We start from the raw sequence: 121,896 nt of genomic DNA on the forward strand, positions 1-121,896 counted from the left end.
GAATGAAATACTCCTTTATACTCAAATAGGATGGCTAGAAGAAGAAAAAAAGAGCAAAAAAAGCATCTGTGCGGCCATGGGGGCGTTGGAGCCTCACACACTGCTGGTGCAGCCACTGTGGACACCAGCTTAGTGGTTGCTCAGACAGTTAGAAATGATTTCCATGTAACTCAGGGACTCCTCTTCTAAGCCTGTCCCCACGAGAACTGAAAATATACGTCCACACAGATTCGTAAAGGCATGTTCACAGCAGCAGACTTGTCATCGCCGAAGCAACGTCAATGTCCATCCGTCGATGACTGAAGAGACAGAACGCGGCCTATCCACGCGGTGACATGTTATCTGACAGTAAAGGTAACTGACAGACGCTACAACACAGATGAACCATGGAAACAGTGTGCTCAGTGAAGGAAACACAAAGGGCCACATGTTACATGATTTCATTTACAGAAAATGTAGCAAATCCTTCCGGACAGAATGTGGGTTAGTGGTTGACAGGGCCCAGGGAAGGAGAGACGGGGAAGTGACTGGTGACGGGCACAGGGTTTCGGGGCGGGGGGGGGGGATGTCGTCAATGTTCCAGAATTAGACATTAATGATGGTGGCACAACTTTGTGAGTAAACTAAACACCATTGTGTTATACACGTTAAAGGGGTGAGTTGATGGTATGTGAATTCTTTATCAATAAAAAATTAAGGTAAAAAAAATATTTAGCTCAGAGGAAATCGATGACTCGTTATTTTCAGGGACGTCCAAGTTGCTTTAAACGCAGACAGTGGATTAAGGACCCCCCAGCCTAGAGCGCTGGACTTCCCCACTGACAGCCACACGGAACACGAAGCCGACCTCGCACACAGCCAGCCGGGCGCTCCCCCCGGTTAGTAACACGGGGCAGTGTGCACACAGGGGTTTCAGATCTGCTGGTGATTCGGGGGCGAAATGTCCATTGGCGTAAGGATGGTGGTAGTCAGATCTACGAACGGACAGTTAAAAACTCAATGAGCTCATCAGAAACCGGGATGTCCGTTCAGATAGGAACTGCCAAGCCTACAGGTTTTTCCTATAGCCCGACACTGTTGACGTGAGTCATTCTTGGGAGCAGCTTCAGCTCCCGAAGGCCCCGCCGTTTACTCTGCCACCCCAGCCAGGGTTCTTTGTCCACGTTCCGTCCTCCGTCTCCCGCTGTGAACCGAAGACCCCTTCCTGCTGTCGGAGAAAAGGCACCGCAGCTCCCGGAGGCTAACCTGCTCCCTCGCACCCTGAGCTCCACCTCGGCCCCTGATTCGGTCTGTGTCTGAGCCGCCACCCAAGAGCCTCCCCTGGCCAACGACAGCCACCCTGACTTAGCACCTGACCTGCTGCAGTTTCCACCCCCTCCAGGAATGTCACTATCTGTCAGGGGCAATGGGCAGTCTGTCCCCTGGGTCCTCTCCTTCCCCGGAAGGAAGGAGGCGGGGGCAGGTGCCCGATAAGACCCCCCCTCCCCTGAGGGAAGGTAACCTTGCCCGAAACGGTCCTTCTCTTGCGCTAAAGCCTTTCCCGTCCCGCCGTGCGTCTGCCTACGAACGCCTTCCATGTTACACAGCTGCTGGGGCTCCTTCGCTTGCTAGAGGGGTGCTGCCCGACGGGTGACTTGCTCAACAGAGCCCATCAGATCTGCAGATTCACCTGGTTGAGCTTCCATCCCGCAGCACAGCAAGACCCAGGACGGCTTCTCAGACCAGAGGCGACAGGCCTCGCAGGCGAGCAGGGTGTACTTCTCTCTAATGTGCTGGGTCCTAACTCACCCTTCTCTTCAGTTAAACCCAGAACTGACCAGGAGGAAGGCTCTGTGTTAGTCACCTGACCACAGAGACGGCGGGGTGGGGAGCAGGAGCTCTCAGGGTCCGGCCATCCAACCCGTCAGGAGCTCGGCCCAGGCAGAGGGTCCTGTAGACCCTCGGGGACACCCCATGGGACGGGAAGCCCACTCAGCACCCACGAGGCAGCTCTCCCGGCTCCAGGGCGGCTCTAACTGGCCAGCCTCTCTCGTGCTGGGCTGTGAGCTCCCACAGAGGCCCAAGCCTTTTGCTCGGATGCAGCGTATGGACCGAGTCCACCCCCGGTTCACACGGAAAATCCATCAGATACGTGACCACGTCCGTCAAGCAGGGCTGGGCCCCTGCTTCTGGCCCCAAGATCAGATGAAACCAGCAAGTAGAGGCTGAGGGAGGCCACACTCTAACCCACGTCCCCACCTCCGAGCCTGGGTGACGCGGGGGCCAGACACCAAGTCTCGGCTGCCCACAGACAAAACACAGAGGAACAGGTCCCCACCAGCATTGCGATGAGACACCCTGCAAAGCTCCACATGCATCTTTTGGTTTTGTTTCCGTGTTTCTTTTGAGAAATTCCCCATCATATGCCTCTGGGTTGGCAAGCCTGACAGTGACAAGGACAAGTAGCACATGCTTTCTCCACATGCCCCCTCCATCCTTGCGACACCAAGGCTGGGATCCTCTCCCCAGGCGGCCCAAGGTGACACCGGCTTGAGCTCCGCCCTCAGCGGCACCTTCCTGAGAACCGTTCGAAAGGGGCGTTGGTGAGGAGAAGCCGGACGCTGCCAGCCACGGCTCCGGGCTCCGTCGGCCGAGGCACAGCCCTGCCTGGCACCATCCACAGGGACCTCGGTGCCCTCAGCCATACAGAGAAGCGGGGACCCACGGTCCCCAAGCCCATCTGTCCTCACCTCTCCTGCCGGCTCTGCCCGTGTGGCCCGCAGCCTGCTGAGCATGAGAGACAATGAACCGTCCGACTGCAGCAGAGCCAGAGCCCACGCAGGTCACCGCGCCGCTGGCCAGACGAACGGCAATGGAAGCAGCTCTGCTGACTTAACAAGACAGGCCCTTCCTTTATTTCTCGTAAAGAAAAACTCATCTTTCTCAAACCTGTCTGACCGCCAGCCGGGAACCACTCGCTCCACGCGGGTTCTGCTACGGTGCCCTGTGATTGTGGAGGGAAACTGAGGCACAGCGGACTGTGGAGAAGGCCCCACGCCCTGTGGGTGGGGTCACAGGGCCATGCTCGCGTCTGAGGGTCTCATCGCGACTGGGGGCCTGGGGAGCCGCGGGAGCTGAGGCGAGGAGGGACGCGGGAGGAGGCACGAGGGAGGCCGCAGTGTGTGGGGCCCACCCAGCCACAAAGCCAGAGGGCCCGGCTTCCAGGCCCGGTTCTCCAACTGCTGGCTGAGTGACTCCCAGCTCTCAGTGCTCCCAAGTGGGATCGCTTCCTGGAGCCCTGGGGACACCAGCCCGGAGGTTCTGCCACTCCCGGTGCCCTGTTCAGAAGAAACCTCAGCCAGTATCGTGAGCAACTGAGACTAATTGCATCCCTCTGAGGGCATCTTTCTGTAGCACTGGCCCCAGCATCCTGGTCTGAGAGCGGGTGTCCGTGGAGGGGACCCACAGAGGCCGTTGGGGTGAGAAGCTGCAGGAAAAACTGCTGAAGAGTGACCCCCAGGGACCAGGGCAGAGGGGACACTGGACGGGGACCCAGGGCAGTCACCAGGGGTCTGGTGGGTGGCAGGGCAGAGGTGGGGGCCGGTGCTGGAATCGGAGGCTTGGTGAGTCCCCCCCAGGGGAGAGGGAGAGGTTGCCTCGCACAGAGCAGGACAGATGGTCAGGAACACAGACGGCACCCACCCCACCGGCTCCTGGATTGGGTAAGCTTCTGCGTCAGCCCCAGACAAGGTCACAGCTCGAGGACACCAAGCAGGGTGCCCGGCACGGAGAAGGCGGCAGTGGTGTTTGCCGGAATGAGGGCACCTCAGGGTCTGAGGGCAGAGCCCAAGCTGGGCCACGGTCAACCAAAGGCCGCCCACCCCTCCTCCCGGTCTCCTGGTCTCCGCAGGCCTCCCTGGGCCTCACTCTGCCTCCCACAGGCCGAGCTCCTGGAAACAGCCTTCAGACACGGCGGGGGCTTGGGGGGCACTCACACCTCATGCTGGTCTTTCTACACATATATTGTAGGCGTCAGCCTCGCAAACATCCTGTGAGCTTAGTATTATCGTCCCCATTTCCCAGAAAAAGAAACTGAGGCTGAAGCAGGTGGATGAGCCTGCATGAGACCACCAGCTAGTGAGCGACAGTGACAGGTGTCCGGCGGCCCCTGGGCCTCCCATGCTGTTCTCCTCCTAACTGTCCTGCCCCCTCCCCAGCTATGGACCAGGAGAAACTGGCTCAGTGACCCCCCAACGAGGGAAACACCTACTAAAATGCAAGGAGCCCTTTTTTGTTTTAAATTTGTTCTTGATTTCCCTTAGGGGGAGCTAACATTTTTGGAGCCTGGGCTGGGTCTAATTTGGGCGAGGTCACCCCCGGATCCCTCTCCGCAAGGTCTCTCTTTCATAACCATTTCTGACTCACAGCCTGCGCTGGAATCGCCCAAGGGCACCGGGCTGCCCTGGGTTATCGCCCACTATCTACCCGCCACCCAGTCACTCGGCTACTCACTCATTCATGCGCCGTGACTGAGGTGTGGCCTTGGCGTCGGCTCAGGGGCACACAGAAAACGCCACGCGGCCCCTACAATGCGCCGGCTGTTTTGCAGAGAGCATTTCATCACGTTCCCCCCACAGCCCTGTGAGGGCAGTGTTATGATCTTCGTTTTAGATCAAAGAACACGGAGAGGTTGAAGATGTGTCTAAAGTCCCCCGGCTAATCCCAGAGCGAGAATCAAGCTCGATGAGTCCTCTCCACCTAACGGTGTCACCGCCAGCCGCCCTCCCCTCCCTTCCTCCTGAAAGTTAGAAACCCTCCATCAATCCCAGGGGACATTCCTGGCCCCAGCCTCGGGCTGCACACCCCCAGCTCTTGGGGTGTCCTGGAACTTCAGGATCGAGGGCTCCCCTTTCTCCCAGGTGGATGAAGCTGATGTCCCGCTAAACGCCATGTCCTCCCCTAGTTGTCACCACTCCAGCAGGAGCCGTAAACTGGACGTTGTAAGGACACGTGCATTTGGAGCTTCTGTTCACCTGCCCTTTGTACCGGGACGGGACCCACCTCCGTGAAGAAGATCAATGTACAAACATCCCTGGTTTCCTCTCCCCGTGGCCAGACCGTGCACAGAATTCCCTTCTGACCAGACAACTTTGGGTACAATCAGGAGAGAAAATCAGCCAAGAAAGGAGGCGCCTCTCCTCCCCCACGAAGGCCCATCCTGGACCCTGAAGACCCACCTGCTCTCACGAGAAGGCTCCCGGCCACCCCCGGCCTGTGCCTCGGCCACCTCCCCAGAAACCAGAATGTCACACCTCGTTCAGTTTGCTGTTTCCCGTGATGGGAGGATATTAGTTCTCAAAATGTCCAAATTTTGAAAATATGCCCAAATGAGCACCAAATAATTTGGTTTGATTGGGCAACATTCAGTCTCATTTAGGCAGATTATGAAAAAACCCACCAACAAACCGTGGTCTCAGCAATGTAAAGAGAGAGCGAGAGAGAGAGCCCCTCAGTACAGCCAAGCCTTCGAGAGAGCTCCAACCCCGCACCGGCCCCACCCCGGCCCCACCCGGCCCCTCTAGCCCCACACGGGCCTCACCTGGCTCCTCCAGCCCTGCACCAGCCTCACCTGGCTCCTCCAGCCCTGCAACGGCCCCGCCCGGCCCCTCCAGCCCTGCACCAGCCTCACCTGGCCCCTCCAGCCCTGCAACGGCCCCACCTGGCTCCTCCAGCCCTGCAGCAGCCTCACCTGGCCCCTCCAGCCCTGCACCAGCCTCACCTGGCCCCTCCAGCCCCACACGGGCCTCACCCGCTCCCCCTCGGACCTCCGACCTGCCCAACTGCACCGACCGCACTGCGCTGCGAGACGGGCGGGAGAGGCCCCTCTGCGGACAGGAGGACAGGAGGACAGGAGCTTGCACAGGGCCGGCCGGGTTTCTGCAGGGAGGAGTGGACACTAAGTCAGTGAGAGGAGTCTGGTCCCTGGGTGGCAGAACGCAGGTCAGCAGCTGGGGACCCTGCCAGGCCTTTCTCTACCCCTCACAGCCTGTATGGCCTCAGGCAAGTCGCCCCCGTGGCCTTGCGTTTCTCCAGGGAACCCTCGTGTGGAAGGAAAGTAATGGCACCGCCATCGCGTGGGATGAAGAGGACTGGAGAAGCGAACCTGTGTGACCTGCCGGTGCCCCTAAGGGGCCGTATCCGTGTGGTTCACAGACGACCGTGCCCGGCGCCGGAGCAGACGAACATTCCCAGCAGGAAAGTTCAGCCCAGTGTCCAGACGCACCCACTCTCACCCAAATCACAGAGGCCCACGCAAAACAGAGAATCCGGAGCTGTGCGTACTGGGCACCCAGCTGTGCACCCACGAGACCCCTTTAGTCGTCACCACACCCTCCTGGGCATGGGCCTGGCGATAAATGGAGGAGGGACGAAGAATCTGGAAGGCTGGGTACCTGCGTGAATACGAGGGGCGTCTGAAGACCAGCTTTAAGGAGTGAAGAGAGCCCGGCTGGCGTGGCTCAGCGGTTGAGGGTCGACTGACCTAGAATCCAGGAGGTCTGGGTTCGATTCCCGGTCAGGGCACATGCCCAGGTTGTGGGCTCCATCCCCAGTTAGGGGGCATGCAGGAGGCAGCTGATCAATGACTCTCATCATTGATGTTTCTGTCTCTCTCTCTCCCACTCCCTTCCTCTCTCTGAAATCAATAAAAACATATTAAAAGTTCAAAAGAAAAAAAAAGAAGTGAAGAGAAGCCCTGGCCAGTTTGGCTCAGTGGTAGGAGCGTCGGCCTGCGGACTGAAGGGTCCCGGGTTTGATTCCGGCCAAGGGCATGCACCTGGGTGGCAGGCTCCATCCTGCCCTGGTCTGGGCGTGTGCAGGAGGCAATCAATCTCTGTCTGTCTGTCTCTCTCTCTCCGCCTCCCTCTCTCCCTTCCACTCTCTCTGAAAAGCAACGGAAAAAATATCGAGTGAGAATTAAAAAATAATAAAAAAAAGAAGTGAAGAGAGAGGGGAGCAACCCCCACCTGGCTGTAGGAAACCAGCCCGGTGCATCCAACCCCGCCCAGGAGGCAGGGGCGCTGGGGCCACGCGGGAGTCGGCCGCGTCCCTGCATCGCTGCAGCGGGAAGGGGCTGCCAGCTACCGCCGTGGGCTTGTCCCGGACTCACTGCCTGTCTGGGGTGAGTCCGGCGTCGGGAAGGTGGGGCAGCCACAGCGGGACTGCGACCAGCGAGAGGGGTTTGCTGTCCTTGCTGCCTGAATCGCAGCCCCTAGTTTTTGGGGGCTTGGCTTTCATCTTGAACGGCGCACATGTAAAGAATTACCCTGAGGTGAAAGTGCCTGTTCCACTGAGAAGGTTCCAGATGCCTTCCTCCCTTCAGTGCGTGGCCAGGTGCCTCCACCTGAGCGCTCCACGTGTTCCCCCGAGGGTGTTTCCAGCCGAGATGAGCCGCCGTTACCGTCAGGTCCCAGGGGAAGTGTTTGGCCCGACAACCCAAAGAGATAGTGGAGTTTGTCGTCAAATATTGAGAAACCTCAGACCGCACTGGGGACCGGCGGCCTTGAACACGGCAGGCCACGTCCCGGGAGCAGCGCTGCTCTTACGGGTCATCACGGAGCCTGAAAGCCGGGCAGACTCAGAGGGTTTCTAATCTGACCCCATGTTGGCGATAAGAAAACTGAAACCCAGGAGGAGGGGACACATCCAAGGTCACAGGGGCCCTGGGTATGGAGCTGAAGGAGGCCCGAGCTTCAGTCAGCGCCTGTGACTGAGGGCTGAGCTGTGCACCCCCCAGATTTGTATGTTGAAGTCTTAACCCTCAGGATTTCCAAATGTGACTGTACTTGGGAACGGGGCCCTGGAAAAGGCAGTTAAGGTAAAATGAGGTCGTCAGAGTGTGTCCTATTCCAGGATGACTTGTGTCCACATAAGAAGGAGAGGTGGGAACACAGACTAGTGCAGAGGGTCGACCCCGCGAGGACACGGAGAAACCGGCCATCCGCGCGCCAAGGAGAGAGGCCTCGGGGAGCCGACCCTACCCATCGACACCGTGAACTCGGACCCCTGGCCTCCAGAACTGTGAGACAATAGTGTCTGCTGTTTAAACCACCCCGGCTGCGGGGCTTTGCTACTAAAACAGGGCCTCCCTCTGCTTCCCCCCCACGAGACATGGCAGAAATTTTAAAGGCCTCGTTTTGGCACCGTTACTGAAATGGACACTCTGCTGGGCACAGCGCTTTTAGATGGTAAGCAGGTGTTTGGGGCGTCCCTGAGATGTTGTTTTTGTCGTCAAACGGCCTATAAAGTCCTGCCGATGGCTCTCCTGTGCAATCTGTTCCCCGGGTGTCGACAGCACTCCTGGAGGCTGTAAGGGGAGCAGTGCTCGCATTTACGGAGAAGACCAAGTTCGTTTGTTTGAACAAAGCAGAGCAAGCGTCTCATGGCTCCGTTTTCTCACTTCCGAAGTTATAGAAATGGACCAAGGGGTAAAGAGCGGGGGGATTTCCAGGGGAAACCTGGATGGATGCTCACGGGTGCCTCCGACAGGCCGCTGGTGACCAGCATTCTATGGGTAGAGACGTGCCTCCGTGTGCCCACTGAGTGTGACACCCCTCCCGCGGGACGGCCGTGAGGATCCAGTGAGTTAAAACATATAAAACGGTCACGTGGAGACTGGCACCCAGGAGCCCTGATCACCCCCCGTCTAGCCGGTGAGGTTAGGCTCCCCGAAGAGCAATCACAGAGTGTGAGGAGCTCCAACGAAGGGCATGGGAAGGGCTCCGGGAGCCCAAGGAGAGAGCCCGCGCCTGGGCCACGGTGGGGGGGGTGCAAAGACGGGTCATCCAAGGTGACTCGTGAGCTGGTTCTGGCTCGCAGATGGAGGCTGTTCTGTTCTGGAAGAGAGGACGCCCGTAGGCAAAGCCAGAAGGCTTGCGAAAATATCACGTGTCTGGGGAGCTGCAGGGAGAGGCTGTGGCTGGAGAGAAGGCTGCTGGGGGGGGCGGTGGGAAAGGAGAGAGGGGAGAGGGGCAGGTGTGGGAGGCTCCCGGCCTTTGCTAAAATGGAGCGTGGACTGAACCCGCGGGTTAGAAAGGTGGCTCCGCTGCTGTGGGAGAGCTGACCAGCCCGAAAGCAGGGAGCCACATCAGGGCACTAGTCCAGGTAGAAGATGGTGAGGCCTCGGACCAGGCAGTAACAGCAGAGAGGCGACACGCAGTGAAAAGACACTGGGTGCAAAGTAGCAGAGCACAGCCAGCGATGGAGGCCAAGCCCCACAACCTTCCCGGGCAACTTCCTACAGGGCCTTCAGATTCCCAAGGTGGCAGCCGCCTGGGGACGCTGCCCTGTGTCCCGTGAGCCAGCCGCTGGTGCAGAGAAAGCGCTCAGCCCGTGATCCAGGGAGGGCGACTGATACCAGGTGGGGCTGCACTTGGCTGAATGATAACCCCGGGCCGGGCCGTGGCTGGGCAGGAGGGAGATAGCAGGTGTTTATGACAGTTTCAGCCCCTGCGACCCGGTGGTCTAGACGGAGATAAGGCGGGTTCAGAAATAGCCCACTGGAGGCAGACAGCGGTGAGCGCCGGAGAGGAGCAGATAGCGGTGGAGGTGCGGAGCGAGATTCCTTCCACCTGAGTGAGATTAGGAGAGAGGCACTGGAGGCAGGGCCTGGGCGCCAGGCCTGCCGTGTGCCTGCCATGGTCACTCCGGGGTAATGGTCTCTCCTGCATCTTGCCTGGGCCCCATCTCAGTTTAATCAGCTGCTGCCGCTAACATTCGAGATCACCCTCAGGTCACAAAGCCATTGTCTAGAGACAGGCTTGTTCCAGAAACAGGGCTGTGGGGAACATTCTAGAATAGCTGTCATTCTCGAAAGCTGTGGTTGACTCTGGGAAAGAAAAACCTCCCAGGGCTTGTCACTTTTCAGTCCCGTGTGTCACCTTCCATAGGACAGTGATCCCCCCAGGGTCCAAATCTTGAGCCACAGACTCACAAAAGGCCTGCAGGCTGGGAGTGGAGGGAGGCGGAGCTCACTCACGGATGGCTTACCTTCCAAGGTCAGGGCTGAAGGACGGCTTTTCAGCTTTTCACAGTTCCAGCCGGAGGGAATGTCACAGGTGCTGGGAGGAGAGCTGCAGCTTGGACCCGGGAGCTTGCCACAGTTAGAAAGCTACAGTCTCCAAGAGGGGCTGGGGGTCTCCCCAGTAAAACAAACCCCAAACTAAGTCGCACTTTCTGCAGACCCACTCCTCCTCATTGCATCCGGGCCTGGTGCACACTTGGTACTGGCATCTCCCCTCATCCCAACACTAAACTTCTAACCTACAAAATCCTGTTGGCTCCTTCACCCCAAGTGTGCTCCTGTCATGAACTTGGGGGACCAGCTCTCCAGTCCCCACTCCCTCTGTCTACTGGAGAGTCTGCATAGAGTCTGCCATTCGGAAGCCGCAGCCTGCAGCTCGGTTTCTTTTTATTTAGAGCCAGTCAGCTAGGAAAAGGTATTTGCAAGGCGCGATGGAGGTAGGCTCTCTCCCCCGCTAACCACTTGGCGGGCATATGGCCTGCTGTCCCACCGGCTAGGAAGTGATTATTGGAGTGGCACAGATTTTTTTTTTTTTTGGATTTTTTTTTTTTTATCAAAGTGGAGGTGTGATTTTCTCGGGTTCTGTGAGAACACACACACATTTTTACCAACCCATCTGTTTTCCGGCAGCCAAGTGGCCGCAGGGCCTGGGAGGCCAACTGGGATGTTCGGAAGTCACGAGGGTGGGCCTGGCACAGTCTCGGGAGCTCCGAGCACACCTGGCCTGGCAGGACGCTGGACCCCTGCAGATGGAGCAGGTGGGCCCAGGACCCTGAAGTAGCCAGGGAAGGTGGGATCAGCAAGAACAGCAGGCCCGGAGACGGGGGTCCTGAGTTCATTCTATGACCACAGCAGCACCTTCCTTCCTACCTAACCAGGCTGTCACCTGTGACAGGAGGGACCACTGCCAAAGACACCTCCTTACACACAAAACCTATGACAGGCCTCATCTGCATAGCGCCCGAACCTCCCCTTCTTCATTTAACTCATTAGTGCTGGTTTAGTCCTAAGATCTCTTTGAAAGAAAATTTAATGCTTGTGGGAAATACAGGTTAAGATGACAGGTGTGACCCATTCCTTCACTTTTATTACCGGCCTCAATCCCTCAAAAACAGTAAAACTAACCTGTATTATTAGGAGCCAGGAAGGTGGTTACCGGGGGGAGCAGGTAGGGTGGTGGCTGGGAGAGACGTAGGGGACCTCCCGGAGGACTGTGAAGGTCTGTCTTGACAACTGCGCTGGACTTTGTGAGAATTTACCAAGATGCGCTCTCATGCCTCATGCGCTTTGTTTGCATAGGAAGCTGCAATGAAGGTAAATTTTTTAAAGACAGAGCAGGATGATGGGCTGCCCGGAGGACGGTCAGCAGATGCCGAGAGGGCTGCCAGTCCAGCCCGGAGCAGCTCAGGAGACACCAGGGTAAGTTGCTTCAGGAAGAGGAGCTTGACCGGCGCCAAAAACCTCTGGCCTCCAGGAGGGAGAGGGGGAGATGGAGCCTTGTGTCCACGGAATCCACAGAAGTACCGATGCTCCAAAGAACTTTCTCCTCTCACCAAGGAAACAGCGGCGGGGGGGAGGGGGGTGCCCATGGGGTTGACTGAGGACCAAGACTCATGAGATCAGGCAGAAGTAAGGAAGCTCCTCCCCGTCCTATTGACCTAAAAACTGGGTCTGAAGGAATAGAAATAGGACTTTTTCTTCAGCATGCTTCCTTTCATGAGATGCATTACACATTGTCATGGGACTTCATGGTGCATTTTTTATGAGAGGAAACAATGCCCCTATTCCAGTTTCTCCAACTCCTTGAGACTGGCGTTAACCCCAAAGCTGGTTTCAGTGCAGAGCTAAACACACCCACGGGCCACTGGCTCTCTCACTTTCTTCCCTCGTGGATTCTGTAAATGGCTCACTTTCCATTTCTATAATTTTTATTCAACTGGCAGGGGTCAAGAGAGCAGGGATAAATGACACTATTAATTGGTCTCTCCGCACCCTTTCTTGATCCCAACATTTACTCATTTATCTTCTAAGGAAAGGTTTGTTTACGAACGAAAGAACAAAGGAGAGAAGAAATAGATGATTTCATCAGCGCTACCAACAGGCAACTGACCTGAAGCCTCCCTGCCTCTCCCCACTTGCCCACGGCCACGGTCGAAGAGCAGAGAAACAGTCCAGACGCAGGCGTCAGATGCCAGGAGGGAGCGAGACGAGGGGACTCAACCACCAGATCAGCCAACCATGAAAAATCAGGAGAGTGGTGGTTTTTTTCTCTCATAACATTTTTATAATTAACCTACAAACCTAAATACTGTGGAAAAGATCCCCGTGCAAAATCCCAGAGCAGTCATAAAATTCCCACCGCTTAGGTCGCGTTTCAGGCCGGCCTGGATATTAACGTCTCATTTCCGCCGCTCCAATGCTAATAGGGAGGGAAATAAATACTCAATCTTCAGGCCGTGGCCTTCAATTTAATCCCAAGTCTCCAGGGGCCCTTATTGCTTTTCTAGTCTGGCTTCCTCATTACACAGATAAGAAAACTGAGGCCTAGGTAGATAGACTGCAATCTGCCCAAGGTCACACAAGGTCAGAGGTGCTGCTGGGACCAGAACCTGACCCTGCTCCTGCCTCCACAAGAGGTGGGAGGTGCCCAGCATATCTGCAGAGGCCTCCTCCATCCAGACATCTGGTCTACCCCTTGACCCCTGGCTCTGATCCTGTACATTGCGAGCAACCAGGATGGGGGCCAGGCCTTGTCCCTGGTAGTCTGAGCCCGGCCACCTCTAGGAGCTGAGGCCCTGCTCCCCTGACCTGCCCAGTGATCTGCAGGAGCACTTTGTCACCACGGGAAGACCCCCTCAGAGAAACTGCGCCCTAGGACGGCCCATGTTTGCTATTTCCTGCCCTATTCTCACACCCTGATCAGCCTGGGGACTGGACTTCCTCACCCAACAGGGTGTCACCCCACTGGCCTCTTTGGTCCAGCAGGGGCTCCTACTGCAGGGACCCAGGCCCATGCCTAGCTCTCCTCAATGCTGTGGTTAACGAGGTCATGCACCAACCACACGCTGCCAGCTCCCCCGGTCACAACACAGCCCCCGGGAATGGTGTGGGGACTGAGGTGGCCCTAGAAAGTGAGGGTGCCTGGCTGATGAATGTAGAGTGGGTGGACAGGTGGGTGAGTTCCTGGTTGGATGGATGAAGGACAGACGGGTGGGTCACAGGTGAGCTGGCTCTAGGAGAGAAGAGTCCTACACGTCCCTGAAAAGCCTCTGAAGAGGAATGTTCCTTCACTCCCACAGCGCTGTTCCCAGCTCCTCCACCCCACAAACACAACCCCCAGTTCCAGCCCTCAGTCCCAGACTCACACCTGCCTCCCTGCATCCGGGGTGTGGAAACACAGAGGCTTCATACATATGCCCCCTGGGGTCTAGTGCTGCGGGACATGGGCCCATTGTTTTCAAATGTTCTTTAGCAATAGAACTATTTTTTCAAAAGAAAATTCATGAAGAGGTTTAGTAGACAAAACAGAAAAGTGAAGCTGGTCTGACAGGGGAAAAGGGGACCCGGCTGGAGGGCCAACACTTGCCCCAGTGCCGCCCAGGCCCCTGCCCTCGGCTGGGTGCCCTGGACTCGCACACCACCCAGCAGGGCCAGGGCCCGGAGAGCGGGCGGTCCAGAGTGTTCTGGCGTGTGGCTCACGGCCTGGAGCCGCGTCACAGGCCCAGCTGTGAGGAGGCAGCTGGAGACGGTGGGGCTGGAATAGATGAAGGTGTGAGTGTGTGTGCCGGTGTGCAAGTGTGTGTGTGTGTGTGTGTGTGTGTATGAGAGAGAGAGAGAGAGGGAGAAGGCGGGAGAGACCTTGATCAATATATAATTTAACTCTACAGCTAAACACACAGGCCATAAGTCACGGCCATTTCACCAAATGGCCATAAAACCAGAAGATAAATAGGAAACCCCTCGATTATGGGGATTTTTCTGAGCAGGGAGTGGTGTGATAAAGTGTTATCTGAACTGGGTCAAGCTCGCAGCGACCCCAGAGGAGTGGGCAAACAGAGAAAAGACCTGTTTCTCCCCATCGGCTGCCCCATAAAACTCCCCAAGGCTGAGAGCCGGCTCCAAATCCCGGGTCGAGGACAGGTCTCCGTGACAAAGGACGCAGAGCCTCAGGGAACTGGGCCCCTCGGTGGCAGCGATCGTCAACGGGACCCTCTGTGAGCCTCAGGCCAGCGCCTCACAAGGAGGATCCCTCCCCTCAGTCGCTCAGCGCCCAGCAGGGCACTGACCCCAGACACCAAGGCCCCCAGGGCCACCCCAAGGTGCTGCCAGATGGAGCCCAGACCTTCCTGGGCGCTTCCTCATGGCCACCCTGACCTCAAAGCCCAAGAAAAAAATGGGGAGTCCAAGCAGCGCCCTAAACGCCACCCCCCGGAAAGTGGTCACACAGGGGTGACCCAGGCCTATCTTAGAATCTCATGCCAGGTGACTGTCCGGGAGAGGTGCTCCCTCGCCGTGGAGCCTGGAAGGAGACATGGGCGGTGGGAAAGCAGTGGGGTCCACGGTCCACCAGCACCTCCGCTCACGGAAGGGAGGCGGGTCCAGGCAATGCCGCTCTTCACACGGCCCCCGGCACCTGGGCCACCACGAGAGAGGGCGGCTGGGACGGGGGCAACTGAGCAGGATGAGAACACACTCACACACGCACACACGCACACTCTCACACACTCACACTCACAAATACACATTCACAAACACACACACACACATACACACACAAACACACACTAACATATACTAACACTCACACTCACATACACTAACACACACACTCACACACACACACACTAACACACACACTTTTACATACACACACTCATAAACACACACTCACACACACACATACTCACACTGGCATACACTCACACACGCACATACACACACACACTCTGCTGCCTGCCTGCCAGTGACCTGATCAGGGACTTACCTTTCCCCACAGACGCATTAACCAGCCCCTCCACCCTCTGCTGCCCAGGACCCTCCCTCTTCAGGCCTCAGCTTGGTGTCCACGTCTCCCGTGTCACTGAAAGTTACGGTCATCTGTCCCCCGGGAGTTATGGGGACAGAGTGAACCAGGCACCTGATACTCACAAAAGCATTTGTTTCAGGGAGCAGAATGGGGCCAAGCTGACCCGCTCACGCTAGCTCTGAGGGGCCATCTGAGGACCCAGGGAGACAGAGGGGGCCGCGGGGGACACGTCCCGTGGACAATGAGTTGGCCACTTGGGTGAGAGGAATTAACCCTCCACAAACGGTTGTCTCCCAGGGGGCCGATGTTTGGGGTAAACAGTCAGACCGTTTTTTTCAGTCCTGGGCTAATGCTTTTCATTTGATTTGAGAGAAAGAAACTATCCCCGAAGAGCTCCTGAAATAAAGCCCGATACCCGCCGTCTGCCTCAGCGGTGCTCCGCGCCTTCGAGACAGGCCCCACGAACACACACACCTTCGGGAGTGAGGAAGTGTTGCCTGTCGCCTCCCAGGTTTTTTTAGGTGTGTGAACATCCAGAAATCAGCATGTTTCTCGTTTCTACTTGACAAGTCAGTGAAGCAAATTTTAAAGTAAAAAAGGTGTCAACTTCAAACTTCCCTTCCTCCCTCCTGGTCGCAAGCGTCAAGGCCAGTGCCCAGGCCAGAAGCCACCTGGTAAATGTTTATAGTAGTGACTGCTGTGGCCCAGGGCGAGCCACTCACCTCCTGTGGCCTCCGAGCCAGTGGCCTCCCTGTGGAGAGAACTCGGGCCTGGGACAGCCTGGGGATGGATTTCCTCCCATTGCCCACCTGCTGTGACTCCCCAAACAACCTGACCCTCCAATGCCTCAGTTTTCTCATCTCTAAATCAGTGGTCATTATAGAAGCCCCCAAATAACAGTTGTCTGTGTGCAGTTTATTCTCTTTTTTTAAACCTTCACCCCAGGATTTTTTTTTTTTCCATTGCTTTTCAGAGAGAGTGGAAGGGAGGGAGAGAGAGACAGAAACATTGATGTGAGAGAGACACGTCGATTGGTTGCCTCCCACAAACACTGATGGGGCCGAGGATCGATCCTGCGACTGAGGCACGTGCCCTTGGCCAGATTAGAACCCGGGACCCTTCGCCATCCACTGGCTGACGCTCTAACCACTGAGCAACCAGCTAGGGCTACACTTCATGCTTTGATCTAAGATCTGTTGTGAAGGGCACTGGACCACCTTTATCGGGCACTAATAGCCTTGCAGGAGGCGTGGCTCACCTTTCGGGGTTCAGGGAGCAGATGGGTCCTCACAGAATAACTGAATCAGTGCCAATGAATTTGCTTCACGGGGGAGACTGGAAGGGGTGTCCCCGACTCCCGCGTGAAAGGTCCCAGACGTTTATTTCCCAGAAGTATCTACCTTTAAAAGCTCCTCTTCCAACCCTACCGAAGTGTGCACAGTGACTTACCAGTTCTAGAACCTACAGACATGAGAGGCCCCAAGGTCCCGAGAAACACTGAAAGCTGGAACGGAGAAGACCAGGGAGGAGTGTTTAAATCCGGATCCGTCAGCTCAGAATCGAGAAGTTAAAGATTTTCTCCCAGGGCGGCCTTTGCCCACCACCCCCACCCCGGTGGCCACTGCTCGGCCTTGAGTATCTCCCAGGACCCCGCTAACACCCAGCAATTGTTTCCTCGGCCGCCCTGCCTCCCTTAAATATTAACTCGTCCTACTCATGTTTTCCAGCCCCACACAGCACGCCCTGCGCCGACCAGGGGCTCTTCTAAACCCAGTTAATCCTCTGAGACAGCCGACTGCGTGTGTGGTGAGGAGGTGGATAGGTTAACCCGGGCATCTCCCGGGCTTCCCAAACCAAGGCCGCTCCTTGCTCACACCAGGCATCTGCAGGGCTGGGGGGCCAGGCCACGGAGGCTCCACGTCTTGGGACCCAGCCTAAAGCATGTGGCTTCGGGTCCGCTGGGACAGGGAGAACAGAGTGACCACAAAAAGCAGCGCCACCCATGGCCCACTGGCCACACCGGCCCATGTCCCACCTGGGGCTGGGGGCTCCCTAAGTGCCCAGGAAAAAGAGAGAACCAGGAACCTGGGCCACCCCACTGGGGTCATCACAGAGGCTCAGACCCTGGAGAAGGTGGCCGGGTAGGGCCCTGTGAGGAGAGAAGCAGAACTGCCTGGACCACAGCTGTGCCCCGTGCAGGACACGTGGGCAGGGAATGGGCTGGAGCGTGGAGCCCGCAGCACAGAGCAAAGCAGGCGCGCAGGGTGCTGGGGATCAGCATCTTGTGGGAGCGACTTCCTTCCCCGGAGCCCAGCTCCTCTGAACACAATGACACTCTTTATCACTTCAAATCCCCCCAAATCATGAGTCATGCATCTTAGGCTGGGACAGCATCCTAAATCGTCCTCTGGTCTCCCCCCCAACAGAGAAAGGCACTGTTGACCTCTGTACAGAAGCCACGGGCCATCCAGGGCCACTGCGCAGGTGATGGTGCTGTGGGACCCGCACCCCTGCTCCTGTTCCCCCCGTAACCCCCTGAGGGGTCAGAACCAGAGGCAGATCTTGACCCCCATCTCCTGCCACAGCCTGTGAGCCTGCTCCCCAAGCTCCAGGAGCCCTGGGGAGGCAGTGCAGGCCTGGGCACTCAGGCTGGGGGTTGGGAGCCAACGCCCCTGCACCCTCATTCCTGGCTCAGCCACCCTGTCCAGCTTCAGAGCCTTCTGCCAACCACTCACCCTCATGGAGCCTCAGCTTCCCCATTGGAAGAGAGGGGCTAACCCCCCTCACACGCCTCTCGGGGAGTCCAGGACTTCCCTCGGCCCTCATCAAACGCCAGCTCCCTTCCCCTCACCTTTCTTCCCCTTCCACCCAATTCAAGTCAAGCCAAATCGATTTTCCTAATCAGCTCGTTCATTTCCCGTCCTGGCCGCTTCCAAAACTAAAATGCCTGTTGCTCAGGCCTTGTTCAGGCTTCCTGTGGTCTTCCCGTGGCGCGGGGTCAGCCCTGGCCCCTGGCCCCCGGCCCCAGCCCATTGTAGTGGCACAAACGGTTTAATGATTAACTCTTTCCCAGCGCCACCCCCGCCCCCTGCGTCTCGCTCCGCATAGCTAGGCCGCCCACGCGACAAGGGGCCCGGCAGGCCTCGGCTCTGAGTCACCCGCCTGCCCGTTGTCACTGGCAGCCGCTTGTCGCTGTGAACCGCTCGGGCTCTCTATGCCAACCACGCGGGTCCCGCTCCCTGCCCGCGGCCGGCGGGCTGCCTTCCCTCTCACACTGGGCTCGGGGTCCCTCTCTCCACCCTCACCTCCCTCGGGCCCAGTCGGTTCCCCTCAGGCGCCCTCACCCCTTCCCGGACAATGGTCACAGCCCAGGCCATCCACACATCACTGTCCTCACTCCCTCCTTCCCTCTGAAGCACCCCTGGGTCCTGAGGGGATCCTGGGTGTCCCCCTTCTCCTGGGAACGCAGCTGGAATGACGGGGACAGTGGCTTCCTCACTCTGGCCCATCCCTTGATGAAGCACAAACATCTTAAACTCTCCTCTCGAGCCTCTGCTTCTGCCCTTAGACTTTCAAAGTCCCCATTATGTGTGACACCGGATTGGAACGCCTGTGGTCCCTGAGGCCTTCTGACACTTGCTGTGCATCTGGCTTCATCCTGGGCGGCCCCCACTCCCCAGGTCCTGCCCTCTGGCCTCTGCTGCCCCATCCGCAGTCCTCTTGTCTCCACCTCCAAGACCCCCTCCTTCCCTGGGCCCTCCTGGGCCCTCCCTCACCTCCTTCCTAGTGTCGGGGAGCAACTGGCCTGCAAGCTGGGTGCAGGCAGCCGCCCCGCCCCCCGCACCACAGAGCCTAACGCAGAGCGGGAGCAAGGGCGCCCAGGCTGCTGCGACAAACCACCACGGAGGGTGGCCCGGCGCCGCGGGCACGCGCGCCCTCCCAGTTCCGGTGTCCGGAAGTCCACAGCCAAGGTGCCGGGGGCCACGCTCCCTCTGAGGCAGGATTGCCGGGCAGTCCTCGGAGTCCCTTGCCTTGCGGGGAGCCTCGCCCCAATCTCCGCCTCCACCATCACATGCCCTCTCCCTGCGTCGTCTCTGAACACTCATCCAAATGTTCCTCGTCTTACAGGGACGCCTGTCGTTGGATCGGGCCCACCCGTATGACCCCACCTTAATTTGACTGCATCTGCAAAAACCCTACTTGTCCAAATACAGTCACACGTGCAGAGCAGGGGCTGGGACGCTCCGAGGCCCGCAAAGCCACAACTGTACACACAGCAGGAGTCGCGTATCTGCCGGAGCCTAGGTCTCCTTCTGTTTAAGGTAACAACTCCACCCCGTGCCCCACCCCAGGGAGCCTGTGAGGACGGGCGTCACAGAATAGAACAGGTGGAATCCAACTTCTCCTGGCACAGGCGTCTCAGCCTCCCCCTGTCACAACCCACCAGACGCTTGCAGAGACAAATTCGGGCCACCTTCATCTTGTCTCTCCCGAGAGCGTCCCAGAGCGAAAGTGACAATTGTACAGACCCAGCCTGGAGTCTGTGCTAATTTACGTATTTTTTTAAATTAAGGAGTCGCTGGCAAGCATTGCACTTTACAACAAATGGCATCACTTGTTGAAACATCGCTTGTTGTTGAACAGTTAAGAACCATGAGTTTAGATAAAGCGCGGTTCCCTAACAAGCCTCTCTCCCCACCCTGTCCACACAGCCCTGGGCATGGAGTGGGTTCCCTGAGAGCTGGGTCAGGGGTCCGGCCCAAATCCCAACTCACCACCAACTAGCTGCACAACCTTGGACCAGAAATCTGAGCCTCAGCTTCTCATCTAGGAAATACCAGCACCCATCTGGTGGGGCTGTTGGGAGAATGGATGGAAACAGGATGCATGGCAGACCCCAAGTGCTCGGTGACCTGTGCACTGTCCCTGGGGCAGTGGAGACTCCTCTCAAATCCTGCCGTCAAGGCCAGAGGTGTCCCGTGTGTGCTCCTGGGAACCTGAAGGCCTTGCTCAACTCAACAAGAGGCTGTCGGCTGAGTGCCGGCAGAGACCTCGGAGGCCCACAAAGCCACTGGCTCACCTCTCTGCCCGTAGAGGCTGGAGAGCAGGACTCCTGCAGGATGAATTACCCAGAAGGCCCTGGGAGTGCGCAGGGCTGACCTCTGGCTAAACAGAGAAAATGTTTCCCCACAGCCCCTCCTCTCCCAGGCTTCTCCCATCTCATCCCGAGGTGCTGACGTCCCCACCAGGCCCCCACCTTCAGGGACTCAGCAAGGACCCCAGCCTGGGATTTCTAGTCAGGACCTTGATGGCAAACAAACTTCCGACTCAAGTCAATTAAAACGGATTTTGTTCTGAAAATGCCAGAGGGGGCTCTGAGCCTTCGAATGCTCCTGGGTGGGTGAGTTCTGCGCCCAGAAATCGGACCGTCCCCCGCCTTCCACACTCCCTGCCACCTCCCCACGCGCCCGCTACGCCGCCAGGGTCTCTCTGTGCCCGGAAGCTGCTCAAACTGCCCCTGCCCCGGCCTCTGCCCAGGTTCTCCGGTTTTAAAAGCATGACCAGAACAAGACTGTGCAGATCTCTCCTCCCTCACTGCCTGCGTTTTCCTCCCTCGCTTCCTAAAACACCTGCTGCCGTGGTCCCCGCGTGGCCAGCCTCGGGGACCTGGTTACATCTACGCAACTGGAGACTTTTAGGAGCATTGATAAGAAGGAAACTCGGGGAGGAACCAGGAGTGAGCATCTTAATTTACCAGTGGAAACAGCACCAGACGCATTTCCCAGAAATGCTGCGGCGCGAGCACCCAGCATCTTTATTCCATGACCATTCATTCACCTGGGGATATTTTTTCCATCGATTTTCGGGGTGGGGGGAGAGAAACATCTGTGTGAGAGAAACACATCAATTGGTTGCCTCCCGCAGGCGCCCTGACCAGGGCCGGGGATCGGGCCTGCAACCGAGGTACGTGCCCTTGGCTGGAATCGAACCCAGGACCCTTCAGTCATCAGGCCGACGCTCTGACCACTGAGCACAGCAGCCAGGGCCCTGTTTCCATCTGCGGTGCTCACTCCTGCTTCCCGCCCATCCACGTGGGTACTGTCCCCGTGGCGGGCGGGGCTGTGTGGCTTTGTCCCGGTGGAGTCCGTTCCTTCCTGCTCGCTTGCTCTCTCTCTCTCTCTCTTTCCCTTTCTCGTTCTGCGGATGGGAATGGACAGAACGAAGTAAAAGGCAGTTCCCTCCCGGGAGCGACCCTAGAGCAGTTCTAGAGCAAGGTTTCCCCGAGGGAGTGGGGCCCCAAGGGAAGAGCCACATTTCCGGAGGGGTCCTGCCAGCCGGGAGCCCTCAGTGATGGGAGGTGACCCCGGAGTCCCCAAAGCACAGAGGCTCCCGCTCAGACTCGCTAGCTCTCCCTCAGTGCGTGGGGCCCCGGGGCCCTGGATCCCGGGCAGGGATGGACATCCTCAGAGGCCACGGCAGGTTCTGAAAACCAATCGTCCCCCACGACTCACTCACTGCCCGCGTTCAATTACAGCAGCTTTTAGTCCCAACGTCCTGAATTTAGGATCAAAGGGCCCACAGGATACAGTCTCAAGATCCGTCGGAAAAGGCACTGGCCGCTCTTGGTCTCACCCCTGGGTTAGCTCTCTGGAAGCCCATCCCCACGCCCTGAGACCGCCCGGGCCTCCCCAAACCCTGAAGGCCCCTCAGCAATGCTGACAGGACTCCAGCAATCACGGGGTGGCTGCCCCAAACCACCCTGTCCCCCTCCCCGCCTCTGTGAGCCCCTTTGCTGTGGGCTCCGACCACACACCTGCGCCATCCCCAGGAGACATCCCAGAGGGATCCCCTAGAAAACGTCCCAGGAAATGGACACCCCTGCAGGCTCCAGAGGCTCCCAAGGAGCCTTTTCAAAATCGGGGAAACCAGAGGCTGTGGTAACCCAACACCCTGTCTGATAAGGCTCCGCTGTCTTGGGCCCAAACACAATGGTCCTCATTAGCTTTCACTCGGGGCTTTGAACTCCGCACAAAACCCTTCCCTCCAGAGCCCAGCCCCTTTGTTGCCTATTTTTAAGGTGTTTAGAATGGAGCCTTTTTCTGCTTCTCACCCGCCCCCTATGAGGTGAAATCTCGTCTAGAGGATACTCTGCTGCTTCAAACCCCAACAGCTCTGTTTTAATGCCTGGAAGTGAAAACTAGGTCGCTTTTGAGCAGGATGGGTTTTTAGCACTTTGAAGGGGGGTTGAGGGGAGAGGTAGGTAAACGGGAGACATGCTAAGCCCTGGGCACCCCCCCCCCCACCTGCTGAGAGGCCTCTTGGCTGTGGCCACAAGATCCAGGCCAGGAATGGGGCTCACTGGCCCCTCACTCTCCCTCTGGTCCTGACCCACCTACAACTGTGCCGCCAAATCTCACTGGGAAGTTAAGGGTCTCAAATGCAAACGGCTCTGGCCCCCCAAGAGCCTCGTCAGAGCTGTCCCATGCCTTCCAGCTTGCCCACAAATCTGACTTTGTCCCTGGACTTGCTGGCCTCTCACGTGATGACAATGTGCATGTTGAGTCCCAGAATGGGGCCAGTCCAGAGGAAAGGGGGTCAGACAGGGAGTCTCTGTCCCCTCAGGATAAGGGGAGCCTGGTGGGGGCTGCACAGGGGGCCTGGTGTCAGTGAACCTCACCCCTGGTCCCTCGGACCCAGTCCTGAACTCCGACCCCGTCTACGGGAAGCGCCCTGTGCTGGCCCCTCCATCTCTGCAGCCTCCGGGCTCTGCTCCTTGGGGGACCAGCCCGTGAGCCGGTTCAGGATCCTCCCTGCAGCACGGCCTGGCCGCTGTCTGAATGCCCTTGAATTCCCCGGTCAGTGTGTTATCTCAAACCCCCTCGAGCTCCTGCCAAAGGGAGTGAACCTCGGGAAGTGACCGCAACTGGGCCACACTACCGGCGGGAGGCCCTCGGGACACCCAGTGTCTTCTCCAGGCTGCACCTGCCCTATTTTAAGCAAACCCAGGACAGAATTGGAGGATGGGCCGCGACACAATTAAATTCTTTACAACGGATTTTCCCTCAGTTCCTTTTAGCTGAACCGCGTACAGAGGCATATTTCACGTGTGAGCTCTGACCTTCCTACACACGGACAACTTTTCAATCACTGGTCACTCCCCAAAGCAAGGCGCCTCCACGGGGTGATGGGTCCCAGCCTGCTGTGGGAACGGACCTGTCCTTCCTTTGCCGAGCTCTCCAGCCCTCGGTCACATCACCCAGCAGCATGTGCTCACCCCGGGCTCTGTGCCCGACGCCAGCTGTGGTTCCCACATCCCAGGGCAGGTGATTTACCTGGTTCAGGGGTTCTCAACCAGGGAGATTTAACAGCCGGAGACAGTCTGGGTGGTCGCGACAGGAACAGGCTACTATTGGCATCAGGTGGGTAGAGGCCAGGATGCTGCTGAATATCCTACAGGGCAGAGGCCAGCCCCGATGCCAAAGAATCACCTGCTCCAGCTGAGGTCAAGTGAACACACCTGACGTCACAGAGGAAGAAGGGAGACAAGCCACAGGGGCTGCCACAGCCTGTTTCCACTTCCCCGGAGTGAGAGGCCAAGAGCCGGCGCGTATTAACTCCCTCCCGGGCGGAGGGCCCCTCCTTCTCCGAGACACCCAACCTCCTTGTGCTCTCACGGTTTTAAATTAGGACTATTTGGTGGTGTGATCATGTATGTTTCAAACCAAACAGAAATTTCCTGTTCCCCAGCACAAAATAAAATTCAAGTTTATAAAAGAGCCTGTAAAATCTCGTAATCAAGCCCATTAGCCAAGCAAAATGCTCCACGTTGATTCTGTGCTGCTTGCTTGGCTTGCTTTTCTTAGCACACTTCATTAGCAGGCTTTTAACGCCCGTGCTTCCAGCCGGCTTCTTGAGATTGCTGGAAAAGAAAACAGGGCTAAAGAACAGACAGAGAAATGCCTCCTCCCTTTACACACGGAGGCTGGGGTGGGGGTGCAGAGAAGGTGGGGGCTCGGGGAAATACAGCAAGGCCCCGAGACCACGTCTGCCCGGAAAGTGTTGGAATCCGCTCCTGCAGCTTTCTGCTCCCTGCAGCCTCCTTGCTAGTGGCCTCACTAATTTCCAGCTCTTTTCTGCTCAGGGGACCAGATTTTCCTGATTAATAACAAAAGGTTTTGTTGGGATCAGAGCTGTTTCCCACCGGCTCTGGGCAAACCCGGGCAACACACACTGTGGACATTAGCATTTCAAGGCACTTCCTATACCAAGGGCAAGAAAGCCCCTCTCGGCGGGTGAAGTCCACTTTGTCTTCTCTGGTGGCATCTGTTCTAACTTTTAAAGCCAGAAAGGAAACTAGATAAAGCCCAGCTGCTTTGATTTACAGCTCCAGCCCTTCAGAGGCTGCCGAGCTCCCATCCCGGCCGAGACTCTAAGAATCCAACGGTCTCTCCGTCCAGGAGAACCCAGAAGCAACGCCGAGCACATCCTTCTAACTTGTCTTTTCCATGATTTCTTAATCACACTTTCAGTGACTTCTAAATCCCACAAAACTGAGTACTTCAAATTCCGTTTTGGGGGGGATTGTAAATGTTTACGGCTGCTCATGCGTTTTCATCTCCAGTTCCCCCAAAGCCAGGCCGGTTTCCTGGGAGTGAGGAAACGGAGCAGATTCGGCGAGAACTGAAATAGGTACACAGGTCCGGGGGGGCCCCAGTGACAGGCAGAAAGCCACTGCCTAGCGCTGCCTCCTCCTGCCATCTGCGCCACGAGCTCCAAGCGCTCCGGGGTCCCTGACGCTGGTCATTGGGAACAAAGCTAGGGGCCCACCCAGCAGGCTTCCCATTCAGTTCACTATTCATCAGGCCCGTCCGCTCCCTGTGCATCCAGCCGCCGCTGGGTTCAGTCCAGGCCTCACGTGGAAACAAGTCCTGGAGCTGATGGGGAAAATGATGCCCTAGGCGTGCCCCTCTCGACAAGCCCACCCTTTCGCCCTCCAGGCCTGAAGCTTCTCTCAGGTTGTAGCAACATCTGTGCGCAGGGCGCCCGCCTTTGGGAGCTGGGCACGTTTACCATCCGCCACCCCCCACCCCAGCGGCTCTCCTCCCGCAGCCTTGGGGCTGCCCCCGGGCTTCACCCCAGATGCTGAGGCCTGGATGCTGGGCTCTAGCAGTTTCTGTTGAATCGGGGGCAGGTGTTAAAGGTGAACCACGGCTAAATTAAGTGTGAACCTGCTGTCCCAGAACCTTATAATTAGTCCAGCAAGGAAAAGCCAGAAAAAACTGTGAGGAAGATTCGCAAATGAATTTTGCTCAGACTCTAGCCAATGACATTTGCTAATAATAAGTGTGTTGGAACTTTGTTTAAACTGGCTCAGGTCAATCAGACCGAGGGGGCGTGGAGAGTGGAGGGGGGATTTGTACAACTGCACCATCTGCAACTTATATGCGTTCCGCCCGATACAAGGGTTTCATTTAATTTGAGTTGACATTTAGGAGCCCCTTTTGGAAGGAGAAATGAATATTTCTCTATTCTGTTTGCAGTAACCTCACCTGACTCGGGCACAGCCAAGAAGAATAAATGTCACACTCATTGCAAACAGGTGTGGGCCATCCGGGAGGCGGCCATGACCATGAGCGCTCCCAGGGCATAGCCCAGGCCCTTTTGGACTCTGAGTGCTCAGGCTGGTTTCATTTTGTTTCCTGCGTCCAAGTTCAAACGAGGGTTTGGATAGAATGTCCTGGACCGGGTGTGAGATGGATTCCTGGCTACCGGCCAGGACGCACAGAGCCGCTCACTCACTCGGGCATCCAGGCCGCCGCGTGCTAGGCCAGCGTGACCCCAGCTTCCTGAGAGCGCCCCACTCTCCCTTTCAGCACCTTTCAAAAGCGCATCCCTGCAGCTCTCTGCCCCAACCCTCCGGGGCTGTGGGGCTCAGGGGACCTAACACCTCGGAGCCTGGGTGACTAGATAGTGCCTCTGGGGCCTCTGCCCAGACCCTGGGGATGAGACCCACAGGATGGGACGTAGCTCAGAAATGTCTCCTGAATGGGTCTCCTCCTCTCTCACCCCACCCAGTCAAGACGTGGGCTCAGGCCCTCCACGTGGTCCAGCTGGGCACCTGCGGCAACCTCCTCGCTAGGTCCCTGAGCACCCCCACCAGGCCCCACGTGGCAGCCCAGCCAGGCTTCCAGAGCAGCGCCCGCAGACTTGCTGAGCGTGGAATGCTGAGGGGTCCCACCGGGGTCTGACGTCATGGGTGGGGGCACAGCCTGGGCTGAGAGCCGGGGTTCCAAAGCACAGATCTGATCGCTGTGTACCCCACACTCGGTGGCTCTTCAGAGATGTCCCACTGCCCCTCAGCCCTTCCTAAGTAGGACCCACCACCTCTCTGAGCTCATCTCCCCTCCCTCCCCACCCCAAGGCTTTAGAAGGCCCTGGATCCTGAACTTTCAAGGGCCCCCTCCCACCCTCACCTGGCTGGGCTCTTCCCCACAGGGCTGCGGGTATGTTATGAGTTGAACTGTTTCCCCCAAATTTTTATGGGAGTCCTAACCCTCGGCAACTCAGAGTGGGACCTTATTTGGGGACAGGGTCTTTACAGAGATACAAAGTTGCAGTGAGGTATTAGGGTAGGCCTTGATCCAATATGCCCAGTGTCCTCTTAAAAAGGGGGATTTGGACACAGATGGGCAGGGGGGTCCGCCCTGTGAACAGGAAGGAGACAGGCGGGAGCTGATTCTCCCTGGCAGCCTCAGAAGGACCCGGGCCTGCCCACACCCTCGCTGGGACGCTGGCCTCCAGGACTGCGAGAGGACACCTTTCAGTGAAGCCTCTCAACACACCAGCACCGGTCCGCCCATGCCCACGGGGGGTGCTGCCCAACTTCTGAACCTCGCCCTGCTGACGGGACTCCAGAGACCCCTGCCCCGAGGCTGGACCCCGTTCAGGGCCCAGCAGGCCTCTTCCCGGGGTGCATCGCCCAGGGGGAGCCATGTCACTGATAACAACACCCCAAGTTTGAGGGCCAGCTTCATGTGGGGCGTGGGAAGGAGCTTGGGTTAGAGGACTCGGTATCCACGGGCCACTCAGAGACCCTTCACGGTGCCGGATAGACCTGGAGGTGGGAAGACTAAGGGGAGACTGTCCCCTTGCCCGGGTCCTGTGAACATCAGAAGTGGCCTGGTCCCTCCCACCCTGGGCTCCCGTCACAGCCCTCACCCTCCTGGTCATGGGAAGAGCGCTGGGCTGGGCGGCGGGGGCGAGGCTGAAAGTCCACCCTTGTCCCAGCCTCAGGGGTTGCTCCCCAGGTGACAGGAGACTCTGATCTAGGACAATACCCTCATTCCCTAACTTTCCCAAACCCCTCTCCACAGGTTTATCACCTAATCCAGCCTTCTTTCCCGCACACCTCAGCCTGCCCCCAGGCAAGCAGCCCTTCCCGCTCCCGGGGCTGGTCACAGGCATGTCGGGGCCGCTGAGCACCGCTCCAGTCAGCAGGCCTGGCCCTAGCTGCCCCTCGGTGTGGCACACAGGCAAGCGTGAGCCTGGGGAGCTACCCCCACAGAGCCTAAAGCACACGGTGCTCCCCGGAGCTGTGCCCCCCAGTCAGGGCGCCTCTGGCACCGGCACGGGCTCTGCAGGCAGCAGGTTCTGGGAGCTGAGAGCTGTCTTCTCACTGAGCTCCCCCGCAGCCCCGATTCCACCAGGCAGGACTGGTACAGGGCAGGCCAGCCCGCAGGCCGCTCAGGCACCCTAGGCCTCCTCTGAGGTCACCAGGAGCACTGGGTTTCAGCCAACCCCTGACTCACTTGGGCTGGAACCCTTAACCCCCCGGGGCCCTGCCTTCCATCACTCCAGAGGCCCCTCCTCCCCGCATTCCTGCAGCCTACCTGCCTCACCACCCAGCAGGAGCCACAGAACAGCCAGGCGCAGGGTTACCTGCCCACTGGGGGGAGAGAGCCCAGCACCCAGCGGCGGCCACACCACGGCCTCAGTGAGGGCCTGGGGATCTCCAGCCCCTGAGGGCCTCTCCCCAGTTCCAGACCCTCAGAGTCGTGCCCAGTGAAGCGGTGGTGGCCGTGCTGTTTCAGGCCACTGCGTTTGGGCCTGGCTCATCCCTGGGACTCCGATTTAGCTCTGCTTTTGCTTTTGTTTGTTTTTGTTCCCCTCTTTATGACCTCCCTAAATCACCGCTTCTGCAGAAGTCCAGCTTTTAATAGCCAAACAGCCTGTGCCCTGTAGACTCATTATAAAACCTATTTATCTTCCCTAAATATCCCAGAGCGGTAAAACTAAAAATATTATCAAGTTATTCTGGCCGGAGTTACCAATAACCTCGCAGCATCTAACTTCCTCTTTCTTGGACCTGAGTTTAAAGGGAAAGTATCATGCAGGTCACTCCGAAGATCTACTTTTTGGGACAATGTCACACATCCATCCCTTTCCTTCTTCCGGCGCCCAAGATCCTCCTCATTCCCCTCGCAGCGCCGCAGGCTCCCAGCTCTCCCGCCCCCTCCGGTCCTTTCCACCTGTGGCCTGACTGCTGGGCTCTTATCTCAATCGCATCTCTAGCTGGGCAGCAAGTATTTGCTGAATGAGCTCCTCACGGTGGCCCCGCCACCACCCTCCCCACCCAGCCACAGGCTTCCTGTTGTGAGACATTCCCCGGCTTCCAAAGGCTCGCACTCCCAGGTGAACCACCTTTCCCGCCCTGGCCTCACCCCAGAAACTGCCAATCAGGGGACCGGCTGGTGGGAGGGCCCCAGGGTCCCAGGAACAAGGGAAGGACTCACACTCGGCCAGTTACTTTTTTCTAACTCAGTTATTAATACTCAGAAAACCATCTTAGTGCCCACTAATTCCATGTTAACCACTCAGTGGCTACCCATCAACCACATACTAGGAAAACCATGCAGGACATAAGCAAAGCGCAGTGCCTGGGCCTTGAAGAGCTCCCACCTGCGAGAAAGACAGATGCGGGCGTGGGCAAAACTTGCCCGCGGGGGGCTGGGGGCTAGAGTGCGGGTGAGCGCGGGGTGGGCGTGGGTGAGCGCGGGTGAGAGCGGGTGCTGTGAGAGCGTGGGGGAGGGGCTTCTCCAAGGCCGGAGAGGCCTTACCAGTAAAGGGCACATTCGAGCAGGCCATGGAAGGGTGAGGAGATTTGGTCAGATAAAGAATGGAGGGGGGTCAGGCAGAGGGGTCAGGGGAGGCCTGAGCGCGTCTATTTCCTCACCTCCATCCATGAATCTGTGCTAAGGTGACCCTGATAGTTACTGGCTCAGGGGGGCGGCCCTGGGGCTAGGACTACAGGGAGGACTGGCGAGGCCTTGAGTGCAAAACTGAAGGGGGTGCCAAAAAACTCAGTGATCAAGAGAAATCATACTTTAATGGGATATTTAAGAAATCAAAATGAATGCAAACATCCTTGGTGAACAAAATACTGAACTTCTTAAGACAGGACCAGTGTTACTGATTTTGCCTTTGTTTCTGGCTGATTGTCACTGTTCAGAGGCAACTTTTTATGTGATCGCTGCTGGGGGTATTTGTGCAGGGGTGTGTGTGTGTGTGTGTGTTCAAGAAATCACTCTATTTCTGGGGAAAATGAAAAAAAGAAGGCAACACAGGAGAAAGAGTTGAACCTACAGCTCATTCGTTCCCGTCTTGGTCTCCAGCAGCCTACAAAGTCCCTCCACCTTCTGGAAAATCAAAACACTTTGAACTCAACACTTTGGTTTAGGAGCCGGAGACTTTCCTTCGCATTGAATACCGTTCAACACCCTTTTCCTCTGTCCCCGAGGAGCTCCTCAAACGCACGGGGCCCACGGCCAGAGCGGCCGGGCCAGCGGATGTGTGTGCATCCTGCGGGAAGCGGGAGCGGGCAGGAAGTGCAATCACAGGAGGGCTGGGCTCCGCAGAGGCCGCCGCTGGCCCCCGACTCCCGGCTCATCAAAAGAAGGTGCATGGGGGTGACTGGGAATTAATTAGATGGCAGGTTTCAAAGGAAAAGGGAGGGGCGAGGCCAGCTGTGGTGGCGGCCAGCACTTTCCCCAAAGGCACAGTCAGAGACAGGACAAGCAGCCCTTGGGCAGGGCCAAGCAGCCCCTCGGGGTCACTCTGAGGCTATGCCTGGAGCCCCCCAGCTCTCAGCACAGGCTTCCTCCTGAGCCCTCCGTCCACCTTTGCATCTTGTCACGAGTTACGGTCAAGACCCTTCTCTTCTGTCATTACTGACCCCTTCCTAACTTGTCAAGACAATGACCTTTTAGGTGCCGTTTCTTACTCTTGGATCCTGGCCAGGAAGCGAACTTCTTTTCAAAGCTTAAGGAAGATTTTAAATTTCTCTCATAGGTTCTGATTTCAACTCATTTTAAACAAAACTCACCATAAGCAACTAAGCATTTAAAATGTGTGTTTAGGTAAAAGCAAATCCACTTAGTCCTGCAGGCCTGACCACACAACACGGGGGAGACTAGGCTTCGCAGGAAACTGCACTGCCCGGGACCCACCCTCCGCCCGAGCGACGGGGGGGACGGCCTGTCGGCTTTTCCCTGGTGTTCTCCTGGGACCCCAGCAGCAGTCTCTGCGGCCGGCTTTGCTTCCAGAACCACTAGTGAGCCTCGTGAGCCAGGAGCCTGGCTCTCCACTCAGCCCACACACACCTACTGACGCAGAACATAAAGGGACAGGCTCAGAGCAAAGGGTTCCTCCCTCCCCTGACCCTGAAAGAGACCCAACTGTCGCCTGCAGGGTGGATGGAAAGGTTTAGACAAGAACCACAGAGCCGGGGAGGCAAAAGGTCACACTCGGTTTCTGTGGCCTGCAGGAAGCCTGCTCACCTCGCAGTCGAGAAAGCTGCGTTGGATTCGTACAACATGCGGTGCCTGCTGCACTGCTGAGGCCCACCCTGCGCCTCGATGTCTTCTTCCGAGCAAGGGCTGGAGCTGATGGCGTGTCCTGACGCCCCCCCCTCCTGTCCACTGCGGCCCTCCTTCCCCGGCCAGTTTTTCTTCCTCCGCCCGCTGCAGGGAACCCTCCACCCAGACTCCTGGGATCCCCCTGAAGACCGAGTCTTACCTCGTTACCCGCCTGCTTCAGAATCACTCACCACCTAGGGGAGGTGCTTACCTGCAAGGAGCTTCCCGCCACAGGAGCAGCTCCACACTCCCGAGTCTTCCAGGACCGGGCCTGGCCTGAGGTCCCACCTGTGGGAGCAGCATCGGGCTCTTCAATGCCCCCAACCGGCACCCCCTCCCCATTTCTCTCCTTGAATTCCCTTCCCCACGCTCACACAGCCAAAGGGAAACCAGCACTGCCCACCTCGGGAGGAAGGAGCACCTAAGGTAACCGCCTAAGCGTTTACAGCAGCCCCCGGTGCGCTGTGACCGGCTACCCAACCTCACTGTTGTTATTAGAAATCCCCGCCGCCCCGACCTCTTCCAAGGCCCACCTCCCGGGAAGTCCTGTCTCCCAAGCCCACGCTCCCGCTCCCCGGGCTGGGGTAAGCCCCCCGCTCCAGGCTTCCTAGCTCCCGGGCTCGCCCTCCCTCGGAACTTGCCATTTCGCATTACAATGGACACCTTTGTTCCTCCGACTCACCTACAAATTGGTCTTTCATCTTTGCTTCCTAATTTCCTGTTCAGTAGTTGCCACCTCGCTGATGGGCAAGTTGAATGACGAATGAATGAATGAACGAATGAACGGGTCTATCCCACAGCGGGCACACAGGTGTTAGTATACTGGTGAGTCTCTTCTGAAAGATATGTGACAATAGCGAAATTCGCAGCCTGCCCCTCGAGGCTCCGAGGCTCTGATTGTCACACTGTTTGTCCACCCGCCGGCTCCCGCCTCAGCTCTCTCTCTCCTGCCCCAACCCGGAGTGGAGGGTCGAGTGTGCACACCAGCCTTAGGCTCTCCCTGTCCGCCCAGCAACACCGGCTTTGCTGCACACCCCGGGCCTGAGCACCCCACCGGCCTGCTCGGACAGCGGGGGCTCGGTTTCCCCTGCACATCCCGTCTCAGGTGTGCATCCCCTTCAGGCAGGAGGCTGGGCCTGCGTTTCCTTTCAATCTAGTGGGAGCACGCACAGGGGCAGAGATGTCCCATAATTCACAGCTGCCTGCCACACTCCTTTTTGGGGGTGAAGCTGGGTGGCTTGGTGCCGAAAGGGACATGAGCAAGCAGGCTAAGGCCTCTCGTCATCCGGAGAAACACTTGCGGACGTCCCTCCATCACTCCCAACCTTTCCCCCAATTAAATAACCCCAATTCCTTAACCTTTCTTTAAAAGACCATTAACTCAGCAGGAGGAGAGAAAGGTTCTGGGCACCGAGAAGGCCAGGAGGACCCGACGCTGTGCCGGCTGGACAAAGAGCCTATGGGAACGGTGGGGGGACTGGTTTTATAGGCGAAAGCGGGAGCTGAACATTAAGATTTTCATTTTAGTGCAACTTTCAGTGGCACATCCCTCTGGGGCAAATCCCCAGCTCCCTGGTCAGCCGTGGGCTAGCTCCGAAAATGCTGATTCCTGTTAGGTGATAAATCGGAAATTTCAGGGCATCGTAGGCGTGCTCCTCCTGGGGAATAAAGTTTTAAAGGAGCGACATTAAAACTTATGAAAAAGGAAATGAGTGTCCCCCTGCCTTTTGAAATGGCAGTGGTAACATTCCCCGTTAAGATTTCTGGAAGTGTAGCACCTTTGGGCAAGGCAACAGGAGGCTCAGTCCCCAACAGTCCCCACTGCGCCTGCCTCCCTGCCCGCTGGGTGTGGCCTGGCCCTGGGAAAGGTGTGAGCCAGGGGCCTGGGGGCAGGCTGGCCCCTGCATCTCCCGTCCCACACGCACTGGGTCGATTAAAGCAGCCAAATACTAGCTGACACTGCACCATTCTCTCCCTGGGTTTTGGGTGCCACACCTTTCTCCCCACCCAGGACCTCCTATTGCCCAAAGACACCCCATAGCCGGCAACCTGGTGCTGGGACACTGGCTCTCTCAGGCCAAACGTAGAGCCTTCTAGACGTAGAAGATTTGTGTCAAATAAATCAATCAATACTTGACGTCGGTCTTCATTCCAGAGAAGGAAGCACATGCATCCAGGTCTTTTGTTTCTTATGACGTCAAGGATACCTGTGAACGGGTCGCGGGTCTTTCATCCGTTGTCATCTTATGTTGGGGCTGTGGAGCCCCGTGCGAGTGTCCCACGTGTGTGTGTCCGCCGCGTGGCCTTGTGCGCGAGCTCTCTGGACGAGAGCAGAGACTGGGCCCCGCTGTTTTTCCATTTCTCTGCTGTGGTGAGCGGCCATCGAGAGCAAATTTCCCCTTTGCTAAAGAACTGGGCAAAAACCAAAGAAACAAACTCAAGGGAGCTACTGTCGGTTAAAAATTAAACAACTGAACGAAACTCAGACCACGTGAGTATCACAGTTTTTTGAAAAAAAATCAATGACTAGTTTTCTCTTGAGCCCTGCAGGATCACATAACATTTGGTACCAGTCCCTGACGGTCAAAATCCACTCGTAAATGGTTACAGACCTGGGCTTAGCCTGGGGTGGCTTGTGTGCCCCCCCCCCCCCGGGTCAGTGCCAGGCTCTTTGTCTTCCGCTTGGGATCCCTTCTCAGCCAAACATTCTCCAGCACACACAGGCCACTCAGCACCCGCTCCCGCTGACTCGGGGGAACTGGGCGCACCCATCTTTTCTTTTTAATTGAGAATCAGTGAATAGACTTTGACACAGAGCATTTTGCATTCAAGGGCACCGTCATTCATCCCTTCACACGCCCTGGGCCAGGCACTGTTGCAGGTATTGGGGTACAGGAGTGAAAGGGGGACGAGGCCCTGCCCTCAGGAGCTTATCATAGGAGAGCGTTCCGAGGGTCTCGGGAGCTAGGCTGAGAACCAGAGCAGGTCGGCAGCAGAGAGAATGAGAATGAAGCCGCCTCACCCCTGGGCTCAGTGAGAAACCCGGAGCCGGGCTGAACCTGCAGTACCTCCGGCCACCCCTCAGGGTCGGCCCCCTCTACAGGCAAACCTGGCTCCCCGTCCTCACTCCCAGACCCTTCAAACATTCAGCACAAAGGCAAGACACTAAGCAAACAGAACCAAGACCAGCTCCACTCCATGCCCCAAAAAGCAAAATCTCTCTCACTCATAACAGACTACTTCAGCTGCAGAGAACAGTGTGGTTCTTCGTCACATGATCGCCAAATACCGAGAAACCATCCAGGGGCCAGGGGGCCGGCCCAGACCAGCGCTTAGAGAAGCTGTTCTGTAAGCGAAGGCTCAACACAGTGACCCTGGAGACCCGGGGAAGAGTCAGTGGGCGCAGTGACCCTGGAGATCACTCTCCACTCTCTGGGGAAGGAGGCCAGAGGCCCTCTCCACAGGGCTCGGCACTCAAATCCCATCTGTGGACACAGCCAAGGATCAGAGCTGCGACGTCCTCTGTAAATAGCCACGCTTTCATGCCACTTAAAAGGCAAGAAGCTAAAGGTTCACTAAGCTTAACAACTTGGAATAAACTGTACCTTTCTCCCCAAATAAATAAGCTGATTCGGCCACAGTGGCAATTACATCAAGCCATCTGAGCTGCTGTTTCTTGGCGGCTGATTATTTTACAGCCCAGGAGGAGACACAGCCACTAGCCCCTCTCCACACAGAAGCCGAGTTATGGCTCCTTCATTCCCGGGGCCACCCCTGGGAGCCGTCCCCCACTGGCCCAGGGAGAAAATGGCTTTTCCACGTGTCCTCTGCATCCTTGAGCTGATGGCTCCAGTTTGGCTGTGAGCAAATCTGGGCCCTTTTTTTCCCCCTGGTGTGTTGAATTTACAATGATTTTGCTAAACAGTGTGAATGTTCACCATATGCTGGTTGTGCGGTAAACTGTCCCGGCCCCCCTACAAGTCAGGCTGCTGAGTCATGTTGAGTCAGTCATCCAGAGAAATCCTAGGGGGTGGTCATCAAATCAGCCCGGGCAGGTGCAGGGCCACAGTCATTCTCTTGGAGGGACGGAAGGACGGAGGGACGGAGGGACAGAGAGGCGGAGGGTGGACGCAGAGCTGAAGGGCAGCCGAGCCTCCACGGACGGTGGAACCACCGCAGCGCTTACCAAACACAGGTCATGTGGATTTGTACTTACTAGACTTCTCCCTACAGGGGAGGTGGCTGAGATGAAGCCAGGGCGGCGGACAGGGCCAAGGACACTGGTACCAAGTAAAAACAAAAAGCAGAACTTCGCTGCCATCTAAATGCAAAGATCACTGGAATCGGGTAGTTTTAGAATCTTGTCCTTGATCTCTCCATTGTGTGGCTTCCATTCGAAAGTGAAGGAACTCATTTACTTTGATGATAAATAATTACGTTTCTAAATGGACCACAGGCAGAGCTTGAGTGGCTCATTCCTGTGGTTCCCCCAGCAGACATGGAAATGTTGTCTGTGGGTTTCTGTCACTCTGTTCCCCCAGAGGATAACTTTCCTTGCTACTGTCCCCCTACTGGACTGAAAGGAGCAGAGAGGGCAGATTCTCCTTCCCCGGCTTTGCTCCCCGATCCTGACACTCAGACGCTCTGTGACCTCCAGCTTGTTACTTAACCTCTCTGAGCCTCAGCTTCTCACTCCCCTAAAACAGAGCCCCTGAAGCTTTGGCTGCTTCCCTCGGTGGTTGTCAGGGTCCCTTCCTTCCTCACTGGTGGTCTCAGGGAAGGCTGAGTGAGCAGCTGGCACGCGCACCACCTTCCCGAGGTAAGAGGCCTCCACCTCTGCAGTATCTGTGGAGGCCACATGGGGAGCAGCAAGGAGGTACCTCTCCCCATCTCCGCCAGGGTGGTGTCCACAGAGGCCCCAGCCTCATAGAAGATTTAAATCAGATCCAGATTCTCACAGCACTGCAAATGTCCAGGTCACCATCGAAACTCCCTTGTGATGTCACACCAGGAACCAGGGAGAGCTCAACCTGAAAGCGGAAAGACAGCCCACGGCAGCCAACGCCGAGCTGGCATAAAGCTGGAATGAACCAATAAGGATTTTACAGCAACTATCAAAAAAAGTCTTTCATGAGCAACTATCAGCATGATCAAACAGCAAAAGAAAATCTCAGCAAAGAATAAAACGACAAAAGAAAATGCAAGTGGAGACTTGGAACCGAAAAGCTCGATGGTCAAAACAAAAACAGAAACAACCTCCCTGGATGGACTCAAAAGCAAAATGGATAGGACGGGGGGAGAATCCATGAACCTGATAACGGAAAATACCTACCCGGGGCCACAGAAAGTAAACTTAAAAAAAATAACAAGCATAGCCTGTGAGACTGTCACAGAAGATGTGACGCTCTCTGTCATCGGGGGCTCAGAAGGAGGGGACAGAGGGTGGGGCTGACAAACAACATTTGAAGAAATAATGGCTGAAGATTTTCCAAATTTGGCAAAAGGCTGAAACCTACAGAGTCAAGAAACTGAGAGAACCCTGACCCGGAAAAGCACAAAGAAATCCGTGCCACGATACATCAGGGGAGACGTTCTGAAAACCGAAGATAAAGGAAGCGGAGAAGGAAGGAGCACCTTGTCCAAAGAGGGAAACGTGACTCGAGTGACTGCTGACTTCCCATCAGGAGTCAGGGTGGCCGGAGGAGATGGAACCACACCTCGAATGCTGAAGGGAAAGAAATGCCAACCCAGAATTCTATACCCAGCAAAAATAGCCTTTAGGGATCAAAGGCACAGCAAGGCTTCCTCAGACGCAGGAAAACTAAGAGAACTTGTCAACAGCCCACCTACCATGAAAGAGTGTCCAAAGGATGCTCCTGAGACAGAAAAGAAATTGATCAAAGAAACGGTATTGGAGCAACAGGACACAAGAGAAACGGAAAGTGGGGGTAAATGTTATAAACTGTTCCGGTACTCTTGCGTTTTCTAGAAACAAATGTCCAAGTCCTCAAGGGGGCCAAGGTGGCTCAATCTCACCCTGTGAGCAACCACAGCAACTGCAGGGTGGACGGAAGGGCCAGCTGTGCGCCTGAGGCTTGTCAGAGTGTGGTCCCCACACCACATCGGCATCTCCTCGGCGGGCTTGTTCAGGGCGCTGTCTCCCGAATCGAAGTTTCTAGAGGGGGCCCCGGGACTCTGCGTGGGAACGTGAATCTCACACACACTAAGGTCTGAAAAGTCCTCAGATCTCAGCTGAACTTTTGTTAATGAAAGGTCAAGCGCAGCCACTCAATGTGAACTTTGAGGAAGGTGAGAACAAATTTCAAAATGGCAAAGTGATCAATACCCCACCCGGGGCGAAGCTCGCACCACTCTGTATATCACAGGGTGCTGTCCTAGGGAGTGTGGGCCACGCAGGGACCTGTCGCTCATCTGTGCCTGTTTCCTCCTCTGTAAGATGGGGACAGCTCCCGCCTTTCCTAACTTGGGAGGAGTGGGGGCGGGTCACAGTGAAGAGCAGGCTGTCTGAGCCCGGAGCAGGCCTGTAAACGGTTAGTTATCCTGTATCCTGCCCGGTGTGAATGTTTAACCTCAGGCCACGGTGCTGCTCTTTTTTCTTCGAAATGGAATGTCTCTGTGTTCCTCGCTCAGACCCTGGGAAACGCAGACTTGGTTAAACAGAATGCATGACAATCCGCACCGCCTTTCCTCCAGGGTCCGGCCGACGGTCAGCCCAGGCATTGAAACGGAGAAGGCCGGGGCTTCGGAGGGTCAGCGGCACTGGGAAGATGGCAGGACGCCCCTGGTCCCCCCGCTGACCACAGGTGCCCAGGGACTGCCCTCTCCTCCCGGAGGATGCAGCCCTGGGTCCTCTCCCCTCCCCAGCGGACAGGGCGGCAAGGACACGGGACAGGAGTGAGCCTGGGGACTTGCAGATTCCCCTCTAACTGGGATGGGGGGGGACAGCATCTGGGAGTGAAACCCTCAAAGACTTGGGTAGGGGACGGAGCAGGGTGTCAAACTATTTTAAGAACAAGCCTCTCCACCAGCCCGCCTGAGAGGACAGTGATTAGCATTCCCACGCTGGCACCGCTGGAAGCCCCGCGTGTCCACGGACCCCCCCTCCGTGCCCTGAGCCCCCGATCAGGCTGCGGCGGGGCGGCGGGCTGGGGCTGCCGGGGAGGCGGAGGCGCGCGGTCGGGGCGGGCGGGTTCCTCCCCACTGAAGTCATGGACTTGGCGCGTGAGCCGCGAGGCCGGGGAGCGAACGTGGTTTGGGCCAAAAAGCACAATGTGTTTCTTGTTAGGGCCTCGCAAGCCAGGGCCTGGGGTTTTGCTTTTGGGGCTGAGTTACAACATTAGGACGAGCCGGCCCTTGCGGCTGGCGGGAGAGGGCGCCGCCGATTCCCACAGGCCCAGGGTTAGCCCCGGGGGCCGGGGTGCGCGCGGGGGGCCGGCAGCCGGGGTCCCCGGGGTGACCCGCGCCGCGCCCACCCGGGTGGTGCAGACTCGGCGACGCCAGCCCCGCGCCCGCCGGCTCGCGGGCGGCCCGGGATTGTTTTCCAAGACGTTATCTCTCGCTCAAGTTAATTTTCTTTTTTTTTTTTTTTTTTTTTTCATTTGGTGACCGGAACAAAAGTCCCAGGAAAACCCTTTGTGGAAGCCAAACACAGCCACAAACCGGGGCACTTCTCAGCGCTTGTAACTAAATATTTGCAGTGCGGGGAGTTAACCGGCCCCGCCGCCGAACTCCCCAAACTCTGCTTTCTTTGAAGGCAGGGAGCTGAAAGGTGATCCCTCCAGGAGCTCGGGCGGCTGAAGGCAGTGGGATTCAGCTCGCGTTTCCCCGGGTGTTCGTGAGGTTCGGGGCCGGCGGGACGCGGGAATCCTCGAAGGAACCGGGCCGGACTTGGGCCGAGGGCTGCTCGGCCTCGACGGCGGCTGAAGCGCTTGGTGAACGCGATCAGCTGTGCGCCCCAAGGAGGGGTCGGGCCGGTCTTCCGAAATCACCCCAACTGGGGGATCAACATCCCCTCGTGTGCTCTTCGTGGCTCTGCTCCCTTCTCCCCCTCTCCTCGCGCCCCATCCGAGGCTGTTTTCAGCCCAAATTCGGTTCTCTGGTTCCAGGGCGAGGGCTCCCTCTTGCCAAGGTATTAAATAAACAAAGAAAGCAAAAACTGGAATCCTCATGTAATCCAGATGCCTTTTCCTCGAAAACCACAACACACTCTGCCACCCCAGATAACAGGGCCGGGAGGGGTCACTGCCCGCGCCTCGGGGCGGCGGGGCGCACCCCGGGCCGGGCCTCTCTCCAGCGCGCGCGACCCACCGCTGCGCTAACACCCCGGCTGCAGAGGGGCCCCCTCGAGGGGTGCGGAGGCCGGGGACGTGGGCATCCGAGAGGGGAAGTGGGGACTTTCCCCTGAGACAGAGCAGGGACGGGACGGGACGGACGGGACGGACGGGGCGGGGGCGGCGTCTGCGGCCCAGGCGCCTCGGGAGTGCCCGGCCTCCTGACGTTCTCCGCGGAAGACGCAGCCTTGAGGGGCTCGGGCTCCTCTGCCCGCTCGGCCGTGGTGACGGGGGCGCCGGGGCTGCGCAGCCTCCCGCCCCCCCCGCCCCCCCGGCCGGCGGAGGGCGCTGCTCTGGAGCCTGGACGTTTTCAGGGCAACCTCCGCGGGTTCCCAGGAGGGGGGCGGGGGAGCGGGAGGGGATCTTCCGAAGGTATTTGGGGAGCCCAGTGCCAGTCATCCCCGGTAGGACCCGAAGCGATCAGCGCACCTCGCCAGCGCCCCTCCCGGGCCGGCCCCGCCCCGAAGACCCCCCGTCGCAACAGCGGGGAACACGACGCCCAGCCTCGAGCTCCGGCCACCTCGGCGCCGCGCGCGCCTCCCTCGGCGAGGGGAGGGGTCCCTTCTTCCCTCTCGCCCCCGGCCCCCTTTTCTCGTCCCCCGCGCCCTCCTTCCTTCCCCCCAATCGCTGGAAACTCAAGACGCGCGGCGGCCGCAGGTGCGCGCGGGCGGCGGGGCGCGCGGGGCGGGGCGCGCGGGGTGACGGCGCGGTCGCCATGGCAGCCGCCTGAGCGGCGCCGCGAGGACAAGGCCGCCGGGCCGCGCGGAGGGGCGGCGTCACGCGCCTGGCGCCGCGGAGTCTGCTCCGCGCTCGGCTCGGGCCCCGCCGCGGCCTGGCCCGCGCGCCGCCGCCGCCGCCCATCCATCACCTGTCAGGGATCACTCGGGGGGTCGCGGGCGGCGCGGGCGCAGCTGCGAGAGCGAACCGGGCGCGCGGGGGGGGGGGGGCGCGCGCTCCCCGTCGGGCCAGATGTGCGGCGGGACCTTGAGGCGCCCCCTCCCCCGCAGGCGCCCCCCGCGCCCCCCCCCCCCCCCCCGCTGCATCACGCGCGCCCGGCCCGGGCTGCTTCTGATTAACGCGCGGGCTGGACGCGCTGGGGGCTGAGCGCCCGCGATGGCCCCGAGCCGCTCGGGGGGACTCCCAGGGCGCGCGAGCCGCTTTAAAAGGAGGGGCGGGGTGGCCCCCCACCGGAAGCCCTTCGCACCTGCCCACCACCCACGCATCTCGCAAATCCAGGGCGCTTTCTGCAGCGCCGACCATTTGAACTTTACAGGCCTCAGGTGCAAACCCGCAGAGGCCCGTCGACAGGTCTCGCAGCGCCTAGGAGCCCACCCGAGACGCGCCCGCGCGGCTGCAGCAGTAGCTCCAGTGGGCTGGCTGAGGCCCACGCGCCGGCATCTAGGGCCCTTTTAGGGTCTTTAACTTGGGCAGCCCCGCGGTCCCCCAAGATGATCTCGCAGAGCCTGGGAGCGGGCCCGGGAGCCGCACGCGACCCTGGACTCCGACGGGCCGCGAAGAGAAACACTGGAGAACTTTCTCCATATTTAGCAGTTTTGCTACATCAGGGAGCGGGAGTGACCACGGGAGGGGCGCTGCCTGAACGCGCCTCCCGGGGTGTCAGGTGCCCCCGCCCCGCCCGGAGCCGGCCGCAGGGCAGATAATGGGGCTGGCGCGGGGTCAGCCTAAGGTGTCCTTGGGGGGCAGCCAGGAAGGCCTCGGTATCGCAGAGCCGCGGTGTCCAAGGATCCCGAGGAAAAACTCGAGAATCCCAAAGATGTTTGTTTACATTGGCTATTATTGTAAAATAGTCAGAGTATAACATCATGAACCAAAATAGTGTCAAAACAAAATCTGTTCCTCTGTGGCACGTATGTGACAGAAACACATGCACACAAAGTCCATCACAGGGCTGGAGCTGGGGGGGCCTCGGGGGTAAATCACTTCCAGACGCGCAGCGTCGCAGGCGCGGCGGTTCTCGGAGCTCTGCGGGCGCAGGGACGCGGCGGCCTCCGCAGGGCCCGGAGCCCGGGCTCCTCTCCCGGCCAGGAGCCCGCACCTCCGTCTCCCAAAATGAAGTGGCTGGGTTGTCCGAAAGTGACGCCCATCCCAGCACCACCCGCTCTGCCTCCCCAAGGAGAAGCCCTGGGGCAGGCCCACCAGCTGAGGAATTATTAATTGAAGGAAGAAAAAAATACTGTCCCCTGGTTATTAAGCTTTGCCTTTCCTCCGGCTCTGCCCCCTTCCTCTTTTTAAATGCTAAGGAGCGAGAGATGGAGACAAAAAATAAACAAGATTCCTGTAAGCACTCTGTGCGCTCGGGTTTTCCAGCGGATTGTATTCTGGAGAAGCCTGATTTTCAAAACACACAACTAATTTACTGTGGTCTTCAGTGAAGCTGGAATTCCGTGTGAATTAACTGAAAAGTATTAGGATAAAGAGCTGCAAACTTATAAAAAATTGAGACTGCAGGAATGCGTTTTTAAAGATTTACGGGGGGAGAAAAGGGGGGGAGGGCCTGAAGCTGCTGCATTCAGTCCTAGTGCTGAACAGATTCCAAACCTCATACAAGACAGAATTTTTAAAAAATATAATGTGAAGATGTTGGCCGATGGGCCACCCACCCGTCGCAAAGCTTTAAAAATACTGCAGGTGCTGGACCGGGACACCGGGAATCGCTATTTGTGCGGAATCGGTCACGTCACTTGGCCACCTACTGCGCAGGGCACAGACCCGCAGCCTCACCGCGCGTGTCCGTAAACACGGCTCCCACGCGCAAGTGGTCCTAACGGCGCCCGGTTAGTGGGGTCACCGCAGCAGCTCCGCCCGACGCCCCATTAGTGGGGTCACCGCAGCAGCTCCGCCCAGTCCTCGAGGAGGCTCCCGCGCGCCCCCGCCTCTGGAGCCCCTGAGCCGCCCGCTGGGTTTCCAGCCCCACGCGCGCTCCGCTCAGGTTACAGCACCGCCCCCCGCGGCTCGGGGCTGCGGGTCCCCGCACCGAATGGGTCCTGGGATGCGCGCGTGGGCTCTTTATGTTTTTCCACGTAGCTTTAACTCGCTCCACCAGCGTCACTGGCCAGCGGCAAACTTATGCGCGTCTCCCCCTTTGTGCAGAAGCGCTTCCCGCGTGGACGACGCGCCCCGAGTGGCCGGGAACCGCGCCTTCCCCCCGCCGCGCACGACCTGCCCGGGCGCCGCGATTCCGGGGCCGCTGAGAGCTCCGCGGGGTGGGGCACCCCCGGGCGAGGGCCCGGCCCCGCGGCGGGAATTAGAATGAAGACGCTCCCCTGGATCCCGGGGCCCCTCCCCCACCCTGGCGGACCCCGCGCCCCCCGCGTCGCCCCCGCCCCGCCGCCCGCGCGCTCTGTACTCTATTTACCGCCCCAGCCGGGCCCGCCCGCCGCCCCGCCCAGCCCGCGGGGATTGGCTGCAAACGCGGAAGAGCCGAGCGCTCGCCCCGCGCCCGGACCCGCCAATGGGCGCGCCCGCCCGGCCTGACGGACGCGTCGCTCTCCGCCAATGGGGGCGCAGGGGAGCCGAGCGGCGCGGCCCCGGCGACCGCGGATAAAAGGCGGCCCGCGGCGCTCGCCGCTCCATTCCGAGCCCGTCCGGGTCCGAGCGCTGGCGGCTCCGCGGGCGGCGCGCTCCCTCCCGGCCTGTCCTCCCGCCCCGCGGTCAGCATGAAAGCCTTCAGCCCGGTGAGGTCCGCGAGGAAGAGCAGCGCGGCGGACCACAGCCTGGGCATCGCGCGCAAGGCGCCCGCGGACGACCCGCTGAGCCTGCTGTACAACATGAACGACTGCTACTCCAAGCTCAAGGAGCTGGTGCCCAGCATCCCGCAGGACCGGAAGGTGAGCAGGATGGAGATCCTGCAGCACGTCATCGACTACATCCTGGACCTGCAGATCGCCCTGGACTCGCACCCCGCCATCGTCAGCCTGCACCACCAGCGGCCCGGGCAGAGCCCGGCGGCCAGGACGCCGCTGACCACCCTGAACACGGACATCAGCATCCTGTCGCTGCAGGTGAGTGACCCCGCGCCCCCGCCGCTGCCCCGCCGCGCACGCGGGCGCTCGCCCGGGCCGGACCCATTGTCCAGGCGGCCGTGGTCAGCGACCGGACCCTACCGTCCTGCGGAGGTGCTGCAGGGGGGCGGCCGCGAACCGGCGGCTGCGCCCGTCTCTGGCCCGAGTTCCAGCAGCAGCAGCGCCTCGCAGGGAACTTGCCGCTGCGAGGACCGCGTTGGGCGAGGGGCCCCCTTTCTCCTTCGAAGGTCTAACGCCTGCCTTTGCCCCCCCCCCCCCAGGCTTCCGAGTTCCCCTCCGAGTTCATGACAAATGACAGCAAAGCGCTCTGTGGCTGAGAACACGGTGAGTGTCAGCTCGAGGCTCCCGGCGGCCAAACTGCCCCTTGGAGTGTTTTCTCCTGTCTGTCTGTCGGGGGGGGGGGGGGGGGGGTCTTGTGTATCTGTAAAAAAAAGAAAAAATGGGTTTAGCAAATGAAAGTGCACTTCCATGTGCTAAAGGTAGTGCAGTGTCTGCGGGTGGGGCTCCTAGCTCTGGTAACTCAAGATCCCCGAGCATTTTCCTTTAAAGAATTAAAAAATGCCCGTAACTTCCTACGAAGGTGGCCGGGGAAAGCGTGTACTGGCTCCGGTGGGGAACGCGCGGCCCTGGCTGCGGCCCTGGTGCCATGAGGTGCTAGCCGCCGGGCAGTTAATCTTATCGCCAGGAATTCCACGGGGACCCTCCTTTCCAGCCGGCCCGTGGGCCTGGGCCGGCCGCCCTGAGCCGGGGCCAGCCTGGGATCCCTGTGATGTGGGATCCGACTTCCCTATCTGTGAACTCGAGGGGCTGTTTTCAATCAAATAATTGTTCCAAGCAGCCGGCTGGCGCCTGCGAGCCCGGCCGCTGGAGATCCAAGGGGAAGATTGCCTCGGCGTCCTCCCGGGCTCCCCGCGTTCCTGTGGAATGCGCGCCGTGGAGGCCGAGTGTGGGCTGCATCTGGACGCCAGGGTCCGCCCAGCCTCTGAGTGTTTGGTTAGATGTTCAAACTGCGGCTGCCTCCTGGCGCCAGCCGGCCGCCCTGCCCGGAGGTCGCCTTCTCCTGAACTCGCCTCTCTCCTTCTCTCTCTCTCTCTCTCTCTCTCGCAATCTTTTGCAGGTGGTCGTGGCTTTTCTTTTCTTTTCTTCTTTGCACAACAGCCGATCCGCAGGAACTTATTTTTCAACCATTTCACCGGGAAGACGGACAGCAGGCCGAATGGACCCTTTTAAAAAATGGAAGCAAAACTAAGAAGAATCAGATCGTCTTCCCCGGGGCGCCTCCTGACCCGGACGGTGATGTTAGTTATTTATGAAAAAGACTTTTTAATGCCCTTCCTGCCGTCGGAAGGTGTTCTTTATATGCTGTTCCCACCGTGGGGAGCAAAAACGTGAAAATCACAAGGAACTGCCCGAATTCAGCAGACTTTGCCTTTTTTTTTCAAAGGTGGAGCGTGACTATCAGAAGGATCCAGCGTTCAGTCCCTTAAATGAAGTCTTTTGGTCAGAAATGACCTTTTCTGACTCGAGCCTACTGAATGCTGTGTGTATATTTATATATAAATATATATGTATATTGAGTGAAGCCTCGTGAACTCTTTCCCTAGAGTTTCCTTGTACAGCGGCAGAGATGTGTATTTCTGCGTTCAAAGCGTAACGATGTACTTATTCGGGCTAAACTTTTTATAAAAGTTTGGTTGTAAACTTAACCCTTTTATACAAAATAAATCAAGTGTGTTTATTGAAGGGTGATTGCCTGCTTTCTTTCCGGGCCGTGCTCTGCTTTTCTGTGACGCTGGGTTGTGACTGGACCCAGGTGGGCACACGCAGGAGTTCACTGAGCGGTTACAATAAAACTCGCGTGGAGTCAACGTCTGGGTTCCGAATGTTTCTCAGGCCCCTCTCCCTGTCCCCGCCCTACCTGACCCTCCACCCCCACGGCCGAGCCTCGGAGCCGGCGTGCGGGGGTCTGGTCGTCGCTGGTGGGGGGGGAGAGCCCCTCGGGAAAGCTGCGCCCGCGCTGTGGGGTCGCTGGCGCCTGGGGACGCCGTGTCGGGGGAGGGCACGGCTTGTTCAGGAGAAAAGGCTCCTTGGGACTCAGAGCGTGAGGTAAGACTCGGGGGGCGCAGAAGGACCCCTCGGGGTCACTCTGCTCCCGGCGGCCGCCTGGGACGGGGCTCCCCCTCCGGCTCCCCGGCGCCGCCTCCACCTGCGGGCGGCGGGCTGGGCCAGGCCCACGGCCCAGCGCAGGTGGCTGCGGGTCGCCCTTCACCCTCCGCTGCACCCGGGCTCCCGGGAAGGAAGGGGGCTGGGAGAAGCACCCGCCCGCTGTCCCCCTCACGGGCCCCGTTTGGACCCTGCTGTCAAGCGGACAGTTCACCGAGGTGCCTCTAAAACTCGCATCATTCGCACAGTTACTGCTCTCAAGTCCGAGGGCGCCGCCCTGCCGGGAGCGGGCTCTGGACGGCGCGTCCGAGGGGGCGGGGCCTGGAGGGGCGGGGGCGCCGTCTCACCTGGGGCCCCCTCAGGCCCGCGGGCTGGTGTCCGGGCCCCACCGAGCAGGCCCCGGAGGCGGCTCGGGCCCTGACCCGGAGCCCGGGGCGGGTGGGGGCGGCCTCGGGCAGCTGGAACCCCAGCGCGTCGGCGGGTGAGGCAGGTGCGCGCAGGTGAGGCAGGTGCGCGCAGGTGAGGCAGGTGAGCCCGCGCACCGAATGGGCGCAGGGCGCAGGGCCGCCGCTGGTGTTGACGATCTCACTCCCGGGCAGCGGCTCTGCCCGGGCTCCTGGACGGGGCGTGGCATCCCGACGCCCGCGGCCCTGCAGACCTGTCACCTGACGTCCGGCACCTGTGGTCAGCACGCCCCGCTCCCTGCAGGACAGGCGGGGCGCGGGCGGGAAGCCCGAGGCAGTCGCTGCCCCAGCCCCGTCCTCTCCTCGGGGTACCACGGACCCGGGCGCGGACACCAGCCCTCGTCACCTGCAGACGCGGGGACCGCGCGCCGTCGGCTCGGCTGCGCGAGGGGACTGACCGGGCCGAGGGTCTTCTGCGGGGGCCCCTGGGCTTCCCCGGGCGGGGCCCTGTCGCGCACCTACCTGCCCGGCCGCCGGGAGCCGGGGACCCGGGGGCGCAGCGGCGCGGGGGGAAAGCGGCACCTTCCGGACGGGACGCGTCACGGCCGAGCCGGGCGTCCTCGGGGCCCGGCCGGTGGAGGCCGAGCGCCACCTGGTGGCCGGCGCGAGGAAGGCGGCTGGCGGGGGGGCTCCCCGGGGCGGGGCTCCCGGGGGCGGGGCTTGGACACCTGGGGCAGCGCCGGACGCCCCGCCCCGAGGGGAATGACGTCATCGCCCAGCCCCGCAGGGCCGCAGCTCCAGGCCCCGCTGTCGCCAGGTGTCCGCAGCCTCCGGGGTTTTCAGGGCATCGCCCGGCCGGGCCTCCGGGAGGCTGCCCCTGGACCGGGGGAAGGGGCGCTTCCCGTCTTTACCCTCCACTTTTTGCTTAATTTTGTTTTTTCTGAACCGCTTGACAGCGCTGACCAGGATGTTAAAGGAAGAGGGGGGTCCTCGTCCTATTCCAGACCTTAGTGGACGCGGTCAGACCTCCTCCCTTAGGCAGGTCGCGGCTCCAGGACTTTGTTGGAATATGTAGTCAGTCTATCAATTTTAGGAAGAGCCCTTCACTGTTGGGGTCTTGGGGGGTTTTTGAGAATTTTAAAGCATAACGTGGGGGTGAGTTTGGTGAGACAGTCTCACTGTGCTGATATTTGTCTGTGAGTAGTAACTCCTTGAACAGCCCGACTCCGCTGGGCTCTGTCAGCCCACATTTTACTTGAAACGGGCTGTCCTTCCTTCCCTGTGCCGTCCACATCTGGCCTTGGAATCAGGGTCGCACGAACCTCAGACGGTAACGTGCAGGTCAGTTCACATTTCATTTTAGTTCTCAACACGCAGACAGATCCTCAGAGTCAGGAAGACCTGTGGCTCATCCATTCTACAGAAACTGGGCTCAGAGAGGAGGCGTGACGGAGGGCACAGAGCGGTCAGTGGGTGGACGAGCTCAGGCCACGGAGAAGGAGCCCCGGGTGGGCACAATGATGTAGAATTCGTGAGGGTCCGGGGAGTGCCCGCCTGAGACTGCAGGAACCTCAGGACGGCTGGGAGGGAACTGGGGTCAGAGGGGCAGGAGGGCCCCCTCTGAAAGTTCTGGACGAGGCTGTGACCCGAGCGTGTCGGGGGGCATTGGCCCAACGGGAACTGGATGAAGGTTTTGCAACCGTGTGGAGCAGGACACTGGAACGGAGACGCCATGCGGACTCCTGAGGCCGGCGGTCTCCACTCCAGACTAGGAGATACTCACTCACTAGCCCAGGAAGGGCCCAGGGGCCCGGCCGCCTGCCAGAGCTCAGGGTGGGAAAGTGTGTCCCCTGAACACTCAGAGCCATAGATCTGCCTTCACAAGGAAAGGGGGTTCAGGGGTGTATTATCCAATTAGTTTGAGAAATTCTGAGGCTGATACATTAACGAAAGTGGGTTCCCGGCTGGCGGCCCCCTAGGGTATTTGGCCGTAGCAAACCCAAAACTTCTCTGGAGAGAGAAGCCCACAGACCACACAAAATTCTCACATTTACTGGCTGTTGAAAGTTAAGTTTAAAACTTAATTTTTTTTAAACCACTGAAAAGCAATTGGCCTGAGAGAATCAGTAGAGACAATGAAGAGAAAGATTAGAAACCAAAGAGCTGTAAAAGCTGCGGACAAGGCGCCTAAAATGATTAAAGAAATCAAAGAACTAATTGGAAACAAAAGAACATCACATGATACAGTTACTGAAATTGAAAACTAAATGCAATGGTTAAAACCCAGATTAAAAACTACTGGAGCATTTTTATACACTAACAATAAACAATCTGAAAAGGAAATTAAGAAAACAATTCCATTCACAAGAGCATCAAAGACAGTAAAATACTTAGGAATTAACCCAGGAGGTGAAAGACAATGAAAATGAAATGTTGCTGAAATTAAAAAAGACATAAATAACCGGGAAGACATTCCACGCTGTGACCTAGAGAACCTAATATGTTAGCAGGTCAGTATCACCCAAAGCGATCTACGGGCCCAATGCAATCAAGTCTGTCAAGATCCCAATGACTCTTCTTTTTGCAGAAACAGAAAAATCCATTCAAAAATTTATTTGGAATCTCAAAGGACCCCAAATAACTAAAACACTCTTAAAAACAAAAACCAAGAAAACAAAGTTGGAGGCCTCGCACTTCTTGATCTCAAAATGCGCTGTAAAGCTATGTGGTCACTGAGGCGGGTACCGATTCAGGCACCGGTCATCAGTGTTTAGCAAAACTGGCAGGTGACATGTTGATGGGGAATTTTATAAGGAAGCAATCGGGCTGCTTATAAGAAAATGATCCCTTGATGGCAGCAAACAGAATATTGCCTCTTCCGAGTGTCAAATTCAGGAACAGCAGCAACGAAAATGCTGAGTTGGGTCATGACAGCGAGTGGTGGCTTCGGGCTCCCGGCTCACCCCCAGTCCTTAGGCTCCTCCACACCACGGGTGCCGCCCCTGTGCTGAAAGTACCTCCCGCCCATCTTGACACCAAGAGGCCTTGATGCCCCGCGGTCGCTGCAGGAGGGAACAGTGTGTGTGTTTCCACAGGGATTATGGCTGTGCCGTCCTTCAGAATAGGGGCTCGGTTATAAATACTTCTCTACCTACAGCCAATGCCGTGAATTTTATTTTACAAATATAATCTTCTAAGTACGTTTCATCAGTTCTGGGAAAAGTTCTTAAAAACACATTCCTTCAAAGTTCTTACATCTCAAAAAGAAACCACAAAATTCCCAGCTGGGAACAGGAAAGGCCACCAATGTTCTAATTTTACCAGATTTCACCAAAGCCTAGCAGAGGAAAAAAAAAAAAACCCATAAAAAATGTCAACTGGAACTTGAATCCCCTAAACTAAAATATTTAAAGCAACAAGAAATCTCAAGTGTAACTTTAACCCAAACTGGTTGAGTCGATCCGATTTAAAAATGTCTCAACCAGGAGAGAGTCCTGGCCCAGGTTGTCGAACCCTGCTTGTGCACCTGCCCAAGACTCGCGAGAATCATCCCGAAACAAGCTCTTTTTCAACAACCCGGTGAACACTTTGTACCTGCCTGACAATCTTACTCTCGCTGTCAAGACCCCTGACGGTACCTACACCCCTCCGCCGCCTTAACCTCTCCTGCAGGATGCGGAGCCCACGCTGCTCAGAGGAAGAGCTCATGGCTCACCGAGCCTCGAGTTTAAAATGGATCCATATTATGTATTCATTCTATATCACCGTGTAACAAAGCACCCCAAAACTAAGCCGCAGACGACAAATAGGTATTACCTTGCGGTGGCCGAGGGTCAGGAATCAGGAGTGGCTTAGTTGGGAGGTTCAGGCTCAGGGTCTGTCACTCACGGCTCGTCCCCGCCGGAGAATCTGCTTCCAGCTCCCTCCTGTGGTTGCTGGGAGGCCTCCACTGTCCACCGGCAGTTGCCCAAAGGTCTTACTTTCCCTGACACTCGGCTGCTCCCCACATGCAGCTGCTTCCCCCCGAGTGAGGCAGAGAGAACATCCAAGATGAAAGCTGAAGTCACTTTGTAAACTAACCTCGAAAGTGACACACCACCACCATGGGTCACAAAGAGCAACGCTGGGACAATGAGAGGGACCCAGGGCTGTGGGGCGTGAACACCAGGAGGCATCTTAGAGGGTGGCTACGCAGGTCTTTCATCAAGAACTGGGCTGTAGGATGGGGTGGGCTCAGAGCCAGCCCGGGTGTCCTGACTCCTCCCCTGCTGGTGAAAGTCAGGAGACCCCATACTCTGAGCGGGAGCTGAAACCCATGGGCCCCTCCGGTAGGAAATGCTAACTCCGGCCGCAGGCCCGTTTCAGCTCTCCGGAAACATGGTGGAAAGGGCAGGGATAATTCTGGCTGTGTCACTCCTCCAGGCCCAGCTTGCGTTGTCACTAAAACTCCCAGTTGAGGAATTGCGCTGGCATTTCCTCCAGCTGCCGATGTCTAGATGTCAACAGTTTACCCGTGTCTTCCTTAGTTATAGCCAGTATGGTTCACACCTGTCAACGAGACCACAATCCACTTTTTTTTAACGTTTTTTTAAACAGGCATATTTTTTCTTTTTCAAAATTTTTTTATATGTTTAAAAAAATGTTTTAATTGATTTTGGAGAGAGGAAGGGAAAGGGGGAGAGAGAGATAGAAACATCAATGATGAGAGAGTCACCTATCAGCTGCCTCCTGCACGCCCCCAACTGGGGATCGAGCCCGAAACCCGGGCATGTGCCCTGACCGGGAATCGAACAGTGATCTCCTGGATCCTAGGTCAATGCTCAACCGCTGAACCACGCCAGCGGGGCTCACTTGGTTTTTTAACCCAAAAAAAATAGCATATTAAGTAACCACACATCATAGAACATCATCAGTCATTAGTTTATTTTACTTTTCTCAGATATATTACTCCCAGCTGATTACGAATCTGGCTATAAATGGGAGCTGAACTGAGGTAATGTTTCCACTTCTACAACGTGTATCTGAAAGATTAGATAAACATAGATGCAGATAGCAAACCATGCTATTAAATGTTTCGATTGGGAATGAGTATTCTGAGGACGAAAGAGTAACAAAGTATAGCAGCCCAGGGTAAAACTCAGGACTCGCTCCGCCCCCACCCGGGCTCAGCTGTGATACGGGCCGCTCGCCTCCTCCCGGGGCAAGTGTTTCATTCCTGGAAACTTGTGCACAGCTGATGGCGGTCAACTGTAAGAGGCGCCCTCCCCGGCCCAGAGGCTGGTTGGCGTGGACGAAAGGGCCATGTCCACGCGTCCACAGGGGGACTTGAATCCCGAATCTCGGGTGCACACGTGCTAGGGAAACAGTCCCGGGAGGTTTTCGTGCTTCAGCGACTCCGCCGAGGCCCTGCTGTCCCTGCTGGAGGCCAGAGCCCCGGCTGGGGGGCTCCCCAGCCGAGCGGTCAGTGGGCTGGCCCCACAAGCCCGCCCGGGGCCCCCTGCGCGGGGGAGGCGGTGGCAGCGCCTGAGGAGGGGCCATCTCTGGGTTTTAAGTCAGCGTCACTGCAGCCGGGTGTATATTCTAACTGACATTTTCCGACTAAGGGAAATTGTCACTCTAGGGGGAAGGTAGGAACAAATATGTTTGATGTTCAAAGACACAAAAAGGGTGAAAGGAACCCAGGTCAAAGACAAAGAAAACTCAAAAAGAAAACAGTTTCTTTAGAAATAAAAATAGTTTAATCTGCATTAAGTGTAACAACACGCAGCCTATGAGCTCACAGAAGCACAGCTTAAAAATGCAAGTGTCAGGAACTAGAATTCCAAAAATAACTTTTTATTACACGTGCGACTGAGAAGATGCCACAGGATAGGAAATGTCAGGTTACAAGTTTACTTACACGCTCTTTGCTCTACATTTGGGCTTTTACCTAAAATTTGATGAAAGGAACATTTCATTAAAACGAATTCAAATTCGACAGGTCCTAAGGGCAGGGAAACTGGCGGTGAGCGGCCTCCTCTGGGCTGGGCAGCAGGGTGGCCGGCGGAGTCTCCTCTTCAGCCCCGCGCCCGCGAGGAAGGAGGCGCCCGGCCGCCAGGAGGCGCGGCCCGGGGCGGAACTAAGATCTACGGCCCTCGCTGCCTTGAAAGAAAACGAGGTGGAAAAGCATAGAACATGTTACAATTAGAACCTGACGGTGGGTAAGCAAGGTGGTCTTAACTACTTCAAACAGCTTCTAGTTCCATATTCTTTTTAAAAGTAAAATTTCATTTATTCAAGTTCTAATCAGCTTGGTATATTATTTTGTGTTTTGTTAAAATCCTGGAAAAACTAAGAAAGGGCTCCTAATGGCCCTGGCCGGGTGGCTTCGCTGGTGGGAGCCCCGTCCTTCACCCCGAGAGGGGGCGGTTCGATCCCGGGTCAGGGCCCACATCTAGGTGGCAGGTTCGGTCCCCGGTAGCGGGCGTGCAGGGGGGCAGCTGATTGATGTTTCTCTCTCTCGTCGTCTCTCTCCAATCAATAAAAACATATCCTCAGGTGAGGATTTAAAAAGGGGGGCTGCTAATAGAGCGCTAGTGCACACAGGGCTATAAAGCACACCTGGCCTCAGGAAACTGAGGACTTCAGCTCATGATGGATAAACAAGTGACTGCTGGTCACACTCCGCGGGCAGGTTCAGAATATTCCATGTGCTTTAAAAGTCCCGCGGCCTTCGCTTTACAATATTATGTAATTCACGTTTATGCCCATTTTGGTTGGTCTACACTCCATTTAGGTCAAGTCACTGACATTTTTTTTGACTTTTAAAGAGTCGTTCTAATTGTCTGCAAATAACTGTTCTTATTTTCGGCTAACCCTTTGTTCCTATCAATTCTTTACTCTCTTCCTGCCTCACGGGGACTGGGAACTGGGGATGGAGCTCATCCTGCCATCCCCAAGTCCACATCAGAAAGTGCTCTGCTCCAAGTGCAGAGCACGGGACACCCTTGCTCCGAAGCCCCTCGAGGCCGCAGGGCCTGTGATCACCAAGGCTGGGCTTCCCTAGTACTGCCACCCAAACAGCTTTGGCCAGGCGGGTGACAAGTGTGGGTTTCTAGCAGTTATTCTAGACGACTCCTACTAAACTCTTTCTTAAAATGGTGAGAAATGTTTTCAACAACTGGCTTAAAATGTGACTCCAAAAACTGATTTCCCACGTACCTTCCTTTAAACGGGGTTCTCTGAAGCTCGCTCTATCGCGGGGGCGGCATGTTCCCCCTAGGCACAAGAGGGTTTAAAATTACAACAGATTTTAAATTCTCCCTCTAGTTAACCTGCCTCGACCAAGGATTCTCAACCTTTTGGAAGTGACGAGCCACTAGGAGTCAGTCCATCCAGGGCGGGCTCGCTGTTCCAGAGGAATTTCTTTCTGGTTTTCGTTTGCACGATGCTGGTCTATGCTTACAATTCGGAGGTAGGGAGGAGGAGGGGGCACCACAACCTGGAGATTAAAATGCAATCATTTCATTTAGCCCACCCGTCAGCCCCCCAAGCGAAATGTCTCCCCGCCGGAGACGTCTCTTCCCTCCTGCCAAGCGCCAGCCTGCATCTGGAAGGGCAGGTGGGAATCCAGAGCCCTTTGCCCAGTTAATTTGATTGCACTTTCCCTGTTATGGGCACATTCCCTCCACACCCTTACCCACCAAGGAGGGGAACAGCGCCCCCTACTGGTCTTTCCCTGGGAGGTATGTGGATCTGCTCAGTTAGCCAGGAGCTCAGGGATTTTTCAGCTCCGGGTACTTCTAACAGGCTGAGAATTCCTGGTATTACCAATATTATGTACTCTCAAAACTACTTAAGTTTAATGCTTTAGCCAGAAGAAGAAAGGTCTCAACTTCATTCAAAACATGTTTTCTAATGGTATTTGCAAGAAAAAAATTATTACAAATATATTTTACCGCAGCACCATAACATGCTGATAATCTAGAGCCCTCAATTTAAGCTGAGAATTTTAGCAAATAAGGTCCTGAGATTATTTGGCTGGGCAATCAAAAGTACCCCGGCCGCTACACAAAACCTCGTGTCAGTAAAACACAACACAAAAGCAAATGTCCCCATCAACAACGAGGGTGTTGGCTTAGTTCTGATGCTTAAATCTCCCCAGGCTGGAGAGCTGATCCTGGAACATTAGCACCGTGAAAGGATCAGCCAAGGGGCGCAGCAGCTCCCTCCGTTTCCAGTCTCTCACCTGCAAGGCCCCGCCCCTCGCTCCAGGGGACCTGCCTGGCGCAGTGTCATCCTACAGACACAGACTACCTGGCTTACAGTGAGGATGAGGTGATTTATCCAACATGGCAAAGCTCCAAATGGTGCAGAACCTGAAGGATTAGCAGGATCAGAGCGCCGGGTTCTTTTCTACCATTTTCACCCAGGTTAAAGCAGTTCTGCACATGTGAGAACCTGGAGCTATGCATTATACCTAGACACACGCGCGCACACACCCATGCACACACACGTGCACACAGACGCGCACACACGCAGATTCAGTGGGATTACGACAGTGTGACTCAGCGGCCCGCCTGGTCTGATTTCTGTAACAGTAAGAAAGGAAACTTTTCCAGAATGTACATGGAATCTCCCAGGACCCAGACAACCTACTCCTTGCAGCTACAAAAAGCACAGCAGGGAGCTGGGCCATGGCATGGGGGCTGCACAGAACCTCCATCAGGCCCTGGGTGCTGAGCGCCAAGCCCTCACACAGGGGTGTGGGGGCGGCTCAGAGCTCTGCCAGCCGGGTGGCTGCTCCCTGAACCTGAACATCCCTAACAGACTTTAGACACATAAAAAAACAAGCACACAAAATGTGACTCATAACCGTCGTGAATAAAAACCCATGAGTCAGAATGGCATGCAACTTTTTATTTTTTCTAAATCTTCTTGTACACGTAACACCACAGTATTAACTTCACAAACAGTATAAATATCTATCGTGACATTAAGCTGCACCTACTCAGCTGAAAAAGAACGTGTTTCCTCTGAAGTAATTACTAATTATAAAACATTACAAGCTAATAAACACCATAAATACTAAAACATTAACATTTCAATACATAATGTCGATAACATCCTGCCTTCTTAATTGGTTAAACACTTGTCAGGGTCACGCAAAATGAAGGCTCTATGACAGTTAGATTACACTCAAACATCACGGCAATGACACTCCAAAGAGCAACTACTTAGTGCAATGACTGGTCAAGTTAATAATTTACTCAGCACATTAATAAAACCCACTACGTGAACACACCACAATGAAACACTAGAGTCAGTTAATCGCCCGTCTACGTCTTACACCTAACGTCCCATCTGACTGAGGACATGCTGCCAGAACTAATTCTACGTAGTCAGAAATCCTAACGCACACAACGGGCTCAGTCCCGGCCCACGGAATCCTTCAACGTGGCCGTTCCAGCTCCGCCGACAACAGTGGGCAGTCATGCCAGCCACACCTTCTCTACCCTTGCTGTGCTGTGTTTTTAAACTTTTTAGAAAAGCTTCCCTTCTATGACCCCGGAATTAACAGGCTGCCTCAGGAAGATGAAGCTGGTCAGCTGCCCTGTACGGAAGGCAAAGGTTAGCTTCCTCCTGATCCATCACTGGCCTTGCTGATGTAGTTATTTCCTTACTCTCTCGCCCATAAATATTCATTAGAGCCTATTACCAATGTAACAGGTAATCAGCCTATTCCGATTCTCCTGAGAAAGAAATTCGGTTTTTTCTCTCATGGCCAGACTCACTGAGAAAGGCAGGGCACACAATTTAAAAGTGACAGAGCAGACCAGGTGAGTTCTCAGGCAGACAGATGGCGCCTGAAGCCCGGTGTGTAACCGGAGAGAGGAGCGTCCAGGTGGGGGGAGGTTAGGACCTGCCCTGCAGGCCTCTCCCTGCAGCTCACCTGGCCCAGCCACTGGGAGCTACTGTCTCACGTTCTTATCAATTTTTAAAGCCTCTTTATCACATATTTTCTACTTAAAATCAGAAACCCTTTGATAAGCAATCTGACTATTCACACAGTGGAGCACTGGCTCTCAGCCTACCTGGGGTCTGGGCTACTCCACCACCTGTCAGCTCTCATACCCTAGAGAGCGAAATGCTTCTGGTCCATCTAAGACTGAGCCTCCCCTCCTCTCTGATGAGCACATTCTACAAAAGGGGTCTAGAAGTGTTCATTTTTCTCCGGCAAATTAAACCCTTTGTATGTAATAAAACATCTGACTGGTCTTTATATTCAGATCTTGTCTCAAAAATGTTTATGGAGTATGTGCCAATGGAGGCCAGAATACCGAGTGCGAAGGTCCTAATTACAGATGGTGGAGGCCGAGTGAGCACCAGCCTCTCCAACACCGCCTCCGGTGTGCCGTGTCCTTACCACAGGCCCCCCACCCACTACTCAGTGGGAAGGACACGCAGAAGGCGGCGTGCATGGGTGGGTTCCCCATAAAACTCGGTCAGCTCCATCGCGGGCTCCAGTGGTGCGACCCCACTTGGCGCATTTTCCTACAGGATGCTTTCTCTCTCTTCCCCGAAGCCTGTGCTATCGGGAGAGGCCACTGCGAGGAGCTCCGAGGAGTCCTTCGAGAGCCGCGTGTAGCTCGAACGCTGGCTTCGCTTGTGCGCCACGCTCTTCAGGTTTTCATTCTGAAGGGCGGCGGAGCTGGCACTGGGCGCTGGCCTCAGGATGACCTGGGCGGTATCCCGGGTGCCCTCCCTTTCATCGAAGCTCTGATGGGCCCTGTTGGCGGGCGCGCTGTTGTTGTTGAGGGTCACGGTGCTCGGCGTGCGGTTGAGGTTGTAGGCCTTCTGGCAGGCCGGCCAGCTCTCCTCGGGGCTGCTGGCTATCAGGCTGCACTCGGACGGGCTCTTCTTGTCTTCGGAACAAATGGACATCCGCGCCACAATCGGGTCCTGCAGGCCACTCAGGCTGTGCGGCAGGCCCCGAGTCCCGCGGTGGCCGTCGTCCTCGAGCTCTATGAGGTTGGCCTTCTCGAGCTGGGCGTCGTCAGCGGCCTCGTTGTGGAGCGAGTGGTTGGGGGAGCTCTCGCTGGACCGCACCCCCGAGTCGGAGGAGTCCTTCTTGTCGAGCAGGGCGTCTGACAGGTACTCCTTGGCTTTGAGGAAGGTCCGGATGGGCTCGGCGCTGTGCTCGGGGGACCGCGCTCGCTCTGCTTTGCCGTCACCTTTCTGGTCCCTGTCCCTGAGCAGGGGCGTGTTGTCCGACTCCTCTGTCCCAGACTCGTCCTCATCACTGGGGAGCTTCTGGTAGCGCAGGCCTCCCCCCTTGAGCTTCAGGTCCGTCTGGAAGAGACTCGGCCTCTCCGAGGGCTTCCTGCCCAGGAGGAGCTTACTGGCTGACTGGTCGGATTTCTCGTCTTCCTCGGTGATCGGATCCAGGGGGGAGGCATCGCTGGTGGAGACCCCGGGCGAGGAGAAGTCTATGACATCCCCCCTCTTCATTAGAAACGGCTTCCTCCCGTCGTCTGGCTTTGGCTCGCCCTCCTTCGCCTTCTCTGGCTCCAGGTTAGAGTGAATGGAGCCCCCCGAGGAGCTCTGCCCCATGTAGTATGTGCTGTGCGGGGAGGACCTGCCACTGATGGTGGCGGAGCCCGGGCCCCCTTCTAACTGCGACATCTGCGCAATGTACTCTCTATAGGCGTCTCTGTACTCGGCCTGCACCTTATCAGTCAGCTTGGAGATTTCGATGCTGGAGTCCTGGGAGTTGAGGCTCGAAAGACTGGGGGTTCTGCGAGTTTGCGACTGGGAGGGCAGAGAAAAAGTAATTTAAGAATTCAAGTAACAAGAAAAAAAAGGTGCAGTAAACAGCCTAGGAAACAGATGTGTACAGAGAAACCTTAAAGTCCTCAGCACCAAGTTCTTTTAAAAGAATTCTGTGTCACACAATTTAACAAAAGCTGTGCACTGTGGGTAATTCTCCTGTTAAGTGAAAGCTTTATACAAATTTTAATGAAATTAGTTTAGTATTTAAAAGCATAATTAAAGGTTGCATTAACAATCTTAGCACTTATTTTTATGACTTCAATTTTTAAAATTTTATTTAAGGGAAAAGTCGACTTCATTGATAAAATGTAAAAATTCCCCTTAGAAAAGAGAAGATTGGAGTTAAGATATACCTCAAAAACAAAATACATCTTCAATGTGTGTTAAAAAGAACCTTTCTCAACTTTAAGACATAACATTCTGTCAAGTTTCAATTCAGTAAGAAAATGTATTTAAAATGCAAAAAGAAGGATTTAAGAGGAATAGAGCAGGGACTGGAGAACCACGGAAAAGACAAACACAGGAGCCACACTAATAGCAGAAATGAAGCCATGAGGCCGCAGTCAGGCCCTGTACACGGAGAAGGGAGATGTTTGTAAGAGACTGATTTCAAATGTGAAGTTTTGTTTATTTATTTATATTATTTTTAAAATCCTCACCCAAGGACATGCTTTCACTGATTTCAGAGAGAGAGCAAAGGGGGTGGGGAGAGAGAGACAGAAACATGGGTGTGAAGGTGAGAGGAACACGGATCGGTTGCCTCCCTTACGAGCCCTGACCAAGGATCGAACCTGCAACCTGGGCATGTGCCGGGACCAGGACCGGAAGCCATGACCTCTTGGTCCACAGGATGACACCCAACCAACTGAGCCACACTGGCCAGGGCTCCAGTGTAAAGTTTTAGGATTAGAATTGCTTTTGATCTCAGAAAAGCTAATAAGTGAGGAGTGGAAAGCACAGAAAGGAAAAGAGGAGGGACATGGAAGAGAAAGAACTGAGGAAGCTGCTTCTGTTAAGTGGGGCGTTAAAGAGACTCACAAACACACACTATCATTTTCACTCAGTTGTGCTTTGTTTTGGAAAATGTCATTTTTCATACAAATGTCAACATAGGATAGGTTTATTTTTAAATAAATAAATATTTTTAAGGTTTCTAATAGTAAACACTGACATATAACTTGTATGAACAAAAGCTCTTTAGGGTCTTGAGTAATTTTTAAGACTGTGAACGGATTCTGAGGTTTTCCCTTTTAGGACTCTGGAAGCTGCTGCATGAATGGGAGGCCCATGAGTGCCCAGCTCCTAGCAGGAGATGCCCAGTGTGGAGAGGCAGAGAGAGGGCCCGGAGGAGAGAGACAGAGACAGAGGGAAAGTGTGGGCCTGTCACACTGTGAAACCAGGGAATCTTTATCTTGGTCAATACCGAACAGAAGAACGGCTTCCAGCCGAAATAAAGTAGATGGTGTGTAGGAAAAGACAGTAGTGAGGGAAAGAACACTGTTACTACCAACTAAACAAACCACCCTTTAGAAGGGTGGGCCTACCAGGTACCGCGTTTCCTAACCACTGCCCCCTTCCACTAGTTTTTCTGTAGCTGTTTCGTGTCCCCCATGGTCCTCCCTCTTCTGTCCCTGCCGCTTTCCTGGTTTATTTTTCTTCTTAGTTTTCCCTTATGCTTTCTCATGGTCTCTCAGCTTTGTTTTTACTCCTGATCACCACCTGTCCTCCCTCTTCTGAGAGCCGCATCTATACCATTGGATAGTAAGAAGACCGCAAACACCATCAGCAGTGTACCGTGCACTGAAAAGCCAGGTCATGGTGCTCGAAGAGGTGAGATGTGGCAGGTTTCCCAGGAAGATGTAGTTGAACTGTGACTCATGAATTCAGCAGGAAAATAGGTCAAAGACTGAACGCTGCTAACACCTGAACTAAAGCAGCCCAGTCCGTGCACTTGATGCCATTACCTTGTTTGGTGCTTTCATAGTTCTTACCAGTTCCTAAAGTAACCTGCTTCTCCTTACAGCTCCTTGAGAACAGGGAGCCCTCCGTCTCGGGTGCTCAGGTACTCAGTGCGTTGTTTCTGAGTGACGATATCAATGCCCCGACAGACCCTGATAAACTAAGCCCTGCCCTGACCCGTCAGTAACAGGAAAAGTGACCCTGACTAGCTACCTGCCAGCTCAGGTTGCTGTGCCGTGGGGCACCCTCGTCGAGGCCGAGCGTGTTGAGCTCCTCGAAGCTGAAGTTGAGCGTGTAGGGAGTCTGGCTGGAGAGCTCGGTGTGGGGCAGCTCGTTGTGCGAAGACCGCCGAGCAGGCTCGCCCTGGGGGACGGGCCCGCTGCTGTTCTCACTGAGTAATCGGGGCTCTTCAGGCACCACCTGGTTTTCTGCGTTTCTCATTTCCAGCACCTTCACAGAGGAAAAAATACCATTTATAGCCACACTGACAAGTCACATTTTAGAAGCGTTAGAAATTAAGAACAAAACATCATGACGAAATCATAATGGAAAGGAGAGAGCAGACCTCCTGTGAGTTCCTCCTGAGTTTGTACTATTACTGTATCTGCTCATCTTTCGTTTAATATAAAAGTAGTAATGGCAACATCACATGAACGTTATACTCTCATCTCACCATTATGCTATTATTTTAGTTTAAAATTATCTTAAGAACAAAACCATGCACCTGGCGTATGTTGAGAAAGCCAGGGCTGGGCAGCAGTGAGTGCAGTGAAAGGAGGCCATCATCGGGACGGAGACCCCAGGGAGAATTGGGCTCATCTCCCAGCGACATGGACAAGGGGGACCTACAGCAAGGAGCAGGGTGGTCAGTATAAGGGAAATTGCTAAGAGGAAACCGGACCCTGGCTGAGCCCTGGGAGGGACTCTTACTGGGGGCAGGCAGGGTGATCAGGCATCACCTGGGGGACAGTGGGGAATGAGGCACTGGATCCGATCCCAAGGGTGATCGGACACTGAGTATGTGTGGAGGGTCCTTCCTAACGAGACCTAACAGGGTTCTTGCTGTCCCTGGGCCATGCAGGCCTGACAGAGACAGACACCAAGGCTAAGGCCTAATGGAACACACAAGGGATGGACAGACATGGGAAATGCATCTTTACGTGCTTTATAAACATACAGAATATATCAGTTTAGACCAATACCTACTAGCACTTGTTTCACACCATGTTATAAATATAAAATATCTTACTGTGCTTCTAAAAAGATGCCAGTCTCCAAAATTCATATTCATTTCTTTCTTCAGCTCCTCGATGTTGCACTGAGCCAGCACACGGCCATTGATGTTTGCCTGGATGACACAGACAATGGGAAAGGCGTGGGACATGTTCTGAATTACTAGGGATTAAAAGTGCATTTACATATGCAGCTATAAGAAAGTCATCAGAGACTAGAAAAGATTGGCCTAAGAAGGTCACCGTCCCGTTTAACAATGCAGCAAACACGCTGAACCTGAACAGCATAAGCAGCTATATCTCCAAGTGCCTGAGCGCTCAAGTCAGTGCCTGTTCAGGGGCCACCGGGAGCCAGCATCTCAACCATTTCCAGCACTTCCTCCCTGCCCGGAGCAGCAGCAAACGGCTCATTTTCTCCTCCAGTCTTGTAAAATATGAACATGAGCACAAGCTTCTGGGAGGGGACAACGGTGCCTGAGGGTGTGTTGGCCCTGACGAAGCTCTAGATGAAGGAGGGGCTGTCAAACCTGTTCATCAGCTACAGTGGGTAACTTCAGACATAAAGGAAGCCCACCCACTACCTCCCATCTATTAAGCTCACAGAAATGATCGCATCATTAGTTCTCTGTAATTCTAGTCTCCCCCACATAAGAAACAATGACATTTTCCTTAATAACAGGTAGCCTGCGGACGTTCAAAATGACCACCTGGTGTGAGTGGCCGTGGTGACATGATGGACAGCCCACGCTTAGAACTGTAGCTGATCATGTCAAACGGGACCTGATCCGAAGTCCTGCAGGACGTGGAATGAGAATGTGGGGACAGTGAGGCAAAGGTGGCTGTGGCTGACTCTGGCAACTGTTAAGTCACAAGTAACGATTCAGTGAAAGGAAATGCAGCGTCAAAGGCCCGCAAGTGCTCTATGCTGCGTGTTGGAAACAGCAGTTGCTGCTGATGGAGCTGTGAAGCCCCTCAGAGCTCTGCACCCTTCGCCAGGCCTCTTGCTCACTTCAGGTCATTTTACAGTGACGCTGCAAACAGCTGTCAGCCTCGTTTCCATCCACAAACTAAGGGGTGACTGGCAGCGAGGACACCAACAGTAAGACGGTGCTTCCGTTCAGAACCCCGCGTCCCCAGAGAGCCCCGGCTGGCTGCACAGGGCCTCTCGGCCCGCGGCCCGGCCAGCAGGCGCAGGCGCCTCACCTTCTTGATGGTGGCGCAGTACTGCGGCAGCAAGCTCTGCTCCAGCCCTTCGACCTGCTTCAGCCGCTCGCACACCGCGTCCACGGTCATCGAGTTCAGTGGCACCGCGCCGGAGGCTGGGCCCGGCCCCTGGGACACGCAGGGAGAACACACGTGTGAGCAGCACACAATGTCGGACAGGCGCAGTCCTATGGCCGGAGCGCCCTCGCAACTGCGCTGTGAGGCAGCCGACGGCCAACAGTCTCACCCACAGCACACGCAGCGCGCAGCTCGGGAGGGGCGCCAGCCAGCAGCTGCTCTACCAGACACGGCCTGGCCAAGCAGCTAGAACATTCCACAAACCACGCCCTGGCTACCTGATTAAATGTTCAAAGCCCAACCTCCAGAGAGAAGGGTGCAGCCCTTAGTGACAGAGGACGGTTTTTATAGAAGTAAAAATAAAAAAAGGAACAAGGGCAATTACTGATGCCTGGGTATGAAACACGGAAGGTGAGCCTGTGGGGTGACTTAACAAGTACCCACATGGCTTTACATGTCTCTACAGCGAACTTGGTCTCCGACAGCTGAGGATTCAGAACCTGATCATATTTTATATCCACGGGACCTAAACTTGCCCTCAAGAACCCATACGACAACCATGTAAATACTCAACAGGATTTCTTCTTAACACAAGTTGACAAGTACGAGACAGGCCCATGAAAGTCTGGATATTACATTGTAACAAACACATTTATTCACAGTTGGTTTTTAATTAAGTTTAAATTTAAAATATGCCACATATTATATAGTCTAAGGTTCGATTGCTTCAAAAATACTAACAGCAAAACACGAGTGTTTCGATAATTTAGTCTTCTTGTCTCTACACAGGCTCACTCTCAGCCTGGATGCATACGGCCAATATTCAGTGCTAACTGTCCACTATCTACTGTGGAAATTTAAAATGTTTTCTATAAATTTTTTTAATTTATTGGGGTAACATTGGTTAATAACATTATATAAATTCCAGATGTATAACTTCACAGTAAGACATCTGTATGCTCTATCATGTGCTCATCCCTGAAGCCCAGGCTCCTTCCATCGTCATGTCTTCGACCCCCTTTACGCTCTTGGCACCCCCCTTCCCCTCTGGCAACCACCGTTCTGTGGTCTGTATTTATTACCTTGTTTTGTTTGTTCATTTGTTGCTGTTTTAAAAATACCCCATATGAGTGAAATCACGGGATGCTTGCCTATTCTACCTGACTTGTTTCACTTAGCGTGATACCCTCAAGACCCACAAGATGGACTACAGACTTACACATAAGACCTGGAACAATACAGAACATAGAAAAACACAGGCACTAAACTCATGGGCCTTGGTCTGAGAGGTTTTTGGAAACTTGACCCCAATGGCAAGGGAAGTAAAAGGAAATGAGTGGGGTTACTTCAAGCTAAAAAGCACCTGCACAGCAAAGACACAAGAAACAGACAGGCAAAAACATCAACAAAACAAGAAGGCAACCAACCCAATGGGAGGAGACATTTGCAAACGATAAGCTCTGATAGGGGCTAATGTCCAAACTATATAAAGAACTCGTCCAGCTCAGCAACAATAAAGTCCAATTTAGAAGTGGGCAGGGGACCTAAAGAGATACTTTTCCAAGGAAAACCTACAGATGGTCCACAGAGAGGAGAGAAGATGCTCAACACCCCTAGTTATCAGGAGACGAGATCAAGCCAGGGAGACGCCACCTCACTCCTGTAGGCTCGGCCGCTCCCAGTAAGACAGGGAGTGAGTGCGGCGAGGGCGGGAGCAATGGGGACCCTCGCACACCGCAGGGGGAACGCAAGCTGGCGCAGCCACGGTGGAAAACAGCACGGAGGTTCCTCAGAGTTAAGAACAGGCCTGCCACACAACCCAGCACCCCTCTTCTGGGAATCTACCTGAGGATTCTGAAAACACTTATTGTAAAGTTATATGTACCCCTAGGTTCACTGCAGCATCCTTCACAGCAGCCACACCACTTACTGAAGAGACTTGCCTTTGTCTGTGGTGTATTTTTTGCTTATTTGTTGAAAATCAGTTGCCCTATGATTCCATCAGAGCTATAGTCTGACTCAATTATTTGTAATTGAGCTTTATCGAGATAAAGGGTATATTATCGATACATTAAAATGCTGCAATACACTTCTGTGAAAAAAGGGGAAATGGCCATTGCCTGCCAGGTCTTTTCTAAAATGATCATATATAATAAGGTTGGTTTGGTACCAAATGACGCTCACAAAGGAAGGCAGGAAAGTAGGAGAGTAACAGGGAAAAGCATATGCGGTAGCTCAACAGGCGACTCAGCAGAGAACGAATCCTATCACCGTGACACAACCATCGCACTTAAAGTGTACCATGCACTCTTACTTGAAAACCACCTGTTACATGTCAAGAACAGGTAATTTCAGCGTACATCACAACTTATTTTTAAAAGATTTTCTAACACAAAAAATTGAGTGCAAAAGATGTTAGTTTGTTTAAACTGTTAAATATAAATGTCAAAGTGCACACAAATCAAAATTTCTCCAGGCAAAAGTAAGGCTAACAAAACAGACTGACATCACCTTGACCTAACAATATGATTTCATATTGTAAGTAGATTAAGGCTCTACTCTGGAATGTCTTTGGTGAATGTATTAAGGAAGCTTAGACCTGCTGGGCCAGGAGCAAGCACTGTGCAGAGGCCACAAGCATGGTCAACCCAGGCGGGAGGGAGCTCGGATTAGTGCACAGCCAGCGGGAGGAGCTGTGACGACTCCTACGGGCTAATGAAGGAAGATTCACCGAGAGTCTGTGTCTGTCTCTGCGTGTTAAGCCCAGAGACACAGGGCTTTCAGGAAGGATAAAACAGAATGAAGGACACGAGCATCGGATGCAGGTGTATACAGTACACACAGGCAGCATTTGGTCATCCTGACTGCCCTGTAACTCTGAGCAAACCACTTCGACAGCAGCACCAAGCAAGGCCAACCCCCCCCAACACACCCGCACACGGCAGTTTCGTTTCATTAACACATGCTGGTAATTTTAAAATTGCACTCTCAACATTTATATTCTATTAAAAGAATAAATGATTGGCATACATTCAACAAGAAAACCCAGTAAATCAAATTTGTTATGAAAAGTCAATAACTCTACTACATATAAGTTTAAAGTTAATTGTTAAATATTCTGATTTAAAAATTGCAATGATTTGTGTAGACCAATTTAACAAGACCTGAATACTTGGAATCCACCTCATAAAATGAAACACTCTCTAGCTACCATGGTTAATGTGCACACGCATACTTGTCAGGTTTGGGTTTTGTTTCATTAGGCATGAGGCACATATACATGAGCCAAAAAAATACCACTTCAAAAGAAAGGCCTCAGGAGCCTCTGCTCAAGAAATCATTCCTGCAGTAGTGGGACCCTGCCCACGGTGATCAACAGAACTGTTCTGGTGACAGAGACGCTTTCTGGTTTGTTTTTAAATATGTTTTTATTGATTTGAGAGAGAGAGGAAGGGAGACGGGGAGAGAAACATCGATCAGCTGCCTCCTGCACACCCCCTCCTGGAGATCGAGCCTGCAACCCGGGCGTGTGCCTCTGACGGAAACAGAGCTGGCGACCTCTGGGAACACCAGGCGATCCTCAACCACTGAGCCACAGCAGCCAGGGCAGTGACGGAGAGTTTTAAAAACTCTCATTCAAAGCAGCACATTGCCATGAATTATTTTTCTGTACCTATTAGGTTGATGGTAACGATTCTAAAGGTGTGAAAATAATCCCGAGCTGTGTGACCCACGGACTCCAAGGTAACTCGGGACGCTGCTGCAGCGCGAGTGCGTGAGGGCAGAGCCCTCTCCCTCCATCTCCCTCACCCCAGTGCCACCTGGGGGCGCTGTGCTCTAGTTTAGCATCGACCTTGGTATAAGGAGGCTTTTTAGAAAGTTAATATCAGTATCTGTGGAGGCTAGAAAAAATAGCAAAACAGGAGTGCTGAGGAAAAAACAGTTGACCACAAAAGACTCAAAACACAAAAGCAAGCTGTAGTTAACCTCACTGGAAAACACAGCTCACTCTTCAGATACGTGAGAAACGCGACCGGGCCCAAGCAGACCGGCGAGGCTCAGCACCACGTTCTAAGGGCAACGTTTTAAAACCAAAAGTATTCAACAACCACAAGGAACATGATGCTATTCTGTTAACTTTTAACTGTACTCTGAAATTTCAATATCATCACAATATCGTATTTCTGTGAACATATCTCAATTTAGTTGCAGTTATTGTTTGGGAAAAGGTTTCCCCGAGTTGAAGTCAGGCACAAGGGCTCCCCAACGTGCAGCGCATGTGACCTCTCGCTACGTTACGCTTCGGGCAGGGCGTCCAAGCCTTGCTGAAGGACACTGACCCGCGCCCGGCCTTACCCACGGCGTCGGTAACTTTCTCATCCAAGTCGGCTCCTGAACAACGAGAGACAACTTGATTGGGTGAAGCATTCGTTTGAAAACATGGTACACGTTCTAAAACAGTGGTGGAAATAAAAACGACCTACGTTGAGTCCCATCTTTTTTTACCTTTCACTTGGCCACTGACTGGGCCGTTCCTTCCCATCCCTTCACTGACGCAGTAACTTCCATCGAGGCCTGGAAGTAAAAGCAGCAGCACGTGGCAGCGGGAGGGACCCTGTTCTAACAGGGCCTCTGCCATTCTGGAGTCTTCACCATCACCCCGTGCTCCTTAGCCACTCCCTTGCGTTTCCAATGAGCCAGAGAAGGGATCTAGACGAAGCTGGCTGAGCTCAAGAAAGTGTCGTAGTGTCCCAACAGCCGCTGCCCGGCAGCCTCCCACCAGCGGACTCTGGGAGGGCAGGACTCCATGGGTGCCACTCGCTGCTGCCCCCGCCCCTGCCCCAGAAAAGAGCCTGGTAACACTCAGTGCCCTGCGGACCCGTGACCACCGCACGGCACTGGAGTACACACGGCTAAACCGCGCAAGGACAGAAGGGTAAGGAAACGCTCTATCAGTCCTTCCGGTGGAAAAGGCTTCTCCATGAAACCCAGCTGCCACCATCAGCAGGAGATGTTACGTAAAGATGGACCACAGTACTCATAAGAGCCACTCTGAAAGACCCTAACAAAGACCACTGAGGGGCCAGGTGGAGACAGGCCCTCCAGAGGGGTCCTCCCTGTCCTGGTCAGAGAACCATCTGAAGGCCACCACCTCCCAGGTAGAGCTGGACTGAAATAAAGCACCAAGTAAAAGTCCCCCGGAAAGATTTCACATTTCAAAGTATTTGGAGCACACGGATAACCAAGAAGTCCTCCTAAGTTCTAAGGAAACAAACCTACTGACACCTTTGTGGCCAGAAAAGCACCAGCAGAAAACAGGCTGAGCTCATCTAACCTGACCAGAGCATTTGCATCAAGACAAAGCCTTGTAAACATGAAGTAGTTTTAGTTTCTGAGTCTTTTGCTCCGCGCAAAGAACTTGGCCTTTGGGTTGGTAACAATAATAACTGTGAAGTATTCAAAGTACATAAGGCCGAGTTATCCTTAAATGAGACTGGGTGGCAGGCTTGCTGTTTCCAGGCGAGGAAGCTGGGCATCAGAGAGGTGAAGGGTTTGTCCAAGCAAAGCTCATCAGCAGGGTCCGTTTAACGTGAAAGACCAACTACATGACTGAGTCACAGCCAGTGTAGGCAGGAGCGGGAAAGGCGGTGTGGCAGTGGGGATGGGCTGAGAGTGGCCACGTGGGTCTCCCCACCTCTGGTGCTCCCCTCTGGTGTGACAGCTGACTCACAGACCACATTCCGAGTGTCCCTCTCTGCCGTGGGGCAGGACTTGGCCATGGTGCTCGGTTCTCAGGGGGTGCTCAGGGGTGAGGCAAGTCCACAGCAGGGGCCAGAGTTCTTTTTTTCCTGGTTTTATAAGCTGGATCCTAACTAAGATCTCACTTCTAAAAGGCTTCTCTGCCCTACAAGTCTGAGAAACACGGGTCCTTCCCAGCTCTCATACTCTAGGGAGCATATCTTGGGTCCAGTGTTATTTTTCCCAGTTTTATAAGATTTGGCATATATTTTCTCTACTATGAAATTATGGGGGAAAGCTAGCATGGAGGCCTGTATTTTACAACCCACCTCTGTGAAACACGTGGACATGTCTGTAATTCATCTGCTAAGTCCTTGGCTGGCCTTCACAAGATACAATCATCACAGTGTCCCTCAGTGTGATGAGAAAACCCAACTGCTTTCATAAGGATCACCTTATAAGGTTTGTCAGAACTGCCTCGTGGTAAAAAAAGATGGGACCATCTATGCTAAAGAGATTCTAGTTGGTTAACTCTTTACGGTCTGGCTTTTTTGGTGTTTGTCTGTAATGATAATTTGTCAGAAACTGTGTGGCTCCTGCCTTATCCCCAAGCAGTTCTTGTCATCAAGTGTCCCGTGTAAGGGAAGCTGGATGAGCAGAGCTGGGCTCAATCAGCAGCCCTGCTATGCCGGGAGCACCCAGAGTTTCCTCCTACAGGACTGGGAGCCCCGTGAGCCATGAGGCTAATAACTTTCACATTAACAGTCCTGCCGGTTCATCCGTAAAGATCCCAGACGATGTCCCACAGACAGACACCTCCCCACATTTCCACCACTGCTTTTCATTGAGCTGTAAGCTAAGTGTCTACTTTACTATCTTCTACAAAACAAACTTCGCAGGCTACTGCCATTATTAATGTCTCAAAAGCAAAGGGAGCTCGGTGAGTATCTGTTATTCAGTAAGCAGGTCACAAATCATCTTAGCCAACTGCAAGGTTATTTCTCTCAACAGAGGCACTCGTGTGTTCAGAACATCTCTGTGCTACTGGGCTTCTTTCTGAACACACTCAGGAGCTGCGTTAGTTTCCTTCCCCAGAAACTCATTTCAAACCTTCAGTTCTCCCTCACAGGCCCTGGAAGAAACTGCAGACACGTGTTAACTGTGCGTGTCTGCCCACATCCTCACGCACGGGGACAGCCGCTATCCCTGCTTGTCTGTGTCCTGCGCAGCCACTCTCCCCAGCACCTGACCTTCGGTTTGCTGAGGAGTGTAGCTCCGAGAACAGCACTGAGCACGTGGGTCTGTGTGAAAGGCTGACTGAGCTGACAGTCACTCCTGCGCAAAGTAAGGGACTGGGAGACCCCACCAGCACCCACGTGGAGTGATCAGTGTTTCCTGCGTCTCTCACTCGAGGATAATTGATGTCACTCCAACGCTTGAGCTAAAATGTTAATGATTTAAAAAGAATCATCCACCCCTCAATGAAAACACCAAGATGGTTCTCTTTCTCTCTCTTACTGACATTAATTCAAAATTAAAGTTAATAAACTTTTTAAAATTGTCTGTTTAAGACAATGTGCATGTTTAAGTGAAAACATCATGGACAGATGCAGGATGTCATGCTCTATCACATTAGGCCCAGCTGCTATGGACAGTTCAGCAGAGCTTCAGACTAAAGTGAGCATGTCTGCATGAGCATAACAGTCTGTAAGTAAACCAGCAGAAGGAAAGGAAGATTTTAAGGCTCACACATTAAACGTATTTCTTGTTAAGTATAAAGTCTCAAATGATAAATGTACAAAGCGACTTCCTACACACATTTGCTTGTTTTTGTTTAAACCCACTTCAAGGTGTTGGGGGAAAGGGAGTTAAATAGTCCCCTTCACATGCTGACCTAGCTCTGTGTTTTCCTGGAAACTTCAGTGTAATAAATATGCAGGTGAGAAGACAGCACCCCATTTACACTCAGGCTCAGAAGCCGTGGACACCTAGAGAGGAGTGTGTCACAAAGACCCATTTCTGGTGTCCACCATCTAGCTCACACGTCTTGTAGTCTCCAGGGTATAGAACTATTATGAAATATATTCTAACTAAACGCAGGCGTAAGGAAACCAGGCAGTGGTGAAAGAGAGCTCACCACCAAGGAGCAACCACCACCCACTGGCCGCTCCAGAGGCCTCCTTCCTTACTGGACAATTAAGAACCCCATCCCACGTCTGAAAAGGGAAAAGCAGGAGGAATCAAGGGTGCACAGTAGCCTCTTAATTAATCCACGGACACAGTGATTAGTAGCCAGCTACTTGGCACGGCTGCCACCACAGAGGCGGTTAGTGACTGCTGCCGCCACAGCCGGGCGTTACTGCGGCAGAAGCGAGCGGTGCTGGAGCCACACCACAGACCACGCGTTACCCTCGAGGAGGCTGTGGGTGAAGGGAGCCCCTCAGCAGCGTCCTCCTTGATAACCTCCTAACAACACAGAACAAGAGTGTGTGAAAGGCGAGGGGTGAGCCACACCGGATGATGAATGAACATGATGTGAAAATAACAACATAAACACCGAAACCTGGAGGGGTGAGGTTTCTCCTTTAGCGACACGTTAAAATTTACATAGAAGGTTAAGTCCTATATCTTTTGCCTCCTGATTTATAAAAGTATATTAACGAGGACTTTCTTTTTGTTCATTATTAAGCAAACTTGATTATCAGGACACCCAATATGTTAGGCATAGACGTGCTGTTCTGGATTAGATTCAATAGTACATCTGAATAATTTCTTTGTCCTATTTAATTTCTGTCATTAGCTTAAAAATGTTCTTTCAACAGATCATTTTTATATAATAGGGCTAACATATATACAGATACCATATGTGCATGTCCTTTAAAAAGATATTAGAAATCAGCAGATGTAAAGCCTGGTGTTAAACGTCTGGTAACAAACGCTGGCTATAAACATCTCAACACGTATGCGCTGAGGCTGCCAGCCACCTCCTTCCATAGGTATAGACAGAAATGAAAACAAAATACACTTTATTTTAGTAATAGCTTATGTTTCCTAAAGCTGTTTATAAAATAAGTTGCATTCTTTTACTACAGAAAGGAAACGAGCAAACGCTAATGTTCTAGATGTTTCTTATTCAGTTAATACTTTAGTTACCCTTTTTTATACTTACTAGGCCATTGCTTTGATCTCTGGGCAAATTCGATTTTACTGGTGGACGTGAGATGAGATGTTGGGAACCGCCAGGGTAATACCTTGGCGAGTAAAGGTATGGGGCAAAGAATGGCTATGGAAAAAACATGCAACAAAAGACGGGGTAAACAATTACAGAATCAAAGTGTAATGAGATTCAGCAAACGAAACTAACCAACAAAATACAGCTCCAGAGTGTAATGCGAGTGACAAAAAAAAAACAAAAAAGCTTTCTCATATCCTGTAAGATATTGAACCCAAACATGATGCAGTATTTAATATATTGGTTTACTAAAAGCTTTCTTTTCTAAGCAAAGTTTTACCCCTTATAATTTGACACAAGGGTTTCTCTTTAACAATTTTTGGGCTAATTACCATGTGCCAGGTTTTAAGTGATTTATAAATATTAACAAATCTCTTTTTTAAAAAGGTAGAATGGAATCTTAATAGAAAACTATTCTTTACAATAAAAAGATTAGCCTTACGACCAAAAAAGTCTCGATATGTGAAAACAGCCTCCCATGGACTCCAGGAGTATCTGCTACGCTAAGTTCCTAGATTACACTGTCTCTAAATAAGCAAGCGTATTTTCAAACGGGGAGCCCATTGTCTGGGTAAGATTTATAACTATAGCATTTACTTGTAACAAGCTTCTTATTAACAGGAGCTATCAGATTATATGGGCTCAATGCAAAGATTAAAACTCCCCAGGCTCATTACACCGAAGCAACACCTTTTCCACTCCTGCCATTGGAGGAACATTACTTTGCTTTTACTTTCAAATAACTAGAACAAAAAATTACTAGACCTAAAAATATGAGAAAATTTTAAATGTTTAAAAATAACAAAATGTGATTAAAGTACCACATGATTGTTATTCATGTAAAATTAGTGAACACAAGGTCTCAGCCTAGGTGGTTTGGTAATTTTTAAAAAACAAACTTCACAGTCTCCAAAGTTCAACTGCCATCTAATGACCAATGGAGTCATTTTAATTAATTACAGCGGGTTTTAGGACTGGTAAATAAGGTCTGCATCTCACGTTGCCGACCCACGTTGAAGGGACGGCTGGAACACACTGTAAAGTGCAATGCTCCGGCCCATCCCTCGTCTGGGTGGAAGACGGCACCACACTCTGAGGGCTCTGAGGTGGTGCCACTAATTAATGACATGGCCAACCTCTTTCAAAACCGAAAACTTAATTTAAATTCTGGATTCCTTCTTTGCCACACTGGTTCTAAACTCTCTTCCTCTCTCACGTGGAGTCGAGGTTGGCATGCACCTGGCTTCGAGAATACCAGCCCTTGTTTTCTCCAATTAGACTAAAGAGGGAGACAACAAAAATAAGGAACTGCAACGGGCCGAAGTCAGGCCCCGAACTGGGACTAGGGCTTGCGCTCTCCTCCCTGACAGGAAATCCTGGGTTACTGACCGCTGCGGTGAGGGCTGGGCAGCCTGGGCCTGCTGAACCTGACACAGTCCAAATGCCCTGATGTTACCTGTGCTTCCATCTTTTCAAGCAGAAAACTGCCACACTCACACTAAGTCAGCAATTACACGTGACCAGAGGTGATGTGAAATAGGACTCTAGAACTGGGCTACAGGGCTGTTATTTGGCAATAACATCTGAGTCCCACAAGCACTACTTTCCATTGTTATCTCACATTTAAAAGCTATGCTACATACTAATTATAGGTTTACTGAACTGCAGAAATTTATGTTTATCATTTTAAATGCCAATATAAATTATTATACAAGATGTAACAAATCAAACTTTTGTTTATCAACAAATAGACATGCAGATCCCTCTGAAGCACTGGAGTGTCACTTTCTTATCAAGATAATAAATTTTAAAAAAAGCATCACTAGTACTCAGATTCAACTGATATCTAGAACCCACTAGGATTCAAAATTTTTTTGATTTTTAAAATATCATAGAATTAAATTCAAATTTAACTTTTTCCCTATTTTCAAGCTAAAGCACAGTTTGTAAGTAATAACAGAATCCCTAAGCAGGAAACGCCTGACACTGCCCCGGAACACTCCTTACCCGGTTGTAGAAGGGGTGCTGGGGCCCTGTCATGCCACTGTAGTAGCTGCTGTGAGGCTGGGGGGACACAACCCCGCCCGCGAAGGGCCCATTGAAGGACGTAGAAGAGGAGCACACAGACGGAGCCTGGCTGTAGCCGGATGGGGGCCTCGGGGGAGCTTCATGTAAAGGAAGTGGGGGATACGCAAGTCCTCCTATGTTGATCTGGTCTCTTGCAGCACGAACATCTGAAAGATGAAATGATGCCCCAGAAGGCAAGAGAAAACAGGACATTAGTAATCAGTCCCATTACCACTGCCTTTAGTTACCAGGTAGAGAGAGGAGTCGTCACTCCTGCCAGGGATCCGTCCCGACTGGATGAAAGGAGGGGATGGGACTCCTGACGACTGAGTCCAGTGAGAGGAGCCCGGCTGCTTTGCATAAGTGCTTCTCTCACCATTTGAAAGGTCGTCAGCATCTGGGTTCCTCCCTTCAGTCACCAGAACCATTCATTTCTCCCTGATTCTGTACGGCATTGGTTTGTGCTGCTCTAACAATCTGTACGGTTCATAAAGTGTTAGCAGCTACCATAACTCACACCTGCCAGGTGTTAATGAACACAATGCCAGCTGAAGCTGTGGGCTGGCAAATATGTGCCGCATCCACCTCTGAACATCAGCCCTAGAGCCGGATTTAGAGAGAGAATGTGGGAGTCCCAGGCTCTCCTCATAGTTCCTGGGAACTCAAAGGCGGGCCAGCAGGGCCAGTGTCACACAACACAGTGCGTTCCCATGACGGCTGTGTGTGCATGTGGACCCAGTGGTGCCTCAAAACAACTTATTCGCAAAACTCCCCATCACTACCCTCAAGTTCCAGTCCACAAACTCAGGTTAAAATTTAAAAGTGATACGAAGATGTCCTTCCCTCTCTGGGTCAAGATCCCCATTTGGAAGGGAAGGCTGGGGACAGAAAAAGCACAATGGACTGGTATCTTACAGTGGTGACTAAATGTGAAAAGGAATCTAATTCCTAAGTAAGGACTCAGGTGTGCGGGTGGGAAATATAACAAGTGAGTTTAACAAACAGCATTTTCTTCACATTCGCAACGTCGAGACCCTCGATCACTAGTCCCCTGTATAGAGCCTTGTCAATATTTCTTGGCTTCATGGAGCAGGAGAAACTTATGTAGCTAAGTTAAAATTAGGAAAATCTTTGAGAGCTCCAGAGAAGAAAAATTAAATTTACACTAATCCCCACCTGCAATAATCTCCCGCAGCTTGGGGTCCAGGTTTACAGTGCACGGCAGGAAGGTTTTCACATCTCGAGCCACGAGAACTGGGGTCCGTGAAGATAAAAACACTTCAAAGTTTCTTATATCTCCATCAATTTCAAGCAGTGGCTCCACGTCTTTCGTTGTTGGAATATTCTTAGATATTCTTCAACAAGAAAGAAATGGGAAAGGTCATTAATGTCACTATTACAAAGACAAATTCTACATATAACTTAAAATTTGTTATTTATAAAAATAAAGAATACGTTATATACTTTGCTGTCATTAAAAATTTTTAAAGAAAAAAAACAGGTGGTATAGTTACAAAATTAGTAAAGTAACAAGTGAGGTCAGAATTATGTTGCCTTTGACCAGAGGCAGGACTTGGGCAGAGGAGGAAACATGCACCAGGTGCCGCACGACTGAGTGACCGACCACCTGTCGGCACGAGGAGGGAGCGGCCCCTTCCGATGAGGACAGCGGCTCCCAGACACTTGAACAGCCAGCCGCCAGAGCCACAGACCTGGAAAGAGAACCTGGCTGGCTCTAAAATCCAAGCTTATTACCGTGTGCCGTGGGTCTTGCCTTTGCAAAGAAAAGAAGAACTAAAGAATAATTTTTAGTAAATTACACAAACTAGAAAGTTAACACAGGTTTAATCTATTTTAAAAAGGTTTATTTTCTATTGTAAAGGAAGTATGTACTTACTACACAAGCATATTTATGAGGCAGCGGAATACAGAAAAGTAGAGGGGAAAACATAATTTCACTAAGCGGACACAGTAACTACTAATAATACAGTGTGTCACCTAGTGTTCACATATTAAAATGTTTATTATGCAGAATTTTTGCATAGTTGAGTTTACATATGTAAACAATTTTGTATCAGGCAGAGATCTTAATTATAAAAAGTAATAGTCATTTAAAAATACTTAGTAAACACTTGTTTGACAAACTATATAAAACTGCCATCTTTATAGGTCTAAATGGTCAATCCTGACAATTCCATATGGTCCGACCTACCGCGTCGAGGCCACGTGCCAACCTGAGGTGATAAATAAAAATGCATCAGAGAGAGATAAAAAACGAGAGAAAAAACAAGAAAGACGGCTTAGGAGACAAGGAGGCAAAAGAGAAAACAAGGTGGCCACGTCCACCGGCAGGGGAAGAGATAACAACCATGGCACATCCATGGGATGGAAAAGCACTCGGCAAAAAAGGGGTAAACTTATTTACACTCGCATCAGTATGAATTCCACAGTAAACTGCACGGGGGGAAGAACACCGCCAATAAGGAGGGACAGCTGACTGTCTCCGTGACACAAAACTAGAAAAAACCGTCACAATGACGGAAAGCAAAGGGGCTCCCTGTGAAGTCGGGGGTGCAGGTGGGAGAAAGGAGACAGGAAGGGATTCCCAAGGAACAGGAGGAACTCAGTAAGTGACAGCCATGCCCACGCTCCTGACGGTGGTGACGACTTCGGGGTAAATACACACATACATGAAAACCGTGGAACTGCACCGTTTTAACAGGGCAGCTTATCGTACGCCAGTTACAGCTCACACCGCTGTTTAAGACTCACTGTGAATTTGGACATATCTTCGAAACACTCAGCTCCCAATTAGTCGAGAATATTACCTGTCAGATTGTACTGAGCACAGTTTCAGAGCAGTAAGTTTTCAAGCCCTTCAAAAAGTGAAATGGGATCCTACTCTAATATTAGTTATAGTTATGTTATTTCTTTGGGATTAGCACTTTACTGTTACAACCCAATATTTGGTTAGTAGCCAAATATTAAAAGCTAAAAGGGAAAATCCAGAGAACATTAGCAAACAAGACAAGACCAGGGTACTCTGAGCATCCAAGGATACGATGCTGTCTTGGTAAATTTCAGGAAGTCCCAGTTAGGGACTCAGGCATACGCCAAGGGTAGGAAAGCCCTCTGAAATGGGGCGGCCTCTGAATAAAAAGGCGTTCAAGCTGCTTAAGTACACTTAAAACAAAGTGGAGAACTTGGAGAATGGCCGCACAGGATCATGTGCAGAAGTGGCCAAAACTCAGCACTTACACAGTAAATTAGTGTGTCTATTTCAGGAGCTTAACACCAAGTGCTCAGAAGAGCAGCTGGAGAGACGTAGATGAGCGTACAGCTGACAAGTCAGTCACATGGAACAAGTGCACTGAATTCTAACACTGGCCTGGTCAGCCTAAGTGTGAGCAGTGTCTGGGTGGGGACAACGCGGCCGTTCCCAAGCCAGCGGGTGGCTGCTGCTGTCCAGACTGAGCGTCCAGCCCTCGCTCGAGCTCCATACAGGAAACTCTTCCACTGAGAGCATTTATGTAAATGATAATCTTTTGGCCGTGGGCCACCGAAATCATATGTGCCTTTATTTTTTTTCAGATACATTTCCAAAGATTAGCATTTAAAGAACTTAAGCAACTTCACTCTTCAATTGAGGGTGAATTTAAACTACCAGCATATGAATCATGTGAGCTGAAGCTGCCAGCACTTAAAAGGGTCCACAGAAGGCTTTGTAAAGCCCGGGCATCCACAGGCTCCCGGTAAGTCTAGAAGCAGCTTCTTCCCATGCTACCAACCAGCAGCACTATTAGTGCCAACACCGGGGCAAGGTAAAAGCATTTTGATTATAAATGACAGTGGTTATGGAACGTCCATATTAACCCCATGGCAGGAATTAGATGAGCCATTCATATTACTTCCATTCAAAATGAGGTTTTAAATTACATGGAAAAAAATCTATTTTAAGTCCAAATATAAACAGGTTCTAAGAGCATAATTTATGGAGATAGCATTATTTATCAGGCTTTATCTAAAAGTAGCTGCCTAATAATGTCATCATTTAATCATGAGAGGTTAAGAATTAAGATAAATTTTCTTTAAAATTTTACACGAAAACTCTTAACCGCCTCAGCATTTTAGTACCTTGAAGTGAACTTAACTCCTAGTGGACTTTTAGACACTTCCTATCAGTAATGCCCGGTTGTCACTACTCTGCACAGAGCCCTTCTGAGGCCTGGGAGACAGATGCGACAGGCAGAAAACAGCCACTCAGCACTGTTACCGGAGGGTCAGGAACAAAAGATAAACACCATCCTTGTTAAGTCCACTACTATCTGTGGAAAGACAACCAGACTCTAGCCAGGAGCTAACTGCGCCGCCCCCCTGCGTTAACCCGGTTAACCCCTGCGCACCCTCCAGTTCAGCTCCACCCCGCCCCCTGCAGGAAGTCCTCCCTGAGACCGGGTGGTCCTCCCTAGTGAAGCCCTCACAGCACCCATGCTTTCCGGCAACGGCACAGCACCACTGGAGTGCTACACTCATTAGCAGGATTATTTCATTAATGTCTATCTCCCCCTCTAGATGGCAAATTCCATTCATTCCATTAGAGCTGGGAACAAGCGTGGTTTTGTTCACCGCTGTCTCTCCAGTGCCCAGAGCAGAATACTGTCTTATTACTTTTGCCTAATAAATATTTGTAGAGTTAATAAACTACACAAGAAAGTGTATTGTTCCCGATAACTCTGTCCCCCTAAAATAATCTCCACTTCGATTCTGTCTCACGTAGAACCAACCTTGTGCTTGGGAAAGCGCAGGGTGGCCCTGCTCAGGTCATCTTTGTGTGTGATGTGAAACGGGCCCAGCTCCACCCTCTCGCATGTGGAGGCCCAGCTGCCCCAGCACATCTGTTGAAGGGACTATCCCCCCCAATGGACTTGCACCGTCAGCGCTCCACCAGCTGCAGACGCACGGGTTACCCCGACTCCCACGCCTCCCCCGCTGGCCTATGTCCTCTTGCCCTGCACGACGCTTTGAGTGCCGTGGCTCTGCAGTAACTCAATGTGAGAGTTCTCCAATTTATTCTTTTTTGAGGTTGTTTTGGGGTCCCTTGCAATTTACATGAACTTGAAGATCGGGTTTCTGCTTCTGCAAAAAAAGGCTATTGGAATTCTACAGGGACTGCTCTGAACCTGCAGGACACTATGGGTGACAGTGACATCCTACTGCTTAGTCTTCCCATCCACGAGCACAGGAAACCATTCCACTCACTCCGATCTTTACCTTACCAACCTGCGGTGTGCAGTGTACAAATGTCTGACCATGCTGGTTAAATGTTGCCTGTGGGCTCTGGGGTTCCATGTGCAGGGCCGCGTCGCTCTCTACTAAAGATGGTTTACTTTGTCTTTTCCACACTGGGTCCTTTTATTCGTTTCCTACCTAACTGCGCTGGCTGGGACTTCCAGTGGAACACGGAAAAGCAGTGGTGAAAGCGGGTGTCCTAGGCAACCTGGGCTGCTGCAACAAGAGACCAGGCCCGGTGGCGCAAGCAACAGCTCCTTCTCCAGTTCTGGGGAGTCTGGATGTTCGACATCAGGGAGCCAGCTGGTCAGGGTCTGACGAGACCCCTTCCTAGTGTGCCGTTTGCGCTCACTCCTTTCCACGAGGACGAAGTTCATCATGAGGACTCCAACCCAAGACCTTGTCTAAACCTCCCCACCTCCAACACCATCACCATGGGGGTGGGGTTTCAATTTTTGAATTTTGGGGAACTCATTCAAGGAAGACAAGGTACCCCTGTCTTGTCCCTGTCTTTGGGGGGACACTTAAGTCTTTCGCCTTGGGGATGACAGCAGCTGTAGGTCCCGTCCAGCCCTGGTTCCTGAGTGTCTTGACCATGGAAGGGTGCTGAGCTTGTCGGATACCTTTTCTGTACTCCTCGAGTATTCTCTTGCAATCTTTTTTATTTCTGTAAGATGATGGTAATGTCCACAGTTTCTGACTTTAGTGATTTGTGGCTTTCTCTTTTTGACAGTTTAATAAGTTTTGTCAACTTTGCTTAACTTTGCAAAGAAACCCCCTTTGGTTTCACCGATTTTCATTATTGTTATTCTGTTCTCTATTTTATTTACCTCTGCTCTAATCTTTGTTAATTCCTTCCTTCTGCTAGCTTTGGAATTTTTTAATTTGCTCTTCTTTCCCTAGTTCTTCAAAGGTGTAGGGTTTGGTTATTAAGACACTTCTTCTCTACTGTAGGTATTTAGTCATAAGTTTCCCTCTGAGTGCTGTCTCTGCTGCATCCCATCAGTTTTAATCACCCCTAAGTTCTTATAAAAAGTACCTTGATAACGATTCCATGAGTCACCTTCCACACTAAGTTGGAAAGAACATAAGCCCCGGGGTCAGAAAGAGAGACACTTTACTTGCTGCAGCTGAAGCTACTAAGTAATAAAGTTATAAAAGGTAAGGCTGCCCGCATGCGGAAGGCTGTGGGGCCCGCAGAACAGCCCTGGAGGGGCAAGAACCGAGAAGAGGAGACAAAGAGGCTTCTGCGTTTGGTGGGCGGAGCTGACCCTCCAGGCCACGGTGTGCACGTGTCAGTGTCCTCACTAATCCCCACTCTCACAGTCTACAAAGCAATGTCACATTTGCAGGCATCCCGTCCAGGAGCAACACCAAAAGCAGCAGATGCACACTGAGTATCTAATTGCACCACACCTCCGGGTTTGTTTCTGATTTCGAGCATTTAACGTGTTTGACTTTGTGTTTGATGATGGTCTAATTAGGGTTAAATAACGCAAACCATGAGAGTACTTGTCCAAGTTGCCACAGAAATCACTAGCAGAGCTAACTTTTTACAAACAGTCCTGGGAATGTAAAGTACAGCATAGGGATTATAGTCACTAATATAATAGGAACTATGTGTGGTGCCAGGTAGGTATTAGACTTACTGCAGGGGACCATTTTATAAATTATATAAATGTCTAACCACCATGCTGTGCACCTGAAACTAATATAAAATAACAATGAATGTCAAATGTAATTGAAAAGTAAAAAATATACATATAATAAAATAGAACCTGTTACATACTAAATTTTTAGGCACTGAAGACCAACACGTAAGCCTGTGTTACCAGGTCGCCTGGTTCTGTGTCAGTTTCTTTGCAGACTTAGAAATAAAGTCTCCCCTCCATCTTCATGTGCATATGTAAATCCCTTTATTGCTTTTCTTTTAATCCAGACCAACACTCTTCTGTTCACAAAATTACGCGAGCAAGTCTACCCCCCACCCTAAATGCCAGAGCGCAGACCGTAATAACCAGTTAGAAAAACAACTGCACAATAATTAGTGACCCAGGTGACAGGACCATGTGGAGAAGCAGACCCAACACTTCAACTAACTATAAGAAATGGGAGACCGGCCAGGCGTGGCTCAGCGGTTGAGCATTGACCTAGGATCCAGGCGATTGGGGTTCGATTCCCAGTCAGGGCACATGCCCGGGTTGGGGGCTCGATCCCCAGTCGGGGGATTGCAGGAGGCTGCCGATCGATGACTCTCTCATCATTGATGTTTCTCTCTCTCCCTCTCATTTCCTCTCTCTGAAATCAATAAAGACATATTAAAAAGAAAAAAAGAAATGGGAGTATCTCTAAGGTTATATTGGGGATTCTCCTATGAGGCAAAATCCCCAATTAACCTTTCAGGTTTCTGGATCAGGTGAACTGAACACCTCCTACCCCAGCAGAGCAAGTTTAGAAACTGGGCGTATTTGCATCTAGTTGGGATTCAGAATTTTCTAGATACTCTATCACCAAACCTACGGAGAGAAACAGATGCTAAACCAATGCAGGACTGCAAATCACACACACGCTTCCATTTTAACATTCTCAGAACAGCTCATTTTTCTCCTGAATTTATTAGGAAATGCTACAACTTGAATCAATTCATTTATATTCATTCTCTTTATTTATTGGGATTCTGCATAAGATTTAATTTGAAAAGGTTTCCAGCGGGGAAGAGCCTGAACCACAGTCAACTACAGCGTGAAGCCTACCCAGTTGCTGCCACACTAGTACTCAGAGCAGTTCAGATGACAATCATTTCAGGCTGCAGAAACAGAGGACTTCAGCGAGGAGGCTAAGGGAAGCTAAATAACTCATATCAAGAGTTTATACTACGGTATTTTATTTAAAAATATCCCAGTGAAAGTAGCGAGAGCCAATTTCCATAGCTACTTGGGAAGCACTGACAGTATCATAAGGTGCTACTGAGCAAAAATAAATGTTCATTATTGTTGCCTTAAGCAATCTTTTAAAGTTTACATTAATCATACATAGAAAGTAAATGTTTTGCAATGAAACTGAATAACACACCTAGAGAATGAAGGCGCTGAATTCAAGGCCTGACTGTGAATGTGTCTCAGACTAAAACAAAACCGTTATTACGCGAGCCATCGTAAAGATTTGATGTTTAATAAGTACAGAAACCAAATTCTACAAGGTTTAGGATTTAACATTTTTAAATGTAAATACAGATTTGTTAAGATTTTTAAAAAATCTCCTTTTTTCAATATTCATCCCTTTTCCCAAAAGTCCGTTTAGAAGAATTTTAGGAGACAAGGGTGCTATTAAACTTAAAAACCATGCTGTAGGGTCAGACGACTGACTACTCATTTGCCTGCAATCATGATTCTCAGTGCTTGCAAATGTCCTGTGAAGCCATTTCCAAAAAAAAGAGTTGGAAGCTGAACTTAAGAGTTTAAAACATTCATTAAGCTCAGTGTTTCCTGCTGTGAAAAGGGGAGAGCAAATGCACTAAGTCTCTCTTGGCCGCCGGAGCCACCTCCAGTGAAGCGCTGCCCCCTTGTGGATTTCGAGCCTTCACATCAAGAAAGCGCCTCACCCAGCCTTTCCACTGGTAGCTTTTTGTTATTAGCTTGCATTTTTGTTGTACGTTACTTTTGTTTATTCTCATATTGTGAAGAATCTAAAAATACTCTGACTTGAAATTCTGAGATCACAAACCTCTGTTGAAAAAAATAAGTTCAGGGAAAAATCAATGTCTACCTGATCTCTGAAGGACAGTTTATGTTTGGTAAATCTGAATCCTTCCATAATCAGACTTATTTTTTAATGTAAACATACATGATACTCTTACTGTACTAAAAATAAGCTATAAATCTTCAAGGGTGATGGGTTTTTACATATTAAAATATATATATTAGAGAAACTGACTTTGCTATTTCTGTTTTCAAAGAGCCTTAGTTTAATACACTTGACTTTTTCATGCTTTGGAACATTTAAAATTCTTTCTTTGTTCTACATTAGCATAAAATATAAAAATGGCACCACGACAAGTTTAAATGAGAATATATTTTAAAAATCAGTTTTACCCTATTAAAAGCAAAAGAAAAGCTATTGAAAAGCTACCTAGGAAAGAATTACAGGCACTTGGCACCCATAAAAATGGCATAAAGGCTGGAACAAGCAGATGCTCCAGCTGTTTCAGTGCAAAATATCACAACTGGGTTTTTAAGCTTTCCACACAAAACCTAGTCAGTTACCAGACACACTCAGAACTGAATACAGCATTTACTTGGGGTTTTACATACGTTGCTAAGAGGTTTGCATTTTTTAAATATATATATTCAATCCTCTGGAAAAAAATTCTATATGCTATAGCATTTCCACTGATACATAATAAATGATTCCAACTATCTTTCTGAAAATGAGTAAGATGTATCTGGAACTGAAAATAAAAGTAGTGTAGGCCTGCATGTCTAACGTCGCGGACCATGTGCCCAGCCGTGTGGTCACAGGCCATCTCCTGCTTCAGAAACAGCCTGGGACACTCTGGCAGTTCCAGCTGTGTGACCTTAGTGATCGTTCTCTACTCCCAGGCTCGTGAAACAGTCTAGGTAGAGTGGGATCCATGTATGCACGTACTGGGGCAAAAGCAATAGTAGCTGATGCTCTTATTAGCACCTGCACAGCCATAATAAACTATATAAATATTTGTTTAATGAACACAATCAAAATGTTTAACATAACACAAATGGAGTCCAACTAAGTCACTCAGCCTTTTAATCAATACTGACAACGGCCTTTAAGCAGAAACTGGAGTGAGAGGGCCTGTCTAAAAGTGTGCGGATAGGAAGCAACTCCAAACAACGGTGTTAGAGAAAGGATGGTGAATGCAAGAAACCTTAAGAATGCCATGGAGCCAAAGGCTACAGGGAAATGCACACGAAAATACTGGTTTCAGTATCACCTGATGCAAGGGGGAAACGTCTCCATTCCACCTCCGGGTACTGAAAATGTGCTATGCGCCTGACCCAGGGTGCACATGTATAATTACAAAGGAAACCGTTTACCACATTTAGAGTCAAAGAACAAGTGTCTATGTGGATAGTCTTCTCAAAATAAAATGGAGCTTCTCATTCACCACCTTCCCCCAACCCAGGCTTTCTCAATGCAAACGTCATCATATTTCTGTTTTTAAATTTTATTTCATCTTCACTCAAGTGTTTGTATTGATTTTAGAGAGGGAGGAAGGGAGAGAGAGAAACACTGATCGGTTGCCTCCCATATATGCCCTGACCGGGGACTGAGCCCGCAACCTTTTGATGTACGGATGACTCTACAACCCACTGAGCACGGGCCAGGATATCATTGTATTTCTTTATTCTTTCAGACATATCCACTACCGAATGCTCTATGTTAAGCATGTCTAGAAACAAAGAATTCAGCAAGGTTTATGGAAGTTACAGTCCACAAGGTTAATAGCCTGGTTCAGGAAACAAGTGTTAAAGAAACAGCATGCAAATATTTATAAAAGGGTAAGTATGGTAAGTGCCATGAAGAAAGACACCAGTATATGATGAACACATCCAGTAAAACTTTGGAGAACAGGGTACCCTGGGCACAAAGGCTTCCCGAGTCAGTGGCATTTACGATGAGACCAGGGAAGGGCGGGAGAGGGGAGCATGGGCCAGAGACAAGGGCCGAGCAGAAAGGCGGGAAAGGAGGGAGAAGGTGCAGGAGGGGCTGGGGCCTTGCTAGGAAGCTCGGAACCCCAGACAAACCTGATTCTGTGCACGGAACTCCGCCCAGTTGTTTCTTTATCCTTAGAGCCCAAGCTGATATGCACTGACCATCATCTCCATGTACACTCCTCATAAATCAAGTTCAATATTACTCTACAAGCAACTCCCCGCTGCGCTCCACACCCATCATTCCTATCGCCACGGCAACCACCTCTCCCTCGCGCCCCACCAGGGGTGGGAAGAGCGTGCTGGATCCATGTAACCCATGGACACAGACAAGAGGCTGGTGAAGGCTGGGGCGGGGGGGGGGGGGGGGGTCCAGGGAGGGAAAATAAGACATCTATAATTCAAAATAAAATTAAAATTCTGCCCTTCACCTTTATTTATCTTTAGGAACCTGGATTTTCCCATTAATTTCCACAACCAAAAAATGCATATTTTAATGGTCAACATTGCATCTGATTACAGGTATCTGTTCAAGGCTTGAAGGCTCAATCTTCTCATTAAACCTGACAAGTCTATGAATGTCCTTTACGTCTATCCAGATGAATTTGTGATTTCTCTTTTAGGTCATATTTTCTTTTTTTCCAACAAACCCTGCTTAGTTTCCTCTCCTATATGGAGAATTAGCTCATGATTTTGCAAAAATCAGGCCATCTTTATAAAAAGATAAAGATACTGATAAAACATTGAGCCCCTGAATAAAGTATTTACGTTACAAATACATTAAGGGCCAGTGTGTTTCAGGAATAAAGATGGAACCAGTAATTACACACAAGATAGTAATTTAACGGATGCTGGATGACAATACTATGAACACCCGCAGAGAAGTCACATCGCCGCAAGAAGACAGACTGCATTGAGATTCTAAACTATATATAAAAAACACCAAGACAGCATGCCTGAAACAGTGTTTGGAGTAAATATTTATAGTATCTCAAAACCTAAATTAAGAAGAAAAATCATCAGCACAAAGAATAGACTCTGACCTACAAAGGAGATGACTCCTTCACAAACCTGTACTAACTAGCGTCCGGCTGTTCACGCTACTCAAAGTCATAACTTAGGTCCATGTGCAAAGAAAGAAGCTCATGCATAACCTGGGCCACATTACGGGGCTGGGGGCCCACGAATACTGCCCAGAACACAAAGGAAATGGGAAGGCGGTTCATGAGAGCTAAGAGGGGCGCGAGATGCTGAGAAGCGATCAAATTTAGCTGATGAAAACTATGGCTGAATATCAGGAAGAAATGTCATGATATAATGTTTTATTATAAAAAATGTCCTAAAGTACAGAAATAGCACTACTTGAATAATTTAAAGATAGTGAATTTAATATAAATGTTATAAGCCAGGTACCTACCATTGCTTAAAATGCTTACTGGAAAATACCAGAAATAAAGTTTTATAACTACAATATTTCAGTGGTTGTCTAAAACGCTGTAATAAAAAGTAGACAGAAAATCTTTATCTAGTTTTTATTTTACTCCCTTTCTTCTTACTAAATGTATGTTAACAAAAAAAACACACACCCTCAAATGATCTAGACAAAAGCTTTTAGCTCAACACATAATTGCAAGAAAATTACAATAATTGTACCAATTAAAATAATCTTGAATGAACAGTATGTCATCTTAATGTTCCAATGGTTTATAGAGGGATCTACTTAATTAGCTGAAATTGCTTTCCAGTGTTAGTATCAAATGTCATTTGCTAAAAGTTGAACAATTTAGAAAATAATTTAACAAAGCAATTTTACCAAACACCAAGAACCAACATCTTCCTTTTCAGCCGAATAAAGCGAGCAGCTGTGTCATCAAATTGCTATAAAAGTAAATGAGGTTTTTTATGGATTAAAAAAAGTTTACTACTAGCGTTAAAAACACTATTTTCTGATTGTTTTTACCAAATCAGATTTCTTTAATAAAATAAATGAATATCAATTATATGCTGCTGCTTTTTGTCTGCTGTAAATAAAACTTTTTATTATTCAAACGACAAACAATAGCATCAAAGAACCAGCTATGGTTAACTAGAAACAGGCATCAGTCTTTGTCCAGCATGTTCTAATATATATGATTTTTCAAAATGCGGGTGGAAACTGTCTTCCCATCATTTTTCAGTCAAATCATCTTAACTTTATTTTGAGTCAAGTTTTTCATGAATCTCAAAGATTCTTACTACACTGTCATCTTCTCTTCCTTAGAGTATCTACAAACAATCTTTAGAAGTCTTTGTAGGCCTATCAGACATATCTATTTCTAAAAAAAAAAAAAGGCGTCTCAAAATCACCGTGAATCCCACCCATTCATAAACAGCAAGCCACCAAGGGCTGAGGTCTAAACTGACGGGTTAAGGAAATGGCAAAACAAAGTCTCATCACCTCAATGTACCTCCAAGAAGACATGACTTGGGTTCCCTGGGCTTCGATGTCCTGAGTGTGAGTGGGGTCAACAGTCCCTACTAAGCAACCACCTCACTGCTGACAGCAAAAGGAGCTGGCGGGAAGAGCTCTGTGCCCAAGGAGACGGGACCCACGAAGGTCCTGAAACTCTGAGCCACGCCCTCCCCGCCGATAACCCGAGCCCCGGGCACCTCCTCTCCTCTCCTCTGGGGCTTCACAGGGATCCGGGGGCACCGCGGAGGCGCCCCACAGAACGGGCCGAGGAAGCACCGCACATCCGCCGGAGGTGGCCAGGCTCCTGCTCAGCACCCCGCCTGCCCTCCTCAGACAGGGGCCCGGACAGACCCACCCTCCTTCCCATGTTTCCAAATTTCGTGACAGCAGATACATTCCTCTAAGAACAATATCCGATGATCGGATATTGTTCTAAAATGAATCTAAAACTCCAGTTCAGAGTTCCCAAATAAAGGCTTACCCTTTTCTCTGACAGATTTTTATTTACATCAAAATAATTTCTCAGGAATAAAATGAGGTGTGAAGGACTGTCTAATTAAGGCTTTATATAAAATACCATGTGAAGAATGAATCCCATTATATGAGTGTGAATTGTTATTAAGTTAATACTTTTAAAAGTTACTTTAGCCTGGCCGGGCGTGGCTTAGCGGTTAAGCATCGACCTAGGATCTAGGCGATCAGGGTTCGATTCCCGGTCAGGGCACATGCCCGGGTTGCGGGCTGCGGCCGATCAATGACTCTCTCATCACTGATGTTTCTAGCTCTCTCCCTCCCTCTCCTTTCCTCTCTCTGAAATCAATAAAGATATATAAAATAAATAAAAGTTACTTTAACTGTTTGATGATACCTGTGCTCATCTGGCAAACGTTCATCACTGTGTAATGATGAAAATATTTATTCATGAAATAAAACAATATTTTACTACACGCCAAACACCTCTCATAAGATTTCTGAAACATCAAAGGGCAGGTGCAATTCAGCGCCACGTGGCTAGCGGCCTATGGCATCACGCGTCACTGCCATGCACTGGACGCCACACTTGGTTCAAACGACCCATTTAGTTGAGCAAAAATCACACAGCAAAACTGAGCAGAGCTCAAACTTGCAGACCAATCCTACACTGTCCCTGTGATTCCAGAGCCAGTCACCCACATGAAAACACGAAACAGAACAGGAACATGAGCAGTGAGGACTGAAACACGGGGACCACGAGCTGGCAGCCCTCTAAGGAAAGGAGAACTGTCTGAAATCTTCAGTGTGAGCTCGGCACTAAGTGATTTCTTTAGGGTTATAGTCCACTTACACGTTCAAAATAGTAGTTCCAATTTTACTGAGTTTTATAAAACTGTTTACATAGTTCCTCTGTGTTATATACACATATTTTATGTTTTATTGACTTTTTAGGAGGAAGAGAGGAAAAGGACAGGGACACTGACGAGAGAGAAACATCGGCATCAACCGCTGACCCCTCCCTGCATGCCCCCCGCACACCCCCGCTGGGGATCAAGCCCGCAACCGGGCATGTGCCCGACCTGAATCAAACCCGTGACTTTCTGGTGCCTGGGATGATGCACGACCACTGAGCCACGCCGGCCAGGCTGTGTTATATTTTTTCTAAGACAGTTTATTTAGAGCAGCAACTGAAAATGTTGAAGGTATTAAGTGTTCTGATAAACAAAAAGGATTTATAATTTTAGTTCTGATTTTGACAATAAATCGGTAACTCTCAAAGCTTTACGTATTTGACATGTCACAGAACCTTAACTGCATGTCTTTCAACAAAAATGTAATCAATTTCATCAGTAGAAATTTTAAAAGGACTTCAAATGACTGAATATAAAAGGACAATGAAATCCCTTATTATTTAATGCAGAGAATGTTTTCCAGTCAGTCTTCACAGCTCCACAACCCTCAGATATGAAGCTGAGAAAATATTCGCACTGACGACCTGGAAAGTGCAACCTCCTCAATATTCTATGAAGGCACTTAGAATAAAAAACGGAAACACGTGATAATGTGTCCAGCATTGCATTTCATATATACAGAGACATAAAGCCAACAGGACTGCTAATTAGACACCTTGTCACATAGGTTACACTGGAAGGAAGCTGAGGTGTTATATGGCGGGATATACAATTGTGCTAATACAACTCCTAAAGGAAATGGGATTAGAATCATTCATTAAATTGGAGGGTCCATTTTATACATAATATTTTGCATTCATTATGCTTTACATGCATTCACTTTTTTCTGAAAAGTTAACTCGATCTAAAATAAAGTCAAATACAGAGGTCAAATTACCTTTCGTAGATGGTTTTCAACGTCATCTGGTCTGGAATGCCTTCAGTCTCTTCCAAATACAATATGAGCCATGAAGTTCGGTATGGCCACTGCTCCGTGAGGTTGATCCAGCTGGCAAGCCTGTCCCAGTTGAAACTGATCTGATTGGCTCTCAGTAATCGCCCTGTGAGGAGTACGAGAACATTTTTAATTAATAGATGTGTAATGTTATGCTAAGCAAAACATTTAGCATATTCACAAATAATTTAACTTTCCTAAATCTTTAAAATTTGCCATTTAACGTACACAACAAATTCAAACCAACTATATATATATATACACACACACACACACAATTATATACATGCACACACACATACACATGCATACACACACATATATACACACACATATACAAAAACACATATACACACACACATATATATACATACACATATATACATACATACAAACATATAGGTTCTATAATCCAAAGAGCTCTACTGGAAAGCTTCTAGGGCTTAAACCCAATTCTATTTAATTCTAACAATTTTTCGTGGGACTTCCCACTGGTGCTGCGTTGACCACACTGCTCTGACCCCATCCATGCAGGCAAAAACCCTTTAGAGCTGGGTGTCGGACCCTCTTGACACTACCCACAGCCACACAGCAGGGGGTCGCTGCACCCGCGACAGGCCCGTCCTCTAACGTGGTGCCTCAGGGCCCGCTGGGGGCCTTCAGCAAACCCACACGTGCCGCCTGCCCCATGTCTGTGGGTGAGTGCGCCGCCCCACACGCACACTCGCTGTTCCGTGCTAAGGTGGCCTAAGGAATAACCTGCCAGGTGAGCGGTTCACAAAACCCCATTACTTGTTCTTAAATCCTGTCTACCCTGGGGCCTTCTGAGACCCCAATGCAGTGTCTGGTGCGGGCAAGCGCCCACGTGGGCAGCTGCAGTCCTCGGACCTTAAAAACCGGTGCTCTGCTTTGCTGCCTCATCATTTGATCCTGCTTTGGGGATTTTGTTGGGAGTGCAGAGTGCGGGCATTGTTGCTTTTTCATTGTAAACACTGTCAGTTTTACTTGAATGTCATCAGTTCAGTTGATGCCTAGTTGCGGCGGCTCCGGTATGAATTTCCCTTTCCCTCCTCCTGACACAGAGCCCCTTCCAGTTCTTCCCGCACCCTCCGACCCGCCCTCCCGTCCATCTGCTTATTCACGCAAACGACGCCATCATCGCCCGACTCCTTTTTCTTGGAAAGGGGGACCTGGTCTGCTAGACAGGCCAGGCCCTTTACCTTCCACCCAATTAAACCTGAGATGAATGAGACGATGTTTTTAAATCAAGTTTTAAAATAACAGTGCACACCTGACGGTTGATTTTTGTTGTCAACACTGACACTGGTTCTACTAAGCACACTTACTGCAAACAGATGTGGTGCCCAGCAACGTAAACACAGCGCAGCACCGCCCTTCGCTTCTGAACTGAACTGCTCTGTCCATGTTAGAGCTTGTTATCTACTACAGGACAGCAAGAAGCAAGGTACCTGTCACAGAGACGATATTCAACAACCGTCGCATGGTCTGGGGACTGATGTCACTGAACCAGTCCTCGGTCACCAGCAGCTTTGTGAGGTCAAAGGACATCTGCCGGGTGATGGTCCGCTGCATCTGCCTCCTCCGGTAGGTGTCCTGAAACGACAGACCACAGTGAAAAGCCCTCACTGCAAGTCGGGGCACTGGGCTTTGTGAGGAGCTAACGCATGTTGGTGACATCAACCAAGGAGAGTCTAAGTCTGCAGCTGAGAAGAAGCTGTACTAACAAAGAACTACTATCACTCCCAGGCAGACCCTCCCGAGCCCTTCAAGCAACAGGGACAGCACCAGCATCACAGGCGAGGGCAGCTCCAGATGGAGTTTGTTTATAGTTGTATAGGCTGAGAAAGCCCAGTGCCTTGGGGATTACAAGCAAGCAGAATTATGTAAAGAGAATTCAATTCAAACTCTTGTAGGAACTCAGGATTTATAGGAATCCTGACATGATAAAGCAAATAACTCCTTGTTTAGTTTTAAGGATTCAGCATTTTTATTTTTAAGTTATTTTTTAACATGTGACAACAGGCACGGCTGCTCTAACTATCCTCACATCTGCATTAAGTACACTGAATTAAAATAACAAAATAAATGGAAGGCACACTACTGGGTGGGCAGGGCGGGGCGGGAATCCCATCTGAGAGGAGCCACAGGCACAAAAAAGGTGCCGTTTCATCAAAAGCCATGGACCAGGGAAGGTGAAGCAACCACAGGGAGCCTGAGTCCAGACTCCCAGGGCAAAAAGCCCAAACAGTAAATCAGACTCTACTCTTTAGTGTCATCAACCGTCCCTCATAATATTAATTTTGCATCCATACTTGCATAGGGTGGAGGCATAAAGTCTGAATGTCAAAATGTCACTGAAGACACATTTTTAAATGCAAAATACCCAAACTCGACAGTAGCAAACTTAAAAAAACAAACAGTGCTGATCAACACTAGCCCAACCTAGCCATTCTCAAGTGGCACTGTGACCATGGCCTACCTGCACGTGGACAGCCTCCTGTCTTATAACACTCCCTTCCTTGTTCCATACGCAAGGGAGTTCTGGGGATGGGTAGGACAGGGACAACTAGAGGGTTCCAGGAGAACCTAAGGTGGCTGGGAAGGGCACACAATCGCTGTGTGGGCATAGCAGTCACCTCACAAACATTAGGGGAGGAGGCCAACAGGGAGATAAAGGAGTCTTCCTCACACCATAAGCCTCCTCTCCCTTACAGCCGCGGAGGCAACGGGCACCGGCAGGAATCCTCATCGCCAGGTAACATAACCTGGGGAGCTTTAAAATCTTCCTCTCGGAGTCTCTGATTCTCTCGGTCTAGGGGCTGGAGCAGCTCATGGACTGAGAACAGGTTAGGAGAGGACAGGGTCTCCTATACTCTTTACAGTTACTATGGCTGCAGGTTCAGACATCCCCTGAAAACACTGAAGCTGAAAGGAAGTTCAATGATAGAATGTATTTGAAGAGCTTAGTATGATGTTTATAAAAGGTTATTAAGGGGCATCGCCTTAGTTTTACTTGAGTAATAGCAATACAAACACATGGCTACAAGTACTAGGTCTTACCCGTCTGTTGAGGGCGGTCTTGCTGCCAAGTTTGGTCATGTCTCCAAGGCTGATCTGTGACACTCTTCGGTCAGCATCATCCTGCATCCCTTAAAGAGTTACCAAGGACACCGTTTGTATAGCATTCTGTGGCATGGGACAGTTAGAGAAGTGACCTGCCAACAAGGTTCTTCAAGGTAAAAGGTGAGTCACCACAGAAAACCACAGAACTACTGAAGAACTGGACCTATACCTGTAGCATCCGAGCATGGAATGTCCCCATTCGTGGTTGAGGTTACAAGGTATTTCCTTGCATTGCTCAGCCCACGGCTGTTCAGGAAAACAGGCAGATGGACAATGTTCCGCATGTAGTCGTGCCCGTTGATGTTGGAGTCTCGAAGCACACTGTTGAGGTTCTGGTTAATGGCCTTTATGATGATGTGCGGATCGCTCGCAAAAATGGCAATGAAGGGACCTTTGGAAAACAGAACTCGGACCTGTGGCAAAAAAAACACACATTCACAACGTAAACTTTAAATTACCCAATGTAACAAAGTCTCTTCAAAATCGTGCTATCCTTGGATAACTATAATTTTTAAAAACTATTTTTCATCAAAATGTTATTCTATATGAAAACAAATTTTATTGAAGTCTCAATCTGGTTTTTCACCACCTGACAATTTTCACCATTTGACAGTGATAAACCTCCAAAGAAAATATTTAATCCTGTCCTATTTTGCGACACTTAAGGTCTACATGAGGTAAGATCAGGACGCATGAGAAACACTCGTGAACATACAAGGAGGTACTGGGTACACAGGTCTCTGACCTCACAGAGTCACTGATGTGTTGACTTAAACAAAAAACGGCAAGTTCTGTGGGCTCCCTGCCTCTCTGACTCTGACCAGACTACCTGCAAAGGAGAGCTGAGCCACACGTGGGCATCTGAGCTCCTCCACTCTTTCATTCTTCACTCTGCCAGTGAGTTAAAATGATCTAGACCTGCCTGTGATGGAATATTTATTCTTGCTTTGTTTCTGCATAAAAATGGTTATTTTTACAAAAAAAGAAATACTATTCAAACCCATCTGAGCTATGCATGAAGGCATCTCTTTCGCTGCCACACGTAACAGTGACCAGCTGGAGGCAGGGGAGACTTACAGTGTCCAGCATCTGCAGCACTCTATCCTGCTCGCAGGCGTCCAGCCCGTCGATGATGACCACCAACCTCGTCTGGTTCTGAGTGAAGCTATCAATGGTTTTGGCCATCCTGGCCATCAGCTCCACCTCGCACTTGAGAACCTGTGCAAAAGACAAACAGGCAGCACTGAGGACAGGAGGAAGCTCGGCACGCTCCGCAAAGAGCCTACAGAAGTCACCTAACAGGAAAAAAAGGAATCCAGAGTCCTCGCTGCCAGCTACGGTTCACTTGCAACTGCAGTGAGGGCTTCACAATGTACAAAGTAACTTCTCACAAACTGGAGTATTTCACCCTCACAATGAGGGAGACCCTGTCATGTCTAGGAGTTTTTTTATTATCAAACTGGGCTGAGTGACTTCTTTCCAAGACCAGATTCTCTGAATGTCAAGTCTGAGATCTGAATGTACATCTAAATGACCAAACTGGAGTGGGCTCCCTGACGGGACATGGCCTTGGCCAAGGGAAGGGGCTGCAGGTAAGTACTCAGTCCCTTGAGTCTATGTTTCTGTGGTTCAACCTGTTCACTCTACCAGGCTCCAGAGGAACCTATATTGTTGGGTAGGAATTACCACCTATGAAGTAATCAATTCACTAACTCCCTTGAGTGCCTCATAAAAGTCTTCTTCCCACTTCAAATATGCATTTCCACAGGAGAAATCTGGACTGAAACTAAAAGCCACAGCAACACTGTAACACTCAAGAGTGCACGCCCAAAGCCCAGGTGGCCACGCTGTGGGCGCACGTCCACATACGGTCACCTCCTACCCAGCACTGAGCACCTACTTTCATGAATCCTTCGCTTTTCAACTTGTGCAGCCTGGAGGCAGCGCTGTGGAGGCGCTTCCTTTGAGAGTTCAGGAGAGAGTCCAGCACCTGCCACCAGGTGCGACAGTTCAGCAGGAAGGCCAAACCGACGACAGACGCAATGGCTATGAGGACGGCGTTCACCGTCAGGTGTTTCGGGTCGACTCTGAATATGGCCAGGAGGGCGATCCCGGCAACAGCGCAGCCAAGCACAAAAAGGAAGATGACGAAAGACGGGAGGCAGCAGGTTTTCTTCCACTTCCTTCTGCCTGGAAGACAGCGAACAGCCTCCATCACGGACCCGCCGAGCGCCCAGAGCCCTACCACAGCGACGACGACGGCCCGCCACGCTCCCTCGCACCCCAAGCCCGACCCAGCAGTGGGCAGGAGGACGGCCTACCCTGCGTGTCTTCAGTCTTGAACACTCGGAAAAGCCTGGTTGCCAAAAAGCCAAACTCTCTCTCGCAGGCGTCGGAGAGGGTGGCGATCATTTCAGCCATGGATGTCTCCCCGCCCACGCTGGACAGGCGATTGTAGTCTGTAAACAAGAACCTGGGGAGGGGAAAGAACACGGTCCTCAGGTCGCTAAAGAAACCACTTCAGCATCCTTCATCTCAGTATCATTTACCCTGTATTTCTTTGTTTCCTTCAAAATATTGTTTTTAAAATTCTGAGGGAAAAGAACTTGAAATTAGATATCTTCCATTTCTAACATCTTAGACAGTTTTCTTTGGAAAGACAATTTAAAAAGTTAAATGCCGCCCAGCTGGTGTGGCTCAGCGGTTGAGCATCGACCTAGGATCCAGGAGCTCGAGGTTCAATTCCCGGTCGGGGCACATGTCAGGGTTGCAGGCTCGATCCCCAGTCGGGGGCGTGTAGGAGGCAGCTGGTCAATGACTCTCTCATCATTAATATTTCTCTCTCTCTCCCTCTCCCTTCCTCTCTCTGAAATCAATAAAGACATATTTTTAAAAAAAAGGTCCAGTGTAGCAGAGTTATATGTAGTAGTCCTGACTAAAGGCAGGAGAGGAAGGAGGTTACGACAGAGTCCAAGCAAGGAACAGACATCTCAACAGATCTCGCGATACGATGAGAAGGCAGCCCCCACATCAGGATGGAGCCAAAAGAGCTACACTTGACAGAAAGTTTTCCAAGCACCAACCAAAAAGATCAGAACCTTGAGAAAATATTATCATTAAGAATTTAATGCCACTTAAAAACTCAAGTTTTAGAAAGTCTTGTTTATAGCTTAAACATCTACCAGGGATTTAAAAATAAGTCCTATCGTATTCTTTTCACAGCTATTCTTTGAAGTAACTGGGTTATTTACACTTTGATTCTCTGAATAAAGAGCATTTCTGCTCCAGTTCCTCTGTCCCCTCCGTCCCCACGGAACTCTCAGCTGCACCCAGCAGATGATCACGATCAAGCACAGCCTAGGACGGCACTGCACTGCACAGCGCTGTGGGCTCATTCAGGCTGTTTCACTGTTCTAGCTTTTAAAAATAATACCACCTTATTAACTTAACATGTTTTATTTTCTATAAAACTATTTTCCTCGATAACTTTATTCTGCTCTGCATGTTTTCTTTTTAACTTTTTATTTTTAAATTCTTAATACTTAATCTATTACCTGTAGGCTTATTTTTCTTATATTGCAACTGTGATATTTTATATGGTTTGGCCTCTTTATTTTCATCTTAACTTACACGTTTTACCTTACAGTGATGTTACAATTCTTACTTTTAGTGTACGTGTAATTACCTTGCTCATTTCTACTGACTTTCTTCTGCCGTCAGCTCTCTGTCTCATTACTGCCCTCTGGCCCAGGACCTTTCCTGTAGTCCCAGGGATACCTGTTTTTCTCCTTTCTGCACTGTTTTCTCACACATTTCCCATGTGATATTACTAGCAATTTCAGACAGGCAGATAAGTACATTTCCGGAGATGTGGAAAGAGCAGCTTGGAGCACAAGCTGAGTTACTGAGGTTACACACAGCACAAGGAGGTCCCAGGACCCCATCCTAGCCAGATCCAGGGCTCTTTCCAAGTGAGTCCAAAGGATGAGACAAGGTGTCACAGGAGGAGAGAGGGGCGTACGTGGAAATAAAATTTGGTAAATCAAAGTTAAGTGGATTTCTTTATGGACAGATGTCTCTGATCCTCTCGTGCCCAAGAGGGAGATACAACATGAAGTGTTTCCCAATGTACTTGACCAGGGCAGGTTTGTTTTACTTCTCATATAAAAAGTTCAAGGGATCAATGTTTTTTGAAATGTACATTGAGAAGTGGTGCAATATAAACTTTATTTTGCTTCCCCTTATTAAACGTTACCCTGTCAAAGGGACCGACTCACCTCACAGGTAAAGCTTTAGTGGTTTGCTCCGGCAGTTCGGGCGGATTGACAAACATTAATTTGAGGAGGAGTTCCAAATAGCCAATGTGTCTTGCCAACCTCGTACTGAGGACCCAGGCCCAATTCCAACTCTCTCCTTCCCTCCGTCCACCAAAGTAAATGACAGCTGCAATGCACAGTTTTAAAAATAATTACCCCAAAAGTCACTAGTCAAGCAGCCTCTTTTCTCCAAGGTCAAATACCAAGGACAACAGGCAGGTTCACACAACTTGTCAGGGTCCTTCCTACCACACCCCACCGAATTCCTACCACACCCCACCGAATTCCTCAATGCATTAGCCTCCACCAACGTTGACACAGAAGGTAGATGGAAAATGGAAAGTTAACAGACTAAAACATGGCATCAGAAAGACAATGCCTTAAACAGAAACACTGTCCAGTTCAGATTCCAATGCAAATAACTTTGGGGTTGTCCTATTTGCAACTGTTGAAGTTACCAGTTCCTCCAATGGTAAATCTATTTCCTTCTTTACGACTGAAGACATCTCAAGGACAGGGATTATATATATATATATATTTTTTTTACTTTGCTTTTATATAAAATAAAAATTACAATCATGATCAGAATCCTCCAGAGCATTCCAGTGATGGCTATGAAGACATTTTCAAAACCAGATTTAAACATAAATCATTAAGTAACATGCAAAAGGGTAGATACAATAAATCGGAGTTCTGCTTCAGTATTAACAAGCAGATGATTCATTTTAAAGCTACTCCAGCAAGGTTGTGGGCCATGTTTTTCTAGGCGAACTTATAAAACAGCAAAAAGATCCATTTTCTAACCTAATTATGATAATCACAGGTTTTAAGAGACAGAGAATACAATCTTTTAAGTAAAACAATGAGTCTAGACATTTTCCACATTTTCAAAAAACATAAAAAGCAAAGACTTACTAAAAAATATGTATAAGAGAGCCAAGCAGCTCAGAGACACTGCTATTCCGAGATTTGGGTCGACCGTAAACGCCAATAGCAGCCCCAGCCCCCCACAGAGAAGCAGGGTCAGGAACACGACCAGCCACGAGAACTGGAAAAGAGGCTCAATCTGCTGTCCTGCAAAAGTCTTCATTTCATCTGAAAGAGAAATTAATAACAAACATTATTCCTGTTTTAAGAACTGCAAGTCCTAACTCAATCTGAAATGTTCACATCTGAATATAAACATTTTTGGGGCACTTACTAAGTCCCTAGATAAAATGTTGCTACTTGGCCATTTTAACCAATGTTCTCTTTTGATCAACAATCCCATTCCCAAGGGGCACCACCCATTACCCCCTCTCCTGCTTCCTATGGAAGATGCACAAAATCCTTTTTCAGATACTCCCATCCGTCAAGGTTTTGTGGGTGTTTACTGTTTTTTGTGTTATACAAGCAACAAGGTATTGCTCCATATGTGAGCTGAAAATCACGCCTTCGCTGTGTCTTCCCTATGCAGCGCCACCATTCCTCTCTGACGCTCCTCCTCACCCCTCTCCTTCTAACCATATCCAAGAATCTCAGCTCTTAAAGGTGTGTGTCGAGACCAAATGAGCCTTAAATAAGTCATTCTTTCTACAAAACTTGGTAACAATTTTACAGGCACTACTGAAACCTGTGCCTGAAAAGTGAGATTCAGCATGGAGCATACACAAGTAGGTGTGTGAGGGGAGTAGGGCTGGCGGGTGGGGCCGTGCAAGCTGACAGGTGTGTGAGGGCGCTGGAGGTGAGGACTCTGAATGGCAGGTACAGAAGCCCTGCAGCCAAGGGCTGAAGTGTGTCACAGCACAGCTGGATCTTTGTCTGAGAAACAGAACTCCAATGAGCGTGCGCAGGGTCAGCTCCAGGGGAGTAAAACCCTGACACCCTCAATTCAGTAAGCTGTGTAACACAGTCCCATACGTAAAGCTCTGTTCTCTACTTCACAAGAAATGAGGCCAGGAGAGGGCAGCCTGCTGCACACAGGTTCCGCCAGCAGCCGGTACCTTCCAGCTTCTTGAGGAGGAAAGACTTGCCGCTGCCCCACTGCGCATACAGCCCCACACAAATGGGCGGCTGCATGGTGGGCTCGCTGAGAATGTCGGCCAGGGCGCTGCTGTACAGGTCATAGCCCAGCATGTCCCCATCTGTCTCTGTGGGGGACAGGTGTCCTGCAATTATAAACACACCATTTTCTTAGTTTAAAGGGACATTGCTATTAGGAAGAAACATCCATTCTTATCTAATGTTTATTTAATTAGAAAAAAACTTATTTTAAATGGTCAGACCTGTGTAAAAACAGGTTCAGATACTCTCAAATTAATACATTTATAGACATTATGATACCTACTGAATGCAGGATGCATCATGATTATGTACAACTAAATGTGCATTATTATAATTTTAAAAATATTTTAAAATACATGAGTCAGATTTAAAAACAAGATGCAGTGAGAACCAAATGTGGCAGGTCTCCCGTTGGTCTCTCGGTTGGCCTGTTGGTCACATCTCTTTTTTAATTCTAATAGAAACTATTCTGCTAGAATAGTTCCATATTTTAAGAGACCGCATATGAATGCTCACATTTTCATGTACATTCTTTTTAACCCAAAACTACTGTAGCACACATTCAGGGCCTTATGCTAGATGTTATACAGAATAGTCAGGCCCTGAGAACTTGGAATCTGGAAGGGAGAAAACTCTAAAAGAAATAGAATAACATGTCATATATAATAAGTATTTAAAAAGGAAATATAAACACAAATGCTCAAGAATTTAAATGAGGCAAAACTGATATCTGGTCATGTAGAGCAGATAAAGAAAGCATCACTGAGCTCAACTGGCGTGACTCAGCGGTTGAGCATTGACCTAGGATCCAGGAGATCAAGGTTTGATTCCTGGTTAGGCACATGCCCAGGCTGCAGGTTCAATCCCCAGTCGGGGACCTGCAGGAGGCAGCCAATCAATGATGACTCTAGTCGATGTTTCTGTCTCTCTCTCCCTCCCCCTCCATTCCTCTCTCTGAAATCAATAAAGACATTTTTTTTTTTTAAAAAAAAGCATCACTAAGAAGGTGACAGCTGACATAAGCCTTGGAGAGAGATCATTTTAACAAGTAAAGACATCCATGGGGGCAGAGCAGGCAGGCCTGTGGTGGGCACAGCACAGCAAAGGAAGAGAGCTGCCAGTGCTAGAGCCACACTCAGAATACAGCATTTTTTTGTTGTTGGTTTTTTTTTTAAATATATCTTTATTGATTTCAGAGAAAGGAAAGGAGAGGGGGAGAGAGAGAGAGAAACATCAATGATGAGATTCATTGATCAGCTGCCTCCTGCACGCCCCCGACTGGGGATAGAGCCCGCAACCCGGGCATGTGCCCTGACCAGAATGGAGCCCCAATAGCCTGGATCCTGGGTCGACACTCAACCGCTGAGCCACGCCCAGCCGGGCTACAGCATGTTTTGATTGGCAGCACCGAGTGTACCTGGGCGAACAATGGCGGAAGGAGTTTTAGAGAAGTAGGCTAGGCTCTGAGGTCTCACAAGTAACTGCCTCCACCCCGGTTGTCCTTCAGCTAGAAAGCCACAGTGCCATGGGAAAGCTCAGGCAGGGCAGCATGCTCATCACAGTAACATTCTAACTCTCATCTCCAGTTAAGTGACAGATGCAAAATTGCTGTTGGTATCCTGACTCTTCCATGGGACATTCATTTTTTAAAAGCTTGGTCAGGAACAAAGCCTGATACTTACTGGCTCCAAATATTTGAGTGAGAATACTTTTCTGGTGGCTACAGTCAATGTTGTAAGGAGTCTCGCCTGCTTTGTTGGGCCTATACAGCAACCTTCCATCCTTGGGATTTCTTAGAAGAAGTTCTGCCAGCTTCCGACTCCTCCCTCGAATAGCAATATGCAAAGGAGTGTCTCCTTTCTGTAAAATAGAGGCAGGAAACGTGAACTTCCATATTTTTTACATATAATATATACAGAGTAACAACTTTCATGTTTCTGTAAAGCAAATGAAAGTCTGAACTCTTCATATTTTTTATAGCATACATAAATAATGTGAATTTTTATCTCACCTTTTCCCTGCACGTTCTTTCTCTCGCTCCTTACCTCACTTTCCTTGGGAATTACTTCTCCCACAGCCCCCCAAAATGAAGGGCATTCTTCCCCCCTCCCCGGAGACAGGAAAAGCAGCAAGCTTTCTCTTGCAGCTCCTCCTGGCAAGGACCCACTCCCATCAAAGGTTAGTAACCATCCATCATCCCAGTATTTACTGTTCACAGATGTCAACCACCTTCCTCTACTAGTTTACATCCTATTTCACAGCTTTCTCCCCATCTGTCTACAAGCTTCATAACCCACACTGCTCTCCCATGTAACACGAGTGAGGAGCACAGCAAGGATGCAGGCAGACACCTCCTCTCCTGCCAGCAAACTAGTGCCCGTCTGCTGAGTCTCTCCTCCAGCCCCTCTGGAGCCTCCCCTGCTATGTATCTTTAACAAGTTCTATATTGCCAAAGCCCTCCTCGTACAGAGCTCCCAGCAGCTCCACTAACTGGTCTGAGCAGTTCAAGTCCGACCTGAGCAGCTTCTTGACTAGCACACAGAGCCCGTCCACTGCTCAGAGGACCATGGGAACCGCCAGGAAGCTATCACGGCACCGAGATCCTGCACAGGTGTCCCAGCAAGTAATCTCTCCCGCACAGATACAACCAGACCCCCTTTAAGTCACCAACTGTACACGTCAGTCCACCAACAGCCTTCCAAACAGTGCTCCCTCCACGCAGATGCTCACCCTGTCCACGGCAGACACTCTAGCTCCCTTATCCAGCAGCAGCTCCACCACCTCGATGTTTCTCATCTTGGTCGCCTTTATCAGGGGTGTCTCACCATCCTGTGGGCACATAAGAAAGTTGGCCAGACTTACAGCTTTATTCCTAGATGTTTAAAGTCACATAAACATATATGTGAGAATTCAATGATCTGATCTAGTACCAGTCTATATTTAAAATGTTCTCAAGAAATCGTAGCTATAAAAACTAACAAGAGCTTTTCCTTTCACAACCAATCTTTTGTATCAAAATAATCTGGTATCGCTCTGAGTATCAGATGTGGCCCACACCTCATCAGCCATTCCTACCCACAGTTCCCTGCCCCACACTGCTGCTGCCATCCCCCAGCTCCACCGCTGACATCAGGGGCAGCGCCTCCAGAGACTACTGCCCTTCTCACCACCTCTCCACCAGCCAACCATAGCCCAGGCAATGCCCAGACAGGCCTATGTCTAGATTTTTGCCAAGTATACATCAGTGTCACTTCTGTTTTCTGTGTCCATAAGGGCCTATGTGTAACAAGAGGTCAATGTGATACAGCAGTGTGCCTCTGGAAAACCCTGAGAGTTCATGGTTGCTTTCAAAAACCAAGGGAAATAAGAAGAGACATCATTCAGCCCTGAATCAGGAGAGAAGCCTGGTCAGAAGCTATAGGTGGTTGAGGTGGCTGACACATGATCCAAAGATAGAAAAAAAAATATTATCAAGGAACGGTTCTGCCCTGTGGCGCTGCAGTTTCCATCACTGGTTAGAAAGATGCTTGTCCCCACTCCAGCAGATGAAATAGGCTTGTCTCATGGGCGACTCACAAGCTTGTGTTATTCAGTGAGAAGTCTCACCGTTTCACTCTAAAACCCCAACTATATCTTCCCCATGAAAACTATTACACATAAGGCCAAGTACAATTACCAAAGCCTTTCAAAGTTTATATTTTCCATATGACTTGAGTAAAACTGACTGCAGTGCCTGCTTTGGGAACCGATAACCACTCATGGTGGTCTTTGTAAAGGAAATGTGTCCTGCATTCCAGACGACGGGAGCACAGAGGAATTTCAGAGAAATGATACTATATTTCCTGAACATATTTATCTAAAGGAATAAATTACACACTATGTTTTCCTGTGAATACACAATTTCTGAAAGGATACAAAGTGACTCCTCAATTTAATATATATATTACCAATAAAATCAGTGTAATTCTAATAACGAACACATTTGATTAAAAAAACAAGGAAGACTCATATACCTTTGTGCATATTTCCGTGTCAGGATTGCACTGTAAGATGTCTCTCACCATGGTCGCATTTCCTTTCTCAACAGCCCAATACAGAGCAGTTTTATTGTCCTATGTAATAAAAAATCAATAATCGCTTCATGTAAGGTACAATATTTTTTAAATGCTGTTTGCAAACATTAAAGAGAATTATTAACACTTCCGCTGTAAAGCAACAGGAGATCTTACCAATAAGTAGCATGGTAGGAAACAATAGTAATCCTCCTTCTATCTTAGATTTACTTGAGAACCTCTTTTATGAAAGAAGCCTGAGAAAACTTAACATTACTTGACTTAGAAAGCAGCAGCCTCACACAGTCTATAAGATAATGTACATTTTTGTAACACAATCAGATTTCAGGACCGTGCACTGGGTTGGAAGCCATCAGTACCCAAGCTCCATACCCTTGGACAAGTGACACTTGGCTTTTCATCTGTCCAATCTTTTCAAAAGGTAATGCACGAGAATGTACTACACAAACCTAAGGTGAACTGTGTTTTCTTATCACTGTTAGCTCTCTTCATCTCCACCCACCCCACACCATAGACCAAACTTGATCAGATCCTTTAAAGTCTTATCTAGTCCAAAACCCAAATATAGATCAACAAAGACCTGACAGTAGAGCTGGAGGACAACATAAACTGACTAAAATGTAGGAAACAGGATTGAAAGGCAGAAAGGAGTTAGGCTGAAGTCTGAATGGGCGGTCCAGCACTCATTTTTTAGTCCCAATGGAGTTCCCCTGCTCAGAAACGCGCACTAGCCTCCCAGCTCTCTTAGGCTCCCAGCACTTCACCTCCCTGGCTCTGGCTCCCTTTCTACTTCCATCTCCATCTCCCATCCCACCCTCCCCACCAGCCCACTGCCAGCCTGGCTTATTCACCAGCTAAGGACTACAGTCTTTCAATTTCCCATTTTCCCCCAGGTTTCTCATCCTATTCTTGCACTACCCTTGCCTGAAACACCCAGCCTTCCTTTTCTCTACCTACCTAAACCCAACCCATCTTTCAAACGGAGCTCAGATGCTACTGCCTCCCAAGCCCTCTTAATGCCCTCTTCCCCCTCAACACTCACGCTTGAATTTGCACTAGGCCATCAACCACATTACCATCCTATACCAAGTGGCACCACTTTTTATCTTTATGGAAAAGATCAAAATAAACAGAAATGAAACAAAGTAACGAAAACCTTCCTAACTAAATATATGTTTCTTACAGGCAAGGGTCCCAGGTGAAGTCCCTCAGAGCATTTGGCATAACATTGACTTGCTTGATTAAAAAATGGATTTGGATACAAGCTAAATAGAAGGAAAAAATTGAGCAGAAATGTAGACTGTCCAACAACAAAATGGGATATTAAGTGCAGATTATTTTAAACCTAAAGCTCTTGAAATATTGGAGAGATCCACAAATTTAGGGACAATTTTACCTAAATTTAATAAGCCTTGAGCTAAGGCTGCCTTAAGCAAAGTCCACAGGCACTACCGAGTAGCCCGAGAAAGGTAAGCAGACTGGGGAAAGAGAAGACAGACATAGCAATGGGAATGGATGAAAAAGACAAGATAGAGGGAGATACTAAAGAAAATAAACAAACTGCATACACTTCAAGGGGCACCCAGTCTCAGCGTCATAAACCCCTCATCTCAGGGTCGACTATATTTATACATTAGTGAAGGAGGTATATTTAAAAACACGAGCTTCATTCTTACCACTTCTATTGAAATCTGACTTGACATTAATACAGAAATTCCACAATAACAGCAGCGAAATGTAATAACAAAGGCACTTATTAAGTATAAGAGGCTTTACAAGGCGGCAGAATGACAGCATCAGGCTCCGAGCTCACGGCACCTAGCCACGCATACCTGCCCGCGAATGTCAATGTCAGCGTATTTTTGGAGAAGCGCTCGGACAATTTCCACATGACCACCTCTGACGGCACCGATCAAAACAGTATCCCCACTCTAAAAAGACAAAAAAACAAAGTGACTTGATGATGACAACAAAGAAACACTACTTTGCAGTTAAGGTTAATTATGTATTATTATAACAGACTTTGTTCCTGAATATTTATTGGGACAAAGATCTCTTTAAAGAGAAACATTTTAGACAACTAATATTAATACCTGATGGTAACGCCCTCAGAGAGAGGCAGACTATCAGCCTCAAAATGAGGCCTAAAATCCCAGGACAGACCTGTAGAAAGAAACATTATCCCAAACAGGCCATTCTCTCTGAACACAATCTTCCAGCACAAATGCTATTTACACAGAGTGGCACGTGCAGTTAACAAGCCCGGTGAACACTGGAAACATACAGTGCAGGTTCCCTGGAATAATGCCACAGGACAGAGCCTGGGCCTGAAGCCGGAGCTGTGAAGAGAGCCCGAGGGGTCTGTGAGCACTCTCATCGGGCCGAGGGTGGTTCTCAGACCAGCATCACATTCTAGTCAACCTGGAGTAGAGGCCGCACTGCACAAGGCTGACTCACCCCCAGAGCAAGGCTGAAGTGAGTCCTCACTTCACAAGGACATCTCTTCGCCCCGAAATTATATTCACCAAGCAGCAGTTGTTGTCAATTAAAACTTCCCACTGCTTCAAATAATGGAAATGGCTATTTTGGCAGTGGGCAAAATTTTTTTTAACTGCTAAATTACAAATCAGTTGTAGGGACAAGCTTTAGTTGAGAATGTTAGCATTAATATGGGTCCAAACCAGGACACTAGTAAAATGTTATGAATATTTCATTGCACTATGTGCCAGGCACTATTCTAGGTCCAGGGAAACAGACAGGAAAGGTCCCATCTCTAGGAGAATTGACAGCCTAGAGGAGACGGGCAGAATACAATAAAATAAAAAACAACAAATACCACACAAATAAATGAAAACATAGCGATGTGACAGAAAATGCCTGGGTAGCTACTCTGGATTGCGCAGTGGGAGATCTTTCTGAGGAGGTACTATTTAGGCTGAGACTGGAATGAGGAGAGGAGCCAGCCCCATGATGGTCATGAAGAGCAGCACTCAGGCAAGTACGTAGCTGGGCAGAGGCCCCAAAGCAGCGACAAGGCCGTGTGTTCAGGGACGTGAAAGGAAGTGAATGTGGCTGCAGGCTGCTGCAACAGGAGTAGGAAAGAGTGGTGAACATGGGAAAGAGTCGGGCCCGGACACTGTCCTGTGGTATTTAGGAACGAAAGATGCCACAGTGCTCCTATGTGCAGGAGGAAGCCCGGCTGGTTTTCGATGAAGGAGTGCACGTGAGAGTCCCTGCTTAACAATCACTCTGAGAACGTGGCAGAATAACCCAGAGCCAACAGATAACCTGGTTAAGATGCTTCTTGCTGTAACAGTGGGAGGTGGCGGCTTGGACTAGGGAGGTGGTGCTGGGAGTGAGGGAAGTGGACAGATAAAGGATATGTTTGGAGGTAGAGCCAATGGAACCTGCTGAAAAATTAGATGTAGGAGGAAGAGAAATCACAGCTAATGCATAGGACCTGGGGCTCTAACAACAGAGTGGATGCTGGTGCCATTCACGGGGATGGAAAAGACGGAGGGAGAAGCAGGTCTGTGATGAAACAAATAAAACATCTACCTGCTGTAAGTTTAGGAAGCCCTCTCAAGCAGGGTTCACATGGAGCTGGATATACAAGTGCAGAGTTCTGAGAGGAGGTTAGAGCGAGACACACAATGTTGAAAATTCTAAGTGTGAGGGTGGAACTTGAAGCCCAGAGACCATGATAAACACCTACAGTGACATACATCAAGGTCAGTTAAAAACTAACAGTGCATGTGCCATTTTCAATAACATCCTTCACGATGATTGACTGCATGGCTTTAACTTCTCTTAAGACAAACGTGTGTCGCACATGAAGAACACTGAGAGGCAGTGAGAAGTCAGGGTCCTTCCTTCCACCAGCGTCACCACCAGAGACAAACAGGTGACCTACCCTGTCAGGTATGTTCACGTACGTCCCAGCGTCGAGCAGGTCCTGCACGATCTCCGTGTGCCCCTCCTTTGAGGCAATCATCAACGCCGTGTTCCCATCCTTATCTGTTAAATTCACATTGGGATTCCGCTTCAAAATTTCTTTTACAGACTGTGTGTAGCCTCCTTTTACAGCCACGATAAGTGCAGTCATTGAATTCTAAACACAGAAACAAGCCCAAGAAATTAATATATTCTAGAAAACACTTGATGCCGTAATAATAAAACTGAAGTTTTCAAGAAGGTGGCCTATTAACAGTTATTTCTGAAAATAAAACATCAATATAAATAACCAGAAACACACTACAAATGGCCAGGAGGCATATTTTCTGTTTTTGAAAATACATTAATTCTCTTGAGTCAACAAGACTGTTATGACAGTCAATTCTTTACACAATAATCTGAAATTGGACTCATTTACAATAAACAAACCCTCTCACAAATGTAATGAAGTATAACACAGTTGACAGGATGATTCAAAATTAAACACATTCTAAATTAAACAGTCCAAAGTAAGGTATTTCAGACTTTAAAGAATTGTTTATAATAAAATCTATGGGGAAAAACTGAAAACAATGACTTAATAGCCATAGAATATTTCATGAAAAGTATATTATTCTGTCTTTTACAGTCATCTAGAAACCCCATTTTCAAAAATTCTTATTTTAGTGGTTCTTTAAAAAACTGCACATCTAATTTATAACAATAAATCACCTAACAGAAGAACCTGACTCATTACCAAAATAAGTATTAAAATTACTTCTTTGGATTTTGATCTACTTTGAGATGTCATACAATTTATAGAAATATTTCAGTTATTAGATCAGCCCCCAAAACTAAGCCATAATTCTCTCACATACTAAAATAACATAACCTTTTATTTTTACTTTTTAAAATCCTCATCTGAGGACATATTCATTAATTTTTAAAAAGAGAGGAAAAACATCAATGTGAAAGAGAAACACGGATCGGCTGCCTCCTGCACATGCTGACCAGGGCCAAGAATGGAACCTACAACCTAGGTATGTGCCCTGACCGGAATAAAACCTGACACCCTTCGATGCACGGAATGACACTCCTACCAACTGAGTCACACCAGCCAGGGCAATAACATAGCTTTTTCAGTTGTTTAACAGTCAATAAGCATACAGACAAGCCACGCATCCACTTGGTAAACTGTCCAGAAAGGAAGTAAAAGGTGTGACTTCCACGTTGTCTATGAGTCACACGGTCTCCACACGGCACTAGAATGCCATCTACTACTTGAAGGTCAGCACTTACTAGGAGCTTCTGCTGGTATGGGAGATGTGAGACACTGGCTGGTACTATACTATTAAGTCAACAATGACTTAGAGCTCACTGCTCTTCACTGCAGCCAGTCTCCTGAGAACCCTTTACAATCCATCCACACAATACTTAGGTGCACAAATGGTCTATATTCATTGTTTCTTGTGCATAAATGTCATCTGCTTTAATTATAATCGAGAAATCTCAAGGAAAAAGCAACATGTGAGCTTCTCCATTGTCTCCAGCATACTTGTCACGGGGCTGGGTCCACAGCAGGTGCTCAGTAAGGAATTAATACTTGTTAGTTGGTAGGAGGTTTGAACCAATTTTTAAGTTTTCTAGGTTTCTGACCACTGATGTCTGATATTTTAAAATATGTCTATTGAAGAAAGAAAATAAGTCACAGCTAACAGTATACAAAAAATTACAATATTATTTTAAATTTTTAAACAAAAGGAATTTTAATAGGGCAAAACTTTCTCCTCAATTAATGCATTTCACACTATGCAATTTGAGACTATTTCGACTTACACTAAGATTACTGAGCAATATCCCTTATACTTTTAGCTTCCTCAAGTTTACGTGCACTAGCAAGAGCTCCCAGGAGCAAAAACTACAGTGCACAGTATCTATAACATAGCATATTTATCAGGATAATAGAAAAAGAACGCTTGTTTTTCTAAGTATCATTTAAGAACTGTAGGAAATTTCTCAGGCATATACTAAGAAAAGAACATTGTCTCTCTAAAAACTAAACACACGTCTCTATAGCCAGAGATTACAGTACGGAAGATACATACAGCTCCTTCTTGGTCGACATCAGCGCCCGAGGCCAGTAGGTGTTTTACACATTCCAGGTGACCCTTTCGAGCAGCCCAAACCAAGGCGGTGGTTCCATACTATTAAACAACAAAGCATCTGAAATTATTACCAAAGGTGTATGAAAGGAAACTAGCTCTCAACATGGGCATGTTGATAAAAACCATACCTTTGAGTATTTTTAGATTATTGCTTACACCAATCATAATTTTATCATAGCTAAATCATATTTTCCCCATTTTATTTCTCCAGAATAGATGATTAACCACTGCATGAAATATCTTTTAACCAACTTTATCTTTTACAATCAGCAAGGGACAATTTTTCCATCATAAAGTCATGCACTAATTTTCAATGAGCTTTCGTTGCTTCCCATATCATGTGAAATACAATTTAAAGTTCAACAGTCTGACTACAGGCAAAAATAGTAACAATCAAGTACCAAACACAGTTTCAGACTGCTTTACTTATAAACTCATGTAATCCTATCACAAGAATACGTGCAAGTGGCAACATCACATTTTCCCAGAGAAGCAATCGAGGCCCTGAGAAGTTAGTTATGGGCTCAAACTCACAAGCTATCAAGAGGCAGAGCTAGAGAGACCCATGAACGTAACAAGTCTGGCTTCAGTCTGTGCACTTAACCACACCCCAAATCAGTTTACACTTGACAACGTAAACTGCAGCCTAGAAGCTGCTGGAATATGACTCAGAAGACATCAGACTACAAATCCCGAATACGCAGCAATGCTCTCACCTTTGGGGAGCCTGGCAGGCAGGAGTCATGAGTGCCCACAGTGGCCTTTAACTGTGTGGGAGGCTACAAACTGAAATGAACACCTAATAAATGCCCTGTCCGTGAGAACGTCCTGTGTTGGTGGAAATGCTCTATAATTCTGCACCAGCCACCACAGCAGCCACGAGTCAACTATGGCTATTGAGCACTTGAAATGTGGCAAGTATGACTGGGAAACTGAACTATTTTATTTTTTCTTATTTTAATTGATTTAAGTCTAAAGAGCTCTATGTGGCTGATGGCTACCGGGCAGCCCCACTCTGTTCATTACATCAAACATTCCAGTGACCACTGTTAAACACTGCAGCCCAGGGCTCTTCCTTGATGAAAGGACCTCAGGACAGCCAGATCACAAGGCTGCCAATGCACCATGTGGGAGCAGGAACCTAACGGGGAGGGACCTATGAAAGGTAGGCAGTTGTCCAGGCCACACCTTGGAGCAGCTTAGGACAGAGGAAGGAATATGGAGGCACTTGCCAGTTCACTCTCACAACCACATTCCTGCAGAACCAAACTCCGAGCCGCTTCCTTTATAGCTTTTCCTCTGGCCCCAAGTCTCCAAATCAAAACCCTCAGACATCCTCAAAGATAATGTAATGGAGTACCCATCCTTCAAACACTTGCTCTCCTTACAGAACTGGGCCACACCAGCTCATATGCTCTACATTCTACTCTGCCCACCCCTTCACATCAGCCAGGCCCCCTCACCCCTGTTCAGCAGATAACCTCTGCAGTGGGTACTCAGAACCGCCTCAGCAAATCCCCCTGTTCTTCCTCAAATCCTGGCCTCCATCCCAATAAACCTGCTCCTTCTGCAGGATACCAGGGATACTACTTTCCTTCTTTCATCCAGAAGTATCTTCAACAACCTCCTCCCACATCATTAGTCTCTTCTTCATTTCCTTTTCCTATAAACTGGTTTGGGTCTCTCCTACCCTAAGGAACTTTTCCAGCAAGTATCCTCTTAAGATATCATAAACAAGGTGGTTGGGGATAGCAGGAGAAGGGGTAGAAAGGGAGGTGAGGACCATCTTTGTACATCACACCAGGGATTGAGGTCTTTAGGATTTTAAGCATGAGAGAGAGATAACCTGAGTTTTAGGAAGGTCATTCTGATAACAGCACACAAAAAGCAGACAGGACTGAAGGTAGGAAGAAAAGTTATAACAGAAAAATTCAAATAATGAAAACAGGGGCTCCTCCCTGTCTACTTTCCTGAGAAAGGGGACTGTGATGTAAAAGAATGGAAGGACACTTAGCACATAACCCATATAAGGGAACCATCGATGAGATGTGTATAGCTATATAAAATACATTAATATACATAAATAGAAGACACATCCAAGCAGCTCATGCAATGGTAGGAAAATACTTGTAGCTTAGGCACACTGAGTGGACATCACATGGACTGGACCTGAGAGGTCCTGCTGACCTACCTTATCAGAGCAGTTGACTTTAGCACCATTTTGCAGTAGAAGATGCACTATGTCTGCATGGCCTCTCCCTGCTGCCCAAATGATTGGGTAAACACTGTACTGCTGGGAGACAGGGAGGTGGGCAGGTAGGTACACAGAAAGGGAAGGAAGGAAGGGGGGAGGGAGGGAGGGAAAAAACCTTTAGGATGTTTACAGCATACATTTGCTAAGAAAAATAAATAACGAACAGAATAATAGAAAGTAATATTTTAAAAATCAAGTTGCAGACCACTCTCCACTTTGAAAACACATAACACTCTAATACATAATTGGCACGTAAGATGCACTCAACCTTAAATAAGTATATATTATGAACATGTTTAACATGATTATCTAGCCAACAGGCGAGACTGACAACAGGCATGTGAAAGTTTTCTTACAAAATCCTTCCATTAGCATAAATAAAAGTCTCTTTTTTCAGCTTCACTGAGGTATAATTGACAAAACTGTGAGATATGTAAACTGTACGTGACTTTATACACACACTATGAAAGGACTCCATCAATAAAACAGTTTCCTAAGCTACAACCTGAGATCAAGTCATGTAAAGTAGTAACACAGGTATCGCTATCTGTAAAACTGCACAGAAAAATCTCTCTTTTCTTTAAAAAAAAGTTTAGATTGATAACACATGCCCACAGAAAACAGGCAAGATGATTTAAGGATTTTAAAACTCCTTTTGAAATGTGAGATGGTTATAATTAACACTTAAGCTCTAAGAGTTGCCTTTTTGTTGACAAAAATTGAGAAATAAGCAGAGCTTGAGGAAAAATTCTCATTGTGTTTTGAAATCACAGTCTTCATTCTTATCTTTGAGCAGATCTGTCATTTCCAGTCCCTGAGAAGTCTAACGCACAGTCAGCCTCCAGTGTTGCTCATGAGGACTGGCCACTGATACCGCAGATGAGCTCTATCCCCGCTTACCAGACCAGTGACACTGGGGTTGGCCCCATGAGAAAGCAGCAACTCCACCACTTCTGTGCGGCCTCTGTAGCAGGCCCACATCAGAGCTGTCCATCCTCCCTGAAAAGACAGGGGCACAATTTGGGGCAGTCTCCAAGCACAAAAATGCCATGAATAAAGTGCCTTCCATGAATATTATTTATAAAACCACTGCTTTATGAAGGCATTGCTATGTAGTTTTAAACTCCCAAGCTCCCCAGAGAAATACACAATAGTACCTAAAATAAGTCAAATCTCTTAAGTACAGAAATAATTACTTCAAACTTAGTACTATATCATGAAACCTGAAATAAGAGCTATGATAATTAAGAATCATCTCTTGTTAAGCTTGTAATGTGCACAGATGGCATGTCTGGACACAACTATACTTTAAAAATAAATTTATAGTCCAGCCGGTGTGGCTAAGTGGTTGAGCATCGACCTAGGATCCAGGAGATCATGGTTCGATTGCCGGTCAGGGCACATGCCTAGGTTGAGGGCTCAATCCCCAGTCGGGGGCATGCAGAAGGCAGCTTATCAATGACTCTCTCGTCATTGATGCTTCTATCTCTCTCTCTCACTTCTTCTCTCTGAAATCAATAAAGATGTATTTAAAAAATAAATTTATAAATATTATTCTGAAAATTATGACTAAACAACTAAAAATATTTTTAAAACTATACTATGTCCCCCCTAAAGTCCTCCTTAAAGGAAACAATTCTCATAAGTTCTAAAACACTGACAAACGGTAATGAGTACTTTTAATAATATTTCAGAATTTTAAATTCTAAAATAAACTAAAAATGATGACTAAGAATATTCTAAAAGAAGAATATTACACAACCCGGGTTTTAAACATTCTTGAGGGTCATTTCGGCGCCCAATCGCACAGCCCAAAAACATCATTATACTAACCCCTCACAATTATGTCAGTACAAGAGCTCACACCCATCTGCTATGAGTGACGGGGCGCCAGCTGATGAACACGGAACAAGAGCGCACATACCATGTCCCGGTGCTCCAAGTTCGCCCCGCACTTGAGAAGCTCTTCCACAATGTGCACGTGTCCTTCCTTTGAGGCCGATATGAGTGCTGTCCAGTTATCCTTGAACACACACGACACAGTGTTACCATCTCAGAACCAAAAACAACATTTCAAACAAGGAAAAAGGAATTTGAACGCACATACCAAATTGTCATACCAAACGGCCATGACCTGACCCTCTCTGCTCTAAATAACACGGATGCGCCAGCTCGGCGAGACGCATCTGTCTGCTGTATTACCACAATGGCACAGAAGCGGTCTCACTACTGCTGGTTCAGTCTTTTCACCAGACTTCTAATCACACACCATGCTTTTTAAAAGGAGAAAAGATGACTATCAAAGCCTCAAAGCTATCCCTGTGGCTAGCAGCCGTCACTCTAAATTGAAATTAAAGACTGTAATGAGACATAAGAGCACACTCACTCGCAGACAGGTAAACCAAGGAGCTCCCATGATGAGTTTAGAAACTATGTGATAGCAAAATAACTACTCTCCTTTATTTTTTAAATAAAGGCTACAGGTATCCTATCCTTTTATTCATGACTGTAATTTAATTCAAATGCCACTCAATAAAAATCATCAATTTAAAATGATCGATTAAAAAAATAAAACAGATGTAGCTGTATGACCCTAAAAAATAACTCCTGGGAAACAGGCAGTAAGAGGAAACGTGAACCTCTGGGAAGAGTGACTTACCCTCAGAAGTGGTAACGGAAGGGACCACATCTTTCTGGCTATTATCAAGTAACGATATTTATAGCGGCAGATACCATTACGAAGAGCTACTGACAACATGCCTCAGACCTGGATAGTTCTAGGCAGGCATTTAATTTCATGTGCATGTGCTCCCTATTTGGCTGTGCCAACAACACACAAAAACATGGAGCATTTTCATTCAAAGTAAAAATTTCCCTTTTTAAAAAATTAACAGTACATTATTAGGCAAAGTTGCTATGCAACAGATAGTATAATCTGTAACCTATTATTTTTTAATCACTTCATAAAATAAACAGCAAAGTTAAGGAAAAGAAAAGACAACAAATGAGTCAATTGTTCCCATAAATACCAAATCCTCCAGGTTGCAGTTGGCTCCATTCTTAATCAGCTCCTTCACGATCTCCAGGCTGCCCTGCTCGGCAGCTATCATCAGTGGAGTCTGGCCGCACTAGAGAAGGAGATACACAGGACTTGTCAGGACGCCGCACTCTAACTAGAAGGCCAGCTAAACAGACCACGTGGACATCTTCAAGTGGGATGTTAAGCACCGCTTACAGAATTTCTTTAATTTAAAAGCACCTTTGAAATCCTAAGTTTTTATTTACTAATAATGTAAACGTCAAAGAGAAAATAAACCTTTTTTTTTTTTAACCACAGCATACTAGTCTGTTTTTGGCACTGCAATTTTATTCAAAATCATCTAGGATCTGAAAGTAATTACCACAATGTATATAAAGATCTTGGGATCACTATGGTAACTAAATTCTAACGACACAGTTAGATTATGATCCAGACCTGGTTCTCATAATACATATAAAATGTCCTATCAGGACTAGGGGAGAAAAGCCCACAAGTACACACACACACACACACACACACACACACACACGTGAAAATTAAAATCACTTCCCATGATCTTATCCACTGGCAAAAATTACACTACATTGTAATACAGTTTTAAGAAACAAAATTATTCTTATTACGTTTTATAAAATACACAGTTTGCCATTAAAAATTCATACAAAAAGTCTATTAGTTCATAAAATGTTGCAGCTTGGCTGTTCATGATGAAATAAGATCAACATTTTATTTACTGTACTGTTGAGTAGGAATATCTAATATAAGTTAATGGAATAGTAAGTATATACTTCCCTGTCTTATTAAACAGGACACATGACCTATTTAACTCTCTCTTACAGATGCAGGTCCCACGGCATGTGGAATGGATGATGCAGAAAGGGAACGGGGGCTCCATTAAAGAAAACATTTCAGAAAGTCCTAATTTTGGCTGGTTAATACACTTATAGCTAACCTGCGTCTAGAAGCTCTCTAAAGCTTCCTAGAATCATCTTAGATTTTTGTAATCGAATTTGCTGAATAGTAATTATTCCACCGGCAAAAAAGGCAATCATAAATCTAAATTCAATACCCAATCATTTACGTAAGTTCAAACGCATCCCCAAGATATGGGACCTGAAGTACGTGAACTAGAAGAAATGGCGCCCTGATCTCCCCGGCCGCCTCCAGCCTCTGCCGCCTTGGCGCAGCACAGTCCAAGTGCTCTCAGGAGAGCTGGGTGGGAGCGGGAGGGCCTCACCTCGTTCCTCTCGTCCACATCCCTGCACTTCTCCAGAAGCGCCTTCAGGGCAGGGATGTTCTCTTCTTCTACATAACCGATCACACTCTGCGAGATCAGCACCGACATGTTCACACAAAGCTGCAGGTCTCTCTCCTCCAACACCTGTTAGAAGCAGATAAGATAAAACACATCATTTGTGGTTGGGGAAAACTAGCGCTAACGTGTGCAGCTACACCTGCACCGGCAGGACTGGAGACGTCGCCCAGCTCGGCCTCTCTTTCCAAAGCTCACACTCATCCCCCTCCCGCTCACCCCAGCCCCCAGCTCCAGAGCACCCCACCGCCCTCAAATCAGAGCAAGTGCTCTGCTGCTCCGCCTGCTGCCTGGGTAACGGCAGCTCCAGCTCCCTTCCAAGGCCAAACCCATGGATGCGCCTGGTCCTCGTACACTCTACAGTCAGCTCTCAGCAATCCTCTTGGTCCTCCCTATGGAATACATTCCATCTCTGATTACCACTCCCCAACTCCACACCCGCGCCTGGTCGAAGCCACTGCGACCTCCACTGGGGCCCCCCTGTTCCTCCCACCCCACGGCACCTGCCCCACTGGCTATCCTCCAGGCAATCACAGCGACCTCGTGAGAACACAAGTTGGCCCAGAGCTCCTTAAGCCATAACACGCACCAGAATCGCCCAGAGACCTTGTGAAACACGGAGGCCTGGCCCTACCCTCAGAGGCTCCGGAGCAGGTCTGGGCACGGCCCCTGAACCAGCATCTGTAACAGGCTCCCAGCAATGCTGCAGGGTAGCTGCTGACTGAAGAGCCACCCCAGTGGCAGAGTCAGTGACATCCTTCCCCTCTCACAGCCCTCCGGCGCTCTCAGAGCACTCCAGGTGAAACCAGATGTTCACCTAGGTCTCAGTGGCCTGGTGTCACGCTTCTGACCTCACGTCCTACCCCTCCTCCTCGCCAGGTCTCTGCCCAAACAGGCCCAGCACTGCGCCACCCTGGGGCCTCTGCACCAGTGCTCCTGCCTGCCTCATCTCTCCACCAGACAGGCGCAAGGCGCTCCGTCACTGCCTCAGTTGCCTTACCAGGAGTCTGCTCGTGTCACGTAAGATAGTAACCACCTCACACCTACTCCACACCGGCTCCGCACTCCCGGCCTCCCACCCCCACCACGGTACTTTATGTTCTCCGTGGCACTCACCACCATCAGAGATACAACGTGTGTGTGTTTCCTGTCCACCCACCACAACTAGACTATAAGGTCCCAGAGAGTAGGAACTTTGTTTTATTCAATTGGGCATCCCATGCAAATAAATAAACCTCAGTCACACTTTGCACCAAATACATGTACTAACACAAAACTGACCTAAATGTCATACCAAAAATCACAAAACTTCCAGAAGAAAACAGACTATTTTGGATTAAGCAAAGATTTTTTTCAAGAAGACACTAAAAGAATGGTTCTTAAAAAAAGAAAACTGATAAATCAGAGTTCACCTAAATTAAAAATGTTTACTCTGTTAAAAGAATAAAATGCTTGAGACTGGTGGCTATGTTTTTCTTCCACTTCCCCCTCCTGAACAGGAGTGTCTGCACCCGGCATCCCACGCCTGTCCCCGCATTGTACTTTACAGTACATGACTTTTGAGTCCCACAGGTTCACAGATGGGTAGGAATCGTGCATATTCCTATACGATGGAAGATATACCCAGAGCCTCACTCACACCTGATTTCGATGATGGGAATCTGAACTTCTAAGCCGACAAAACTCAAGTGAGATTTTGGACGCAGTCCTGCAGTGCACTGACACTTTGAGACACCTTGGGATGGGGTGAATGTGGTTTGTATGTGGGATGGAAGTCTATCTTTGGGGCCAGAAGACAGAAACGACTACACTGCATGATTCCATTTATAGGACATTCTAGAAAAGGGAACCAGACAGACAAAGACAGGTCAGGAGTTGTAAGGCTTAAAGGTCGGGGAGGAGATGCCTACAATGGGTATAAGAGAACTGGGGGAGTTCATAGATTGTTGCATATCCTGACTGCGGTAATTACACAATTATATGGCTTCTTCAGAATTCAAAACTGAACACTAAAAAGAGTGAATTATAATGCACGTAAATATACCTAAGTAATACCTTACTTTTAAATAATCATCAAAAAAAGTTATGTTACTTGATCCAGTAACTTTATTCTATTTAGAATCAATTCTACAAACACAAGAAACATGGAGAAAGATTTTTAAATACAACACAATTTTAGTCATAAGTACAAAAAAGTTAAAGATGGGGCATTACACAAATTATGATACATTCACACAGTGGAAAAATGTACAGTCATCAAAATGTTTCCAAAATAGGTACTAACAGAAAAATGCTCGTGATATATTAACTGGGAGAAAAAAAATAACCAAGAAAACTACATATACAGCATCTCAACCACATAAAATATATACATTTTTAAATACTGAAATGACATCAATGTAATTTTTACTTTCTTTAGAAACTTTATTCCTAATTTCCTAGAAATGTGGTGCTTTTATCATTGGAAACCAATAAGAGATTTGTGTTAACAGTCATCACCGACATCCAACACCTTCATTTATTTCCACTTCTTAAAAAATCGAGTCCAACTCGTCTTTAAGGATCTGGCTCTACCTCCCACTGCCTTTTACCAGCCCCACCATGCATCCTAGAGCCCGGCCAGGCTGAGTTGCCGGCGCCTGCCATGCTGCTCCACACGTCTGCCTTTGCTCAGCTTGCTGCCTCCACTCTGAACACCACTCTCATAGCCTCTCTCCCACAGCATCTACTCCTCTCTCCAGAATACAGCAGTTATCACTTTCTGTCCAAGTTTCCTCCTATGTCAGATGTCAGCCAACCCCTCTCAGTGCCTTAGTTTGGGGCCTTTGCCATCTACACTTAAGACTCCTAACCGTGCAAGAGGCAAACTTAAACTAGCTTGAGCAAAACAGAAATTTACTTTAAGGATACTGGTTTCTGTCCCACAACCACACTGTGGGAAAGGTGGGTGCCACTGGACCTCAAATGCCAGCAGAACTCTCCTCTATTGGCTTACCGTACTTTCATTATGGACCAGCTTCTACACAAATAGGAATATGGCTGCTGACAGCTATCTCGCCCCAAATTAAAGTTTCTAAAACTAGAGAAAGTTTGGACTTGTTCCCAAACCCGAAAGTCCCAGAAAAGGGCTCTGACTACCTAGACCGTGTCAGGTGCCAACCTGGAACCAGTCAACCACAGTCACAGTCACAGTCACAGGACTGGAGGCATCACAACACTACATGGTGCCGGCACTGTTTCCAGAACAGGGGAAACTGCTGTGGTGGGGGTACCTGTTCTGAAAATCTTTCCTGCGACACCTTCCACCTGGACCAACAGGACAGTCTCCTGGCCTGTGCTTCCACCTCCCACCTTTCCCCCTCCAATCCAGTTGCCACACTGAAGCAAGTAATCAAAACGCACGTCCCTCAAAATCCTCCCGTGAGTGCCCCACAAATTCATGCTGGGAGAACAAGATGGGGGCTTCATGACTGACAGGTTACTCAAGGCACTGAAACCCTAAAGCCTTTCGAAGCCACTGTAAAGATTCAATTCCATGATTCCTGTGAAAAGCTTCACTCTGTATACAGTAGGGAGGACTCCTGAACTCAACTGTTTGTTTTAATTTGTAAAAAATATATCTTTGCCCTTCCGGGTGTGGCTCAGCGGTTGAGCCGAGTCCACCCAGGATCCAGGCGATCGGGGTTTGATTCCCAGTCAGGGCACATGCCCGGGTTGCAGGCTCGATCAATGACTCTCATTATTGATGTTTCTCTCTCTCTCTCTCCCCCTTCCTCTCTCTGCAATCAAGAAAGATATATTTTTAAATAAATAAATAAAAATAAAAAATATATCTTTCTTGATTGCAGAGAGAGGAAGAGGGAGAGAGAGAGAGAGAGAAACATCAATAATGAGAGCTATTGATGGGCTGCCTCCTGCACGTCCCCAACTGGGGATGGAGCCTGCAACCCAGGCATGTGCCCTGACCAAGAATCGAACCACTATCTCCTGGATCCTAGGCTGATGCTCAACCGCTGAGCCACGCAGGAGCAGCATGAACCCAATTCTTGACTATGGTGGGGAAGGCATGCAGCTCCTTCACTACCTGGCCCCATCTCACCCTTCCAGCCTCACCTTGCCGGGCCCCATCCCTCCCACCCTCTCCCCAGGCCTGCTTCCCCACTCCCATGCACACTTCCAGCTCTAGCCAGACTAGCCTCCTTGAGGCTCCATGGCTACCCCACACTTCTTTCCAGGGCTTTGCGCTTACTGCCCCTTCCCTTCAGAAAGCCCTCCCTCCACATATCACACCTGGACAGCAACCCCTGGCCCTGAGGACCTGCCCTAACAGCACCCTCTCCTGCACTGACCTCTGCTCGCTCCAGGCTGGGCCCGTGTCCCTGCTCTGGGAGGCCTCGGCGCCCCGTGCACCTGACCTTGGACAGCTCACAGCACACCCGGCTTCCACCCTACTCTCCCCCGTCCAGGAGCCCCTCACCTACAACTTCCTGAGGCGGGACCACCTTACATCCAGGGTGGTGTCTGCGCAGTGGGGGCTGAGAGGGGAGAACCGGCCCAGGGCCCGACCGGGCCTGGCCCGCACAGCTAGAGCCCAGTGTCCTCGGTGGCCGTAAACAGTCTGCCAGAGACCAACATCGGAGGTCACCCAGACTAGGACCTGAAGACAAAAACAAGACCACCTGGCAAAACATGAGTGTCGTGCAGCCCTCACTCCGAGGTCCTCTCCAGAAAGGCCTTTCTCCAGGCGGCCTGGCTTCCTGCTGAAAGGTGGGGACCCCGGGGGCCAGGCTTCTCCAGGCGGCCTGGCTCAGTGCTGACAGGCGTGGGCCCCGGGCCAGGCGGCCTGCCTCGGCTCCACTCCTGACCTCGCTACTTAATGTGTTATCGCCTTCGGCTCGTTTCTCGACATAAGTGTCTAAGTGTCTCGTCTTTAACTGGCTGCACAGTTGCGTGAAATGGGATTAAGCCGGCGCCTGACACCAACTCGGGGGGCAGCCTCCGGGCGCCCAGCAGCGGGGCCCTAACGCCCTCGCCTCCCCCTCGGGGCTTCCCCACCTGCACTGTTCGGGGTCCCTGCCTCCTTGTGGTTTCCTCAGTAGGGTCCTTTTCCATTTCCTTCAGGGCGGAAACTTCCCTAAACTTGTCATTTACAAACAGGGTGCCCCCCCAAAAACGTGCACGCGCTGTATCGGCTGAGGCTCAATCCTGAAAATGAAATGTCTCACTAAGCGCCTCCGTGAGAATCCTCCGAGCGAGCGGCGTCCGCGGGGCGCCGCGTGCTCACCTTCGGACGGCGGCCCCTCCCGGGCGCTCGTCCCACGGACACAGGGCCGCCGTCCTTTGTTCTGCACCCGCGCCAGCGGGCGGGGGAGCGCCGCCGAGAACAAAGGGCGCCGCCCCCCGCGCCCCAGCGTCCCGCGCGGCTGCGCACACGAACCCGGGCGGCCGGCCCGGTGCCGCCCACGCGCGCACACGCGCGAAGCGTCCCCGGGGCCCCGCGCCCCCCGGGGCCGAGGGCGAGGCGGCGGCCCCACCCCCCGGGGCCGGGCGACCTGGGCGCGAGCGCCCCCCGTGGCCGCCGCGGGGACTGCACGACCGCCCGGCCCCGCGAAGAGGCGGCCTCGGCGCCTCCGCGTCCCGGCGACCGGCGGGGACAGGGCGGCCCCTCGGGCGGCACAGACTCGCCGTCCCGCCCACGGCTCGCCGGGGGCTGCGGGCGGGCGGAGCCCACGGGCCGCGGAGCCCGGCGGGGGGCCCGGCGCGGCCCCGAGCCCCGGCTGGAAGCCCCGGCGGCCCGCGAACGCGCGGCAGCGGCTCCGCGCCCCGAGAGGGACCGTCTCGCCCCTGCCCCCGCGGCGCCCGCCGGCCCCTGAGGCGCGGACCGAGCCGCGGTCCCGGGCCTCCTCAGGGCGCTCGCGGGGACCCCCGCCCCGGGCGCCCGCCCCGCCCCCCCGGGCCCGCGCAGCCGCCGCCTCACTGACCGTCTCGCCGCCGGCCGAGCGCAGCGCCGGCGGGAAGGCCGCTGGGCCGCGGGCGCCGTGTGCAGACGGGACCCGTTAGCAGACGTCCGGCGCGTCGCCCTCCGCTCGCCCGGCGGCCATCTTCCTCCGTCTCCCCGAACTGACAGGTCACGTGGGCGGGGGGCGGGGCGACGGCGCTGGCCACGCCCTCGGAGGGCGGGGCGGCGGCAGGGGCTGGAGCGGCTGCGCGCGCAGGCGGCGCCGCGGGGGCTGGGCGTCTCGGGCCCGGCCCTGGGCGCGCCCCCAGCCTCGGAGTGGGCGCGCCTCTCCCGGGTGCGGCGGGCACGCTCTCCCGTGGTCAGGGCCCCTCTCCGGTTGTGTGTCACCCGTAATCGGCGTGCTGGTCAGCGCGCCCGCAGGGGCCGCTTCGGAAGGCGTTGCACCGACGGCCCGCTCGGCTCCGCCCTCGGGAGCCCAGAGGCGAGGTCCCGGCCTCCCCTGAACGCGGGGGGACCGCCACCCCCGGACCCGCGGTGCACAGGCTCCCCGCTCCCTCCCTGCCCC

At 50.9% G+C, this 121,896-nt stretch overlaps 2 protein-coding genes across 5 annotated transcripts; one reads left to right on the forward strand and one right to left on the reverse strand.

The window, feature by feature from the left end:
• The first annotated feature begins 42,950 nt into the window (after window positions 1-42,950).
• Window positions 42,951-45,137, forward strand: ID2 (inhibitor of DNA binding 2). 2 transcript variants are annotated; one of them, XM_016199202.2, is made up of 3 exons: window positions 42,951-43,373; window positions 43,655-43,718; window positions 44,512-45,137. In XM_016199202.2, exons 1-2 carry the CDS (start codon window positions 43,029-43,031, stop codon window positions 43,709-43,711), a joined length of 402 nt encoding a protein of 133 aa, XP_016054688.1. In that variant the 5' UTR covers window positions 42,951-43,028; the 3' UTR covers window positions 43,712-43,718; window positions 44,512-45,137. The 2 variants fall into 2 exon arrangements, with proteins under 2 accessions (XP_016054688.1, XP_016054689.1); XM_016199203.2 differs by having other exon boundaries at window positions 44,553-45,137.
• Window positions 45,138-54,844: 9,707 nt separating this feature from the next.
• On the reverse strand, window positions 54,845-121,471 carry KIDINS220 (kinase D interacting substrate 220). Of its 3 annotated transcripts, none has more exons than XM_087823320.1 (29): window positions 121,354-121,471; window positions 115,298-115,441; window positions 114,050-114,148; window positions 112,945-113,043; window positions 111,921-112,019; window positions 110,958-111,056; window positions 108,707-108,805; window positions 106,582-106,779; window positions 104,501-104,599; window positions 102,609-102,707; window positions 101,326-101,424; window positions 100,278-100,455; window positions 98,535-98,699; window positions 97,468-97,647; window positions 96,514-96,679; window positions 94,558-94,709; window positions 94,137-94,426; window positions 93,314-93,454; window positions 92,406-92,649; window positions 92,174-92,262; window positions 90,562-90,706; window positions 89,036-89,198; window positions 74,459-74,637; window positions 73,223-73,449; window positions 71,153-71,266; window positions 62,167-62,295; window positions 60,981-61,079; window positions 59,945-60,181; window positions 54,845-57,751 (listed from the first exon to the last, which is right to left on the reverse strand). In XM_087823320.1, exons 2-29 carry the CDS (start codon window positions 115,403-115,405, stop codon window positions 56,495-56,497), a joined length of 5,253 nt encoding a protein of 1,750 aa, XP_087679446.1. In that variant the 5' UTR covers window positions 115,406-115,441; window positions 121,354-121,471; the 3' UTR covers window positions 54,845-56,494. The 3 variants fall into 3 exon arrangements, with proteins under 3 accessions (XP_087679446.1, XP_087679445.1, XP_016054658.1); XM_087823319.1 differs by having other exon boundaries at window positions 110,958-111,059; XM_016199172.2 differs by lacking the exon at window positions 121,354-121,471 and adding an exon at window positions 119,850-120,303 and having other exon boundaries at window positions 110,958-111,059.
• Between the last annotated feature and the right edge of the window lie 425 nt (window positions 121,472-121,896).

This window comes from Miniopterus natalensis, chromosome 13 (assembly GCF_054644295.1).
Source record: "Miniopterus natalensis isolate mMinNat1 chromosome 13, mMinNat1.hap1, whole genome shotgun sequence".
NCBI lineage: Eukaryota > Metazoa > Chordata > Mammalia > Chiroptera > Miniopteridae > Miniopterus > Miniopterus natalensis.

What these genes read in the sequence shown, in the direction of transcription:
- KIDINS220 (XM_087823319.1), bottom strand. Translation starts at nt 115,405, where the DNA reads ATGTCGGTGCTGATCTCGCAGAGTGTGATCGGTTATGTAGAAGAAGAG. An exon ending in CACTCAAATATTTGGAGCCA is followed by an intron (nt 98,700 to 100,277) that starts GTAAGTATCAGG and finishes TTATAATTGCAG; the next exon opens with GACACCTGTCCCCCACAGAG. An exon ending in TCCATGCTCGGATGCTACAG is followed by an intron (nt 92,263 to 92,405) that starts GTATAGGTCCAG and finishes TAACTCTTTAAG; the next exon opens with GGATGCAGGATGATGCTGAC.
- ID2 (XM_016199202.2), top strand. Translation starts at nt 43,029, where the DNA reads ATGAAAGCCTTCAGCCCGGTGAGGTCCGCGAGGAAGAGCAGCGCGGCG. An exon ending in TCAGCATCCTGTCGCTGCAG is followed by an intron (nt 43,374 to 43,654) that starts GTGAGTGACCCC and finishes CCCCCCCCCCAG; the next exon opens with GCTTCCGAGTTCCCCTCCGA.